Source organism: Leuciscus leuciscus (genome assembly GCF_965113295.1).
Source record: "Leuciscus leuciscus genome assembly, chromosome: 19".
Taxonomy (NCBI): Eukaryota; Metazoa; Chordata; class Actinopteri; order Cypriniformes; family Leuciscidae; genus Leuciscus; species Leuciscus leuciscus.
In genome coordinates, this window is record NC_138743.1 from 32569282 (window position 1) to 32713460 (window position 144179).

Consider the following 144179-nt stretch of genomic DNA (forward strand, 5'->3'; position numbering starts at 1 on the left):
AAGCCCTGGGAATTGTAACAGACAAAAATATACTTAACGAATTATACTTTTAAAATAATTCTAAACAATTCTAATAATACACAAAGCTTGAGTTTGTGAATTAATATTTAAATAGACAGAAGCCGATTGACCTACCCGACAGTAGTGGGCTCTGGGTGCAGAGTGTGATCAGGAGACCGAGAAGAGCTCGTGCCCGTGCAGGAGACATTGCAGACAGTGCTTCAGTATTAAGGCGATCCGCTACACTGAGGGAAGAAAGGCTATGGGATGCTCGGATGCTTCGACTCCCGTTCTCACCGTCAGCCTATGCGCTCCTTCCCAGACGTTGTCTCCCTCTTCCGGGGACGAACGGGACTTGGGATACCAAAATATTTCCAGGGCAAGCTATGCAAAGTCTTTGGAAACAATTGCCTCTGATGTAGAACTCGTTTATCGTGCTGTTTATTTTATAACGTGTTTACCCAAGCCCCATTCTGTGCACGTGGTACTACTTTAATGCAATATTAAGTTTTAGCTATTGTATTTTAATATATTCATTATTTTTTAACTGAATATCAATTAAAAGACCTCTAAATTTTAGCGCTCTTTAAATTTAAATTCAGTTCTAAAAGTATAGATATAAAATATATATATATGCATTCTCCACAAATATTAAACAAAATGATTGCGCATGCGCTCAATTTTGAGAACGCGGTTAACGATACGCAACGAAGACTTTACACTACAGGTTAGTCGTTCACAGTTCGCCCCATTACTCTAGTCTAGAAGAAGGTGAAGAACCAGTCAAAATGTTTCCACCACAAAGGAAAAATACAGTGAAACAGCAGTTCTGGTTAGCAGAGGTAACTGGGTGTTTGTATTCAGCTTGTTTCAACATCTGTAACTCAGTGGATTTTGTGTATCAGGTTCTGATATAATACACATATTTGTGAATCTGATACAAATGAACGTTTGTATCCCTAAACTGTGTAAGTTAATAGCCTACAAAGTTACAGTTGTTTACCATACTATCCATTATGCTAATCAAATCAAACTTTGATTCCCATCCCATTCCCTCATTCCTATTACTTATATAGCCCATCTACTGTATATATATATATATATATATATATATATACTTTTTTTTTTACTGTAGGTGAAAAGCTTGTTGTATGTTATATACCTATATAAATTAAGCAAGAGAACCTGCTGATTCAAATGATAGGCCTACCAATTTTGTCATTTAATGTAACATCCATTGGCGTGATCACAAATCAAGTGCAATTTTACTTTTTTACTTAAAGAATTGTCGTGTAAATCCTTATATTTTCACACAGATACTCTCATCTCAGAAGGGAGGTACTGGTCATGTGTGATAGTGATTTTTGTTCTGTAGTTTTTTCTTCTGACTGGTTAAACCCCCATCTCCCCGTGATTCACTGTAGTCAGCATGTTTTTAATAATGCTATATTTGCTCAATTTTCAGGCAACTTCTGCAAGGCAATGACTTCGAGTAAAAATACATGAAATGATTGAATGTGTCTCAGCTACTGCATGAGGTAAATTATATAGCCTCCTACAATTAGGTCATAGGTCCACAATGTATTTTAAATTGTAGCTTGCATGCACTGAAAAGAACAAATGGCTTACTGAAATGGTATAACTGATTGGTTTTATAAGATTGTGATTTAAAGACATTTATGTCCTGTGAAACTAACTACATAAATTATTATAACTAAATGATTTACTTTTAGCTTCTGACCAAGGCTGTATCTCAATACTAGTTTTACTTGATCTTAGTGCTGCGTTCGATACTATAGATCACACATTACTCTTAGATCGACTACAAAATTATACTGGTGTTCAAGGACAAGCACTAAGCTGGTTCAAATCATACCTATCTGACCGCTACCATTTTGTCTATTTAAATGGAGAAAAATCGACCATAACTCCAGTAAACTATGGAGTGCCGCAGGGATCTGTGTTAGGCCCTCTGTTATTTTCAATATATATGATGCCACTTGGAAATATTATAAGGAAACATGGAATTAGTTTCCATTGTTATGCTGATGACACTCAAATATATATTTCATCACGGCCAGATGAAAACGCTACATTTTCCAAATTGACAGAGTGTGTTAAAGATATAAAAGATTGGATGACGCGTAATTTTCTTTTATTAAATCCAGACAAGACAGAGGTAATACTTATCGGTTAAAAAAACCGCCCACAAAACCTCGCACAATACAACTTTAACATCATAGGATGTCCTGTTACTTTATCCTCTACAGTAAAAGACCTGGGTGTTATACTCGATTGCAACCTGTCTTTTGAAAATCATATTTCATATGTTACAAAAACAGCCTTTTTCCACCATAGAAACATTGCTAAGCTACGTAATATGCTATCAGTTTCTGATGCAGAAAAGTTAGTTCATGCAGTCATGACCTCGAGACTGGATTACTGTAATACTTTATTAGCTGGTTGTCCTGCATCCTCAATAAACAAACTACAGTTAGTCCAAAATGCCGCCGCTAGAGTTCTTACGAGATCAAGAACATATGATCATATAACACCGATTTTATCATCACTGCATTGGTTACCTATAAAGCTCCGTATTAATTATAAGGTATTGCTACTGACTTATAAAGCCCTAAACGGCGTAGCTCCAGTCTATTTAACGGATCTTCTATCGCCCTATAATCCATCGCGCTCTTTAAGATCACTAAATTCAAGGCTTTTAGTCATACCTAGGATATCCAGATCCACCAAAGGAGGGAGAGCTTTTTCACATTTAGCTCCAAAACTCTGGAATAGTCTTCCTGATACTGTTCGTTGCTCAGACTCGCTCTCCCAGTTTAAAACTAGATTAAAGTCGCATCTCTTCAGCCAGGCATTCATATAATCCTACAGTTCAAACTACAATCCGGCCTCTAGCTCATAAATGCCAGAGGAGAACTGGCCCCCGACTGAGCCTGGGTTCTCCCAAGGTTTTTTTCTCCATTAGGTCACCTGATGGAGTTTTAGGACACCATTAGGTCACTTGATGGAGTTTTTCGGTTCCTTGCCACTGTTGCCTTTGGCTTGCTCAGTTGGGGATATTTTGGGGATATTTAATTTAATTTTATCAATCAATAAATTCCTCTTGAAACAAACTTTGTTGTATTATTTTAATTTAATACTGTGAAGCTGCTTTGATACAATCTGTATTGTGAAAAGCGCTATACAAATAAACTTGACTTGACTTAATAATAACCATCTACTAACTAACTACATAAAATATATTAAATTACATATATTTATACAGGAGGCACAATAAAAGCAACCGATTTTTCCTTCTTTATTTATTTAACACAATAAATGTAATAGCGGGCCTCGGAGGCAGACTTGTTAGTGGTGGACTTCATCAGGCTGCTACTTCTGTGTACGCAGATATGCCATAACCTCTAATTACTTGACAAGAAGCAAAGAGAAGGAAATAATATTAAAAAACAACGACAGGTAGTTTCGCTTGAACATAAATTCTTTATGACTCTAGAAACTACCCAGCAGCTAAATGTAAACATAACTGAACAGAAAAACCCCTAGAGACTGCAGAGCTCCAAGCACAAATAACCCAGAGTAATGCATCAACAAATAAGACTCCTCCATCACTGGACAGCCATCGTCTCTGGCTGTCTCAGGGGGCCGTGAGAAAGAGGCAATTAGGTCCATGTGAGATGGGGATTAAAGGGATAGTTCGCCCAAAAATGAAAATTCTGTCATCAATTACTCACCCTCATGTCGTATCAAGCCCGTAAGACTTTCGTTCATCTTTGGAACACAAATGAAAATATTTTTAATGAAATCTGAGTGATTTCTGTCCCTCCATTGACAGCTATGCAACTACCACTTTGACGCTTCAAAAAGTTCATAAAGAGATCATAAAACTAATCTATATGAATTGAGTGGTTTAGTCCTAATTTTCTCAAGAGACACAATGACTTTATATGACGAAAAGATTGAATATAGGCTTTTATTGACATATAAACATTGATCAGCAAACATAATCTGAAGCTCAACCAAACCTGCCTGACACGCGAGAATGAACCTCATTGGTTCTTGCTGAAGCTCAAACGTGCTGCGTAACATGAGAATGAACCTCATTGGTTCTTGCTGAAGCTCAAACGTGCTGCGTAACATGAGAATGAACCTCATTGGTTCTTGCTGAAGCTCAAACGTGCTGCGTAACACGAGAATGAACCTCATTGGTTCTTGCTGAAGCTCAAACGTGCTGCGTAACACGAGAATGAACCTCATTGGTTCTGGCACGTCAAGCGATCATGCTTTAGCTTCTTTTTATCATAACTGATGTGCGAGTTGATGATTGTATATATGTGAAAAAAAGCCTAAATTTAGTCTGTTCGATCGTGTGTCTTCAGAAAATTTGGACTAAACCACTCAATTCATATGGATTAGTTTTATGATCTCTTTATGAACTTTTTGAAGTGTCAAAGTGTCAGTTGCGTAGCTGCCAATAGAGAGTGACAGAAAGCTCTCAGATATAATCAAAAAGATCTTTATTTGTGTTCTGAAGATGAACAAAAGTCTCACGGGTTTGGAACGACATGAGGGTGAGTAATTAATGACAGAATTTTCATTTTTGGGTGAACTATCCCTGTAAGAAAGAGAAAAGGAATTGAAGAGCTTTAAGTTTTTAGAACCAAAAATTTGAGTACGATTTTCAAGTTTTTAGAGAACATTAAAGTAAGCATAAAATCAAAACTTATTTTCTTAATGCATGTTTCTTACAATAAATAGGCCTATATTTGTTTTTAAAAAGCCAATCACATTCAGGTCTGCCTCCATTCCAGTATACAGCGCTCACTTTTCACAATCCAATTAACAGACAATCAATACAATTTCTTATTTTTTTCTTGTTAGATGAGCAGTTTTAGTCATAAATATAATATATCACAGTATGGAAGTCGTTCACATCTTCTGTTTCATGCCAACTTTAAATGTTTCAGAGGAACATACTGAATATCCATGTTTCACATTATTGGTTCTCACTTCAAGGGTTAGTTCACCCAAAAATGAAAATTCTGTCAGTATTTACTCACCCTCATGTTGTTCCAACCCTGTAAGACTTTCGTTCATCTTTGGAACACAAATTAAGATATTTTTGATGAAATCTGAGAGCTGTCTCACTCCTTCATAGGCTGCTAGGTAATTTCATTCTGCCGGCCCAGAAAAGTTAGTAAAGACATCGTTAAAATAGTCCAAATGACTACAGTGGCTCAACCTTAAGTTTATCAAGAGACAAGAATTATTTTTGTGCGCAAAAAACAACAAAAATAACGACTTTATTCAACTATTAATTTTCTTCCGTGTGGGCCTCTGACGTGAGTTCACGAAAGCATGAGCGAGAACTGAGATGAGGACGCTCACGATCATTTGATGGGAAAGTGTGAAAGGTAAGCCATTCATTTTGCGGCATTGGTAAGGCATTTTTAAGTTTTCTCGTTGGTTTCTCACGATTCGGACATTCAGGAAATGCACACTTTAGAACCATTTTAAACACTACATCGAGACCCATCGGCGCCATCTTCTCAGTTCTCGCACATCACGTCAGAGGATTAATTACACATTAACAATGTCTTTACTAACTCTCTGGGCCGGCAGATGCAATTACCTAGCAGCCTATGGAGGAGTGAGACAGCTCTCAGATTTCATCAAAAATATCTTAATTAGTGTTCTGAAGATGAACGAAAGTCTTACGGGGTTGGAACAACATGAGGGTGAGTAATTACTGACAGAATTCGCATTTTTGGGTGAACTAACTATCCCTTTAAGATAGTTATTTTAATTAAATAGCTGAGGTGGCTCAGTAAAGTACAGTTCTTATACTGGATTGCCTCTAGAGGCTTCTTCTCAGCCTCATTTACTGCATGACAAAGTAATTGACAGGTTGCACAGTGCCAGTCTTATCTTTGTAATTTTCCCTGTGCTTCTGTGACAACTGGGGAAAAGAGAATGACTAATCAGTAAGATAAAAGATATCAGTTGAGAACATGATCCACATTAACTTCTTAAGGCTTATTCTTACCATGTTGAAATCCTTGATCTCCTTCTGTCTTTTGAAATCAATGTTGTACCGGGCCCAGTAGGGTAAGATACTGATTTGCGTATGGGAGCTCAGAGGCCCACCGCCCTTATTGGAGAGGCTTTTGCTGGAGGCCATTTCGGCAGATTGGATATTTTGGAAGTATTTTAGGGTTGTATTGCCAAAAGTCTCCCCACACAGGAATTTTGTCGTAGGAATGTGTCCACAGTAGCCTACCTTTAAATGATTCAGCAGTTGTACAATTAGGCCTAGCTGTTGTTGAATATATTATTTTATGATTTGCCTGAAATTAACCACAGAGAAGGTCAAAAATGCCGAAGAAACAGACCTTGACAACCATACTTGTTTATTCAATGAAATTATTCAGTTTGAGTATTTAACATTAAGGGACAGCACACATTTATTTTCTATGTTTGAAAAGAAAAATACTCTAATCAAGGTCCCCGAATGTCAAAACTTACCCCTGAAAATCAATTCAAGGGGGTACTTTTTTTTTTTTTTTCTGACACAGCCCTGATCAAAACAAGAAATAAGCTAGGTTTTTACCCCGGCATCAGAGACGATGGGATGGATGGATGTAGGTTCTGTTGTTATGCGTTATGAGAGTCCCATTTCCTCTGAAAGTCATGGCTGAATAGACATTTATCATCCGATCATAAGCTGCTGAAGTTCAGCAATGCGTCTGACCTGCACCACAGATAAGACAACAAATGATTGCCGGGCAACCATTTTTTTCAGTATAGCATTATGCGTTTTTTATTAAGTCAGTTTTACTCTAATTGATAAAGAATATATAAAATGTATGTTCCTGTTGCCTCAAATAATAAAAAGCTTGTGAGACGTAGTGGGGTTTTCTGCAAGAATCCGCCCCCCTCCTGAGAGCCCGCGGTGTGTGCCTGCCCCCTGCTGGCGTCACCCGTCATCGCATTGTGCGGAGCAGTGGCGAGGCGCATCAAAGCAGAGTGATAGAGTCTCGCAGCGGATCTGACGAGTGTGTGTGCGCATTGTAAAGCGAGAGAAAATGAAAGCTCTTTAATTATTAATTACTCTTTTTATGTTATTGCGCACAGAGGATGCAGCCTGTACAACGAGAGGATTTTTTTTCTCGTTGGATGCAGCTAATAAAAGCAGATAATGTTATATTCTCATAAAGCAGTTAAGTTGGTCAAGATAGATCCGCGGTCTTTGTAATGAAACATTTTTATTCTGTTGTAGGCTTTTGATTTTTCCCCCCCCTTCATTCCAAGTTGAAATGGCTTTAGTGGTGTACCTAAAGACTGTCACGGAGCTTCGTGGGAAGGGGGACCGAATCGCAAAAGTGACTTTCAGAGGTATAGAGCAATACTTTTCATTTCCAGTGAATGGGTTTGAATGTGTGCGTTTGTACACTAAACATCTTCGGTAATACATATGTTGGTTTTATATTGTTTTATGTTCTATTTAATGTCTATGCCATGTATGCAGTGTGTAACTTGAAATCGTGTGTCTGATAAAAAGTTGTAGAAATCCAAGCTATTCTTAAGCGCATGTGTTTATCAAAGAACGAGGGCTTTTTAGATGATGAAAACTCCCCTGTTTATAGATAAATCGCAACAATTTCTTACTTGGTTTAATTATAGCCTATGTGTAACTATAGTCTAGATTCTCGTATCAAGGCTTAATGTTCACTGCAGTATTGTTTGATACGTTGTGGATTTCAAGCTGTAGTCTAGCAATGGATATTTCATTTTAATAAGCTACTGGGATTCTTTTCCAGAATGTTTTTCAAGGTCCCCAGAAGTTTAAGCTTAGAATGTAAGCTGATTAGAGTGAACCAAATTTGTTTGAACTCTTGGTTGTTTTGTCTTATGAGGCTTGCCTTGACAATCCATTAGTTAAGCGTCATGCAGTGTGGCTCAGAGACTCTTTTTTTTCTTTTTTTTCTTTTTTTTTCAGCTGTATTTGTATTTCAGCACCTTGGACAGTTGCTAAGTGTTGATCTGACATAATCATTTTCTATTTCATAAAATGTGTGTGTGTGAGAGAGAAAGGGTGGGAGAAAAATAGAGCCAGAGATGTGTGTTGATAGTATGTTTCAACCATATAAAAAGATAAATTACAGAATCGCCTTAGTTAAATGAAGCAGAAATGAGCTAGGACAAACAACATTTTATTGGTAATAAAAAAGCGGATGCATGTTTTAAAAGAGTAAACATCTTCCGGTATTAATGGGAATCTTTTTGTCATCTTTACAGAATGACATTCTGTTTGAAATGACAGTGAGGGTGACGGTCTGCTTCAACTTACTCCCAATCTAGTGATTTGATTGAGACACTGCAAGTGATTGAAGCCATTTTGATGCTTTGTCCTGTTGCCCTCTCTGAGGGCAATGACTATTAAGCTCTCCTCCTGCCACCCTTTCCTTCCCTCCCTTTCGGTCTTCCTCTGATCTCCACCAGCCTCAGTGTGCCTGATCTAGGCTGTCTAGAGCGGAAGGGCTCTACTGAGCTGTGTCCTGTTTCCCTGTGGGTTGCATAACTTAGATTGAGTACCTCTGAGTGGATCTGAGAACAATGAAAAATCTCAATGTAATTCTATCATAGTATCGGAGATAGAAAATGATTCAATGTACAAACAAATTGGCTTTCAGACATTATGAGATTTGATTGCTTTAGAATGTGAAAAGTCCTTGTAAAGACTATGCAGTATTGAACTTACTGTTTAAGATGGTTCTGTTGGTTTAAAGGTTGCCCATGCATTTTTACTGAAGGTAGGGTAGGCAGACAGAAATGGTTTAAATATTAATCATTCCAATCATTGCATTAGGTCCAAATGCAATAATAGGATGTCCTATCTGCCTGTCAACATGTATTTCCATACCTCCGTACATCCTGCTTGCACAGGCATCACACGTCATCAGCTTGTTCCGTAAGACTATGCATGCAGAGTTAGATAGTCACCGAGCGCCACAGACAAACAGTAGCTGCCTTTTACAGTTTCTACTAGGGCTGAACAATTTTGAAAAAATAATCAGATTTGTTTGACCAATATTGCGATTGTGATTTAACATGCGATTTTTTAAAAAGCCCTTTATCTTCTGTGTTATTCAACAAAGACAAGCAATTTCAGTTAGAAAATCTCATTTCATCATATCGCGATATTATTGCAAATGCAATTAATTGTTCAGCCCTATCCTGAACCAAAACAACAAGCTGCATTCACGCCATCTCGTAATTACTGTAATTAAGAGCTGGCAACCCGGAGCTGTTCACATCCTTGAAATTGTTTACTGTGTGCGTTCTCATGTCGTTTGGAGGAGGCGTTCATGTTTGCTAAGCCTCTCAAAAAATGCCTACACTACCTTTAAGTTTTTGCTCAATTTATGCATGTTACATAACCATTTTCCCCCTAGCTCCTCCACCATCTGAATTTTGTGATCTACAGCACTGTGTATAGAGGTTATAAATGTTACCTGGGGGAAAAGCACTTGTGAACAACAGCAGCCAGCAAGGAGTTTGAGATGAGCTGCTAATTGTTTCTCTGAGACAGAATTTTGCTGTCTGTATTTTGAGATTACATAACTTTCTTAATTTTACTCGTCTAAAACATTTTTACATGATATTTATCAGCTCAATTGTTCAACAAAGAATCAAGACAACACCAGACATGGTACACAGTGGTTGGACCACATTCCAGACAAGTTTAGAGACCTCATTCTGGACTACTACGACAGTTTCAGTCTGAGAGTCTCTGCGGGGTCAACAACATCAGACTGGCACAGCCTTGAGGAGGGTATCATCACTGGATGTACAATTTCAGTGATATTATTCGCACTCACCATGATATATGCTGGTGAAATCTACAGAGGTCCAGTGTAGAGGTCCCCTCACCAAGTCCGGTGTCCGCCAGCTGCCCAATAGGGCTTTCATGGACGATCTGACGGTGACAACATCACACGTCCCAGGGGGCAGGTGGGTCCTGAAGGGCCTGGAAGAGATGACCACCTGGGCTCGCATGTGCTTCAAGCTAGCAAAGTCCAGATCTCTGGTTTTGAAGAAAGGAAAAGTTACCAACAAGTTCCGCTTCACACTTGGCACGACCCAGATACCATCAATCACTGAGAAACCAGTGAAGAGCTTGGGAAAGGTGTTCGACTGCAGCCATCCGTGCAACCAACCTTAAACTGGAAGGCTGGCTAGCCGCAGTGGACAAGTCAGGTCTACCTGGCAAGTTCAAGGCCTGGATTTACCAACATGGCATCCTCCCACGGATTCTCTGGCCCCTTCTGATTTATGAGGCTCCACGGTTTCTGAGGTTTCTACGGAAGTGGCTAGGTCTACCTCGAAGCCTGAGCAGCATCGACTGGTATGGCCAGAACAACAAGCTGAAGCTCCCTATCAGCAGCCTGAAAGAGGAGTTCAAGGTGGGCCGTGCAAGGGAGGTGCTGCAATACAGAGAATCACAGGACCCGAAGGTCTCCCAGGCTGGGATCGAGGTGAGGACAGGGCAGAGGTGGAGGGCAGCAGAGGCGGTGGATGTGGCTGAGTCGTGGCTACGGCACAGGACACTGGTGGGAGCAGTGAGTCATGGGAGAGCTGGCCTGGGTAGCGGCACAACATCTCACTGCAACAAGGCGCAGGGGAAGGAAAGGAGATCACTGTTGCAGCAAGAGGTGCAGGCAGCAGTAGAGGAGGAGTGGGCCAGTAGGATAGTTGGAATGCGGCAGCAGGGAGCCTGGACAAGATGGGAGCATGTAGTGGACCGCAGAGTCTCATGGGTAGAGCTGTGGAAACAGACCCCCTCGCATACAGTTCCTGATCCAGGCAGTCTACGATGTACTACCGAGCCCATCCAGCCTATTTGGCTGGGGATTGGTGGAGTCACCAGCCTGCAACCTCTGCCTGAAGAGGAGGACCCTGGAGCACATCCTCAGCTGCTGTTCGAAGGCCCTGGGCGAGGGGCGCTACTGTTGGTGCCATGACCAAGTCCTGAAGGCCATAGCGAATACCATCAGCTGTGGAATTGGCCACTGCAAGCGCCTCCGCCCAGTGAAGAACACCATTGCTTTCGTCCGGGCTGGGAAGAAGCCACCAGCTGCCAGGGCCGCCTCAACTGGCCTGCTAGCAACAGCACAAGACTGGGAGTTGAAAGTTGACCTGGGGAAGCAACTGAAATTCCCCCAAACTGTCGCCACTACAACAACCTGTTACTCATCTCAGAGACCTCCAAGCAGATCGTTCTCCTGGAACTCACCGTACCCTGGGAGGACCGTATCGAGGAGGCCAATGAGAGGAAGAGGGCAAAATACGCTGAGCTAGTGGAGGAGTGCCGGAACAATGGGTGGCGAGCGCGGTGTGAGCCCATTGAGGTGGGATGCAGAGGGTTTGCTGGCCAGTCCCTCTGCAGGGCCTACAACATCCTGGGCATCATAGGGGCCAGTAAGCGAAGGGCCATCAAGAAGGTCACAGAGTCAGCAGAAGTTGCCTCAAGGTGGCTGTGGATAAGGAGAGGAGAACCACAGGTGGGGTAGGGCTACCTGGACACAAGCTGGGGCCTGATCAACCCCAGCTGGGTCGCCTGGGGGAGAATGTATGATGCTTGAAAGACCCGAAAGACTCCGTGACCCCAGGTAACATCACTGGTTTCTGGTTGCAGCAACGAGGAAACAGGATTTCTGTGCAGCAGACTTTATTAATGATAAACTTAAACTTACAGAAACACTCAGGAGACTAAGAACAAGAGCAGATGAGGGAAACAAGACACAGCTGGGACAAATGAACCCAATGACAGAAACCATAGTAACAAACAGGCTTGGGATGAACTGATGAAGGAGGAGTGGCTAGAAACTGAACACAATGAACAATGAGGAAGTCCAAACAGAAACGTGACATTACCTCCCCCTCCTGGAAGGCGTGCCCTCGCGCCATAAAACAATCAAGAGGGCTGGGAGGCTAACTAGGAGAGGCATAGGCAGGACAGGATGCCTCCAGGGCAATACCGGTGATACAGGGAGCAAGGGAGGCTCTTGCAGTTCAGGGGGCCACCAGGGCATTGCTGGTTCAGGAGTCCAGGGTGGAGCAGGCAGCTTGGGGGACCAGGGCGGAGCCGGCAGCTCAGGGGACCAGGGCGGAGACGACCCTTCAGGCGGCCATGGCGGAGACGACCCTTCCGGGCTGAGCGTCTTGGAGACAGCCTCCATATCCGATTCGGGCGCGATGGCCATCTCGTACGAAGACACAGGCGCGGCTGACATGGCGCGAAGAAGCTCAGGCTCGGCAGGCATGCCTTGAAGAAGCTCAGGCTCGGCAGGCATGATGTGAAGAAGCTCAGGCTCGGCAGGCATGACGTGAAGAAGCTCAGGAATGGCGGCCATCTTGGGGCATGGCTCTGGAATGGCCTGAGCAGGAACTTGGAATGAAGCTATACATAGGCGAACGTACTCTCTCCACGAGTAGTTACCCATTTCTGGAAGGTCCAATAATAGGTCACCCTGTACTCCAACCCAATATATGGTCTTGAGGCTGGTATTATCCAAATTTGATAATTCCGCCAACTCACAGAATTTGGCAGAGTAATCTCTGAGAGGTAGTCCTTGGTGGTGGAGATCAATGAAGGCAGCTGCTAAATCCATATTCAGTTGAGGTCTGTCGATCTGTTAGGTTTCTGGTTGCAGCAACGATGAAACAGGATTTCTGTGCAGCAGACTTTATTAATGATAAACTTAAACTTACAGAAACGCTCAGAGACTAAGAACAAGGACAGAACAACCAGCTTAACAATAATGTCGACAGACACTGAACAGGACAAAACACAGGGCTTGAATACACAGAGCAGATGAGGGAAACGAGACACAGCTGGGACAAATGAACTCAGTGACAGAAACCATAGTAACAAACAGGCTTGGGATGAACTAATGAAGGAGGAGTGGCTAGAAACTGAACACAATGAACAATGAGGAAGTACAAACACAAACAGAAACATGACAACTACAATAGCACAACAAAACGTAAATGGATTGCATGTTATAAAAATCAATGGTTGTGAATCGATGTTACATTGTGTTTATTTTAGTGTAAGGCCATAGCTAATGATAATTGATGTATTTACCCTTTTTCAGCATTGAGAAAAATCCTTTTCACCTATACTTACACTGGTTTCTCAATGCTGAAAAAGGGTAAATACATAAATCATTATTAGTTATGGCCTTACACTAAAATAAACACTCAATATAAGTGTTTGTGTAGGCATGTGAATGAGTGCATAAGGGTGGTGTGTAAACATATTTGTATTGAGCGTTCATATTTACTCGTACACACAAACACACACTGACAAGAAACAACGAGCTGTATTATTCTTAGACAGAGTCAGACTTCTATATGTTGCAGTTTTATGATATTGGAATGATATTTCTTCTCTGTTGCCAAAACTTGACCTGCCTATAATGCATAATCCTAATAATGTTACCTACAACAGGTCTTCAGTGAGTTACTCAACTGCCTAACTCAACCCGAGCACCACTTTCAAGAAACGGCTAAAGACGCATTTTCGTCAACACTTGCTCAGTTGATACTAACACTTACTATTCTATTCTATTTATATTCCATCTATTTCCCCCCCCATTTATTAACAAAAAAAACTTGCACATGTACTGCTCTAGACTAACTAGGACTAGCACTTACATATTGTTTCCCTTTTGTTGGTTTGATTACTTCAATTGTTCTCATTTGTTAGTCACTTTGGATGAAAGCATCTGCTAAATGGTTAAATGTAAATGTTAAATGCAAATTGCGTAGTTGTGCTGGGAGTCAATTGTTTTATTTGTGATAAAGCAGTAAACATGGAAATTGTCATTAAAAACAAATATCCCCCTGGACATCAATTTTGGCCACTACTGTATATGTAAAATTATTTCTGAGCCACATTGACCTTTACCCTCGTTTATCTCCCTGCAGGTCTCTCCTTCTTCTCTCGGGTGCTGGAAAACTGTGAGGATGAGGCTCGATTTGAGCAGGTCAGTCGTCGTCCCCCGTCCCCTCCCCATCCCCCCCACCCCCTGCTATATCACCAGTTTCTACTACTAACTCAAGCATCTTGTGATACACATATATACGCTACAAATTTGATTTCTCTCTCCCCAAGAGAGGATGTGGTGAAGGAATCACACAAGGAATCGAACCGCTCAACCGTGGCCAAACGCATCACATTTAGCCCCACTGATTCCTATTTTGCACAGACCCTCAGGCAAGCAACATAGCAGTATGAAGTGGCAATAAGCCTGTGGATACACCAGCTAAATTACCATTACGCTAATATAGTTCTTTGAATGATTGCTCTCTTTACTCCAAAATATCCAGGTCTCATCCTTACATTTGATAGGTAAAATAGCAGGTAAAGCTTTGTTGCCTTCTCGTTCTTAAATATGACTTGAGGATGGGCACCTCATGCATAGTGTCCTCATGAATGGTTTCAGATTCTGTAGCAATAAAGAGTTTTTTATTTGCATTGATAATAATTTGCAGAAGCTGAAAAAAATACAAACAGAAAACAGCCGTTGCAACGGAGTTCAAGTGCGTGAATAGAATTTTTGCACTCTGCCTTTATAAAGCGGCACCAAAGCCAATTTCACTGAATCGTTTTTCTTCCGACTGTTGACTTGTCACCATCTGAACAAGCCCCGACATAGAAGTTGCTGGGAGATGGGGGCACCAGATTTATTTTTTTATTTTTTTAAAGGGGGGCGTGACCAAAAAAGTTTGAGAACCACTACTCTAAACCCCTCCTTTCCGAGAGCTTCCTCTGCTCTGATTGGTCAGATGGCTCAGTCTGTTGTGATTGGTCTACCATTTACAGCGTGTGTCGGAATTCAAAGTCCCTTTCAAGAAAAGTCTGTTCACTCTGTGGTCATATTTGCAACACCTCCGGCAGCTATTTCGGGCATACAAGACCAAGTCCTATCTTCTTAAATGAGGGAATCCTGAAATCTAAAAAACTGCTTGCCGAACTCACAATTAAACAACATATTTCAAATCAGCAACAAAATCTGACATGAATTGTCCCATAAATGTTGTTTCTTATGCTCAAATAGCATTTATAAAAGCTTATTTTTCAGGCTAGACCAGCCAATGCGCATGTGCAGTGATAAGCGCGCGTCTCAGAACACTGACTGTTTCTATGACAACCGCAGCTTCTAATGGCTCTTCCGCCATATTGTGTGTTGCACTTTTCTCCATTCATAAGTAATATAAGTGCACTGACTTTCTATATATATATATTTCTATATATAGTGTCAGTTTTACCATATCAATTCCAGTCTTCGCGACATGTCGACAACACAACAGTTGCTTCTCAGCTACAACTACAGTGTTTGAGGGTGGGTCAAAGAACTAGGTCGACATTGTTAGTGGGCAGCCAATAAAGACCTATAGGCTGGCATTATGCAAATTTGTTAAACCTACGTGGATATGTTACAGAAGTGAGCCTGGAATTTCTAACAACTGGTTTGAGCAGTTCAGAATCGATTCTTAGGAGACAATAACTTTATTTGTCGTACACTTTAAGGCTTTGCAGACCTTTTACATCCACAAATAGCTATATTACACACTGCATGCAAGGTAATAATCAAAAAGGCATAATAGGGGCACTTTAAAATATACCTGTATATCCTCTTCATGTGTCCTTATAGTAGGCAGAAATTAAATTATGTTTTGTTGTCAGTCGTGATTGGAACTCCTACACTAGTGTTAGCCTCGTCTGACGCTTGGACGGGGTTGTTGATTTATTTATTTTTTTGTGCTGCAAACAGCAAGCATAACAAAATTGCTCTTTTGAATCTATTTAAAAACCAAGTGCTGTTTCATTTCTTGTTGATTGTCTTTAATCTATGTTAATGAGGAAGGTTTCTACTGTATGATAAGGAGCGAGAGAATGACTCATAGTAAGGCAATAAACAAAACAATTATAATTTGGGTTTATCTAAATGTAGAACAATAAAATTGACAGTTTTTCTGCTAAGTAGGGACATAATCAATTTTTTTTTTAATTTTGCTGTCCTTAAATGCCCTATGAACTTTCTGGTTGACCTCCAGCCTTTTTATTTCCTCTCTATCCCTCACTCATAGTTTTGTGGTAATAGTTTAATCATTACTAGGCGGTTAGAGTGGGTGAGTACACACTTCAAATCGACTGAACCCACTCGCCACTTATGATTACATCACAGATCTCATACCAAACCCCACAAGACAGTTCAGAACTATCTTCACTCCTATTACTGCACTGTAGGGTATGTTTGCTTTCTTTCTGTCTTTCTCTCCCTCCATCTCCTCTTTTTTTTTATAGCATGTTTGTGTTTGGCACCCGCATTGTCTTTTCAGGTTTGTCAGGCATGCACTATCAGGTTTCATATTCATAAGAAGTGGGTTTTAGTTTACCTAACACTGACATGCACTGAAAGCAGGGCATTATCAGAAAGCTTACAGACTTTATTTTGAAGAGACGTTTGTGTACATTTTATATTGATCATGACAGCATTTATTCAAAGATCAATGACGATCAAAGAGCGCTATAACCGGGCATGTATTCAGACGTGGCGTGTGGACAAGCACACTTTCTGCATTGTAAAGAGCCAATAAGTGTCTGCATGCCAGATTCTGGTAGTTTTCTGCACCTGCACTAGCCTGGAAATCCAGACCTAAATCTGAAAAATGTATGGGCTGGCATTGACTAATGAAAATCGGCCAGCTCGAGGGGCGGCACCAAGCATGCATTTGAAAATCTCACTGCACGCAATTGGATAACACTACGACCAATCACAACAAGCCCCATGCACTTAGCTACCAGCGGAGCTAACTGGTAGATTAGACTCTTGCCGTATCCGGTCGGCAAAACAGCAAAAACTTCCTTCTTGCAAAGGAACGATTCGAGCGGCATCTTCTGTTCCTGTTTTAGATAAAAAGCCAAGTCTAACTCGTTCATTGTAGCGACCAAAGCCGTTTCAAACAACTGGTGTTCATCCATTCCATAGCCATCTTGCAATGATTACTAATGACTTCGACGTCACAGCGCTGTCGTCATCCTGCCTCTGGCCCGCCTATATCAGATAACCCGATGTGATTGGTGCAGCTCGGATACAAGGGTATATTTAATGAGCATCATTACTCAACGCCAGAGTAAACTCGCTGAGCAAATTCAACTTGTGCTCTCGCGAGAACTCTGGATTTCCAGGGAGAGAAAGAAAGAGAAAGAAGAGAGAAAGAGACAGAAAGAGAGAGAAAGGAGAGAAAGAGCCAATAAGTGTCTGCATGCTAGATTCTGGTAGTTTTCTGCACCTGCACAACGTATGTTCAGCACAGATTTTGTGGGTTCACGTTCACATTCTGCTTTTTGCATATACTCTGTAGCTAGAAAGTATGCATATTCATACCCGGGTTAAAGTGATAGTTCACCCAAAAATTTAAATTGAATTGTCATCATTTTCTCACCCTCATGTCATTCCAAACCCATAAGACTTTAATTCATCTTCAAAACACAAATAGAGACATTTTTAATAAAACTTGAGTGATTTCTGTCTCTTTAAAAGTACAACAAGATATCATAAAAAAAAATCCATATGAATCAAGCATTTTAATCCAATCTTCTGAAGAAACATGATTGCTTTATATGATGAGATTTCATTTAGTATTTTAACTAATTTAGTTGTTCACAAATAAACATTGATCAAAGCACACAGAGCACATCTATTATGGTGAAAGGAAGCTCAACTGTGCTTGCTTGATGCAATGTTTTGTTGGGACAGAAATATCTAATTTCATTAATATCTTTATTTGTGTTTCAAAGTCTTAATTTTTGGGTGAACTGATCTTTTAAGCGAATTTCCCTGCTACTTCTCTCTACTGCTTCTCTCATTCTGACATGTATCCCACCATTTCTTTCCTCACAGCCTTATTATCTCAGAACAATTGAACAAGGCATTAAAACTAGGGCCCTATTAAATCAGTTTCCCTCTAATTCTGTGTGTCCATTTTAATTTTCTAGATTCTATTTGAATGCTTTAATTAAAAATGTAAACATCAAAAAGCATGTCTAATCAATTGAATTCATAAAACCGTAACAACTTAATAATTAACCACTGCCCTATTGATTCAGTGTTGGATTTTTTGCAGGAGCGTTTGAGGGCTGGAATGACCCCTGACGCTTAAGGTTTTTGAAAAATCAAGAAAAATCTCTTGATTGTGTGATAGCTATACGATAGCTTTCTTTGAAACAGTTGAAACAGTGATGAAATGCTCATGGAGTGAACTCTCAGAGCAGCTCTGGAGTAGGGTGGTCCTTATTTTTAAAGTCTCCAATTGTCATGCTCTTAACCCTTCAAATTGTTCCTTTATATAAGAAAATACAGCATGCCAATTTTTATGGCAGTAACATAATAATTACTGGTAGCTCAATAGCTTTAAACTTTCTGAGATTTTGATGATTTTCGTAAAAACAGATCATTTGAATTGATATTGTACCTGGCTAGTAAAATTCCATAAAAGCATCCATATATTCCTAAATATGTATTTTAGATACATATTTTACATACATATCTCAGTTACTGTACATTACGTTCCTTGAAATTGACCCGGAACTTTGGCCGAATCAAGCAGATTATCAGGAGGCACAGGCAACCATACATGCAATGAAAGTAGTCAATGATCACGCCGAGAGAGGAGTGGCTCTGATTCAAGAATACAATGGCTATCTCACACACTCTGAAGAACAATTGCAGTTTCTCCTTCATGTGGTGGAAGATCACCGACGGATCTATCCAGACTGCAGAAAGTCAACACTGGCTGCTGAGCATCAGAAATGAGGGATTGTTGAAAACTTTGTGCTTTTTTTTTGATTGTTGTCATTGTTGTCATGTCAGTGTTGCTCTGATTTCAATAAAATGTAGTTCATTTGCAGCAACTTTTAATATTACTTGCATATCACAATAACGCCACACAGCTTAACATAGGCAATCTTCCACATGATTGAGCTACCTCTAAATATATTTTTTTGGTCAACATTTTTGCATATTTCTAATTTTGAAGTTAAAAGGAACAGTTTAAGAGGTGAAGACACTAACATTTTGCAAAAAAAAAAAAAATTGGACTTGACTCTGGACACCCTACTCTGGAGATGAAGTTCATGTGTTCATGTCCTCATAAAGTGAGACAGCAGACACTGAAAACACCATGAGCATCACTTGTGCTTGAGTATATGCAGTATACAACTTTCCTGTGCAACTTTCCTGTAGCTCAGTGGTAAGAGCATTGCGTTAACAACGCAAGGTTGTGGGTTCGATCCCAGGGGATTGCACATACCTATGTATAAATGTATAGGATAACGCAATGTAAGTCGCTTTGGATAAAAGCGTCTGCCAAATGCATAAATGTAAATGCAGTAAACGAAACTGCGCTGCTCATTCATTCTCAGACAAACAGACCTTCATATTTCTTTTTACGGTTTAACAATCACAGACACTAGTCCATATTTTAATTTGATTAATAGTATGTCCGTATTCTCATTTATTAATGCCATATTCCCTGACATTACATTCCGTTTAAATGATTGGATTAAACAACTCTGTCCTCTTTTTCTGCAACGCGTAAATCATAGGGCTCTACCGTGTTTACTAACCCTGCTGTGTGCAGCTGAGTACACCTTTCAGGTCTCAGCTGTACTCACACAAATAGACTATTCATTTGAATCAGAATGGACCCAGCTATTGTTTATGTATGAGCAATTATTATTTTATCTTCAACAAGCTCACAGTCGCTTGCAAAGACAAAGCTCTACATAATTTAACCGGATACATCCTGCTCTTAACATTCCTGATATAGTGATGCATTTTTCCCCACACAATCTGTGCTTCCTCATTTTATGTATTATATAAATAAAATTGTAAGCACTTCTCAGTGCTGTGTATTGTTATGGCTTTATTGTTGCAGGGCTGTTGAGGATGGAGCCTGATGTTGACTGTGATGGACAGACAAGGTTTTAGGCAGACGCTTGCTGCTGCTATGTACAAAATTGCCCTCCTTTACATCAGCTCTGCTGGAGTGCCTATCTTTAAACCATTGATTTTATCTGCAGGAGTCCAGCAAGAAACTTGTTAGCAGCTGCTGATGTGAACGTTTGATGCTCACGCTGGTTAAGGCACTTCTTGTGGTGGTTGAAACTTCAGTGGGCAGAATATATAGATCAGATGTGTACAGATTTCATTACTATTGCTTGTGTTTAGCATTTTAATGTCAAATATTAAAGAACAAGAGTGATTGATGGAGAAAGACTTTGCTGAACCCATAGTGACAGGCAATTTCTCTGAGACCTTGTTAACATTTATTATCATGCAGAGGAACACGAACCCCAGGCTTTTCTTAAACAACTTCCAAGGGGTATTTGGAAAGGATTTTGACTTTTTTTTTTACATGTAAATCATAACTTTACTTTAAATTCTGTAGAAATGCCAGGGTATTGGTTCGTGGGAGATATTTTCATATTTGTTGAGCTTCTGTTATTTTATATTCCACCGTATAATTAATAAATTTGACTTACTTATTATATACATTTGAACATACCATCTGCATTTTATTAATAAATAAATTTGCTGTTAGGTCTTGCAGAGAACGTTTCTGTATGATTGGCAAACAAGAAGGTGATGTTAAAAGGCAAACAAGCTCAGGGGTGTCTTATTAAAGACAGAGGAAGCTGTGTGGTGAGCTATTTTTCTCGCACAGTGTCAATTATTTTTAATTTTATAGTTAATGATTCTAATACTGCTTCTTTAATGATGTTAATGATAATGCAGCTGTTGGGGCTGCATAACACAATACATTTTGGGAAACAGGTCTAAAAAATGGGCCTGGTCAAATGTAAACTAGTGCAATTTTTTGGAGTAAATACTTGAAGTGATGACATAGTTGCACAGGAATACATCGTGTAACGAAACAAAGGGCAATAAAAGTATGTTTAAAGAATTAATACTTTTCCACAAATCCTTTTTGTTTAAAAAAAATAAAATAATTGTCTGCAAGAGATTATGACGGTGTTACCACTGCTGATGTTTGTATAAATGCATGTATACCCATTTAAGGATGTTTACATGCCTCAGCCCTATTACTCCCATGCATTTAAGTTCATGTCCATCACAAAACTTCAGCTATGCCTATCACACTGCATCAATGTCTCAGTGAAGAAATAAGAGTTGCTTTCTCATTATGCTGATGGGGAATTGTCTCATCATGACCAGCATATCTCATTTGATTTGATCATTCTCTTCAATGGCCCAATGAAGCACCAAATTGCATCAATCTCTCTCTTTTGTCAGTCTAATCATTCTTTCTGTTCAGCTTTCCAACAGTTTTCAACCATACTTCACGCTGCCAGAGAATGAAATGTTGACGTTTCACATTAGATGCTGTTGTGTTTGCAATGAAAAGCTGACAAATTAAATTGATGTTTTAAAAGGTGTGAAGGTTGAACTTATCGAGCTAGATATCAGACATATGTAAATCAGTGATTCTCAAATGGTCATGCTTTAGGACCTTTATGTTCGTGGCAAGTTCCAAAATAGTGTAAAAAGTAAAAAAATTTTTTTTAAAATATATTTATTAAAGGAACACTCCACCGTTTTTTCATATTAAACTATGTTATTCCCTTAACTAAGACGAGTTGATACATACCTCTCTCGTCTCAGTGCGTACACTTTGATAGCACTTAGCTTAGCCCAGTTCATTCATTAGGGATGACTTCGACTCGGCGCAGTGAAAAGTCACGCCTGAAAAATCCTCTCCCCTCCCCCTCTCACTTCAGTCATTAGAACCAACGTGACTTTTTACTGCGCCGAGTTGAAGTGCTCCCAAGTGCTAATCCGCCATACATTATAGTTATCCTTTTTACCCGCTTAGAAAAGCGCCACGTTTTATTTTGTGTCACCGTACTTGGTCGTCTAACTACTCGTGTAACTGTATTTAAATAGGGAAAATGTGGAGGTGTTTGGTCGCTTCTAACTTCATCTCTGTTTGGTCCCTAATGAATGAACTGGCTATCAAACTGCTATCAAAGTGTCGCCGCGGGCCAGAGCGATTGAGTGCACGCACTGAGACGAGAGAGGTATGTATCAGCTCGTCTTAGTTAAGGGAATAACATAGTTTAATATGAAAAAACGGTGGAGTGTTCCTTTAATGGTAATGCATAAAGGGATGACACAGTTGCTCAGTGGGTAGCACTGGTGCCTCAGAGCAAGAAGGTCCCCAGTTTGAGTCCTGGCTGAGCCAGGAGGCCTTTCTGTGTGGAGTTTTACATGTTCTCCCTGTGTCTGTGTGGGTTTTCCTCCAAGTGCTCCGTTTTCCCACACAATCCAAAAACATGCAGTATAGGTGAATTGGAGATGCTAAATTGTCTGTTGGTGTGAATTTGTGTGTGTGTGTATGTGTGTGTGTGTGTTTGTGACTGTGTGTGAGTCCTAAGCCATGTATTATGGATGGTTGGGGAAAGACCTGGCTACACCTTTGAAAAAAATCATTGCCAAGAAAATTAATTGCCAGTCTCTCGCGGCAAGAGATTGCACATAGAAAATCACCAAGAGTCGGAAAAAGGTTAATACATTAATTTATAAAGAGGCTTTTTTAAATAGTTTGAGTGTTTGATTTTTAAATGTTTTGACAGAAGCACCCCAAAATTATTAGTATTGATAACTCTATAATGTGGTTAGAGTTTTTATTTTTTTATTTTTTTATAGTATAGTTTTTTGGTCCTGGTTTTTGAGGATGAGTGCATGTCACACAACCTTTCCATGTTGAAACTTATACCAATTGACAATTGTACTTTGACTTAAATAACAGACAGGTGAATCATTTTATCCTCCATTTATTAAAAGTTAATAAACGTATTTATTTGTATATGCTATCTACGCATAATTATGCGGTTTGCAGTTAGCATTGTTTTCCCCTGCTGTTTGTGACCCTATCAGAACTATTATTAATTGGTTCCCCAGTTGAGAACCACTGATATATAACAGCTGTGGATTAAGCTAATAGACAATTAAATGAACAAAAGTTCTGGTGACTTGTTTCAAATACATAAAAAAACGGGCTAGCATTTTGCATTTAACTAAACTACCTTACAGTGCACAATCTCTATACTTGCATACTTCCGTGCTGCTGGCTTAAAGTCTCTAACATTACTGCCCCCTGTCTTTATCAATTGTTAAACAGAATACAGACATGTAAATGCATGTCACCATTTCTTTTGATGCTTTAGATTTAATGGGAAAGGAAAGGGGAAGATATGAGCTTGTTGTGACTCAGAATTGAGTGAGGTCACCTAGCGAAATCTGCGGAGGGTGAGATGTTTGAGGTGCTGCAGGAGAAATCACACACTGTGAGGCCATATGGTGTAGAGGGAAGAGGGAAGAAGTAATAGCCACATTAACTCATCCCAGATTACTGCGGTAAATCAAAACAATCTGTTTTAATAAGCTTAATTAGCTGAAATGTTCCCGAGAGTTGGCCGCATACTGGGAATCTGAAATAATAAGTGCTTTAACTTCTTGTATTAATGTCAGGAAACGACTTTATGTGGCAGCATGAAACATTACAGAGGTTGGAAGATAGATATGAAGAGAAGAGCTGAGAAATCGAGATAAAAAAAACTCCAATTACAAGAAAAACGAAGAGACCAAAGCATACAGCATGCAGGAAAGAGACAGATACAAATGTAGGAGAGGAGGAGAAGGAAAAAACGTTAGAGCAAGCGAGTGTGAGAAAGAAAATCACCGGGGGGCTTGACTGAGGAGGCTGATTAGAGATGCGGTTTGATGTCAGGACCAGTGCACATTTTTTACCTAATAGAGAGGCATTGATTTCAATGAAAGAGTTGAGTGTTCATGCATCTTTCCATTATCTGAATCACAGACAAAAAGAAAGATAGAGCGAGAGAGAAGTGAGGGGGAGGGAGATGTCAGTGTGTGATCCTTTGCCATTGAATAATTCACTCTCCATGCATTTAAATCGTGAGGAGGCTCTTAGTTTCTTTCAGCTGAATTACAAACTCAAATCACCTCAAGTCTTCACCATCACTGATGCAGAGAGCTCATCTATTCACAGCTTATGTAAGAGGGGGAGGACAACCATTTGGTGAGATAAATTAAATGCTAGTTGGTAAAACATGACTGAGGTTGGTGATAAAACCAGTATGCACATTTTTAAGTGAAGGAAGCTGTATATTTTAAGTTATTGTGTTAGTTATTCAACGTCTTTTCAATAATAAGACATTCGTTCAAATGAACTGACTCCGGACTTGATTCTCAGTGTAGTTTCAGACTTTTGGACTCAACTGTAACATCATTTGTACCTTCATCTATTAAATACTGGACTGTGATTTGTCGATTGCAGTAACGCTGTGTATCAGACCGCTCTCTATTACTTTCATGTCTCTCATATCACACTGCAGACTCACTCTTGATTCATACAAACAGAACTGGTGCTATTGATTGTAGTGAAAATTCACTACTTTAATACTGTTTCAGTAGCCTGGTTAAAACCAGACCATTCTCAGTAGTAACTGAGTTATGGTCTGGCAAAGCTCCATAAAAAAATCATTTCCAAAGGGGTGTCACCAACGGACGTCGCTCAAATGCCTCTGGGCGCAGTTGGATAGACCTAAACCAATCAGAGCGATCGTCATCGTGTAAAGCCATATGCTGCGTCCCAATTCGCCTAAGTTACACTACGCCATAAAAGTATGTACTCTTTTTGTGAAGAAAAGGTATTTACTTTTGAATGTGTAGCAAAAAAGTAGGCAAGCTTTGGGACATACTACTTTATCATCTTTATCGGACGGATCTGTCGCGTGTATCCTGTCACGTAAACTGCCCTGTCAATCATCGTGTCACAGTTAAAATCCTCTATTAAATCTAATTTAATTTCCTACCGTTTCGGAGAGAAATGTAGTAGCACGTTTATCTGCCAGTGGGTCTTTCCTGGAGACTGTCCTCATGTGTTTGCAATTTGAATATAATAATGCATTTAAAAGTTGAACGGACGTCGCTCAAATGCCTTTTGGGCGCAATTGGATAGACCTAAAACCAATCAGAGCGATCGTCATTGTGTAAAGCCCGCCTCAACGTTTCTGATTGGTGCCGCGATTTCTAGGCCATGGAAATGGGCTTGAATGAGCTCTTTGCCAGACTACTTCTCGAGCAAATCTGAATTTGCCGGAAGTTGTCTGGGTTTTCCCAGGCTACTGTTTCAGTGTTTGTCTTGTCGCTATAGGCTGATTGTTTTGTACATTGTAATGGACTTTTTTCTTAGTAGGAGCTTTAAGATTTGTTGTGGAGCTAACTGTACATTGTCCTTTATGCATATATTATAGTTGATTGGGATTCTATGGGGGAAAAAAAATGCTTTCATGACATGTTTCTTTGGTTTATGAGAGTCTGTAGTGCATCCTAGAGAAAAAACTAGAGTAAAAGAAGAGGATAAATTGAGAATAGGCTGCAGTTATCTGCAGTGAAATAGAGTCCAGTCAACAAGACACTGAGTGAATCTGTAATGTCACAGCTCTCTGAGCTCAAACCTCATGACAGCAGGATGGGGAGATAAGTCTTTTTTTCACGGGCAGACGCCTGCATTTCAGGCATTTCTTTCGGATATGCGCTTTGTGTTATCGTCTTTTTTATTTTATTAAAACACATGAAATTATCCTTTAAAAGTTATTCGACTTTTTGTTAAAAACATATTTAATTAAGTTTATTTTTAACCATATTTTTTTCCCCGTTTTAACCATGCATCTAACAAAATGGGGTGAAGCTTATGCTTTGAAAATGAGTGCAGAGCCATGCTATTTTTGTCCAATAAATTTTTATTTCCTGGGTTAATTAGTCATGGTGAGCAACTGTGAACTAGCGGTACGTCTTTGTGTTGATGAATTCAGCCTTCTTACAAATGCTATTACAAGAATAACTCTAAGCTGCATAGATTTTTTTCAAAGTTTATAATCAGCAGCCGTATCATCTGCAAAGATAATTTGATCCTCATCTGATCTGCATCTATGGGCACAGTCACTGTTATTCCTTCTAATCTGTTCTCTAGATAGCCAGCAGCATTTGTAAGAGTGTTATTAATTATTGTAAAGGGTATGTTGCCACTTGTCACAGGTTCTTGTAATAATATTATCCGTAATTATTTGCGGCAAACTGAATTATGCACAGTTGTTTACATTTTCAAACAATATTCAGTTTTTTCATTTATAGGGATGCACAATATATTAAGATTCTGGCCTTTTACCAATGAGACAATATTTTCATGTTATGGCCGTCTATAACTGTTATAATTCTATATTATTTTGTCTGAGGAAATGAAAAACAAAACTCTAAAAACTCAAATTAATCATTTTAAATGCTACAAGTGGATTTAGGCATCACAACGTACAGTATAAAGATGAGATTTGATAAAGATGACATTTAACAGCAATAAATAAACAAAGGCGATAACTGACCTGCAATATATTTTGTGCATCTCTGTTAATTTATAATTGATAAGCAATAACACCCCATCAGACAATTTTAAACATCTCACAAATTGCTTTTGATTCTCAATGTTACGCTTGCGTGATAATGGTTGGGATTTTTTGAAGGATATCCATCAGAGTGACTTCCAATCGCTGTCTGTGTGTTTGTTTTTTCCCTTTATCCACAGGGAGCATAAGCATGTTAAAAAGATGATTCCTATCTCTACTCTTCATGTTCCTTATTCTTCCCCATACTCTCCGAACCGCCTCTCATCTCAAGCTTTCTAATAAACGTACTAAAGGTTAATGTACACGAGGGATTGTAGTTCGAGTGAGTTTAAAATAAGCCCTCACTGCCAGTTAATTCGTTCTCTCTAATGAGCAACTCCATCTCCTCTTGTTTATTCTTCCTCATATTTTGCACCATCCGTGGGAGTGAATATAGATTCTGCACTGGAGCTCAGGGATTTGAGGGGAAAATCCTCACTCCGCCTGACTGGACTTTACCCCGTGGGTATTTGGCTCAGTCCGTGAAGGCAAGCAAAGCGCACAATTCCTGCAGTATACTCCATCAGTGGCTCCCCTCCGTAGGTTTAGCATATAGACGTGTCCTGAGGTTTGTGCAGCTGCTCGAGTGCGAATGGAGGTGGTTTGAGACATCTAGTAAATCTCACATAGACCCTCTTTTCAGACTTTTGTGTTCAACGACTTTACAATTTCCATGCATGCCAAATGACTCTTTTTGAGCCCCTCCCGTGTTCCCGTTTTTTCCCTTCTGTATTATAAAATGTTCAGATGTAGTTCTTTGCAAGCATCTGGTATGTATCTCTCCCTCTCTAGTGAGGATCATGTCTCTCATCGCATTAACTGCTCATACTGTGATGAGAACCCATAACATTCAAATAGACAAATGATCCTAATGTGTTTGAAATATAAGACCGTAGGTGTCCTGTTGACAGAAGTTTGCTTTTGTGTGTGTGTGTGTGTGTGTGTGTGTGTGTGTGTGTGTTTGTGTGTGTGTGTGTTTGTGTGTGTGTGTGTGTGTGTGTGTGTGTGTGTGTGTGTGTGTGTGTGTGTGTGTGTGTGTGTGTGTAACAGCATCCCATCCTCAACAACCAAGCTCAACATGTTTTATCCCATTAAGTTTCACTAGATTCTTAAATACGTTATTTCCTTGTGTAAGCCTCATTAACGTAGCTCCCGGACAAGCTCAATTTCCTTTTTTCCTTTTTTATATATTTTCTGTTTGTGTTTATATGCAAAGTCGTAAAAAGCTCTTCTTTTTACAGGATATTATTGAGGTTAAATGTATATATAGTGCAATATCATCCACAAGGAGCTGCCAGGGGTTCAATTTTGAAAATAATTATTCCCCAATCTGCCCTGGTTCAACTAATTATTTGAGCATACTGATGAATTTAGCGGCCTTATTATTTTGTATCTAGTTTCCTATAATCTTTGTTTTCCCCTCAGCTCTTTTCTATAGGCTTACTGCATCTTTGTTTACTGCAGACATCCCACTGCACCATATGCTTTATATATATATACAGTATATATATATATATATATATATATATATATATATGTGTGTGTGTATATATATATGTGTTTATATATATATATATATATATATATAATTATTTAATTTTTTTAAGAAATTAATACTTTTATCCAGCAAGGATGCACTAAATTGATCAAAAGTGAGAGTGAAGACATTTATAGTGATACAAAAGAGTGAAGACATACCTATTTTCCATATGCTTTGTTTACACTGCATTTGGAGAAGAGAAACACATCTCTGATATGATTGTAATAACAATTAACATCTATGTGTTCAGTTCAGTTCTGTAGACATGTTGTTATCACGTGAATTTCTATTTTTTTTTAGAATTTGCTTGTTAAATGTGGTTGTCGCTCCTGTAAACCAAACTTGTGTTCAAAATAGGATTAAGCAGAAGTGACCGCCTTATCTACCTGCACGTGGCCTCTGTGACTTTTTAACCACACACCAACAAATCTCATTCCCTAGCCAGTGCATCCTGGCCAGTCTCAGCTCTGCACTGATTGATTTGGCAAGAAACATTGTGGTCTCACAGCCTTGCAGTGGAGTACCGCTGTTCTCCATAATCGCAGTGAAACAGAACGCCTCAGCAGCCCTCAGGGCAGCCCGTTTGTCTGTATAGATCAGTGTGCCAGATGGGAGTCCATGTAGGGATCATGAGCAAGCTAATGCATCATCCCACTGTTTAGAGCCCGAGCACCAGAAAAGACTCCTACAGTGTCATAAATTGCAAGTTTGCAACAATTAGTTTAAAAGGGAAGCAAATGGGTCGTCCTTCAGTATCCTATATAATATTCATACTGAAAGTTTGGCATGTTAATAGCAAGTAAATGGGCTGACCTTAGTGTATTTAGATTGAGACTAGTGTATTTCTATCTTTGGTTGTAATAGAGAAAATGGGCACATTTAGTTATAGTAAAGGTCTGCTTTATTGTGCAAATTATCAAATCTGTCTAATTCTGTTCCATATATGTTTTGTTTTTTTGTAATTGCAACTTTATATCTCACAATGTGACTATGAGCCCTATCTTGCACCCAGCGCAATTGACTTTGTACACCGATGCATGTATCATTCCTATTTTGCACCCGCGCACAGCGGACTTTTCCCTCCACAGACGCACGTCGGTAAATTAGGAAATGAACTTGCGCTCCCGGGGGCGGTTCAGCACAAAGAGGAGGCGTGTTCCGGCGCAAACGTTCCCTGGTGCTATTTTGCAGGTTTAGAAAACAATTCTGCCACTGACCAGGAAAAACCTAGTCTAAAGTCCCTAAAGTTGCACATGTTATTCATATGCACCGCTCCTGGCGTGCGCCTGGCAAATCCGCCGTTATAATAGCAATCCGCCATGGAACAAGCGCGCCTGTTTTTAAAGGGAATGTGAGATGTCGCTCTGATTTGTTTATTTAACGTTACGCCCAAACCACACCTATGAATAATGAAGCTACTTCAGACCAACCCATTTTAGATTTGCGTCGGGCGCAAGAGTCATTTATCCCGCCGGTATAATAGCAACAGCGCCCAAGACCCGCCCACAAAGTTACTTGCGTTTCGCGCTTGATACTTGCGTTTCAGATCGTTAAAATAGGGCCCTATGTGTTATTTTAAACTTCATCTCACAATTACCTTTTTAATGTTTTATTTTGAAGCATAAATGGGCTTCCGTATAGATCACCAAGCACGACATTATCGATAACTTTAGCCTGTCTTTATCTGTGCTCATATGAAAATCTAATGGTGCGGTGTTGTACTAGAGCTATTTTGGTTATGGACCCAATATAGTGTGGATAATAAGTATGGAAATGTCTACAAATGGTCAGTTCTGTTTAAACAGATTGAACATATTGATTTTTGGCTTTGATTGGTTTGTTTTCCAGGCGTTCCGATGGCCAATTGGGAGTCAAGTGGATGGAGACGAGATGCTGGAGATCCAAGTGTTTAATTACAGCAAAGTCTTTACTAACAGGTATGATAATTCAATACATTTGCTGTGTGACTTCAGATCAGCTCAAAAAAGATTGCAGCCTTTTAATATACAGTACTTGCTTCTGAATATATAGTATTTATTGACTGACATATAGATTTAAGAGGCTATGATCAGAAAATACATTATAATCAGTACACGTACAATGATTATTGCAGTCTAAAATAAATCTAAACAAGATATTGAGTGGAACAAGGCTATAAACACAGCCTAAATACATTTCCATTTAGTTCAAGTAATTAACATTCATGGCTTCAACTTATGGTCTCCAAACACACTCCAGCAACAAAGCATTGGCTATTTAAATGTTCTCTTAGACAAACTAAGGCTTGTTTGTTTAGCAATAAGTCTTTGTTATTTCCATCGGACCATACAGGAGCTCATAACTCGTACATTTTCTTTGTGATGCTGGTTTTCATAATATGTTGTATTGACAGTCCATTAGCAGTGTAGGTTATTTGAGCCTTTTAGGTATTTTGAAATGTTGCACATGATAACTCTCCTACTTAATCATAGCCTTCATAATAATATGCATCCATCCATCCATCCATCCATCCAGTAGAGTGGTAGTTATTGACAGTAATTAATTAAATACTGCCAATTCTAATTTACACTAATTCCCGAGATATGAATGAGAGAGCAGCCACAGAATAGAGGTTCGCCTATCAGTTCTGGTTATAGTATTTTCTAGAAACTTGTTGATTGGATGCAGTGCAGTGTATTTCCTGTTCATGTACCTGTCAGTATTCACTCTGTGAAGCTTTTCTCCCACTACTCTGAAGGAGTGCTGTGGTGTTTTCTATATACTGTATTCCTCCAGAGGTGGTGAATAGGCTGACAATCTTTACTAGCTGTTCTCCACTAAAATGACGTGCAAATTCTGTGGCCTGAAAGTGTGACACTTCTCCTGATGCAGACGTCAGTGTGAGTTGGTGCGTGCGAGTGTATACCGTTATCTTGGTCTGGCTACATCAACGTGACTTAGTAAATTTGCAGCTGTCGTGAGCACAAGTAGAAAAATCTATCATGACTATTAAGTTAATTTAATTGTAGTACAATCAATGGTCAGCACTTTGTGTTGTTATCATAGGCATTGTTTAGAGCTGACAGTGACACCTGTGAATAGATCACAATGTATAAGAAGAGCATCTGATGAATAATTCACATGCCCCTGTGACATATGTTAACCGCGTCACTCATTAGCTATTTGTTTGTTATTTACAGATGTAATTTCTATCCATCATATGCATTACGTAGCTGACCTGATCGTGATCTATGCGAACTCAGTAGATCGGGACAAAACACCAGGTGTGAGACCGTTGTGTACACGCAGCAGACCGATGTGTAGCTCAGAAACTCTATCTTCCTTATGACACACAAGGTTATACATTACATTAGAGGTGAACATTTCCTAGCCTTGGGAAGATCAGGCAGTAATTGAGAATTAATGGTGATTCATTCAACATTGCTGTTGTTGTTTCATGACCAACTGACCACCAGGTGGTGACGTTGTTGATGCCTGCATTAGCATTAATAGGATCCCATCCTGCAAATAAAGACCATATGAGAAGAAATCAAATAGATAATAAATAGTTTGGGTATCAGTAAAGAAAAAGAAATGTATACTTTTATTCAGTAAGGACACATTAAAATGATACTGTTACAAATAAATACTGTTTTGAACTTTTTATTTTTATTCATTAAAGAATCCTGAAAAAAAGGTGTCATGTTTGTGACACATAAGCACCAAATCAGCATATTAAAATTATTTCTGAAGGATCATGTGACACTGAAGAATGCAGCAATGGCTGTTGAAAATTCAACTTTTCCATCACATGAATAAAATACATGTACATTTTTTTTTTAAATATTAAAGTTATTTTAAACCGTAATCATATTTCACAATATTACGTTTTTTTTTACTGTATTTTTGATCAAGTAATGCAGCCTTGGTGAGCATTCAAAAAACATATATGTGTTTTAAATAGTCACTGTGTTTTAAAAAGTATTGGTAGGTTAGTAATAAGCCTGTGTGTTATGTAATGTTTTATGTCAGTGGATGTATGTCAGGAACTGGGGTGCGATTTCATGCATTTAATTAGTAATATCACTAGAAGGCAGAGAGTACACTGCGGCTCTATAACAGGATCCGTCACTAATAACTGCAGAACTGTAGATAATGTGCAGAGGAACCACAAATTCCAGCTCAGAATTCCAACACTGCCACTCATTATATTACTCACTAACGAAACGAGAACTCCTGCCATTTCCTCTGTGTTAAATACATCCCTGCCGTGAGTTATTTTTTCTCCCCATTTTCAACAGAAGAAATGCTCATTGTCGCCCTCAATTTATATGGTGGTTATAGTCTTCACAGTAACAGTACATTTTTAAGGATAAAAAAAAAAAAAACAGTTAAGTAGTATAAATAAGTCGGAAATACTTATCATTTAGGAAATCTGATCTCATCTAAAATCAACTTGCATGTATCATAAGATCAATTCTAAATTGGTATTAATACTGTAGAAAATTCATATAAGAAAAATGGAAAAGCAACATGTTGTGAATTCTCATGTTCTGACCTCTCCAAAAAAAGAGAATGGACTTGTCAAGGCAGGACAGTAAATTATGGAGCAGATGAAAGTCAATTGTCTGTTGTTTGTTCAGAGGATCAATAATGTATGAGGGATCTTTAGAAAAGTTGATCGAGAGCCAGAACCTGATCCAGGATCAGTGAATTATTCACCCGTGGATGCATGCAGTTCATAGACAGTCACAAAGCCATCATTTCGCCACCGAACTGGTCGCATATCAATCTCAATGGTCTCTTTTCCTTTATCGAGTCCCTCTAGATGAACAATGGTGCTGACTGAGTGTGTTTTCACATCCAAATACAGCTGTAGCTCAGAGGCAGGTGCTAAAACTGTTAGCGGTTTGATGTGTTTTCTCATCAAATTTTCTGACTACATGGATAGGCCCGCCTGTCTTTCTCTTAGACAGTGATGCACACAAGAGAGTGTGTGTAAGCTAACTACATGTGGCATTTAATTGGTCAGTCCAGAGTTCCTGATTGCTTTTGTTCACTGCCTGTCACTTTTCATACCGAGAGATGAGTTAACAAGCAGAAAAAAAAGACCCATTCCTATCTCGCATGTGTTTGTTGATCTTCTTGTGTCTAGATTTGTGAGTCTTTATTCCTCTAAACTCAAAACAGACATTGTGGTTACATAAAAAGCATGTGTTTGTGTCCATAGGAGTGATTGCAGCTGGTAGTAAAGAAATTAAACTGCCCTTTTTGATAGGAAATGTTTAAATGATTCAAAGAGGGGACAGTTTTCAGATATTTATTTGCAGAATAGTGATTAAACAATAAAAAAGTGTATTTTAATTATTTTATTTTTGAACAATACATCCAAATTCACTTTTTTTTTTCAAGATTATTCATTTTCTTTAATTCCGTTAAAGGTGCACTCAGTATGTTTTTGTTGCAAAGTTGCTTATAGTCAACAGAATGTTCAAAAGGGACCATCAAAATAAAGTGTTACCACAATAACTATATAATGCTTTTGAAAAATCATGTAAACCCACAAAAGTCCAGACATTTCAGTAGTCTAATAAAAGCCGTTTTGTTGAAATCACACGACCAACTGAACACTATTATCAGACACTTTCACTCACAGAATTACACTACTGTTTGGGGTCAGTAAGATTTTTTTTATTTAAAGAAATTAATACTTTTATTTAGCAAGGCCAAAATATAATCACAGTAAAGACTTTTACATTGTTTCAAATAAATGCTAATTAAAAAAAAAAAATCATCATGTTGGTTTCTTTTTCATCTGTGAATATAGTGAGAAATGTTTCTTGAGCAGCGATTCAGCATATGAGAATGATTTCTGAAGGATCATGTGACACTGAAGACTGGAGTAATGATGCTGACTGCTGAAAATTCAGCTTTTTCCATGACAGAAATAAATGACATTTTAAAATAGAAAACAGTTACTTTAAATTGAATAATATTTCACAATATTACTGTATTTTTTTATCAAATGAATGCAGCCTTAGTGAGCATTAGAGACTTCTTTCAAAAACATGTAGAAAATCGAACCGATCATGGCTGACTGCTAATAGCAGTAGTAGTGAATGTAAAAATGATAAAAACAATTATAAAACAGTTGTAAAGACTTCTCTATCTTCGAAGTTCATGATATTCATGATATATGTATTTGTGTGTGTGTGTGTGTGATAACAGTGTTGGTATTTTCCACAAGCTCTTTGTAGCTGTCGCAGTGTATCTCCCTCACCACCCTTACAAGCTCAGTGCACATCGGGTCAGACCAAAGTGTTAGATCGTTATTTAACACAAATGTCTGACCGAACTTTTTCTGTTTGCAGGTTAATTGGCACTTTCCGCATGGTTCTGCAGAAGGTGGTGGAGGAGGGTCACTTGGAGGTGTCTGACACTCTCATTGACGACAATAACACAGCCATACGGGTGAGACGTGAGGATTGCAGACAGTGCGTGTGCTTGTTTTTCTTCTGGTCTGACAGTTCAGAAATGCTCTTTTTTTCATATAACACACCCACTCACAAAAACATCCATTCACATATTTCACCAGAGGGTCTAGCTTTGCACAACTTGCACAAAACCATCGTTGTCATGGTTACATGTCTACTCGGAGACTATAAGGAACTATACAGTTTTATTTCTCTCTCTCTCTCTCTCTCTCTCTCTCTCTCTCTCTCTCTCTCTCTCTCTCTCTCTCTCTCTCGCTCTCTCTGATATCCACCATCATGTGCAGGTTGATTTCTATAGGGGTCCGGCTCATCCCTATGTGTCAGAATAGCAGCTCAATAATAAAGGAAATGTATCGTGTAGCTTTAATATTAAACTTATTTTCTCCATTAAAGGAACACTCCACCGTTTTTTCATATTAAACTATGTTATTCCCTTAACTAAGACGAGTTGATACATACCTCTCTCGTCTCAGTGCGTGCACTCAATCGCTCTGGCGCGCGGCGCCACTTTGATAGCACTTAGCTTAGCCCAGTTCATTCATTAGGATCCAAACAGAGATGAAGCTAGAAGTGACCAAACAGAATAGCACTTGGAAGCACTTCGACTCGGCGCAGTAATATCATCACTCCTGAAAAATCCTCTCCCCCTCTCCCTTCTGTCATTAGAACCAACGTGACTTTTTACTGCGCCGAGTCGAAGTGCTCCCAAGTGCTATTCCGCCATACATTATAGTTATCCTTTTTACCCGCTTAGAAAAGCACCACGTTTTATTTTGTGTCACCATACTTGGTCGTGTAACTACTCGTGTAACTGTATTTAAAAAGGGAAAACGTGGAGGTGTTTGGTCGCTTCTAGCTTCATCTCTGTTTGGTTCCTAATGAATATACTGGGCTAAGCTAAGTGCTATCAAAGTGTCGCCGCGCGCCAGAGCGATTGAGTGTACGCACTGAGACGAGAGAGGTATGTATCAGCTCGTCTTAGTTAAGGGAATAACATAGTTTAATATGAAAAAACGGTGGAGTGTTCCTTTAAGCTTCCTTTGACTCTTGCTAATCTTATCACTTAAGATCTTACCAGTTTGGTTATTGCTCCTTTAAAACATTTTTGAACTAAGTGAATCTTAAATGCAACTTCCAAAAGTAACTTGTTTGTGACTTTAATTGACTTTATTGTAAGGAGTAGTAAGTGTTTGTCTTACACACTGTGGCAGAAACGATCTGTTCACATGCCTTAATTTGTTACATTTTCACCAATAATTTCCTTTAAACTGTCAACACTTTCATTATCTGCCCACCTTTTTACGGCACAACACAGGAAGAGTTATTGTTAAAATGTCAAAGCTGTTATGCAACACAATGCATGGTGATCACTGGCTGGTTCTTGGTCATGTTTTATCTTGCTTAAGGCTATGCAGTCATTCATTCGTTTTCCAGGACACTGAATAAAAGCTCTCTCAAACTCAAAGTATAAATTAAAACATTGTTGCTAGAAAAACAGAAAACTTTCCAAAAAATGAGCCATGGAGCCATGAACATACATGTTTTATTGGATATATTACCAAGAAAAGTAAGTCTTAAACTTGTCACACAGTATTGAGTGACGATATGTCAGATATGCCCATTTCATCCTTGACCCAGTGCAATTCTGACACTATTGTAATGTTTGTTAAGCAACTTTTATTTTATGGAAAAATGAGATCATGATACTGTACGTACTTTCATGCAACTTGATCCACTGTGCAAAAACTATAAACCACTGTTTCTTTTTTGTTATTGTTGTTGAAATGAGACCTCAGCAAAGCTTGAAATTTGTCTTGTTTAATTAAAGCAGGGGTTATATCTAAGTAAAGCTGTTCCAGGGCTCAGGTTCTCTCTTTTGTATGACATGTACCCCTGGGAGAAGTGACCATCAGGCAGTTGACAGAGATAAGCTGGACTGAGGCTAAATTGTTCCTTGTTCCTTTTAATGAGTTTGTAAACATGAGAAGGAAAGGGTAACTGATGCTGACAGACTGCCACATGGGTTAGCTAGCATGACCCTAACCTTAGCACTTAACCCTAACACCTAACCTGAACCTTATTGTTCTACCTCTCTTCAGCTTAAAAGTTGTGTCTGGGTTAGACAAGTGTCTTTATTGCTTGTGAATCCTGAGAGTGTATTCTTATTAAAAAAATCAATTTTGTTTTTTATTCAGAAGCCTACTTGAAAGAACATGCACAAAAAGACAATCATATTTATGTTATTATATTATATTTTTCAGTAGTCCACTTGAAAAAGATAGACATGCCTTATATATTCAAGTTTTTACTGGGAATATTAATGTGACATACCGTATATGCATAATTCATTTTCAACTTTTTTGTTGTTGTATTATTTCAGACAAATATTTCCATAGAGATCAAATATCAGACCATGGACGGGAGTGTGAAGGTGTGGAGCGATGGTGAGTTCCTTGATGTTCCAGATGACTGTGATGGAACCTTTCAATTTGAGACGGACAGTTTACTATCCGGACGCAGCCTGAGCTCCGGGACCTCACCTGGACGATCTATCCACGGCATTCCCACATTCCGCAAGTGAGTGTGTCTTCTTAGCCGATCACTGTTAACACAATCACCCTCATCATCATCACCCTCGGTATGTAGTGGCTTATATTGCACAGATAACTCTGTGATGAAGAAGATAATGAGGAGGAAATTAGATTAAAGGGTTAGTTCACCCAAAAATGAAAATTCTGTCAGTAATTACTCTCCCTCATGTTGTTCCAACCCCGTAAGACATTCGTTCATCTTCGGAACACAAATTAAGATATTTTTTATTAAATCTGAGTGCTGGATCACTCCTCCATAGGCTTCTAAGACACTATAACTTGCTGGCCCAGAAAATGCATTAAAGACATCGTTAATATAGTCCAAGTGACTCCAGTGGCTCAATCTTAAGTTTATAAAGCGACGAGAATACTTTTTGTGCGCAAAAAAAACTATTTTATATATATTCCACTGTTAATTTCCTTCTCTCTGGGCCTCGAGTTTTTTCACGTAGTGTTTTAGCGCAGCGCGTCTGTGTTGTGCATCACACACATGACCAGCGTCGGCCAATAGTGAGCCTACGTGTGACGTACAACACAGACGCGCTGCGCTAAAACACTACGTGAAAAAACTCGAGGCCCAGAGAGAAGGAAATTAACAGTGGAATATATATAAAATAGTTTTTTTTTGCGCACAAAAAATATTCTCGTCGCTTTATAAACTTAAGATTGAGCCACTGGAGTCACTTGGACTATATTAACGATGTCTTTAATGCATTTTCTGGGCCAGCAAGTTATAGTGCCTTAGAAGCCTATGGAGGAGTGATCCAGCACTCAGATTTAATCAAATATATCTTAATTTGTGTTTCGAAGATGAACGAAGGTCTTACGGGGTTGGAACAACATGAGGGTGAGTAATTACTGACAGAATTTTCATTTTTGGGTGAATTCCAAAAGAATTCCATTTTGGGAAGTATTCTTGCATATTTATTATTGTACTGTATTTGCCATGTCAAGTCAAGTCGAGAGTTTTAATGCCATTCCTCTATATAGAGATATATAATGGAACAAATGTCTTGCCTCACAGGACCACAGTGCTATATAAACATATATGTATATTATATCAATTTTTGCTGAGTAATGAATACATGGACAATGTGTGGGATGTATTGATTTCCTCTAAGCCTCTCAGTCTCCACAGGGCATTTAATCCATAAATTATAACCATATACAGACACAACACTATTCCATCATGGTTTGTGCGTGGGCACCATTAGTGGTTTTATGTGGATATGTTTACATACTGATGTGTATGAATGATTAATGTTAGGGGGAGTTGTTAAAAGGTACTATTAGGAAAATTAGAGCAGCCACAATAGAGATTTTTAGTGCTTTTGAATGGTTGTTTGGATTGTTTTGAAAGCCCTGTTTCATTTAGATATTGTATTTGATGATGGCAATTAATTAGTAATTGTTCAAACAACAAGTCACATTATTATCGAAACAAATAGTGATTCTGTAATCTTTGTTTTAGATTCATGTTCACTTAAGCAAGTGATGAAAGGTTATGCTTATATCTGTTCTGATTCACTTTGCTTGCCTTCTCATTTCTCTATAATTTTGTCTTCATTTAAACTTCACATTCTTCTGTATAACTGCGACTTCTCATGCCTTCACTCAGGATTCACTGTCATGAGATGAAGTGATGTTTGAGACAGTTTCTATCTATACGCCAGTCTGTTCATGTTGCCTCTGGAAATGGGCCTTATATTCATGCATGATAATAGTTACTAATAAAGCAACTTAAGCATATTTTAATTTAGCATTAATTAACTGCAGATGGTAATGATAAATGAGAAGAGACAGGGAAAGGAGAAGCGAAGGAAGCGTTTAAGTCTGAATAAATAGGATGTGATGTGATAGTTTATTATGCATTGCGAAGTTGGCATTGATGACAGCTACTTAGACAAACAAACACACACACACACACACACACACACACACACACACACACACACACACACACACACACACACACACACACACACACACACACACACACACACACACACACACACACACACACACACACACACACACACACACACACACACACACACACCAGAGTCAGCTTATTTTCTCCCAAATAAAGCGTGTGGAGTCCTTAGACAACACATTTCCTGTTTCTGACCAGGAGCGAGCACAAAACCAATGTCTTTGATGTTTTATAGATGATTTTTTTTAGCTCACACCAAGAGTTTGCAGCATCTTCAAAGACTTGAGACATGCTTATGCTTTGTATTCCAAGCATCTTTCTGAACTGAATATAATTGAACATGTTTTTTTAAGAGTTTGGCTTTTGTACTATTTTCACAGCAGTCAACATCTTTAACTCTTTGAATAATTAATATTAATTAGAAAAGGTATGTAATTTAGGTATCTAATTAGAAAAGTTGGACAATCTGGACACTGATATTTCTTTTAGACACTTAAACATTACAGCAACCTAATGTAAGTCATGTTAATTCAGGCATGTTACATACTTGACATTTGCCTTTTTAATAATGTTACCCACTGTCCTCACTTGAACTTAATTCCTGGTGCTGTTTTATTATTGATTACAAGTCTTAGTTGTAAAGTTCTAAGTTTTAGTTCTAAAAGTGTGTGTTAGCTTTTTTGGAGTTTCTCTATAAAGAAAGTGTGTGTGTGTGTGTGTGTGTGTGTGTGTGTGTGTGTGTGTGTGTGTGTGTGTGTGTGTGTGTGTGTGTGTGTGTGTGTGTGTGTGTGTTATACAGCTGAAGTTGCCAGAAGCCAGTGGAATGTAGTGAAGCTTCAGATCTGAAGTAAATGCTAGTCCTCTCTAATGACTAGACCCCTCTCTCATCTCCACCTCTCTCTCTCTCTCTCTCTCTCTCTCTCTTCCAACACATCTCTGCTTTTTCTCTTTTTAGTTTTTTTTTTCCTACAGAGTCATGAGTTTGTGGGTACTTGAACTTGCACTGAAAAGGGACCACCTTACATACTTAGATATTCTGTATGTGACAGTCTAATGTCCATGCACAGTTGCAGGAAAAAGAGTATGCCTAATAATTATAATTTTTTAAAGAATTATTATCCACAAGAAACACTGACTGAAATATTTTATTTCGCATCAGGCGAAGCCCTCTTGTGAATTGCAGGACGGCTCTGACCAACATCTCCAATCGAGTTTTGTCTATATGCCAAAATGTAGGTAAATCCTTAACTTGCCCAGCAACTACATTTAAGTATTGGAATAAGTATATGACATATCCAAGGCTAGATTTAAATGGCTGTGATGGATTTGCATTGCTATTTTCTCATTGTAAGCACTGTTACACTCTGGACAAACCCAGCCGTTGGGTAAAATTTTTTTATTACATTTTTAACTCATCGTTTGGGTTTGTCCATATTTGACCCAAATTTGGGTTGAAACAACCCAGCATTTTTTAGAGTGAACGCCCGTTTCACACATACTCCGTGTGCAGTGTGTTTGCGGTGCGTATGCGGTGCAGGAGCAGCACGCCCTATTGCTTTCACATATGATGCGTTTGCAGTGCGTAACTGATCCGCGGCTGTACCATAAACATACTCAATATTTTTATTTCAAATCCAGAAGTTATCAGCAACTTTTATTAAAAAAAAGTTTTGTCAGCATTGCGATTCCCTTTGTACACACATACACTCTTTAATAGACGTATTCACGTTTTAACACAATTTAAACAACGTATTATTCAATGCATTACTTCTATATACTGTAGATTTATTAAGTAGCTCAAGCAAGTGGTAAAATATTTAACCATGTACTTATCGCAAACATTTTAAATTAAAACTTAAAATTGACAAAAACAGCCGACTCTCGTGCCTTTTCTTTTGCGTTTAAATTTTAATACAATAAATATTGCATGTCACAAAGGACTTGTTTTTCCACCTCCATAAATGAGAGCCTTGTTGAGGCGACATCAAATTGTAGTTTTCCTTGCTTTACCCTGGTCTTAAAGTACAAAAGATGACTGTCAAAAATAGTAGTATTAAATTAAATGCATTTATGGTGAGATTACTACATTTTATTTAATTAAATGCATTTATGGTGAGATTGCTATATTTTCATGTCAATCTGTGTTCAATTTGACCACGAACCATGCGCTGTCACTTTTATTCAGCGTGTACAGCACAGCAAAAATAGACGATCGCTGCATTGCTGTATACGCACCGCTCCTGGAAAGGATCGCCGGACCGCATCCGTGGTGTGAAAGCTCTAACCTGTTAACATGGGTGCGGAAAAAAATACGTACCGCATACGCACTGCAAACGGAGTATGTGTGAAACGGGCGTAAGTGTGTGAAATATCTACAGTCCTTTGTTTTCCATCATTTTATAAGGGTTTTGTTCTTTTCTTTACGTGTCATTTGAAGAGCTCCTCAAAAGCACCTGCATCATTGAAATAACCTGAAAAAGCTTTTGATACCTCAATTGGACCATCCAGCTTCTATCAGCCTTTTGTGTACAACATCATTATCATATAGAGAGCATTGTATGTTTACTTTTAGCATTAGATGAGGTGCTTTCATGACAGCGAAAGCGTTCTTCTCCTGAGCTCGGGCCAATGACGGGCAAAAGCTTGCAGCCAAATTAAACTTTACAGAACAAAGGGATTTTCACAGGGAGGTTTATCACTTTAGAGCTGCTGCATTACTCTAGTGGTTCAGTTTGTTGTCTTCGTTGCCGTCTAATGTTCAGCCTCCATTGCTCCATTCTTTTGTTCTTGTCTCCTACTTGCATAAAACTGTCACTTTGAACCCCCCACACACTTCTAAAAACTAGGACACAAAAGCTCAAATGTGCTCGTTATTGAATAATTCATTACTTTAATAGAGTGTGACACTGATGAAATAGAATTGTGCTTCTTATTAATTTACGCATTGCTGTAAACAAAAAATTGCAAAACAAATTCAAATGAGACTCGTTAAAACAAACACTTTAGTGAATTAATGTCTCTGGAATAAGATTTAAACTGTCTAATTGTTTAAAATGTGCATTATATTTAGGATTTTGGAGTGAACCTTTGTGGGAAAAAGTAATTGTCAGTGTTACTGTACGTTACGCCACATCTTTGTTCTGATCAGTGATTTGAAATAGAGAACAGGCATTGAGTTCCTGTTTTAGCTCAGTTTTTTGTCGCCAGAGAAACTCACATCAGACACCAATAGATCTCCTAAGCACTTGAGGGATATATTCATTGTGCTGCTTTATGCTTTTCAATGCATCCCATTTATCTCTGTTTAAATGTATTGCTGTGTATTTATTCCACGTCATGGTTGAGAAATGGCCAGTGATATACTTTTCATTGACACGAATGATTTTCTCTATTTCAGCTGCATGATCACACACATACTTAGTGGACTTTTTTTTTTTTAGCAAGGATGCTTTAAATGGATCAAAAGTGACAGTGAAGATATTTATAATGTTACAAATGATTTCTATTTAAAATAAATGTTGTTCTTTTAAACTTTATATTCATCAAAAATCCTGGTATATTAAGCAGCACAACCGTTTTAAACTTTGATAATAATAAGAAATGTTTCTTGAGCATCAAATCAGCACATTATAATGATTTCTAAAGGATCATGTGACACTGAAGACTAGAGTAATGATTCTGAAAATTCAGCGTTACCATATATATAGGAATAAGTTACATTTTAAAATACATTAAAATAGAAAACAGTTATTTTAAATTGTGATAATGTTTCATTTCACTGTTTTTCATATTACTTTTTTTACTGTAATGTTGATCAAATAAAAGTGAGTCTAAGACACTTTCAAAAACAAAAAAGATTTGGACCGACCCCAAACTTTTAAACGGTAGTGTATGTTAAATCTTGCTTTAGGTTTTTTTGTAGTCTTGGAGTACTGCATTATGCCATTTCTATACATATATATATATTTGAGGATTTGAATATATTTATGTGTGCGTAGAGCTGCACAATTCTGGATGAACTGAGAATAATCATTTTTGTTTGTTTAAAATGAGATCACAATTTCTGAATAAGATAACTTGTATTTTCCTGACAAAATGTTAATTGCTGCAGTCTATTTTAAAAATAGTTAATTAATTTGAATGAATTATTTGTTTATTTTTTAAATTGGTTTGAATGAATGATTCAATGACTCACTCATAAAGACTTAACATTGAGTTATGCATATAACTACTGTTCCCAGACGGAGGGAAACAAGGTAAAGCACATGACTGTTCTGTACAATCGGCACAGTGGCGGCAGTTTTACAACAATTGAGGATATTTACAGTAGTAGATGTAGGGGCAGGGCTGCCAGTATTATTAAGGACTCTTCCCACCCTGCCTGTGGACTGTTTGCCCAGCTTCCCTCAGGAAGAAGGCTGTGCTCCATCCAGGCAGGAACAACTAGACTCAGGAACAGTTTTTTTCCAGAGGCTGTTCAACTGACAAATTCTTGCTCTTCTAATCTGCGTGTAATAATATAGATACGGGCATGTGTAATACAGTTACGATGTTTTTTCGTTTCGTTTTTTAAATAACAGTATTATTTAGACATTTTATGTGCAATAATATGACTATTTATGTCCTAATTCATTACTAATTATTGCACTGTTTTTATTCTTGCATTGTCTATTCTAGTTTTTTATTGCTATTATGTGATTTATTGACGAAGCTGCTTAGACCATACAACCTAGTTTCTAATGTTTTTATTGTATATAATGTTTTAATCTTGTGTTTTGACCGGGACCTTAGTACTTAGTTTAGTTCCTTCATGTAAAAATGTGTATGGAATGACAATAAAAGACCCTTAACCCTTGAACCTTGACTATGGGATATTGCGCTCTTGTGCCATTTGCTGAAGACACCTTTATTCACGCCTGAAAGGATAGTGACGCATGATGACGTGGGCGGGTTTACCTGCACACAGCATATAAATGCAGTCGCATGCTTCATTCCCTTTGTTCAGTCCTGCTCTTCACCAAGCCTCAGACTGTGCAGGGCTCAGAGGTGTTGTTCCTCGTTTCCCTCCTTCTAGGAATCAGGCTTGTGCACAATTCAGAATTGAAATGAGAATGACTCCTTAATTCCAATTCGTTTCTTGAATTTGAATTGAATTTGAATTGATGTCAAAAACAGGATCTAGAATTACAATTCGAATTTGAATTAAAGAAGCAGAATTGCAATTCAATAAAAATTCAAAGAAATTCATATACATATTTTAAGTGAAGTGTTTAACAATGAAGCTTTACAGTACAGTATATGTCAGATATGATTGCATTATAAATGATATTAGTTTGAACTACATTAAAAGGATATGTTTTCCCCCAGCAATGAATGTTAAAAGCTCTAGTCACAGAACAAATAATTAAGTTTGATTTATTGTAATTGTAATTTTGTGGAACATGATGGAACATGACTCCATTTCCCAGAATGCTTTACTTTAACCAAGTATTTAAAATGGTTGCTAAACAATTTGAGGTGGACATTTGTTTGAAAGCACAATTTGATGGGCAACACTGGACTTTTTAAGTTTCAGAAGTCCCTTACAACTTCACTCTGCACCTGTTGAGAGAATCTTTAGTGTTGCAGGAAAGATATTCAGACCAGAACGGTGCAGACTCAATGAAAAAACATTTGAGGAGCTATTGAGAATTACATGCAACAGTGTTGCTCAGTAATTTTTTGCATTGGAATAAATGATAACTGCATTTCGGCATCTTTGTGTTTGTGTGATATTACTTTGAAATGAAAATTACATTGGAACAAAACTAATTAAACAACATTGAGGGGGTAATTTATTTCAAGAATTTGATCAATATCTATTTTAGAACAAAATGTATGCAGGGTTGAGGAGTAAATAGTAACGTGAAATGAAATTTCTGTTATTAAATTACAAAATTAATGTAATTGAATTTAGTTGTATTACTGAGGTAAAATGTTTAATTCAATTAGTTACTAATCAACTTAAAACGAAATTGCTTTGCATTGATAAAGTTATCCAAATAAAGTAATCCAAACCACATTTATAATGGGTAACTAATAACAGTAAGCAATAACAAGTAACCTTCCTAACACTGAATGCTTGCGAGACTCAACACATTCTTTCTGTTGTGTGACTGTGTGGAATTTCTTTGACTTGCCATGAATTTAATTCCACTTCCTGTCATTCCAATTCAAATTCAATTCAACGTCCTGTGGGGCAGAGTCCATTCAATTCAAATTCCAATTTCGAATTGAATGGAGGCCAATTCTGAAATTCTGAATTTTGCACAAGCCTGCTAGGAACAGTAGTTATATGCATAACTCAACATTCCTATTCAGTCAGTTCACTCGGTACAACACATGACTATGGAACATATTCATGCCCCACAAATTAAACGTAAGAGACCAGCACCGGCACATACCCCTATTCCTTTTTCAAGGTAGCGACGTCCACTGGTTAAAATACCCCTGTGGTGAGCATGGACTGAGTTGCCATCACCGCAGTGACATCTAGTCGGTAAACTGGACAAACGTGTGCAGTGATGCCCAACTGGCAGGCGCACGGAAATCTTAAACCAAGCCCATGACATTCCCATGCCCCTCGTAGAGTGGGCACACACCCCGGCAGGCAGAACCAACTCCTTAAATGCTATGGACATAGCTTTCTACAGTCCAATGCGAAAGACATTGCTTAGATAGCAGCATCCCATTGCCTGTTTTGGAAAAGATGACAAAACCTTGTAAGACGAGTGCACAACCTGCATCTGCTCAATGTACCTGCGTACACCTCGCACAGGGCACGAAGCAAGTCTCATGTCTTCCTCACAAACACAAATTGGATGCGCACTGTCCACGTGACGTATTTTTTGTCAACAGGATGGTCAGTGGATGGTCCACTCACAACATCCACGTGCAGCCCAATTTTTGTGACAGCATGGATGGTGCTCGTACAAAAGCGCATGTGCGAGTGACTTGAGCACTTGAAAAACAAATCCGCTAGATGTTTGGCATGTGCGCACTTTGTCTTTCCATGCACACAGCCAAAGGAGCATAGTTTGAAAGGCTCGCTCTCTCCAGTGTAACGTGGAAAATTAAATATTCCCGGATCTTTAAAGGGATAGTTCACTTTGAAATTAATTTTTGGTATGTTTTAGCTTACCTCAAGGGCATCCAAGATGTAGGTGTCTTTTTTTCCGCAGTAGTTTCAATTTTGATATTTTTAGGTCAAACCGTTCTTGTCTGTCAGTCATATAATGCAAGTCTATGGTCACGGTCTCAAAACACAAGCACAGAGTCCAAATTAAAACAATTCCCCGTCGTCCAAATTAAACAATTCCCCATCGTAAGTACACATTGATGGCCTAAGACACGAAACGAGCGGTTTGTGTGAGAAAACGAACAGTATTTATATCGTTTTTACCTCTTATACGCAGACATGTCCAAGTGATCTGATCTGACGTGTGCGCAGACTGGTGCATAGATATACTTCAATGCAACGCACTTCAAAATGTAATCGCTTTGTATTGTAGCTACAATCAGATTCTCCCTTTCAACAGGTAGGCCCCTAGAGACCACAGTTCCAGCTGAGGGAGCAGAATCTGCCTCCTGTCTGGGACAGCAGGGAGCTGCATAGGGAAAGACACCACAGTGTCCTTACCAACAATGGCATGATGCTTACTTACCATGTCTTCACTTGCCAGCAAGAAGCCGCCAAAATCAGTGACAAACCCTTCCCGCTATACCCTGTCAAGGGTGGGCTGTATCAGCTTGATTTGTGCTCATATTCCATCATGTCTAAATGCCAGTGAATAAAAATTAAGTTCCTTTCTCATCTCTCTCCTAGATGTCACGTTCCCTTCTTGTATATTGTGTTGACAGTTGTTGCATTGCTTGTATTCTGGTACAGGTCATAATTCTTAAACAGGGTTTAGAAATAAAGTGATCAGTGACTTTTTGTGCGTCCCAGTTTAGCATCTTGGCTCATAAAATATAAAATGTCACCTGAGCTCACCCCACACACTAAATAATATGCAAATGTCATTATTCAGTAAATAGGGGGAAGAGGGATTACAGTCTTTATCAAAGTGGGTTTGTCGTTTTGTAAAGGTTTAACTTCTTAACGGACAGTCAATGTATGTAGATAGACTGAGCTGACCATATGAAAACCACATGAAAGTGCAGAATTTGGCATTTAATGATGGAATTAAACATATGTTATTTATTTGTCTCTAGTACTTTAAAGACTGACAGCGTCCACAAATGTCCTTCTCCTAGGCATTCACAATAGTGCCTCCTCCATTGTGTGCATCTCAAAGCGCAATCTGAGACTCTGGCTTTGTTCTCTGTAGCAACGCTGTCTGTCAGACTGATGGTTTCCTGACCATCCTTTCTTGACTAAACAGTTAGTGCTGAAAGTCTGCCCTACATAAAGGAAGAACTGCTAGACCTTCGGTAAGGATATTGCATGTGACACAGAATTAGCTCCAGCATGTCCCAAAGACCTGGAGAACCGCTGTGGGTTGCGCTGTGGGTTGCCTGTTTCTCCTTGACTACTGAAGTGAAGCCTTAGATTAAACAGAGCTGGTCTCATCACGCTCTAAAAATCATTTAATTAGTGTTAGGTTACCTTATCATGTCTTGATACAATCCAGTCTTTTCTTCTCGATTTTGTCCAAACTAATCAGCATAGTATGGAGAGTTCTATGTTTGTGTGTTTTTGTGTGTTTTTGTGGTGACCCCAAGATGACATTGTTTAGGTTAAGAAATTATTATGTCCAGTTACAGTTAATTTGTACATCTGATAAGCCAAGACAGTTAATACAGCACATTTATAATTGGTAAAATGAATCAAACTTGCAGAATGGGAAAAATGGAAAGTATTGATCTATATATATATATATATATATATATATATATATATATATATATATATATATATATATATATATTATAGAATAGTAAACAAAGATGTTGCATAGTTTGTATTATATATATATATATATATATATATATATATATATATATATATATATATATATATATATATATATATATATGAAGAGTTCAGATGCAAAAGCCTCTAAATGCCATCTGAAATTTTATTCTAGAATGATCATTTTTATCAAGCTCGTATATTTAAGTTCAATAATTTCACTCAAATGGCACTGCAAATTACCTATTAATTGTCATTTAAGTGAAATTACTTAACTTAAATATACAAGCTTTATAAAAATTATCATTCTAGAAGAAAATTTCAGATGGCACTTAGAGGCTTTTGCATCTGAACTCTTCATATATATATGACTTCTTTATTTACAGTAAATTACATGATCACTAAGTATTGATCAATTTAAGGCATCCTTTCTGAATAAATGTATTAATTTCAAACAAACAAACAAAAACTTACTGACGCCGCATTTTTTTGAACAGTAGTCGTGTATGTTGATTTATTGAACAGTAATTTACTTTATGTAATATGAGTAGTTGTATCGCACACATCTGTAAGAGAGTGAGAGTGAGTGAGTGTCAGTTAGTGAGTGAGTGAGTGAGTGTTGTCGTGTGAGTGTGTGTGTGTGTGTGTGTGTGTGTGTGTGAGGTCACATACTCTCCTGTTACTTTTTCACTCATACCTGGTCTTCATCTCAAGTTCTCCCTTATTGTGGACGCCTATTTCGTTTGAGAAGTGTCTCTTTGGCGGTGTTTATTTTTGTAATTTTTTACTTTGATCTGGACTAGCCACTAAAATTGGACATGTAGTACACACTCTAGTCAGGAATACCTCTCTTTTTTTCACGTATTTCTCTATTGGTGGTTGTCAGCGTTTGGTGAGTATCCTGTATATGTGTTTTTTTGTTGGGGAGTTCATAGCAATGTTAATTGTAAACTAGTTCCTTCTGTTTTGCAGTTCATATACTTGTTAAAATAAACCTGCTTAATCCGTGAGTTCTGTTAATAAGAAAAACTTTTGAAAGCTTAATTTAGCGTTTTATTATATATATTCAGTCATGCACTAAGTGACCTGTTGCACCCTGAAAACATGCCTGATGAATACCTTATGTCATTTCTATAGAAAAGATATACTCTTTTGTTTGATATAACTTCATGTTTGGCTCAGTATGTATTCTAGAGAGGTGTTTAACTTATGAATAGTCCCCCTTTAAAAAGTTAATTGCTGGACTTCTAGAATTTTTTTTTATATCTTAAATAATTTCTACTAATGGATAAAAACTTGCAAGTTCTAAAGACTTTTTCCTCACTGTCACTTTGAGATGACGACAAAAATTCAGCGAAACAGATTCCAGAGGATATGCTTCCACCAAGACTGAGATGCAAATAGAGACTAAATTACAGAATAATGTTTGAAAATGTTGAAAAAATAACTGCATTTCTTGGACTGGAAAGACAGTCCTGATTTGTGATGATGTCTTATTATTTGGTGATTTACGTAATTCATCCAAATAATGGAGAATTCACTGTGATCCTGATACATTTTCACTCCGTTTAAAATGCTCAAAGGAAATAAAGGAACAAAACGATCGGGATTTCTTTCATCTCGTCCTGAGAAAGTATCTATATCCACAGATCACAGCTAATTGGAGAATTGTGTCCATCTTGTTGAATAATTAAGGACCATTATTTGTCCAGCAGGCCTGTGACATCATCAGGCCTTTGTAGAACTGATATCTAATCACCATAATATCAGTGCAGAGTTATTGGACACCACCGGGGCTATTGTGAGTGCGGGTCTCGCTGTTGAAACGAGTGTCTCGTCTGAGTGATAAATATCACAGAAATTTTCCATCATGGGAAAACTTATCGTGCTCCAGCAGTGATTATTTGATTGCACTCCAGCACTGTCTATAAGAGAATAAACAGTTGTTTTTTTATGTGTAAATAAAAGATAAAGCTTCACCTGTAGAGCAAACATTTGTATATGGATTGTATATTGTACATGTTTACCTACAGTATGTGTAAGCTTGGTGTTAATTATTTATTTTATTGAGTTGTGGAATGTCACTGCTTTTTATACAGTATCTATGTAACATAATCTTATTTCTTAGTTTAAACTGGTATAAATTATTCAGGGTTTGAGAGGATCAGAGGTAGTGGTGATTTTAAAACTAATCACAGTGCACATATTGTGACCTATTTCCCCCATTCATGCCCTTCTAAATGTTTGTTTTATGTTGTAGGACAGGAAAAGGAGTGTTTTCAGCCATGAAACTGGGCAAGACACGTAGCTCCAAAGATGAACACAAAAAAGGGGGTAAATATCGCTGATCATTAGAGAGTTGCAAATGTATTTATTTATTAGTTGAGAGAGGAAAACCTGAACCAAACTGAAATGGTTTTTACTGAGTATTTGTGTCTGCATTTTAGTGCTCAAATTTGTGTCTATATTTTGTGTCACTCTAGTGCTCAAAGCAAACTGGAGATTTTACATTTGACATCAATAGGAAAGATCTTGCAGTATTAACTCAGCTGTACTCTTGTGCACAGATGACCCGGCCATTTTGGATGCAGAAGATCTGGATCGAAAGGCTATGCGTCTGGGCGGTGTGCTTGACCCTGATACCATATCACTGGCCTCTGTTACTGCAGTGACCACTAATGTCTCCAACAAAAGGTCACATATCTGATGTGCACATGGTGTATTTTTAAAGCAGTACACAAGTTTATCTGTTTGCATCCTTTGAAAAGGTCACAGTGAAGAAAAAACTTTTTTTTTTTTTTTAATCTTGTTAGTTCTTCTGTAAAGAAAGACAGTTTATGGAGTTTAAATTAGGCCTGTCACTTTAATGTTCTTTTGTGTGATTTAAAAAAAAAAAGTTTGAAAAAATAAAAATTGTAAATTGAAATTGGCAATTATTGAATTTGCAATTGAAATTATTTTTTAATAAAATAATAATAATAATAATGTGATTAATAGAGATCAATTTGAATAGTCACATTGGAGACCTGGTTCAACTAACATGTAATTAAAGGAACCGTATGTAAGAAATGTATTTCAATTAATCATAAAATGGCCCTGATATGTCACTAGACATTAAGAAATCATGTTCATTTCAAATACTTATGTCACTGACAACAGTAGTCCGGCCAGGATATTGTCATTTAAAAGTGAAGTTGCAGCCCTCAACTGATGTTGATGTTGTCATGTTGTGTTTTGGCCTGATGCTCCACCCTCCACCTATCTACCAATCACGAAGTCAGTAGTGTTTCGGCATCCGGGTTGCCAGCTCTGCTCTAGTTACCACAGCTGCAGCTACAAACGTGTCGGATAAAAAATGTCTAACGTTACGAAACCTAAAAGACCTCGTTATGAATCCGAAATACATTGTGACAAATTCCGGAAAAAAAATTACTATGTAGGACTCGTCACTTGCCATTGTAAGCTCCTTGTAGCAGCCGACGTTCCTGCTGGATCCTGCAGCCTATCTGGCAACCTCGAGTCAGGGGGGAGGGGGAGGGGGAGGGGATACACCGCTCTACAGTCATTTGAAAGTGATTGCAGTACCAGTTTTGGCCACAATCTTACAAACGGCTCCTTTAATTTGATTAAAACGACTAATCAATTGACAAGCCTAGTTCAAATGTATTTCATGAAGCTTGATCTTCACTTCTTTGTTTTTCAGATCAAAACCTGACATTAAGATGGAGCCCAGTTCAGGGCGTCCTGTGGATTATCAGGTATGAAGAGAGACAAAAGCAAGACAGAGAGGCAGGCTAAAAAACATTCCCACATTCCCAGTAACTGCACGGCCTTGAATTGCCAACCAGACATGTTAAACCAGTGGCATTTATCCTTGAGTAGTGCATTCTGCTGAAAGCCCTGAATATACAGAGCCGTCCCAAATAAACAACATCGGCCTTGAGCTTCAGTTTTTCAGAGAAGCCTTTAATGTTTGCTTACTAATTGTCCTCTGCATGGCTGTTGTGTTGAGCTGTTGAATTGCAAATTCGTTTCAGTTCTGGCACTGTGTAATCCACATATGTGTGCTGTGTAAGTGTTTTTAGGTCTTTTTTATTTTATTTCCTTATCTCAAGCTGTTCATATTATGCTTGAAGTTGGGAACTCCTTTTTTCTCCTACATTAACTTTTGGGACTCGTTTGCACTTTGCAGAATAAATCACTGCAGCAATAAGTGTTGTTATTGTCTGAATTCTTCTGGAAGCAAGTTTCTGTGGAGAGAAGTTTATTTGTTTAAATGCGACTCGTCGCTTTGGAGTGTATAATAAAGACGGCACAAATGAAGCAGAAATGAGAGAGAACGCAATTTGGTGGTTCATTTTAACTGTGCAAACCTGAATTAGATGGCCCTGGTCACTTAAAAAAGCTGAAACTAAAATTACAAAAGTATTAGGATTTTCCTTCCATTGACTAAGTTTGACTTTATTTGTCCATATGCAGCCTCAGATATTTACTGTATGATTCTGTGATTCAATAGAAAACTAGCTCATTTGTCATTTGATTCCCTAAAGCAAACTTGACTAATTAGCCCTTGGCATAACACATTGCACTCCCACGTAAACACAGCCTCATCGGTCTTAATCAGCGTCTGACACACACCAACTGGTTTACATTCTCCTACATTTTTTTCCCCCAGATGTTATTTTTATATCCATTTTATTTTGATAATATTCCAATTAAAATGTCTTTCAGATCAGTGTTACAGTAATCGAGGCCCGTCAGTTGGTTGGTTTGAACATGGACCCTGTGGTTTGTGTGGAAATCGGAGAGGAAAAGAAGTATACATCAATGAAGGAGTCCACAAACTGCCCCTACTACAATGAGGTTACATTCACATTGCCGAAAAATCTGAGCAAAGGATTTCTGTCATTTCATTTCTGTTTACTGACAGGTCCAGTGTATATCGGATTAGAACTGCAGGAATCTACCTCTAAAGAGACTATCTTGTAGTTCCCTTTCAAGGGAACTCCCGTTGCGTCGAGAAAATGACGCTGTGGGAACGCTTTGCGTGATGACGTCTTGAAGCACATGTAAAATCAGTCCAATGGTGTGGCGGAACGTCAGAGGCGGGTGACGTCACGTACCAGGAAACTATAAAAGCCGGCCCAAAACAGAAAACGAAAGCTTTCTGAGTCTTCAGTTGCGCTCTGTGTTGAAATCTGTCCTTGTTATTTGGTGTTGTCTGTCTCTATATATATATATATTGATTCAGTTATGGCGAGCAAGCAGCAGTATCGAGTGTGTGTCCATCCCTGCCCGCGTTATTTAACGGGAGGTGACACACACACTCTTTGTGTTGTTTGTTTGGGAGAGGAGCATGCCCAGTCAGCACTCGAGGGTGGTGACTGTGAGCATTGCTGTGCGCTTCCATTGCGTACGCTCCGATCCCGTTTGGCTCGGTTCAATCCCGACCACGTTCCCCAGGGCTCGGGTCCCGCCGCGGCTGAGGCTCGGCGGCGATCTCAGACCTGGGGTTCGCAAATGGATCTGTCAGTGGATGTTGAGACGGGCTCTGCCTTATCTCAGCATCAATCTGACAGATCCAGTGCCTCTCATCAGGGTGCGGAAGCACGCGCTGCGGTTTCTTCCCCCCTGATAGAGGCACCAATACTGCAATTGTCCAGCTCTGAGGAGTTGGATGTTGTGAGTGTTGAAGCTGAGTCTGAGGATTCGCCACCTCAGTCTCATGCGTTTGAGGAACTGCTCGATGTGATTACTAGAGCAGTTGACAGACTTTCTATTGAGTGGCCAGAGGATAGGCAGGACGTTCGCTCGAAAAGTAAGCTCGACGAACGCTTCCTGCCATCTCGTGCTCAGCCTCAGCGAAGAAGCCTGCCGTTTTTCCCCGATCTCCACACCGAGGTGTCGAGATCGTGGGGAAAACCGGTTTCATACAGAGTTTATGCACCACAAACATCTCATTATTCATCTATTCAGAAATATAAAGATTATGGTTATGGGGAGATGCCGAAGGTGGAGGAGACGCTTGCGAGCTATCTCTCTCCAGCAACGGCATCTTCCCTGAAAGCTCCTTCACTTCCCTCTAAACCAGTAAAATATACTTCATCCCTGGTTCATAAATCCTATGCAGCCGCTGGTCAAGCAGCAGCGTGTCTGCATACGATGTCCATTATGCAAGCATATCAAGCAGAATTATTGGGGGATTTAGAGGAGGGCGGGGGAATTGGTCCCGTTACAGTGGCTGAACTACGCAGAGCCACAGATTTGTCTCTCAGGGCCACCAAGGAGACCGCTAAATCAATCGGGCGGTCTATGGCAGCCCTGGTGGCCACTGAGAGGCATCTGTGGCTCAACCTGAGTGATATAAAAGAGAAAGAAAAACATGTTCTTTTAGATGCTCCGGTTTCCACTGTGGGTTTATTTGGCGATGCAGTAAACAGTGCAGTAGCTAAATCTCAAGAAGCTGCTAAACAGGCAGCTGCATTGCAGAAACTTCTCCCCCGCCGTTCTTTCTATGAGGCTGCTGAGCGGGAGCAGCCTCACTCCTCTAAAAAGAGCGCTGAGCACCGTGCCACTCAAAAACAGAGCGTTTCCTCCCGTGCTCCCCCACAAAAACCTCGGGGACACGGAGGGCGCGCTCAAACCCAGCAGTCTTCGAGGGGTAGAACGGATCTGCGGACCGTTATTACCGCCAAGAAGGCTGCTGGGAAAAAGTCCTGACGTCCGAGGACCCAGGACAAATGAGGGTAGTCCCCCCCGAAGTAGAGCGGTTAACACCTCATTTTACGGTGCCCGTCTCTCTTCGGTGCCCTCAGGGGGCCGTTCTGCCAACCCTGCCACCTCTGGTGTTACAGGGCGCAGCGGTCTCCGGCGAGCACATATCTCAAGGTCCACCCGGAAACGTAGTGGCCTCGGGATGCCCGCCCCCTCCGAGGAGGGTGCTAGAGCAGTCTGTTCGGTCGTTCCCTGCCGGTTCGCCGTTACAGGGCGTCGAACCGACTACTCAACAGCAACAAAATCCAGAAACCAGTCTCGAGAGGCTGGTACCTCTAGTAGAATCTTTGACAGCGTGGAAGCTACTGTCAAATGTTTCTCGTTGGGTCCTGCAGACCGTGGAAAAAGGGTATCAGATACAATTCAAGAAACGCCCACCTCGGTTTATGGGGGTCCTGCCCACAGTGGTGGGCCCTGAGCAGGTTCTGGTTATGGAACAGGAAGTGAACACTCTGTTAGAGAAAGGGGCCATAGAATATGTACCTCCCTCCAGCAGGGAAACCGGGTTTTACAGCCGGTACTTCATAGTTCCAAAAAAGGACGGGGGATTGCGTCCCATTTTAGATCTTCGAGTTCTGAACGAGACAGTCATGCAGCTCAAGTTCAAAATGTTAACATTGAGGCAGATCGTGCCACAGATCAGGTCCGAGGACTGGTTTGTCACGATAGACCTCAAGGACGCATATTTCCACATATCCATCCGTCCGTGTCATTGGAAGTTCCTGAGGTTTGCTTTCGGGGGCAAAGCATACCAATATCGAGTTCTTCCATTCGGCCTAGCTTTATCACCCCGCACTTTCACCAAATGCATGGATGCAGCTCTGGCGCCACTGCGCCTCCAGGGTATTCGCATTATGAACTACATCGACGATTGGTTGATTTTAGCTCATTCGCATCAGATGGCGGTGCAACATCGAGATGTTGTTCTCGCCCACATGAAAGAGTTGGGGTTACGGCTGAACGCCAAGAAGAGTGTGCTTTCTCCATTACAGAGGACCACTTTTCTAGGCGTGGTTTGGGATTCTGTGTCGATGCAGGCGCGCCTGTCACCGCCACGGATAGATTCCATCCTTGCAGCTGTGAAAAGTGTAAAGCTAGGCCAGCTACTCACTGTCAAACAGTTCCAGAGACTGTTGGGTCTCATGGCAGCAGCTTCCAACGTGATACCTTTTGGACTGCTACACATGAGGCCCCTGCAGTGGTGGCTCAGGACCAGGGGGTTTTCCCCGAGGGGCAACCCATTTCGCACAATCAAGGTCACGCGGCGATGCCTACGTGCCTTGGTTATGTGGAAGAAGCCTTGGTTCCTGTCCCAGGGCCCAGTGTTGGGAGCTCCTTGTCGTCGCAAATTGCTAACGACGGATGCTTCCCTCACGGGCTGGGGAGCGATCCTGGAGGGTCGCTCGGCTCAAGGTCTGTGGGAAGACCATCATCGTTCCTGGCATATCAATCGCCTAGAGATGTTAGCTGTCTTCCGGGCTCTGAGGAGCTTTATCACAGATCTCAGGGGGCACCATGTGTTAGTACATACGGACAACACATCGGTAGTCGCCTATATCAACCACCAAGGGGGTTTGCGCTCGCGCCCGTTATCCAACTTGGCACGCCATATCCTCTTGTGGTCCCAGGGGAAGTTACTGTCACTCAGGGCAGCTTACATCCCCGGGGTACAGAATATAGGAGCAGACACTCTGTCGAGGCAGGGGCCGAGGCCCGGGGAATGGAGGCTCCACCCCGAGGTGGTGGAGCTGATATGGAGGGAGTTTGGCCAAGCACAAGTGGATCTGTTTGCGTCTCGAGAGACGTCTCACTGTCCACTTTGGTTCTCCCTCACGCATCCAGCTCCTCTCGGACTGGATGCTATGGTACAGACGTGGCCGAGGCTACGTCTGTACGCCTTTCCCCCAGTTGCTCTGCTCCCGGGAGTTCTGGAAAGAGTTCGCAGGGACCGGGTCCATCTACTTCTTATAGCCCCGCGCTGGCCGGGCAGAGTATGGTTTCCCGATCTTGTGTCCCTCCTCGACGGGCATCCTCTGGAGTTACCCGTCAGGAGGGACCTTCTGTCCCAGGCAGAGGGCTCGATATTTCACCCTCGGCCAGAACTGTGGAACCTGTGGGCTTGGCCTCTGAGGGGGCCCAGCTCATAGAGTCAGGTCTCTCAACCGAGGTTGTTGAGACCATTCTACAGTCCAGAGCTCCCTCCACGAGGAAACTTTATGCCCTGAAGTGGAGAGTTTTCACTTCCTGGTGTAGTGACCGTCGGTTGGACCCAGTCCACTGCCCAATTGGTACAGTGCTGGAGTTCCTGCAGGACCGGTTCACTGCAGGTCTGACCCCGTCCACTTTAAAGGTTTATGTGGCGGCCATAGGTGCTTACCACATTCCTTTGGGTGGAATGTCTGTGGGGAAAGACCCTCTGGTATCTCGTTTCCTTCGTGGCACTTGGAGGCTGAGGCCTGCAGTTCGCTCGAGGGTGCCACCTTGGGATTTGTCCTTTGTGCTACAAGGCTTATCCCAGGCCCCCTTTGAGCCCATTGAGGAGGTTCCTGAGAAGTTTCTTACTCTGAAAGCTCTTTTCCTTCTGGCTATTTCTTCTCTTAAGAGAATAGGGGATCTTCAGGCATTGTCGGTGGCTCCGTCATGCTTAGAGTTTGCTCCGGGTATGGTTAAAGCGTTCCTTCATCCGAGACCGGGTTATGTCCCCAAGGTCCCCACTAATGTGGCTAGACCTATTGTTCTGCAGGCTTTCTGTCCTCCTCCCTTTCAAAATGCTGACCAGGAGGCTAATAATTTGCTTTGCCCTGTGCGGGCGTTAGACGCTTACGTCCACAGAGCTGCCCTGTGGCGTAAAAGTGATCAATTATTTGTGTGCTTTGGGTCCCCTAACAAAGGGGGCCCGGTGTCTAAGCAAAGGATGAGCAAGTGGGTGGTCGAGGCTATCTCACTTGCTTATGAGGCGGCTGGGCAGCCTTCTCCTTTGGCTGTCCGGTCGCACTCGACGAGGAGTATGGCGGCCTCTAAGGCCCTTATTTCAGGAGTTTCTTTACAGGACGTCTGTGATGCGGCAGGCTGGTCCTCACCGCACACTTTCGTCAGGTTTTACTCTCTGGATCTAGACTCTGCTCCAGGGTCTCATGTTTTGTCTTCCTAGTGCTGCTCTACGGATTTCACACAGGACAGACATTTGTAGCTATGGAGGCGTTGGTATAGACGTTCCCACAGCGTCATTTTCTCGACGCAACGGGAGTTCCCTTGAAAGGGAACGCCTCGGTTACGACTGTAACCTCGGTTCCCTGAAGAGGGAACGAGCGTTGCGTCGCCCTGCCATATCTCCTTCATGCCTGTCAGCTCGACTTCAGACTTTTACGAAGCTTTCGTTTTCTGTTTTGGGCCGGCTTTTATAGTTTCCTGGTACGTGACGTCACCCGCCTCTGACGTTCCGCCACACCATTGGACTGATTTTACATGTGCTTCAAGACGTCATCACGCAAAGCGTTCCCACAGCGTCATTTTCTCGACGCAACGCTCGTTCCCTCTTCAGGGAACCGAGGTTACAGTCGTAACCGAGGCGTTTTTTCATGATCTTTTCAATATCAATCCTTAAATAACACGTAAATCCACCCACATTGTTTATACAGTATGATAAATAACCTAGCTTTATAAACTTCATACCCATTTTTTTTCTCTGTCTTTCAACAGTACTTTGTCTTTGACTTCCACGTGCCTCCAGATGTCATGTTTGACAAGATCCTGAAGATATCAGTGAGTAGAATAATCCTCTTTAACACGATTTTTCACATCTTCCAGCAGATGATTGTACGTATTATTATAATAAAAAAAAAAACTCCATGAAAACCATTGGAAAAAACAGATTTAATTGAGTGAGTTGTATTTCTGTTCTAAATTTAAGGTAATACATTCTAAAAACCTTCTACGAAGTGGCACCCTGGTAGGCACCTTCAAACTAGATGTGGGAACTGTTTACTCACAAGCGGGTCAGTAACCATGGAAATAAGTAAGAGATGTCCTAATTAGATTGGAAAAAGACTATTAATTGGTACTTGTACATTACAGAGCATCAGTTCCATCACAAATGGGCAATGCTGTCCGACCCTGATGACATCACAGCTGGCGGCAAAGGCTACGTTAAGTGTGACATTGCAGTCGTAGGAAAAGGAGACAATATCAAGACTCCCCACAAGGCCAATGAAACAGATGAGGATGACATAGAGGGGTCAGAAACAGATATATTCATACATAAACATTCCTACTTATTAATTCATTTAGTGTACTTACGATTCCCAAATGTTCATGAACAAAAGTTTCAACTGCATCCCACACCATCTAATGATTTATTTATACATTTATTTATTAATTCGTTCATTTATTTATTTGAGTGTCATGTTGGTCTGTTCTCATGTGTGTTATGATCTATTACAGGAATCTTCTCTTGCCGGAGGGCGTTCCATCAGAGAGACAGTGGGCTCGGTTTTATGTTAAGATTTATAGAGCTGAGGGACTACCTAAAATGAACACCAGCATCATGGCCAACGTGAAGAAAGCTTTTATCGGGGAGAACAGGGACCTTGTGGACCCTTATGTCCTGGTGCAGTTTGCAGGGCAGAAGGTAAGAAAGTCCTGAAGACTCTCAGTAAGAGATCAATATTTTTATCCATCCAATTTTATATATTAGACATTGAGAAAAAATTACTATTGTAAGGGATTCTCTTGTTTTTTGTGGGGTGGGTTTGTCATGTGTCCAAGTTTTCTGTTAGTTACTTTCCATGGTTTTTCATTGTTTGATTATCAGTTACACCAGTCTTTCATTTAGTTGATTAGTTTGTCTGTTTATCCTTTCTTTAAGTTCATTGTCTGTTCACGTCACGATATTAACGGTTGTTCTGTTTCTAGTTCTGAGTTTTTGGTAATAAATATTTCAACTTCTACAAATAGATCCATTTCCTCAGCTTTTTGCAACCGTTATTTTTTTAATTATACACATTTCTTATGACACCTTACACATGCAGGGTAAAACGTCAGTTCAGAAGAGCAGCTACGAGCCCATCTGGAATGAGCAAATAGTCTTCACTGAGATGTTCCCACCTTTGTGTAGGCGTTTGAAAGTTCAGATCCGTGATTCAGATAAGGTGAATGATGTTGCCATAGGAACCCATTTCATCGATCTACGCAAGATTGCAAATGATGGAGACAAAGGTAACGGTTATCTGTCCCAATGTAACACTAACAGTTAAATGTGTGCACATCCATAAACAGTGGTTGTAAATAAACAGATCTCTAAAAACAAAACAAAACAAAAAAACACGAGAATTGACTCCTCTTCCATCTCTCCCCAGGGTTCTTGCCCACTATGGGCCCAGCTTGGGTGAATATGTATGGTTCTACCCGTAACTACACCCTGATGGATGAGCACCAGGACCTGAACGAGGGGCTGGGGGAGGGTGTTTCCTTCAGGGCACGCCTCCTCATTAGTGTCGCAGTGGAGATCCTGGACACCTCTTCCGCAGAGATAATAAGCTCTACTGAGGTACAAATGGAGCCAGTGTCCAACATCTCAGAGGTGAGATTCCTTATTTCCTTTTTAATAGATTAGGTCAAAGCACTGTGACATTCCTCTTGAGATCAGCACTGAAATCTCCACACTTACCTGTCCCGCCATGACATTACACATTGGTTATTCTGCAGGCCTACATATTGTACAGTGTTTAAAAAACTCAAATTCTATCTTGTCCCAGACAAGAACCTCTTGTACCAAATCTGAAGACAAATTGATTACAGCTCAGTCCAGATTATTGAAATATCAACTGCCCACTGGGAAATTAAAAGGCCAAGCTTTGTTTCCTCAGACAAAAAGTCATTGCAGATGTGGGAGTCCAGCTGTCTGTGATTTTGTGTGGCCTCTGGGAGCAATTATTGATTGTCAGATGCATTTTACCGAAGGGCAAGATTTGTTATCACACTTGATGAAGAGGCAAACATAGGATGCTGATAGTCCCAATTGCCCTTCATGGCATGACTAACCTGGTGCTTTAAAAGCCTGTGCATTGATCCAGGCTGTAGACAGGGGCGTAGCAGCCGTGGGGGACGATAGGGACACAGCCCACCCAAGCTGATTCTGTCCCTCGCACTTTTGAGTGAACATACATTCAGCCAGTCACAGTTGAGTGTCAGTGCTGTAGTTTTTCTTACTTGATTTATAAATGTACATACTGTATTTGTTTGGCCCTTGATGGTTGTGTTGACTGACATCTGTGCACAAACCCCCAGATGTGGGAGGCTAATAAACCTGCTGCTGTCTGTCATGTTATTCAAAGAGCAAAAAATAATTAACAAAGAAAATCACTCGCTGCTCTTGACTGAATAACCTTTGTAACTTTAATTGTGAGCATTAATCTGTATTTAATAACACTGGATAGTCTTCACATTTGATTACAGTCATTTCTGTAGTATTTCTTACCTGAATACTACTGTTAGACCCACCGAAATAACTTAAAGGGTTAGTTCACCCAAAAATCACCCTCATGTTGTTCCAACCCCGTAAGACTTTCGTTCATCTTCGTAACACAAATTAAGATATTTTTGATGAAATCTGAGAGCTGTCTCACTCCTCCATAGGCTTCTATGTTATTGAAACTTGCCAGCCCAGAAAGTTAGTAAAGACAATGTTTAAAATAGTCCAAGTGACTACAGTGGCTCAATCATATGTTTATCAAGCGACGAGAATACTTTTTGTGCGCAAAAAACACATAAAAATAACGACTTTATTCAACTATTCTATTGGCCAGCATCACACACATGACCAGCGTCGGCCAATAGTGAGCCTATGTTCTGACGTTGCGCTGCGCTGTTACACTACGGCCATTTTTGGGTGTACTAACCCTTTAAAGCCATGTTTATTTCATTCTATTGAATTTATTTGTGCTATTGTTTGCAATTTGTTTATTTGTTCTTACTGTTTAGTGTGTACTTGTGTCTATTTTTGTAAATTTAGTTCATCGATTCAAATAAAGCCTCCTTGTTCTGTGCGTAAGCTATTGCAACCAGATTAACCAAAATATAAAAAAATGTATGAGATAACTAATTATCTGTATGGAGGTATACCTGTATATGGCAGTTTTCCCCGTGGTTTCAAAAATGGTATCGAATATCTATATTTTTCAAGGTATCGTATCGAATTTGTAAATTCTGTTATCATGACAACTGACAACAATAGAACACACTGAAATTAAAGTCATTATTCACCTGACAATCTTTGCATCCAGTGCGATGTTACAGAACCAGATAAGTCCATTTAATGAGCAAATCATTTAATGAGCAAAACAAGTGGATCAACATTGTTTGAAAATATTTTACTCAAAAATACAATTAATTTACAAATCGAGCATTACTACTTCATTTTTAAAGATCTGCGAGAGTTTCCATTTATAACTTTCAGTCTGCTTCACACACAAAGCTTTTGTTTGGCTTTATAAGACTTAAAATATAGTGCTCAAGTTAAATGGAGCATTTTTGTGTCACTTTAATTGGTGCTTTGTCGTCATTTTGGAACTTCAGGTCTGGAATGATGTCATGATGGAATTATGATAGAATTTCCAAATGTACCATTCTTTTTTAGTTATCTATGGATCAATAAATGATGTTTTATTAACAAGGTTTGGGAGGAGCAGGTGCAGATAATTAACCCAATTAGCACAAGTGGAGATCAATCAGTAATCAACTCAGGACAAGATAAATAACAGCAGAACCCACCTCTTTTCCTTGACAGTTTATCAGCATCCCACCTCCACCCCATCTCCTCACTTCTAGTTCCATCTACTCTTACCAACGGGGGGAGTACTCTGGGTTCGGGCAGAAATTCCGAGCTCGGAGCCCTCCACCCGGACAGCAGGCTTGTGCAAAATTCAGAATGTCAGAATTGGCCTCCATTCAATTCATGAATTTGAATTTGAATCGAATTGACTCCGCCCCACAGGACGTTGAATTGAATTTGAATTGGAATGACAGGAAGTGGAGTTAAATTCATGGCAATTCAAAGAAATTCCACACAGTCACACAACAGAAAGAATGTGTTGAGTCTCGCATGCATTCAGTGTTAGGAAGGTTACTTTGGAAATGTTATTGCTTACTGTTATTAGTTACCCATTATAAATGTGGTTTGGATTACTTTATTTGGATAACTTTATCAATGCAAAGCAATTTCGTTTTAAGTTGATTAGTAACTAATTGAATTCAACATTTTACCTCAGTAATACAACTACTGTAAATACAATTACATACATTTTGTAATTTAATAACAGAAATTTCATTTCACGTAACTATTTACTCCTCAACATTGCATAAATTTTGTTCTAAAATAGATATTGATCAAATTCTTGAAATAAATTACCCCCTCAATGTTGTTCAATTAGTTTTGTTCCAATGTAATTTTCATTTCAAAGTAATCACACAAACACAAAGTTGTTGTAAATGCAGTTATCATTTATTGAGTCATGTTTCATCATGTTCCACAAAATTACAATTACAATAAATCAAACTTAATTATTTGTTCTGTGACTAGAGCTTTTAACATTCATTGCTGGGGGAAAACATATCCTTTTAATGTAATCTGTACAAGTAGTTCAAACTAATATCTTTTATAATGCAATCATATCTGACATATACTGTAAAGCTTCATTGTTAAACACTTGACTTAAAATATGTATATGAATTTCTTTGAATTTTTATTGAATCGCAATTCTGCTTCCTTTATTCAAATTCGAATTGTAATTCTAGATCCTGTTTTTGACATAAATTCAAATTCAATTCAAATTCAAGAATTGAATTGGAATTAAGGAGTCATTCTCAATTCAATTCTGAATTGTGCACAAGCCTGCCGGACAGCACGCCAAATATGCATAACCTTTACCGTAATAATTGTATGTAGATGTGAACTCATTAATTAAGTACCAATCTGGTTTCTATTACTAGCTACTAAACTGCCGTAGTTATAATAAAAGTGATTCCCTCACTTTTAGAATAGATTTGGTATGAGCATTCAGTTGCAGTAACTACAGTAGGAAAAGAAAGGGCGTGGATTCATTTCTTATCTTCTGCTAGGAACAGCAGAATATAAGAGGGTGATAAGAGGCTAGTGAAAGAGCCTCTTTAGTGAAAAAGATCAAAGATCATAGACTTAGTTGAGAGGAAACCCCTGCTGGGTTACAATGCGGCACTGAGCTGCCAAAATCTCATGTTAATTATGATTTCAGACTGAGCTCACACGCTTGCGATCACTATTGGGAAAATATTATACATGTCTGAGAGAAAAGATGTGAGGACCCAATGCAGTGAAATAAAAGGTCACAGAAAACAATGGGTATTTTGTTGTTGTTGTTGTTGTTTTTATAGTATGTCTTTTTTGTTTTTTGTTTTAATAAAATCAATGTCTGCATCCTGACCTTTGAGGATCTTACATTTGTTTTGTTTCAGAGTGCCACAGGGAAGATGGAGGAGTTTTTCCTTTTCGGGTCATTCTTGGAAGCCACAATGATAGACAGGAAAATTGGAGATAAACCCATCAGCTTTGAAGTCACTATCGGTAATCTAAACCTTTCAAAACTTTCACTTTTCAATATACTTAGTCAGGCAATGCTTCGGTAAATTCACAATTCAAAAAACACATAAAAAATAAAACATTTACAGCTCCACATGTACACAATTTTCCACTTAGGTAACTATGGTAACCAGATAGATGGCGTGAGCAAGCCTGCATCAGCAAAGAAGAAGAAAGAGGGTGGAGGAGAAAGTGAGGAAGAGGAGTCTGAGCTTATCCACAACTCTAGCGATGAAGAGGCAGAGGATGATGGGGATTTATTGTCTGTGCCGTCCACCCCTCCTATGAAACCGGTTATCACTGACAGGTCAGAGTTTAGCGAAAAGAAAAAGAGAAAATGTCAAGGAAATATTGAGTCTTCAAATCATCTGGAAATGATGGTTTCGAGCAAAACCTTTACACTGTTACTAGTATAACAAAAGTGTTCACTGACTGAAAATCACAGTCACAGGCTACATTAATTATATGCCGTTTGTCAAAATGACACTTTTTTTATAGCTGTTGTTTTGCTGTGTGTCTTGTAACTGAACTGTCCATTTCGCTCGATTTACAGAAATTACTTCCACTTGCCTTACTTTGAAAAGAAACCCTGCATTTACATCAAGAGCTGGTGGCAGGACCAGAGGAGACGGCTCTACAACTCCAATATAATGGACAAGATTGCAGATAAACTGGTCAGGCTCCTCCTAAAATTGCTATGTGACCGTTATCCTGTCAATCTCCTTCTCCTAAGCAGGAGTTATCAGGGTTATTTTTGTAAAACCGGGCATTGTTATACTGTTTAAGCATGTGCATTTCTTTCTTTGTAAACAGGAGGAAGGTCTGAATGATGTTCAAGAAATCATAAAAACAGAGAAGGCGTATCCAGAACGCAGACTTAGGGGTGTATTAGAAGAACTTAGCACAAGTTGCAGGTGAGAGAACGTAGAAGTGAATCTAAACAATCAAAGTTAAAGTCTATACAGCATAATCAGCACTCTTTTGAATTTTTTTTCTCCCCTATTCTCCACAATTTAAGCCGTTTTGTTACACTGGCAAACAAAGATCAGAATCTATCCGGAAGAACCAAGCTGGACAGGGAGAGGCTGAAGTCCTGTATGAGAGAGATGGTACGGCTACTCACCCTATTTGGTCTCAGCTTCGACATTAAAAACTGCTGAATGTTATTTACATGGTTGTATTGTTCCCAGGAGAGTATGGGTCAGCAGGCTAAGACTATTCGCTCACAAGTGAAGAGAAACACAGTTCGAGAAAAACTCAAGCTAGTGTTGAATTTCCTTCATAGGCTTCGTTTCCTGGCAGATGAGGTAAAAGGAATCACATTACCTTAATTCTCCATACACCATCAGCATCTCAGACTCACCGTTTCTGTTTATTTCCCTCTAAGCCCCAGCACAGCATCCCTGACGTGTTCATATGGATGATTAGCAACAACAAACGCATAGCGTACGCCCGCATACCCTCCAAAGACATCCTCTTCTCGATTGTTGATGAAGAGATGGGCAAAGACTGCGGGAAAGTTAAAGCCGTTTTTCTCAGGGTAACTCTCACTTTATATCCCATTTTCATATTTCTTCCTGCAAATAAACATGTTAATTAGAAGTAGTTAAATCAGGTTGGGATGTTATTGATGTAAAAGTTCTGCATGGGTGTTTGTGTTCATTATAGCTGCCTGGAAAGAAAGGCTTTGGGCATGCTGGCTGGACAGTTCAGGCTAAACTAGAGATATATTTGTGGCTGGGGTTGAACAAACAGAGGAAAGACTTCCTGAGCGGCCTGCCCAGCGGCTTCGAAGAAAACAAAGCGGCGAAAGAAATAGGCATACAAGCTGTCCCTCCCGTCAGCCTAGTTTATAACAGTAAGATTATATATGCCCTAATGGTTTGTACATTTGCATTTATGTTAAAACATGCGCAGTATGTGATAACCGCCCCTCTGTATCCTCTTCTGTAGTGAAGCAGGTGTTTCAGCTGAGGGCACACATGTATCAGGCTCGCAGTCTGTTTGCTGCTGACAATAGCGGCCTGTCTGACCCGTTTGCAAGGGTCTTCTTCTCCACCCACAGCCAGGTGACAGAGGTGAGTGTGTGTTGAAGTCTTTGGTTATGAGATGGAACAGGTTTTGTCAGATTTTTTGCTGTTCTCTGCACAAATACTGTTTGTGTATGTGGGTGACTCTTCAGTTAGAGGCACTTTAACTACTTAAAATTTTATATACATTTTATATACTATATTTTATAAATGTTAAATTAAATATATACATCAAATATAAATAATATAGAAATATTATATTTATAGAAATGTATTATACAGTATATTATTATAATAGATTTATTTATAATATTGTTGGTAACACTTTACAATAAGGTTCATTAGTTAACTACCTTTGTTAACGTGAACTAAGAATGAACAATACTTCTACATCATTTATAAATCTTAGTTAATATTAATTTCAACATTTGCTAATACACTATTAAAATCAAAGGTTGTATTTGTTAACATTAATTAATGCACTGTGAACTAACATGAACAAACAATGAACAGCTGTTTTCATTAACTGACATTAACAAAGATTAACAAATACAGTAACAAATGTGTTGCTCATGTTTAGTTCATGTTAGTTAAAGGGATAGTTCACTTTGAAATTAAATTTTGGTATGTTTTAGCTTACCTCAAGGGCATCCAAGATGTAGGTGTCTTTTTTTTATTTTATATGAATGACAGACAAGTTTCAATTTTGTTTCAAATTTCAAGTTTCAAATTTCAATTTTCAAATTTCAATTTTCAATTTTTTAAATTTTGTTGAAACTTTGTAGTTTCAATTTTGATATTTTTAGGTCAAACCGTTCTTGTCTGTCAGTCATATAATGCAGGTCGATGGTCACTGTCTCAAAGAGCATGCACAGAGTCCAAATTAAAACAATTCCACATCGTCCAAATTAAACAATTCCCCATCGTAAGTACACATTGATGGCCTAAGACACGAAACGAGCGGTTTGTGTGAGAAAACGAACAGTATTTATATCGTTTTTACCTCTTATACACAGCCATGTCCAAGTGATCTGAGAGCGCGGGCGGGTATAGACATATACACTAGATGTCGCCTTGGCTAGTGCAGTTCATTGGAACAAAACCGTAGCCAAGGCGACATCTAGTGTATATATCTATACCCGCCCGCGCTCTCAGATCACTTGGACATGGCTGTGTATAAGAGGTAAAAACGATATAAATACTGTTCGTTTTCTCACACAAACCGCTCGTTTCGTGTAATACTCTGTGCATACTCTTTGAGACAGTGACCATAGACCTGCATTATATGACTGACAGACAAGAACGGTTTGACCTAAAAATATCAAAATTGAAACTACTGCGGAAAAAAAGACACCTACATCTTGGATGCCCTTGAGGTAAGCTAAAACATACCAAAATTTAATTTCAAAGTGAACTATCCCTTTAATACATTAACTAATGTTAACTAATGAACCTTATTGTAAAGTGTTACCATATTGTTTTCTGAAATGCTTGCCGTAATGGTAGTGACAGCATTATTTGGTTCTGCAATTGTTTGTTACTATTTATTTATTTATTTGTATACTTTGTACACAAATGTCAAATTAAATAATCAAATTACTCTTTAAATGAGGAAAATGTAATTACATAGACACATTAACAAGTCTAAAGATATTATATCCTTTTATTTTAGAATTTTCCTTTAGATAGAAAGGTTCTCCCAATTGATCAATCATCCATGAATGTGTATAATGTAAATTTCAGGTCCTCAGTGAGACTCTCTGTCCTACATGGGATCAGTTGCTCGTATTTGATAATGTTGAACTCTACGGTGAGGCTGGTGAACTCCGCGACGACCCTCCAATCATAGTCATTGAACTGTATGACCAAGACACTGTGGTAAGTTTATATAAGTCTTATATAGCCACAAATAAAAGCGAAATATCCCAAATTAAATTTCATTGTTTGCTAGTTCAGTGGGCAAATCTGTTGTCAGAATCCCCCCCCCCCCCCCCCCCATGTATGTGTCAAAATAAGAGTGTGTGAAAATGTGCCCTATTGTCCTGACTTGATGTTTCTTCCTGTTTAAAATCTTCTGGTCCTGCCCTTTTGTTGGACGGTGTTTTGGCTAAGTAGAGTGTGAACACATTTCAACACTGCTGTCAGTCTGTGTTTGCATAGATAGCTGAATTCAACAAGGCATGCAAGAAGTGAGATTGCTTGTCAATCTGTCCCAAAAACAAGATTTTCACAATTTCCCTTACTTGGTGATAAAAACACAATTTCCTGTGGCAGTAAACTACCTCTTGCATTCCCTTGGTTGTGACCATTCAGAGGGTTTACAATTGGATGTTTCTTTGTAGTTGTAGTCTCTACAGTAGTTTGTAGTAATCATTGCTGTGGTTTATTTCATTGACAGCTGAATGCCAAGGTCAGATTTAATATACAGTAAATGATCCTTTTTAAAATTGAGAGTGATTGAGCACAGATGAAGAAACCAAACAAAAGCAGAATTTGGCTTCTGTGAATGCAAACCTTTATGTTCTACATTTAACAAAAATATGTATAACTGACAACCAAAGATTGATTTTAAAGCCCCAGCAATACAGTAGCCATAACGTGAAAGTGATTTTACAAGGAATGTGGCCACACTGCCCCCTGGTGTTCAGAGGCGGTAGTGTAACTCTCGTGTTTTTGTGTGGGATCCAGGGGAAAGCAGAGTTCATTGGGCGAACATTTGCAAAGCCACTAACTAAGATGGTTGATGAACACTACGGGCCACCGCGGTTTCCCCCCCAGCTGGAGTACTATCAGATCTACAGAGGAAACTGCACTGCAGGAGATCTGTTGGCTGCTTTTGAACTACTGCAGGTACGGCCGGTATACAGTGGTTGTGATCAACATGTTCGTACTCCAATCCTGAATGGACTCTGTCAATGCTTGGCCTATCTGTTCATACAGTAAATGTTGCTTAAATAGCACATATACAGACCACTCTGTTTCTTTTCCTCTCTCTTATCTTTGATTCTTGGTCATTTCCCATCACATTTTTCCACAATCCTCTGTCCTATCTTTCTGCTTTACACTTCCGTGGAATTCTTGACAGATTCCTTATGATGATGAGGAGATCAGAAGGGCTCTTATTGCGGTCCATGACTTTGCTGTGCCTCAGATCAAGGTGCAATAAACAAAATTACATTTTCCCCTCTTTAATTATTGTCTTTGTTTTCCTTTCTTGTCTAAGTGACTTCATCCTCTTCGCTATTGCTGTGCTTTTCCTTTTTACTGTTTTACAAGGCATGGTAGTGGTTTGGAAAAAGAGGATTTATCAGTATTACTATCAGTCAGTAATTACTTTATTATTTCATCAGTTGATGAGTTATATATTTTCATTCTGTAATATCTGTTTATCCACAGATTGGTCCAGCAGGGCGGGCAGCACTTCCTCCAATTGATGGCCCAACTGATTCTGACCGCGGGCCCATTCTGCCTGTTCCATTGGGCATACGACCAGTTCTCAGCAGATATCGCATAGAGGTGAAAATAGCCATAGAGAGCCACAATAAAAGACTGTTAACAATTGTATTAACTACATTTGCAGCTCATGAGTTTTTGCTTCAGTTATGTTGAGCCACGGCCTTCGTTTCTCTCCAGGTCCTCTTTTGGGGTCTGAGGGACCTTAAAAGAATCAACCTGGCCCAGGTGGACAGGCCTCGTGTGGACATTGAGTGTGCAGGGAAAGGAGTTCAGTCAGCCCTCATTCAGAACTACAAGAAGAATCCGAACTTCAGCACATTAGTCAAGTGGTTTGAAGTGGTGATTTGATTTATATTTGTAAAAAATCTTTTTTATGTTTTATTTTTTCACTTTTTTTTCTGATTTGAAAAGTTAACTCAAGTAATCTTGTGCTGCAGGATCTGCCAGAAAATGAGCTTCTCCATCCACCCCTCAATATTCGGGTGGTGGACTGTAGGGCATTTGGACGCTACACCTTGGTTGGGTCTCATGCTGTGACCAGCCTTCGCAAGTTCATCTACAGCCCCCCAGACAAGACTGCTAACAACTGGGCTCACACAGGTACCTGTCATATACACATATACACATAAATCTGTAATAAATAAGTTTAACAATGCAATATAATGTAACTTTCCCAATGCTTTTCAAATTCATATTTGTATAAAAAAAAAATTGTAGCATGCAAAGATGACAAATTACTTAACATTCGTTAAACATGCCATCTGACACATATAGGGCCCTATCTTGCACCCAGCGCAATTGACTTTGTACACCGACGCATGTATCATTCCTATTTTGCACCCGCGCAAAGCGGACTTTTCCCTCCTCAGACGCACGTCGGTAAGTTAGGAAATACACTTGCGCTCCCGGGGGCGGTTCAGTGCAAAGAGGAGGCGTGTTCCGGCGCAAACGTTCCTTCATGCTATTTTGCAGGTTTAGAAAACAATTGCGCCACTAACCAGGAAAAAATTGTTTAAAGTCAGTGGCGCGTTGCGCATGTTATTCATATGCTATTTTAAGGGCGCATGCTTGGCCATAATCAATGTAGCGTGTGCACAACGCGCACTTTGATTCTCTCATCTACACAGAAGCAGCAGTTTTCATTTTTGCAAATCATACATTATTACGATAGATAGATAGATAGATAGATAGATAGATAGATAGATAGATAGATAGATAGATAGACAGACAATTTATTATAAAAGCATACATCTAGCTTACACATTTACCCAAATTATCATACACCTGTTTAACCGAAGTTCATTTGGGTGGGTTTCTCCATCCCCAATGTCCCTGACGAGAACGTCGGTCTCCTCGGCTGTGAATCGCTCCTGGCGCGCGCCTGGCAAATCCGCCGTTATAATAGGAATCCGCTATGGAACGAGCGCGCCTGCTCTTAAAGGGAATGTGAGATGACGCTCTGATTGGTTTATTTCACGTTACGCCCAAACCACACCTATGAATAATGAAGCTACTTCAGACCAACCCCTTTTAGATTTGCGCCGGGCGCAAGAGGCATTTATCCCGCCGGGAAAATAGCAACAGCGCCCGAGACCCGCCCACAAAGTTACTTGCGCTTTGCGCTTGACACTTTCAGATCGTTAAAATAGGGCCCATAATGTCAAGCTGGTCAAACTTTTATGTTTTGTGTCACACTGTGTATACAGGGGCGTATTTACGCGGTGGCCAGTGCCACCCCTGATTGAAGCTTGGCCACCCCTGTTGCACAAGCATTTTGACCGCATTAAAAGTGGTCTTTTCTCCATTCAAAGAACTGTGACACTGGCACAAAGGCCATGTATACACTCCAGCTGAATTAAGTTTTCATTTCACCTCTTAATATGGAAAAAAATAACAAGCCCAAAGATAGTGGACATGGCAACACTGCAAGAGTGCGCTTGGCGAAGCAGCTTTTACATAAACATAAACAAAACACAGCAGAGCGAGACACGAGCTCACTGGTCAAACACGTCTATCAAGCGCATAGAAAAACAATGGAAAAGTAGCTCAGTGGAATGGAAAAAACCCTTAAGGTTTAGCGCAATAAAATGAACAAATACACTGTATTATATGTGGTTTTACACGCTCGCTCACAGTACATTACTCACATATCCTGTGTTTGCACAAATAAATGCGCCCCCATTTGCATTTGTACTTTGCAAAGAAAATATAAATGAACACGCTGTTGCATTTTTAATATCTTTAAATTACAATAAATTTAACTTTTTAATTACAATAAATTGTTAACATTGTTTTGCATTATTACACGGCTCTGTGGAATACTTGATTCTGATTGGTCAATAGCGCCATCCAGCGGTAAGTTATTCCCAGATAACAACCGCTCAAAACAGATAACGCAGGGTCATCCGGGTCACTGAAGTCAGCAGTGCTAAGAACATTTTTTCTTCATGGATATTTTGCGTTTGGTGAGCTAATAAAATATTTAAACTCAGTCGAATCAACATTTTGTGTACAGTTATTTAATTAGGCCATCCAGTATTGTGGACTCGTTCTCTCTTATTTCATATAAACGGCTGGATGTACATTATCCCTTACATGTTCACTGACAATACTCACTGAGCTCTACCAGTTGGATCGTGTTTGTGTCAGAAACTCCTTGTCTCCAATAATAATATTATTGTCCAATAATAATAACTCCAATAATCCAGTGTTTAAATTTGAAATTCGTGTGTTCCATTCCACATGTGTTTTAAGATATTCCACTCAGGCTATACACAATCACAGTATATTAAGTGATTTTCTTTTTATAGATTTGAAGTCAAGCTGGAATTATTATTATAATTTTTTTTTGCCACCCCAATTAAATCACTGTCTTACCTGGCCACCCCTGAAAAAAAAGTTTTGGCTCCGCCCCTGTTTGAGTAGCAGCAAATTTGCCAAATGATGATATTGTACCATGGTCATTTTGAATGATATATCAAGATTCACTTATAATTGATTACGGTTAAAAAAATTTGGGGTCAGTACGAATTTATTTTTATTTGTTTTTGGAAAGAAAGACATTCAGCGAGGATGCAAGAAATTGATCAAAAGAGACATTTCAAATGTTGCAAAAGATTTCTATTTCTATTCTATTCTTTTGAACTTTCTATTCATCAAAGAATCCTGAAGAAAATTAAGCAGCACAACTGTTTTAAACATTGATAATAAAAAGAAACCAAATCAGCATATTAGAATGATTTCTGAAGGATAACGTGACACTGAAGCCTCTAGTTATGATGCTGATCTTTGCCATCACAGGAATAAATTACATATACAAAACAGTTATTTTCATTTGTAATAATATTTCACAATATTGATGTTTTACTGTATTTTTTATCACTGTCTTCATGAGCATAGGAGATTTCTTTAAAAAATATATATATCTTACCAACCCCAACCTTTTGAAGAGTAGTGTGAATAAAGAAAAGTTACAGTATATAGTTTTTTTATTTTGAATTCTTTGTACAGACCATTTCTTTTTCCAGCTTTTCTGACTTTTCATTCCTTTTCTCTATGTCTTCTTCCTTTCCCTCTTCATGGTCTTAACCTTTCTGTCCTGGTGCTGGTCTTGGGTCACTGGTTGCTAAATCTTATGACCCTACCCACACCAGCTAGACTGGCCAATGGCTACATGGCTCTCACCAATGGGACGTCTCATTCCCGCCCCCACTCCCGTTCCATTTCTTATCCCTCAGGTGAAATTGTGGTCAATATGGACCCGGAACCCAACATTAAGAAGATGGACACAGTTGTCAAGATTGATGCTGTGAGTAGATGTGCCATGCTGTTATATTTTAGAAAACTGCTTGGCTTTGAGTATTCTTGTTCCTACTGTGGTTCTGTTTGTTTTACTGCTTTAAGATTAATGTCCCATTTTAAAGTCGGCATGAAATGGAAATTGCGATAGAGAAAGGATGCTAGGGACATTATTTTGATTAAAGATTACAAGGGCACATAAATAAATTAAAATAACAATAATGTTAATAATTATAAATGATTTATTGTGCACATTCCAGATTTCATGGCGACTTTAACAACAGCCATGTGATGTGTATGCTAGTATGCTGTTGTAGAATCTATTGTGGATGTTTGTATTTGATGTATGTTTTGTGTGGCCCTGTCCTTGTAGACCACCGATGCTGTTGTTAAAGTTGACTTGGTAAGTCTTGGTTTGGTGTAGACAGATTTAAATGTTTTAGATTTCATTTTCATTAAGTTGGATTGAATCACTGTAAACACATTACATTTATTATCAAATAAACATCACAACATCCTTTGTGACAACAGAACGAGGATGATAAGGAGAAAGAGAAAAAGAAGAAGAAGAAAAAGAAGGGAGAAGATGTAGAGGAAGATGAGCCGGATGAGAGCATGTTGGATTGGTGGTCCAAATACTTTGCCTCAATAGAGACTATGATGGAGGTGGGGAGGAGATGTCTTTTAAGTTCAACTTAGTAAAGATTCTTTACATTTGATATATACTGTAACATTTTATTTTAACTATCTGCGAATGCAGAATCTCAGAACCCAGGAGGCAGCTCTGGCAGAGGCAGAGGAAAGAGAAGATTTGGAGATCGCAGCAGAGAGTGCAGGTAACCACAGCACTTAACATGGACATCATGGTGTTGTGTTCCGGTTAGGAACATGTTCTGATAAGCACTGTCATCCCATATCCATCACTATTGTAGTCATGACTTAAAACCATTTGTATTGATCTTTTTTCATGCCATGAAAGTTGGACACAAACATTTCAAAGTTGGGATAAAATTTTTCCATATATTACTAGTAATTCAATTGAATTTTAATGTATGAATGAAGAGTATTTAATGTTTTTAATGAAGAGATCCATCTTGTAAATTATACATAATCCATGTCAGTTTGAGTGTTTAAAATAGCTCTCATGGCTTGAAAACATCATGGTTCATTACAAACGTCCATTCAAATTGGCCTCGTAGGTGTCGTGCTCATCCGTTTCTCATTTCCATCTATACTTGTCCATTCACCCATAACCTCAGAGATCAAAGCTGATGAATTTCCTATGAAAGGCACCAAACCCAAGGAGAAGAGCAAAGACAAGAAGAGCTCCAAGGACAAAAAGAAGAACCAGGATGGCACAGAAAAACGACCTCCAAAACCCAAAGTTGATGAACTTATGGTTAGTGCGTCTTCTTGAAAATATTAGTCTACAGCTGGAGGTGTTTTTCTATCTTGCTTTATAAAGAACTTTAATTTAGAATAAATAATTAAATTTTTTCATTGTCAAAAAATGTATATTTCAAATAAATGGTGTTTTTTTTACCATGAAAGATTTTTTAGCAATTTTCTAACCATGAAAGAATCCTGAAAAGTACCATGGCTTCCACACAAATATTAAGCGATACAACCATTTTAACTGTGATGATAATAAGAAATGTTACTTGTGCACGAAATAAGCATATTAGAATAATTTATGAAGGATCATGTGACACTGAAGACTGGAATTATAACGGCTGAAAAATCATCTCACAATATTACTGTTTTCACTGTATTTTTGATCAAATAAATGCAGCCTTGGTGAAAGTGAGAAACATAAATTAAAAAAAATCCAGACCCTAAACTTTTAATTGATTAGCTAAATGAACTGTGATCTGTAGCAATTTAATCAAATTTCAATATAAATATGAATGTCTTTATCTCATTCTCAGGTGTACAATAAAGAGCTGGAGTGTGAGTATGGTAACTTTGAGGACTGGCTCCACACCTTCAACCTGTATAGAGGAAAGGCTGGAGATGATGATGACCACAATGTGGTTGATGATGACAGAATTGTGGGCAGATTCAAGGTAAGAATCAGGTTTCAGAATTAGAGTATGAACATGTCATTTTGATATTTGAGTCTGTCTCCTTGTGAACCAGGGATCACTCTGTATGTATAAACTACCACTGTCTGAGGAGATCACCAGGGAGTCAGGATTTGACCCGAACATGGGAATGTTCCAAAGCACACCTCACAATGACCCTATCAATGTTCTCATCAGGATTTATATCATTAGAGTAAGTGAATTCAACTCTGAATCATACGTAGGTGTTATTAGTGCAGTACTGTGTCAGCTAAAGTAACATGACTCTCTTCTCAGGCCACAGACCTGCATCCAGCAGATATAAATGGTAAAGCAGACCCTTATATAGTCATTCGATTGGGAAAGTCTGAGATTCGGGACAAGGAGAACTATATATCCAAACAGCTGAATCCTGTATTTGGGAAGTGAGTTGGCTATACTATTGTAAACTAACCAAACCAATGGTTTGAGCTCAAGCTAGACCATATTCATTTCTTGAAAGCACTTCATGTTTTTTGTTTTTTTTTCTTAAGGTCATTTGACATAGAGGCCACATTCCCAATGGAGTCCATGCTGACTGTGGCAGTATATGACTGGGATTTAGTCGGAACTGATGACCTGATTGGTGAGACTAAGATTGATTTGGAGAACAGATACTACAGCAAACACAGAGCCACGTGTGGCATCGCATCCAACTACTCTGTGTGAGTACTCTCTGCTCCTATTTTACCAACACATTGAGTATGAAACACTCAAATCTTTATAGAACAACTTGCTAAAGTATTTTCATTTTGGGGGTTGTCAATCGATTACTTTATTTTACATAATGTGACAATGAATTTATCTAACTAATCATTATTAATTGCATATGTCATAAATATGACAAGAGAACAGCCATACCTAGAAAAAATAGTTTTGATCTGTCCAAGCCAATCGTAAAGTCTGTTTAATGAACTGCCCTGAATTAATGTGTTAAACTAACAGTCTTATATTTTTTAACTGACAGTAATGGTTACAATGTATGGCGGGACCCTCAGAAACCAACTCAGATCCTTGCTAAGTTGTGCAAAGAAGGCAAATTGGATGGACCCCACTATGGACCTGGTGGGAGCGTCAAAGTTGCAAACCGCGTCTTTCTTGGGTTTACAGAAATTGAGGATGAGAGTGGTGAGACATTTAAGAGCTTATACAGAGTACAGTTTTTTTTTTCTCCTATTATTTATATAAAATATATCCATTTTGTATGTCTTACAGGTCTGAAGAAGCAGACAGAAGAACACTTGGCTCTCACTGTTCTTAGGCATTGGGAGGAGATCCCACGTGTTGGTTGCAAACTCATCCCTGAGCATGTAGAGACCAGGCCGCTCCTCAACCCTGACAAGCCAGGCATAGAGCAGGTATGCATGCGTGTGCAACAAAATACAGCTCTTATTACCAAGGACATATTCTAAGGTTCATCATTTTCAGAAGTTTATTTGTGCTTGATAAATGAGGGAATGTAAATGAAAAATGTAACGTCACAAAAAAAAAAAAAAAAAAACGTTTAGGAAAAATTTGTCATTATTATATTGTAACTAACTGGTCAACTCCTCAAACGTTCATAATCTCACAGGGAAGGATTGAAATGTGGGTGGACATGTTTCCTATGGATATACCGGCACCAGGACCAGCCATTGACATATCACCACGCAAACCAAAGAGGTAGATGATTCTGTTCAAAGTCTCAGTTTACTCCATTTTGAACACATTTTGAATCAGGATCAGTGAAACTTTTGCTGCTTTTCCTTTATTCATGCTCTTTTAAACTCAAATAGTTTGTTGCAGTTAAGGCTTTAATATTTCATGTGTGCATAATGTTGCAATAATCTTTTACAGGTTTTTTCCTTAACGTCTCTAGGTACATGGAACAAAATATCATTTTGATATGTGCATCACTGAGTTTAGCCTTGAAGAAAATGAGACAAAGATATGAAGCTTTAATAATCAGTTATGCTTAAACCACTTTCTCACTCTTAGATCATTACACCCTTAAGCAAGGAACAGATTGCTTTGTTATCTGGACTGCTTGTGCAATTAATATTCTTTGGATGACTTAAAAGCTTTGGGAGAAAGTAGCTGTGAATGGCGAATTACCAAACTACAGAATGTCTTTTTGACTCACTTTTTTTAAATATAATTGTTTACTATAATAGTTTTTAACTGTTTAACTACAGCGATACTACTGTGATTCAGCTACAAAACAGATGACACTCTTTCTCACCTAGAGTTTGTAGATACAACACACTGTCCTTATTCTTTTTCCTCTCATACTTACTCTTCCAGCTTCACACCTCTCATCTGCCTTTATTTTTTTCATGTTAATCATCTAAAGAATGTGCCAGTTTTTACCAAGGCCTGAACTGTGAAACTGTCCTACTTATATTCATGCATTGCAAAAAGTCCAAATGTGCAGTTTATTGACATAAATGCATTTCTGAATGCACGGCATAATTAAGTAGAAATAAATGTAATCAGCGGATCCTGATTTTATCTGGATAGGATTGAATTGTGAAAGTGAGTGCTACAGAATAGAGCCAAACCTGTGAGTTTGCTAAAATGATGCATAAAAAGCTATTTTCACATTCAATACCAATATCCAACAGTGCGCACAGACTAAATATTAAAAAAGGAAACTCATTTCAGAGGAAGAGAAGACTATAACGGTTTGATTACGAAGGCAATTTTGAATCAATTACAAGACCAGGAACATGCATTAAGAAAGTAAAAAGGTCAATCAAGTCTTTAAGGAGCAGTTTTTACCTTTTTACTTTGGCTAAATTAAATTATAATCTTAACTAATATTTTTCATTTGAATCAAACCAGTTACATTTTTAGGTTAAAACAATATTTACAGTGTGAGATGATGATCCCATTCTTTTCCTTCCCCTCCACTCATCTCCCAGATATGAGCTCAGGGTGATAATATGGAATACTGACGAAGTAATTCTGGAAGATGATGATTACTTCACAGGGGAAAAGTCCAGTGACATATTTGTGAGGGGGTAGGTATGGGCAGGTGTGTGAAGAGTGTGTGGTTAATCTGTAACTTTTTTTGTTTGTTTCTGTTTCCTTTTGTTGTTTGTCTGTCTTGTTGCGTTTGATGTCATTTTGTCTATCCCCCTCCCTGCCCCCCACGTCATTGCTGTGCTGTAATCTAGCTTTGAGCTTCGTGTTATTATTTGGAACACTGATGACGTAGTTCTAGAGGACGATGCTTTCATGACAGGAGAGAAGATGTCTGACATCTATGTCAGGGGGTAAAGACCATACAATCGCATGGCTTGACCGCTCTCCCCACCGCCTGCAGAAATCTGTACCTGCCCCTTCCATTCACATCCAAAGATTAAATACCACCTTCCATGCAGATCCTAGTTAAACAGGACCATATCATTAAAAAATGATGCTGATTTCTAGTTATAACCTCAGATTTAATGTGATATTATTATTTACGTTAATTCAATTGTCTTTTGAGTTAAATTCCCTTGATAATTCATATACAAATCTTAATATAAAATGTATATTTAATATTAAATGTAATATTTAATAACTGGTATGGTCTTGGTTTATAGAGCCATTTTTGTTTAGTATGTCTTGGGGACTGAGATGTCTTTCACAGTAACAATTACTGCATGAAAGCATAAGATATGTCTGTTTGCATGCCAAAACCTACTTTTATAATCTGACATGTGGCATTTGCATACCAACATTTTGCTTAAGGAATGAATCTATCTATTTTGTAAAGTTACGCATACAATTATGCATGTATCTGATTCATACAGTTGGCTACTAATGGTTCAAAGAAATACATAATACAGACAGTAGCTCTATATAATGTAATGCTGTTGGGGCAGACTACAAAGCTCTGCAGATGCAAGCCTCTCAACTTAAGTGCAGATAATTGACTAGATGTCAGGTCAAGCATCTATTTTTTCTATTTAAAGAGTATATTTATTTTGTAATTACATGCACTCTCTTTCAAATTATATTATCAAAGAGTAACAAGCACATAACTCTGAGTCATGCATTGATGATCTACAGTACATAGTCTTTGCATTTTATAATATAATAAAATATGGTAACACTTTAGTTTAGGGTCCAATTCCCACTATTAACTAGTTGCTTATTAGCATGCATATTACATGCCTTATTCTGCATGATCATTTTCTACATCCCTTAATTCTACCTAATACCTAAACTTAACAACTACCTTACTAACTATTAATAAGCAAGCAGTATTTAAGAGTTTATTGAGGCAAAAGTCATAGTTAATAGATAGTTAATAGGGAGAATTGGACCCTAATATAAAGTGTGACCTAAAATATAATAATTCAGACTTCAATAAAATGTTTAATAACATCTTACTGCAATGACCACGGGGTAGAACTTTTATTTTGTTCAGTTTCCTGATGCTGTATGGAGCATCAACTTGTTATGTATAAATGCTATCATATGCATGTTGTCTATTCAGTATTTTTGTCTATACATTTCACACATTTACAAATATCTAGATGCACTTTTAAAGGACACATGTTCAGAACATTTGTGCATGTTTTGTCATGTGACATACAATAAGTCATTGATGACTATATGTATACCGTGCTTGGATATTATTTTGCATAAATATTAAAAATATTATTGTGCGACTTCTAACAATTGAAAATCATCTCCCTGCTCAGTTGGCTGAAAGGACAGCAGGAGGATAAACAGGACACAGACGTGCATTATCACTCTCTAACTGGGGAGGGAAACTTCAACTGGCGCTTTGTCTACCCCTTTGACTATCTAATGGCTGAGGAGAAGATAGTCATCTCCAAGAAGGAATCCATGTTTTCCTGGGATGAGACAGAGTACAAGATTCCTGCTCGACTCACCCTTCAAGTATGGGATGCTGATCACTTCTCTGCAGATGATTTCCTGGGTATGCTCACAAAAAATACATATTGTTAGATATTTACGACTTATTTGCATGTATAGCAAAATAATTTGAGGTTTGAAGAGTAATTTGATTATTGTCGTTAATAATGTGCTCATTTAAAAGTCCATGTGTTTCATTCAAAGTATATTTTTTATGCTGCCTGTGATTTATTTCCACAGGTGCGATTGAGTTGGACTTAAATAAGTTTCCCCGTGGGGCAAAAACAGCCAAGCAGTGCTCTCTCAACATGGTTCTCAAAGAACATGAGCTGCCAACCATTTCCATCTTCAAACAGAAGAGAGTGAAGGGCTGGTGGCCATTTGTGGCCCGAGATGAGAATGATGAATTTGAGCTCACGGTGAGTTAATACAATGCAATTATCTAAAGGTTATTTTACTACTGCTTGATAATTAGCCAGCATGTAGTGTATTTGGAATGATTGCTAAGGTTACCTCATTATCATTCAAACCATGTCATGCTTGCAGGGAAAAGTGGAGGCAGAGCTCCATCTAATGACAGCTGAGGAGGCAGAGAAAAGTCCAGTCGGTCTTGGACGGAACGAACCTGAGCCACTTGAGAAACCAAAGTAAGATATAAAGCAGCTCATTTACACACATTTGCTTCCGCTCACATGGTGCCTAGCACATCTGAGAACCAATGCAGTTTCAGATTATGAATAAAAAGATATACTCTAGAGTAGACTATACAAGTCTACTATGAAGTCCAGTGAAGAATGCCCATCTGAAACTGTTAACTTCCCTTTCTAATACTCCCACTCTCCTCTTTCACATCCTTCCTTCCTCCTGTGACTGCCCTTTCCCTCGCCTACCCTTTCCCGCTCGTTTCCTTCATTTCAACCCCCATTCCTGTTTTGGAAAAAGTCGTCCAGACACCAGTCTAATGTGGTTCATGAACCCTCTGAAGTCCATACGATACTTCATTTGGCACAACTACCGCTGGCTGATCCTGAAGGCTCTGGCCCTGCTGCTCTTCCTCCTCCTCGTTGGGCTCTTCCTCTACTCTATTCCTGGATACCTGGTCAAGAAACTCCTAGGGGCGTGAGGAGAGAGGGGAAGATCACTGGTAGCCCACTCTTACTGCCTCTGTTTTCTCTGCTTTTTGTCTCTCTCTGAGCAAACCTTTAAGCTCAAACTGTGCAATGTCACCATTCACAGTGTATTTCTGTCTTTTTGTTTCTCGTACCATTTTTTACAACATGGACCTGAGGGATTGTGGTGTTTTCCATTTTGTCATCCCAACTCTTTCTTACCGCATAGCTGCATGCTGTGAGGTACCTCAAGTCTTTTGCTGGTCATTTTTCCTCTGGTTGTCTGTTTTTGGCAATGACTTCCATTATTTATTATGGATTTTATGATATTTATTCTTGACTGTTTGCTATTGTGCTTTTTCTGGACCTACCTTTGTTGCCTGATGTGTCACTTTACTGCTCTGAGCTCAACCCACTGCAAAGTTACAGTATCACTCTGACACACACGGTAGACCTAGGCCAGGGGTAGACAACGGCGGTCCTGGAGAGCAATGGATGGTCAACCCTAATCAAACACACCATCAAGGACCAACGTTCCCTACCCCTGACCTAGGCGAATGTTTTTACCAGCTCTGTGGAATAGTTTACCCAAAAATTAAGACTGTGCCATCATTTACTTGCCCTCTTGTCATTCCAAACCTGTGTGTGAAACACAAATGTGTTGTTTGGACCCCATTTACTTTAATTGTATGAACAAAAAACATTCTTTAAAATATCTTCTTTTGTGCTCAGCAAAAGAAAGTCATAAAAGTTTTGAATGGCATTAAAGTCGGCATGAAATGGAAGTTGCAATAGTCTTTTCTTTCCTATTGTGATGTATATCCGAGTGAAACGGCTTCTCCAAAAAAATAAAAAAATAAATTGAGCGGTGCTTGATTTTGCCCATCAGGAATTGATGGAATCATTGGCTTGTTGTGGTTTGCTATTGCTGCGATCTCTTGTGTGTGCGCTGGCGCACACGTCATCAGAGAAGAGATGTCATTGCAAGTGGAAGTTATATATATGTACATATATAATAAACACTGCAATATTCAATATTCACGTTCATTGTGACGTTAACAAACTTTCCTTTTTAAGTCATTGCTTAAATGGTTAATATGCCTTTAAGAGATTTGACAACTTTTTAGTCATGTTACCAATCATCTTACTAACCACTAACATTTGTATTACCTCTCTTCCTCCATCATCCCTGATTTCACCTTTCAACTCACCACCTCTTACCTGCAACCCCTTCACCACTTCCAATCACAGCCGGCCTGACACCACCTTCCTGTGGTTTTTGAGCCCGCTGAAGGCCATCCGTTACCTGATATGCAACCGCTACAAGTGGCTCATCATCAAGATCATCGTGGCTCTGCTGCTGCTGATCATGGTGGGCCTGTTTCTCTACAGCATGCCAGGCTATCTGGTCAAGAAGCTGCTTGGGGCCTAAAGAGGGGTCAGAAAGGCTGCACTCTAAGCATAACGTATCAAAAATCTTTTTCGGTATCAATTTGCATGTCTTACCTGGAAAAGATCAATTATCTTATTTATCTTTCTATTTGTACATTTCACGAATAATTAGTCATATGGAGAAAGCAGCACTGTTTATTTTTGGTACGAAATTAAACTGGACTAGCGCTATTGGTATCCGTTCAAATGTTCATATAAATGCATTGCTTCAAATTCTTGGATTTTGTAGTTATTGTCTAGACGTGTACGTGTCGCTGCTAAAAGCACAATAAGCATGCAACTTTGTCTTAAGAAAGATGACTTGTTCATCAGTGGCTGCAGAAAAAAAATATTATGATAGGGTTGCAGGCCTCATATACCGTACAGTACACTATGTTATTTGATTAAACTTTGCCTTGATGTTTGCACTTTCAGTCCATGACACAATTCTTCTGCACTCCAGTAAGATACAGTAATGTTGTTTATCCTTGTTTAATTTGACATTTCAAGTTTAAATAAAACAATAGAATGCTCTTTCCTGTACTTCCTACTGTTGATTTTGCTTGCTGTGTACTTGTTTGCTTGCTATGTACTGTTGCTCTATTTAATGAATGGCATTTGACCATGGACTTGTTTGCACTGATTTTGGCTTGTTTATATAAAAAGAGTGTATTTTTAATTCTTGTTCACAAGTGTGCAATATGGATTGATTTATTTATTTTTGTCAGTATGAAGACAATAAAATGAACTCATTGAGATAAAAACTGAACATGTTTCTTGTTTCCATAGTGTGGGGATGCATGTATGTGTGTGAGATAGTTTAAACCCCTGTTCTCTTTCACACAGTCGTCCAACTACTAGCCTGTCGTGGCTGTTGAGTCCAATACGGGTGACCTGCATAATGGGTTGGCGGCAGTATAAGTTGGCCACAGTGGTGACTCTGCTCAGCATAACCGGGCTGATCTTTTTGGGCCTTCTGTTCTTTTCTCTGCCTTCAGCTTTCATCCAGAAGATTTTCAACATCTCAGGATAAACTGATCAATCACCTGCTTTCAGCACAATATGCACAAAACAGATTTTTTAAATCAATGGCATCGCTTAGAAGCACTGCTTATTATATGCATTCAAATACATTTATTTACAAATGCATGGCATAATATACATTTTATTTTCTTTTTTGTATGTATGTATGTATAGAGGCTTTTTATGGGTGTTTTTTCAACTATGAGCCTTTTGCCGCTGTGAACTCTTAAAAACTTTAATATAGTTAATTTGTCTTATTACAATGTTTAACAGTGTCTATGCATGCAGTATCTGAAATATTGTCATTTTAGTCAAATTTCTGAAAGTCATGAACATTTCCAGGGTCCACCACATCTCAACTTGAATTGTGTTTAATAACATTCTGTGGTAAAAGTGATGCTAATGACATTTTAATGGAATACAGTGTTTGACCATGGCTAAGGCTCATTTCATAGCTGACATTTTGTGTATTATAAATATAATTTTTGTACATTTTACACAATTAAAGCTTGATAGGAAATGTCATACAAAAAGGTACATTCTGCACAATCAATACTAACCTAATGGTTTATTTACTTCAGATGGCTTATATTGTCATGGGTTAAAATATGTAAAGAAAACGTTGAAATTTGCTAGTTTTAATAAATCTACTCCAGGGGTATTAAAAGTGCCCTTAGTTGAAGAACACCCTTATTTTTCTACTCTATTTTGTGTTAAGATGTTTCTTAAAGTAACTTAATAACTATTAAGTGAACTTTATAATATTATGGCTCAAATTAAAATCATTCTTTGAACATGCGTCTTGTTTGTATATATTTTATTATTAAATCCTAATTCAAACAAGTATAAGCATTATAAATACCAGAAGTATTTGTCTTTATCTTACATTAAAATGTGTCAAGGGGGTGTAATGGACGATAAAATGGCAACGTTTTGTCAATATATAGTACTTGATGTGTTTTAAAATACATAAATCCTTAACTTTTGTAGATTTCATTGAACAATTTTGCCACCTCATAGCCACCGTACCTCTCCCGAGATGCAGAACTACACGTCGAGCTCCTATTGGCTAAGGTCGTCTCCGGGTGGAGGCCCGCCAATCAGCGCGGGCCACGGTACGACTGTGCTGTGTTGTTACGCCGCTGGTTGGAGACCTGTCGTGTGATTCAGTGAGTGAGGGTGAGGTGGAGAGAGAGTTCACACAGCACTACACAGATTGAAGGAGCTTTGAACAAGATAATTGACTAGGCACAAAGAACAACCATGCGAGCGCTACTGGGTGAGTTATAATGACATAAAGCCGTGAATTCAGCTGTAGAGAGGCGCGTTTTATTGACTCAAAATCGTTGAGATGCAGAGAGCCTAAACTGTAGAACTAGTCTGGACGTTAATATGACAAAAGAAGACACAACTCTCTAAAGTTGAACCAACTGAAGTGTGTTTTATGAAGCTTTTGTTTACATTAAATACATACGTGTAAGTGTGTAACACCGTATAGTACATTATAGTTAGTTTAGAGTGTGTAATGGTGGGTTAGGCCTATACATTACAGCAAATTCATTCAAGACCAATTGGAGAATAATAATTAAATGTGCAGTTTCTTCATAATTGAGATTTTACAGTAATCTGTTGTATGTGCCTAGAGTCTGGTAGTAGAATGTCCTGGTTGTTATGATTATGAACCATATGCAGTGTTTCATGCTGTGGATCTTGTTTTGTTTTTAATAGAAAGAGCTGTTGAAATGACTTGCTGTACTCCAGTACTGATGCTCCTTCTTTATCTTCTCAGGTGTGTTGGCGTGTTCTCTGACTGTACTCTCTGTCCACGGTCTCTACTCTGCCGGTGATGATGTGGTTGAACTCAACCCCTCCAACTTTAACAGGGAAGTCTTGCAGAGTGACAGTCTCTGGCTGGTCGAGTTTTATGCCCCCTGGTAAGTTGTAAGAGTGTGCTGGAACCCGGATATGTGTTACTCATAGAGATCTCTAGATCTTTAGTTACAGATCAGGATACTGTCTGGAACGCTGGTGCTGAATCAGCTCAATCTGTTGCTTTCTTGTATATAATTGAAAGTATGAGTCATTGCTACTTTAATGAGATGTAAACCAATGCAAATGAAGTGTAAATGAGTTGAAGAATAAAATGAGTTAGTCTTAGTTTGCATATGTTGCATAATACAGGCATGAGCATCATTATTGCACCTGTGTAGCTATATGTTTCATGATGATGTTTATGTTTTTTTATTTATTATTTTGTTTTTTTTTAAAGGTGTGGTCACTGCAAGAGCTTGGCCTCTGATTGGAAAAAAGTAGCCACAGCTCTAAAGGTAAATTCCACATTTAAAATGACATAATTAATTACACTTACAATCTAGAACTGGGGCTTATTTACTGGCACAGAATGGTTTGTTAAACTTCAGCATTCTTCCAAAATGTAGTATTCAAATGTTTGGGGTCAGTAAGATAAAATTTCTTTAAAAAAAAAAAAAAAGAACGAAATTAATACTTTTATTTTGCAAGGATGCTTTAAATTGTTCAAATGTGAAAGTAAAGACATTTATAATGTTTTTTCTTTCGTTTCTTTATTTTAAACTTTCCATTCATCAAAGAATCCTGGAAGAAATGTATCAGAGTTTCTATGGAAATTAAGCAGCACTGTTTTCAGCATTGATGACAATAATAATAATAATAATAATAATAATAATGTTTCTTGAGTACCAAATTAAGATATGGAGATAAATTAAATTTAACATATTACTGTTTTTACTGTGTTTTTTAAAATAATTTTATATAAAATAAATGCAGTCTTGTTAGTATAAGAGACTTTCAAAAATCCTACTAACCACAAACCTTTGAATGGTGGTGTATAGTATATAGTATTTAGGTTTAATTATTTTTTTATTAAAAGGACTTTGTTGTTAAGGAACCATACTTGTTTAATGGAACATGAATCAAAACCTGAATCATTCAAATCCTTATGATTCCCATCACTTATTTTTGTATCTAAAAATTCAGAGTTATAAACTGGATAAATCTAAAAGTGAAAATGGATATAGAAAAGATAATTGATAGCATTTGTGTTTTGGTGCAGGGCATTGTGAAGGTGGGTGCTGTGGACGCAGACCAACACAACTCCTTGGGAGGCCAGTATGGAGTCCGAGGCTTCCCAACTATCAAGATCTTTGGAGCCAACAAAAACAAACCAGAGGATTACCAAGGTTCAGTACTGCATTTTCATCAAACATCTTGGCATGCATGTAAAGAAGATGTTTTATGGCCGTATGAAAGCATGTTTTTAATTCTCTCTCTGTCCTAGGTGGCCGAGGCAGTCAGGCCATTGTAGACGCAGCTCTGAATGCTGTTCGCTCCCTGGTCAAAGACAGGCTTGGTGGAAAGACTGGAGGCTCCGACTACAGCAGACAGGTACTGAAGCTCAGCATGAAGAATTTGTTGTTAAATTATGTTTTCCTTCCGTTGATTGACTCCTCTGTGATGATGTGATCAGAGTGGAGGTGGTGCTGGCAATAAGAAGGATGTTGTGGAGCTGACCGACGATAACTTTGACCGTACCGTGCTGGACAGCGACGATATCTGGTTGGTGGAGTTCTTCGCCCCCTGGTGTGGACACTGCAAAAAGTACGTGTTTTCCTCTGTGTCTCGCATACATCATAAGACCTGTCTGTCTGTCACTCTCCTGAAATCGTACCTGACATGCTGTGCCATGCATTATTGAAGCGCTGAATCAATGTTCAATTATTTACAAGGACTCTAAGCCGCAATGAAATTCCTCTGCCGACTGGGCTTTCCCGTGTTGACTTTCTTTAATGTTTCCAGTCTTGAGCCGGAATGGACGGCAGCCGCCACAGAAGTCAAAGAGAAGACGAAGGGTAAAGTGAAACTGGGTGCTGTGGATGCCACCGTTCACCAGGGCTTGGCAAGCCGATATGGGGTACTTATTTGATGTCTTTTCATATAAACTATTCGGTTGCACTTTATTTTACAGTATGTGTACTTGCCTAAGAAAGTACTGGTTAATATAAGGTAACTACATGGGATAGGCTCAGGTTAGTAACTAGTTATTACCCAGTTACTGTAATAGCTACAATAATTACATAGTATGTGCATGCAGATGGTCCGTAAAATAAAGTGCTACCAGCAATTCTTATATTGTCTCTAATTTATTTTCAGATCCCAGTTTTGTCATCAAAAAATATTTGTTCATTTTGGACAATGAACTTTTTTTTTAGCTAATTTTTGTTGAATGTTTGTTGTGCTTGTGGCTCTTTTTTTTTTTGAGAGCCATTTTTTCTCCACAGGTCATTGGTTTCATTAACGGTGTCTTTTCTGCTGTCTTTATTGGTAGATTCGAGGATTCCCCACCATCAAGATCTTTCGTAAAGGAGAGGAGCCAGCGGACTTTCAGGGGGGACGTACCCGATCTGACATCGTTTCTAGTGCCATGGACCTCTTCTCTGATAACATCTCTCCCCCAGAGCTTCAAGAGGTGAGTGTTTTCTCTTCTATTTTTAAGCATGTTATAGAATATGGTGTAACTAATGTGTATTATTTTTACATGCACTCACTAGAAGGGTTAGGATTAGGGTTTGGTTAAGGTAGTTGCATGCAATTATTCATTATTCATAGGTCTTACTATAGTGACTATTTTACTGTGTCCTTGTTACATGTAAAGTGTGACCATTTATTTTGACAAACATTTTGTAAGGAAATAATAGGTGTAGTTTGGTTTATATTCATGTGGTTTTTATTTCCTCTAGATTGTGAATGAAGACGTTTTGAAGAAGACCTGCGAGGACTATCAGCTGTGTATGATAGCTGTGCTGCCTCACATTCTCGACACAGGTATATACAACGTCAACCTAAAACACACACATCAAGTGATTTCATCAAAACTATTGTTTTTAAGAAGAAAAATTTGAAAATGAATGACAAGCCTCTTAAACAGTGATGGTCACTAGAGATGCACAATATATTAGTTATAGGTTATTGTATAAAAAAAAAAATGTTTTTCTTATTGGCTGATTATTATTTTTATTTTTTTGGATGATCATTTCCTCTTACATTTGCTGTCATCTAACGTTCACTTGGTTAACAAGATAAAGACAAATTTAATAACTGTTAAATGTAATCTTTATACCTCAAAAAAAAATTCATACTGTACAAATTGTAATGGTGGATGCTTCAATTCACTTGTTGCATATTAACTTTTCTTTTCACAAAAATAGTATAGAATTAAAATGTAATCGTTAGAATATGTGTGTGTGTGTATATATATATATATGTACATACAGTACATGTACATGTTATTTTGTTACAAGTGTCATTTATAAGTGATCACTTAATTTTCAGCTTACTGTGTAAGACTCATATGTTAGGAACATGATTGATGGTTAATATGCAGTGCTATATTAGTATTATATACTATTATAGTTTTAGTTTTCTTTTTTTTTACTTAAGTTTTAGTAATTTTGTCTTTTAAAAAAAAAATAGATTTCTATTTAGCGTTAATTATTATTTTATTTTTTATTCCATTTTTAGTCATTTTAGTACTTCAACTTGTTTTGTCAGTTAGTTGCCAAGGCAATGTTTCTAATTTTCATTTGTTTATAATCTAATTATTTTATTTCTGCTTTATTTCAATTAAGCACCAATTTGTCATAGTTTTGTCATTTGTCAAGCAATAAGACGCAACAACAACAGTTATTTTGATCTTCTCTCTGCTCGCAGGTGCATCTGGAAGAAACTCTTACATGGAAGTGATGAAGACGATGGCAGAGAAGTACAAGAAGAAGATGTGGGGGTCAGTATTTTCATCATCATCTAGAGTACAAGTTGAGATCATCCTGCCCATAAATAACACCAGTACATGTCGCTGCTTGTGTGCCGGAGACGAGACTTTAGGGAATAGAGAGCGGGATGCAGTCATACACATCACTCTCTTTCCTCTCTCTACACAGTTGGTTGTGGACTGAAGCAGGGGCACAGATGGAGCTGGAGGCCTCTCTCGGGATCGGTGGATTTGGCTATCCCGCCATGGCAGCCATTAATGCTCGCAAGATGAAGTTCGCTCTGCTTAAAGGCTCATTCAGTGAAACGGGCATCCACGAATTCCTCAGGTAACAGAAGGCTGGAGTTTATGTTATAAGGAAACAAGTTACGTCACAGAGACTGTTAGCATACAGTAAATTTAAGGTGTTGTTTATAATGGCCCTTCGAACTGTCTGCCTGTTTTATGTTGTTAAACTATTAATGTCTTTATTTATGCAGGGAACTTTCTGTTGGCCGTGGCTCCACTGCTACGGTGGGAGGCGGAGCTTTGCCTAAGATCAACACTGTGGAGCCTTGGGATGGGAAAGATGGAGTGGTGAGTAGAGAGAACAGTGTGAGGGTGGATGGATGTCAGCCTTTCCTGTTTTCAACCCCCTTTTTCTGGCCTTTCCTCAGTTGCCCATGGAGGATGACATTGACCTGAGCGACGTGGATCTGGACGATCTGGAGAAGGATGAGTTATGAGCCTGGTCTAAACCACTCTAGATCTCTGAGGCCCAAATGATGCCCATGTCTTCTCTCCCATGGATGAGGGGATGCTAGGGACATGAACTTCCTTAAGACTCCGGAAAACATACAATGGTTGTGCAGCGTTTTAAAAGAAAAACACCCCCCTGTTAGTTTAAAAATGAGGCTTTTCAGTGTGTACATCATGATTGAGCCATGCTCTGCCTCAAGTTGCTTCTTCACATTTTGATTTCGTGACTGATTGGATCTTTCAATCAGCTTGATGAAGCAGAATGTGACTGATTATCAATCACTTGTTTCCAGCAAGCAGACGTCACACAGAGGCTCTTCATAGAACACTTTCTAATATGTTTCATTGGCAAGATTTAATCAGATGGTACTGGTCTTTCTGGTAATGAGATGAACCAGTGGTTATTTATATCCGCCTTTCTATGATTTCAGCAGCTCATTACACTGGAGTTACAAGAAGCTTAACATTGTTTCCATATTCACCCTTTATCCCTCTCATGTGACTTTTCCTTTTATTATTATTATTATTTGGTTATTTGTTTTAAAATTGTTACTGAAAAGAATGGCAGCCAACCTGTATCCCAGTTTGCCCATTTGTCCGTGTTTGACCAGGTGTAATGTGGGCGTTGTGTAGATTTTTCTTACACGGCTTTGTTTTGAAATAAATGTTTTTGTTATGAAAATAAAAACAAAAATAATAAAATTGAGTCGTTTTTATCATAGAAGCTATTCTGCTAGACACCAGTGGCCTATGAATCAGTGGTTTATTGAGGATTCATGCAAACAAATACACTATTCAGTTGTAAAGATGCAACATTCAGATTCTTCCTGATGCTTTGGCTTGACAAATATATGTCTGGACATCCCAATCCCAGCTGCGGTATACAACCATCATCACAATTAACACTATACAAAATTAGAAATGACTCGTAAAGCTAATATATATATCTCCAGTACAAATATTAGTTTTGGCATTTCACTTCAACAATCATTTTACAGAGAAAAAAATACTAAGAGAGAAAATAGCACACATGCAAAAGAGCAAATTATGAGCATTTTCCAATGTTTCCATTAGCAGAAACTTGAAGACATTTAGTTATTACTGTTACGTTCCATGAATCTACTTATCCAACAGCATCTGTACTGTTCATGTTGACACTGGACTGGTAAAAGAAAAAATAGAAACTAACAACCGGTCTGCCATTCTGTCTGTGCCATATGTCCAATCGGACAATAGCGTTTAATAATGAGTAGCCTAAAGGCTGATGGTTGCTGTTTTTTTGTGTGTGTGTGTGTGTGTTTTTTACTTAAGGGCAGAAATGGTTGTGAAAAGTTTGTCTGTCTGCTTCTTAGAACTGAATTTTCTGACCTATTTATTCTAGTGTATTTATATTGATCTGAAATCTAAATGCTAAATTTGAAATCAAAATACACTGAAAATTAAACATTGAACATTTCTTTGCTGATCAAAAGTTTGGTTTCAGTAAGATGTTTTAAATGTTTTTGAAAGAAATCTCTTCTGCTCACCAAGGCTGCATTTATTTGATCAAAAATGCATTAAAACAGTAATACTATTAAATATTGTATACAATTTAAAATAACTTTCCTATTTTAATATATTAAAAAAATTTAACGTAATCCTGTGATGGCAAAGCTAAAGCTTTAGTAGGATTACACACAGCTTAATATTTTTGTGGAAACAATGGATACATTTTTCCAGATTATTTGATGAAGAACATGTTTTTTTAGTTTTTTTTTTTATAATGTAGAAAATGTAATGCAGCCTTGCTGAATAAAATTAATTTCCTTCAAAAAAAGGCTTCTTGACCCAAAACTGTTGGCATGTTCTGTTACATACTAAAAGAAGCAACACTTTCCATTTAACATAAAATTAACAAAGTCGATCATAATTGGCCGGACAGCTCCGAATGCATAAAACCCAACATCTAACCAAAATAGTGCGTTGGAGACACTTAATAGCTTGATTGAATGCAAAACAAATGAAATATTTACAAGCAGAAACTTCATGTTTTGGCTTAATAGCCATTCTGGAAATTTGGACGTGGTACTGACTACTCATTTACAGGTTGAGTGGAATGCAAACCATTGAAAATATAAATATTTTTTAGTCATCATTTAAAGATATCATGAAGTAACGACAATTCTGCAGCTTCATTCTAGAGAGCATATGATTTGACAAAAATCTGTGTAATGCAACCAATCATCAGGAGCCTCATTTATAAAAACCGTCCTACATTTATTCTCATTTCTCAAATGTGCGTACGTGTGATTCATAGAACAAACGTGCATACGCCTCTCTTCCAGAAGTGAGATTTATAAATCGCAAATGATCTTGAAATTGTGCGCAGCTGAATGTTTCCGATACATATAATAGAGCACGTCAACGTCCAAATCCTTTACTTGAGAATAGAGAGCGGCAAGAATTGCTTAGATTTCCAAATCCCTGCAATACTCCGATCCTGCTTCTCAAGGAAAAGCGCGGATGTCTGCTCAGACCCTGACGTGGTGCTAAGAACTTTTCCACATCAAAGACCGTTTTAATAAATATGAACGTTGGTGTGGAGTTTAGCATACGCACACTCTAAGATCAAATCTGTGCGTGCGCACATGTTATAAACAAGGCCCTGAAGAATACGTTTTAAAAGTGAATTTTGACAATTGATTTCAAGAGGTCCTTCACAATCTGACCCAGCCCAGACATTATGACAACTCAGCAATGCCAATCCAAACAGAATTACATCAAAATAAAAACAGGCTGGAATGATGAAAGAGGTAACCACCCATGAACAAGCAGGAAATGTATCATTGATAACGCCAGCCATCTTCTTTTCAGTGTGCATGTGAGTGGCGCCTGTCGGCCGCGTTTAAGAGCTGAATTTATAACTGTTGAGAGGTGCTTTGGTCAGACTGCAGTAGTCGGACGATAGAGGGGTCGCTCTTGGCACCTTTGATGAATTCCTCCAGAGACAGTCTGCCTATAGATTTGAAAAAACAACAACAAAAGGGTTATTTTGTTCATTTCCAAGAGTAACATTTCAGTGGTGATCAAATATCCTGGAACTTAAATGAATCCTAAATATGACTTCATTATTCATTTGTGGTTGTCATAGACACTGTGAAAAATGATTTGCCTTGGTTTCACCTTGGAAAGCAAAGTTGCATAAGAAACACTCAATTTGGGTTGGGAAAAAAACCATTTGGCAATTGGGTAAGAAAAGTAAACTTTCAAGACAAATCTTGATTTAGATGTTGTTACTGTAAAACAAAGACAACAGTGCATATTTTGCGTGGTTCAACTTTAAGAGTCTATATAAATATTATCAGTGAGTGGGAGACGGATCTCAGGAGGCGTACCATCGTTGTCCGTGTCCATCTGTCGGAATATCTTATCTGTGCGTTTCTCGGGCGTTGACTCATCCTCGGGCATCTTCATCACAGATGACACCATTTTATAAATTGCCTGTGAAAATGAATGTAACCGTGTCAAAACATATGGTAGTTCGCTGTCACATGCAAAGGTTTCAGTTTTCAGTAGCAACACGTTTATCTTTATAATGCTACAAGTGATAGTCAAAAGTTGCATAACGCAACTGTCACAGCTTCAATCAACACTTCATATCAGTGTATTCAATGCAAATGATCATGAGACTGTTTCTCTGACAGATACATTTAATGTCACTTTCAGACATTGTTTTATAGCATGTCCTCTGATGCAGGTGTAAAAGAGCCATCTATGTTATTAACATCGAGAGTCAACAGGCCCTTTGAAGTAGCGAACAAAGCCTTTGTGTTTGGTCACCATTTGTGGCAAGACCATATGGCCTGTGGAACACTTGATTGAGGAGATCTGTTTATTCAGGAGGTCTGTATCACCAAACATTAGACTGAGCTAATATTGATATGGAACATGCTGCTCTAAAAACTATGGAAGCCCGTTTCCGCTATAGTTGAGTAAAAAATATAATTCTGTAAATCATAATATTCTGCAAATCATAATACTGAGAAACTTTCTCATAATTATGACTTAGTATCTCGTTTTATTAAGAAAGTTTCTCGTAATAATGAGAAACTTTCTCATGATTGTGACTTTAAGGTACAATATGTAAGAATTTTGTAATAAAATATCCAAAAATCACTTGCACAGTGTGATATATTTCCTGCAGTTGTGTACTTACAATATCCCAAAAGTTCCCAAAGATTTGACATTTCTGAGAAATTCCAATTTTAAATAATGGCTCGTCCCTGTTCACTTGTCGCCTGACAATGATGTAATATCCGCTTTTTCCTTGGTTTCCGCTCGTACTGCCATAGTAACCATGGCGACAGATGTGGACAACTGCGTTACGTCCAGCGGTACGCTCGCGCGGTTGTTGTTTCGTTCAAACATTATGGACCATGGCAAGCAGACTTTGGGACAAAAGGAGAACTAAAACGAGGATCAATATCAGCGTGGTGTTTTCGAGATGCCGAGAGCTTCACGTCCGTGACTAATCAATGTTATATAGCTCAACATGATGAAATGTTAGAATATGATCAGTATGTTATTCTAATGTTGATCTAGCTCACTGCTAGTCTCATACAGACAAACTAACACATAGAATAACATTATAACTTTCAACACACTCAAATGCAGTTTAGTGTGAAAGTGTAGACCAAGTGAAACAGCGCTGCGTTATCTCACAAGTTTAATTCGTCTAATAAACTGACCTGTGCGAGTATTAATTCTGCACTTGCGGGTAGTTCGGTAGAATGAAATGTCATGTTACAGTCATGTTAAAAACATCAATGTATTCACTCATCCATAAACATTATTAGATCCTTCGGCATGACGGATAATTCCATAATTCCGCTTATGCTACGCCTTTGTTATTGTAAGAGGTTAGCGACCCCTAGCGGCGAAAAAAAATTACATATTGTAGCTTTAAAGGTCCCGTTTTATGCCCCTTTTCACAAGATGTAAAATAAGTCTCTGATGTCCCCAGAGTGTGTATGTGAAGTTTGAGCTCAAAATACCCAACAGATCATTTTTTACAGCATGTTTAAATTGACATTTGTTGGGGCTCAGAAAAACGAGCTGTTTCAGTGTGTGCCCTTTAAATGCAAATGAGCTGCTGCTGGACGACACAGGGGGCGGAGCTTCATGAGCTCGCGCTCAGTCTGTCAGGAAAAATTCATCTCACGGAATGATGATAATATCAGAAACTCTCAGTAACGGCGTTCATTTCGAGTCGGACAATAATGCCTACAGAGTCAGAGTGCTGTATAGAGATGAAACAGGTATGGTTTAGTAGTTTAATTACGGTTATTATAACGTATTTGTCATCTGCTTGTAGGCTATGTATCCATTATTTATTAATAGCCTACAAGTCTGCTGTCTGAATGATGATCAAACATGTACTGATGAGTTTAATAAAGTTTATTGTACATCACACAAAAGATGAAGCGTCAGTTTTACTTCAGAAAATCACCGTAAGAGCTGAGTAAACACAGTAGCCTAAGTTATAAGAAGTGCGCAAGTAGCCAGTAGAGTTGAGGGAGCATTCCTGTGGGCGGAGGTTAGTCAAGAAACGGTTCTAGTGACATCATTAAAGAAGGAAGTAGAGGGATGTAGTCCAATCGAGCCGTTTTTTGTAGTCAACTTCTGTTAAATAAAATATCTCGCTTGGCATTGAACTTTGAGCTTTATAATTTTACAGATATTATTTATGCTCTAACAGCAACATTACACACTAACTAAAGTTTGAAACATGGGATCACGCAGAACGGGACCTTTAACATCTTATAATAAGACGGACATTGCGTAGAAGTGCGAGAAAATAAGTAATTATTATGAGAAAGTTTCTCATTATTACGAGAAAGTTTCTCATTATTACGAGAAAGTTTCTCATTATTACGAGAAAGTTTCTCATTATTACGAGAAAGTTTCTCATTATTATGAGATGTTAAGTTGTAATTATGAGAAAATGTCTCATTATTATGAGATACTAAGTCATTATTATGAGAAAATGTCTCATTATTATGACTTAAACAATCTTCTTCTTTTTTTTACTCAACGGTGGCGGAAACGGACTTCCATAAAAAACAATGCAAATGAAACCAAAAGCTCACCTGTACGATCTCCAGCATTTCAGCCCGGCTGATGTATCCGTTGCCGTCCAGATCGTACATGCTAAAGGCCCAGCGGAGCTTCTGCTCCAGGCCTCCGCGCGAGGTCACGCTCAGGGCGATTATGAACTCCCGGAAGTCGATTGTGGCGTCGCCGTTGGTGTCGAAGGTGCGGAAGACGTGCTCCGCGAACTTCGAAGCGTCACCGTAGGGAAAGAAATTGGCGTAGATCTTCTTGAATTCCTCTACCGTCAGGTGGCCAGACGGACAGTCCTTCAGGAAGCCGCGGTACCACTCCTGCAGCTCGTGGTCCGTGAACTCCGTGTTCTCCCGCAGGTCGTTGAGGACCTCAGGTCGCAACTTGCTGTTCTGTTTACCCATGATGAAACTCTAGCGCAGACTCTTGCTGCTCCCTGTCAGCACAAACACAATGAAATAAAGTAGCTTCTTAGATATTTTTAAACCTACGCAAGCCACAATAAAGAGATTCACATTTCCTCTGCCAGATGTATGTTTAAGAATAATGGAAAACGTGTTAGCCTTCCAAATTGAAGGAGTGGATCCTGGTATCCATGGAAACCATTTAATACCTTGTTAAGGTGAGAATAGATTGACTCCTCCACAGTGGGGTAAAGGGGGAGGGCACTGAGCAGAATTGAGGGAGGCTCATATGAGGGCATAACTGCCACCAGACCACCTTAGCAACAATCAAGAGGCCGTGGGTTACCAGGGAGATGAGGAAGATATTTTATCTTTTTGCATGTGTGTGGGTAATTTGGAACGGTTGGTGTCTCTTACTGTACATGAGCCTGTGCTTGCGGCGTTAAGAGGGGGCAGAGTGTGAGGCACTGCTCGTTCTATTTAAACAAATCATATAAAGACCATATAAACGTTGAGGTGGCAGGGAGTGAAATTTAACGATAGGTTATATAAGCGGCATGGCCATATGCACTCACTTCTATCCTCTCTTTCTACTACAGCCTCTTCCTCTATTCTTTACAAGTACTTGAGGTTTAAATTACATGACATTTTATAAAAAGTTTTTCAAAACCATTGGAAACCAACATGAATACAAAAAGTGCATTTCTTGTGTTTTAAACTAGATTTTTAAAAGATCTTATACTGTCATAGGTCATAAGACACAAGTCAGTGAGCCACTATCAGACCTGAGAAGACCATAAACGTGCATATTTCTGTTCGGAAAAATAACTTTTTAACTTCGGCATCTTACTTTCCAGGGATCCACAGAGCAATACTGTGATGGATAGTTTTTTCTGCTAAATAAATAAAAACTCATGGATAACTGAGACGGTATGACCTAAAAACCTTTCATTTTCAAAGTAGTATGTATATCTGCTCAATTTATTACAGTTAAAGCTACACTTTCTCAAAGAGGTACTAATCTACCATTTGACCAAATAGAAATACATTTCATAGGTACTTTTAGACTTGGTTCTCTAGATATGTCCACCTCTTCAGAAAATGGCTTTGCTCCGTTTGCTTAGTTTGTCGAGGCCATCATAAGGGTGGCTCCTCCCTTGGCTGGAGTCACATGGGTGAAGCTACTGGCCTGGCAGCACGCAGGCAGACAGACATAAACATGGGCGTAGCTTGCTTCTCCCTCCCTCTTTTTCCTCAGACACTCACCAAGCCACAAGAAACCCAGAACTTTCCGTTCTGAAGGAAAAAAATGTAAGCTCATGCTGCTGTCAAATGGAAAAAAATCTGAAAAAAGAAGGGTCCCTATAGGCCCTGATCCAGCAGAAATAACAACATCACAGGGGGCACATATATAGAGCGGAGACTCACATATTCATTCTCTGTGAAGAGGAACCAAAATGAAAGACATGATGAGAGGAGTGAGGAGTTGAACACAGCCCTAATTTCCAAAACGCTTGAAAAGCCCCTTGCAAAAAAAATTGAATCAGAACAGAGAAAAGTGAGACACATCTCCTCGGATGGAGAGCAGATGGTCTATCACTGTATGCTCCATCACTGTATGCTCCAGTACCTCAAGATTCACAAGCATCCTCTGCCACTCACCAACCATAATGCTTTACAGGTGGTTTCACAACTGGTGTCTGTCTGTCTATAAACCATACAAGTCAAAGGAAACTGGAAAATGTATCCACCTTATTTTTCACGTAAGAGTGTACGTGGCTATTTCTAAATTGAATGTTCCAGTGTCATCCTCTTACAGTTATTTTTAGCTGTACAATGCTGCTGTATATTATATTATCTTAACATATTATTTGAATGTATTGTCTTAATTCTAAACACACTGGTTTGTAGTGCAAATAGTTTTACCGTTTACTGCACTTTGTTATATTCTTCACGTTATTTCCCTATAGCGGCGAATGAGTTGGAAGTCTCACACATTCACAGAAAGCAGTTTACTTCCACATTGAACTTCCGCATTGTTAACACTGGAAATATTGAGCTCATGTTTCTTATGGGGATAGTTCAGCCAAAAAATTAAATTCTGACATCATTCAAATACTTTCATGTTGTTCCAAACCTGTATGACTTAATTTCACCTAAAGGAGAATTTACTGGTCATTTTCCATTCAATTACAAAGAATGGGAACTGAATCCTTAAACTATCATAAAAGCAGTTTATATGTTTTGTATGGAAGTCTTCTGAAGTCTATGATAGCTTTGTGAGAGGAATAGACTGACATTTAATGTTTTCACTTCACTTGTTGATAGTCTTAGCAAACAGGACCAGTCAGTTGAGTGGAACTTGAGAACTGGATCAGACTGATTCATTCTGAATGGTTTTGTGAACCGAATAAACTGATTCACTGAAAAGATCCAACTCAAAAGAACACTTTGTTCACAAATCAGACATCTTAATGAACTATCATGAACACAGCAAGCGAACCCTTACAGTAAATTGAATCTGTTTCTCACACAAAGCTATTGCATGACTTCAGAAAATGCATTAGTCATATGAACCACTTTTATGATACTTTTATAGGGCGCCAGAGTCCTTTTTAAAGTTTGAACGCTCTAGTCACCATTCATTGTTCTGCATGGAAAGAAATTTCCAGTACATTCTTCAGCACAAGTTTTCCACAGAGGAAGGAAAGTTATACAGGATTGGAAAGCCAGAGTGAAATGATGACAACAATTTTCATTTTTGGGTTAACTATCCCTTTAAGGGTGAAAATAGGTTTGGAAATGTCATTCATTTTATGTTAAAAAAAAAAAGCCAAAATATGCAGTTCAGCCAAGCTTGTGAGTATTTCAATATGTTATTAAAAGCTTTAGGTATACTAAAGCTGTCTGTCCAAAAGAATAGCCTATGTGCATTTGTTAGTTTAACATATTTTCTCAGTTTATCCTAAATGCCAGTTTCGTTGCACTTTCTTTCTTCCCACCGAATGTTTAACCCTTGCCCGTTCTCTCTCTGCCATGTCTCTAAAGGGAATACTCTGTCACACTAAGTCCCAGTTCTTATACTGCATCTAATGACTAAACATTCCTTGATGATTTCCACACAAGCCCTAGTTTCCAATTTCACTCCCAGTAGTCTTGGTTGCACAAACTCATCTTGTTACCCTCCCTCGTCTCAATAAACTAGCCCCCATTACAACACCGCCACTCTGGCACACGTGAATGTTGTGTCTCGCCACCAGATTCCACACACTCACATGACATGTGTTTTTTTCGCAGACCAGTGTGAAAAGCAATCCAGTGCAACTATTGCCCTTAATTCATTTCTAAATAACAGCTTTCATTACACCCCATTCAAATCAAACAAAGATATGTGCCAGGTTGCCATGTGCACGGATCAAATAGCCAGAAATAAATGTAACCTGGAAAGTGTGGGAGTGGGACATATTTTGTACACATCAGTGCAATTGAGCATGCAGTTGTACAGTATTCATCTTTGACCCATCATGCATAAAACATCAGCTCAATTAACACTGTGTGTGTGTGCGTGCGTGCGTGCGTGCGTGCGTGCGTGTGCGTGTGTGTGTGTCTCATTAAGCCTTCTATTCCCCAATGTGGCCTAACTAAAATGCACCCTGACAGGTGTCAAAAGATCAGTAGAACAGAAAACCCAGTTTTTCTGCTGCTCCGGCGGACCGTGAAATTACAGGAAAACAAACAATACACTTATACCCTTGTCTGAGAATTCAGGGTATTTTTCCCCGAAATAGCTTGTTGCTAAATTTAATAATGCCAAGAGGTCATCCAATACATTTGCCATCATGATAAGCGGGGAATGAATTTCTCCGAAACAATTTCACCCATTTTGCTGATATTTACCAGAACCAGACCAGAACTAGGGATGGAAATAGAAATGTAATGTTGACAATGGTTCCGGGTTTATTCAGATGCTGATAGCAGGTCGGCAGATATGCCACTGAGATGATTGCAAGGCATCATGGAGCGACTTGATTGGAAAAGTGGGGAATCAACCTCTTACTCCTGCTGTGAAGACCATGCTGTGACCCAGAAGGTGATCATAACAGAGGGGAAATTAAAGAACACAAATGACAACTGAATTGGAAGAATAACTTATTATTAGACCATCTACAGACTGGCACTGAAAAAAAGATACACTGCAAATAATAATATAATATAAGAGAACTATCATAAGCAGTGTAACTGTAATTATACATTACACCCAGTTTTATTATATATAGTAACTAAATATAGCCACATATATTGGGTCATTTTACTGTGTGGATAATCGATGAATCTAGTGATATAACGCATCAAATTAAATGCAAAGGGTCAAATAGAGTCCCTTGGCATCATAAGGTCAGCTTTCCTGGGCATTAAAACCATCATGCTTACATGCATGGATTTTTATGGTGACCTGGACATGAAAAAAACAAAACAAAAAAAAAAACATATGTTTCTAACCTAGAAAAACGAAACAACCACACGTGGCATCGTGAAAACCAACGTAGACTGCTAGACATGAAAGCAGTATTTAGTCTGAAATGCATTAGTTTTAGTGCCATAAAGAGTGGACCCCCATGGACCGCTATCATGCAAATAATGGGTTCCAAAAAGCGGCATATGTTGAAAAAAATACATTAGAGGCTTTACAAAAAGACAACAACTTACCTCCTAAAAAAACGACAGAGCTGATATGTTCTCCAATTTGTGAGCAGTAGCCTTAGTCCGTCTGAAGAAGGAGTGTCCTCACAAAACTTTCAACATTTTCGCTATGAAAAAAAAGCTTGTAAACAAAAACAACTAAATAAGGTATTGAGAACAGGTCACAGGTCTAAAAGTTGGAATGTTGTTTTAATAAAAGGGAATCGAAAAAGTTATAACTTGCAGAATATTCTACAGACTCCATAACATCTCAAAGGCGCACTTGAAACCTCATCATTGAGCGAGAGACTTGACACCACACACAGAGAGCTCTGCTCCGCTGTCAATGGACGAGTCCACCACTAGACTGTAGGGGGGACTCGTTTATCTGAGAATGGAATGTCAGTATTATCTTTGAGAACGATCACATTATAAACTCATATTTCATGATGTTGGAATCCATGCGATTTGATTGATGACAATTTTTTGTGTGCAAAATAATCATTTCTGAGCACCCACAACGTTGTTGTGAGGGTATAACACCCATGCTACTCTTTGGACGAATCCGTACACTCCGAAGTAGAGCAGATTGCAATAATGAATAGTTATTGGTCGCTAGCGGAAAATAAAGCGCGTACTGGATACATTTGTTTTTTTACTGGATACTATATTACTTTTGACAATAGAAGCATAATTTATATAGCCTACAACAGTGGATCCAATAGACAAATGTTGGCTTTTATCTAATTTATACCTTAAACTTGTCAACTTACCATTTTATCGACTCCCGTCAACTAAAATGTAAAGTCTCTGTGCCAGCTGTTGGACAAATGTGTGTGAACCTGACCTTACAGTAGACCTATACTGTACAAGAGAGATATGTAAAGACATTATCAAACACAGACGGTTGTGCAACTATGGCTGTATGATAACAGTTAGGCTATCCAATCAAATAAACCACAAATAAAAGCCCTTTTGTGATGTTTTGGATGGGTGACTTTGTCAGTGATTTTATAGAAATGAAATGACAGCATTTATTATTATTATTATTACTATTTCTATTTTTTTACTATAATAATAATGCATTTTCTATATTCAGGTTATAATTTGAACAATTTGGGACTGTCATGCTGGTATATTGTGTTGTAAATGGCAATTGTACCAATATATATATATATATATATATATATATATATATATATATATATATATATATATATATATATATATATATATTAAGGACAGAGGAAACTTCTGACAGCATAGCCTAAGCCTCATTTATATAGGCTACAACATTAGATCCTATAGAGAAATGTTGGCCCATAACCAATTTATACCTTAAACTTGTCAGTGCATTTTATTGACTCCCATTAGCTAAAATGTAAATAGAGCATATAAGGTAATTAAATAACTATCATAGCCTTTATCTATATATTATAATATACATTTCCTGCAGTGCCCAGCAAACCCAGATTAATCAAACTGATACATCGAGCTGACACATTTCACGTAGCCTATATATAGGCTATATTGTGGCAGCTTTTTAAGTATTTTTAAAATCCAATCAAAGCAAATTATACCTTGGTTCCTAACGACAGTCCTAAATTTACAGTCAAACCAAAAATTATTCAGACACCAGATATCATTTTTGATATTTGTTTATGGTGGGTGCAAAATTTAAGCATTGCTTGGTAATTGGTTGACCTAAATTGGAATTATCTAATTGTGTTCTTAAATTTAACAGCTGACAGCTATTCAACCTAATTTATTTGTGACAATCTAACAGAAGGGTGGCCAAAACCAGTGAAATATCAACTGATTTGATTACTGAGTTCTTGTCATATTGTATTACCATTTTTTAAACTATAGTGAATAAACTGTGATAATGTGAAGAATGTTGAAGGTGTCTGAATAAATTTTGGTTTGACGACATAACATCACCCAAAATAAACATGGATTTGTATTGTATTATTCAGTTATGATGTCTTAAATGATTCTTGAAAGAGACATAGCTCAAACTGACCATTTAAATCAGATTCTCCCACTTTCGAAATAATTTTTATAATTTACAAAATGATAGCATTCATTGGTTTGTTGATGGAAAACTCTGATGGTAATATGTTTGACATCTCCACCAGGAGGCAGCAGATGTTGCCTTGTGATTTCTCATGTAACCCAACATTTCAGTGTACAGAATAGATATACTACTGGACAAATATTACTCTGTCTGTTTCAAGTCAAAGTTGTAAAGACCGATTTTTACTTAAGTAAAAGTTCATAAGTACTAATTTTTAAATGTACTTAAGTATCAAAAGCATTGTTTTATTATTGTTGCATTGTTGTATGTAATACTTACAGTACCTTATTCCTCTGAATTTATGCCTGCCTACCCTCATATCAATATCAAATGTATTTCTAGAACACAGTTCCAGTAGTGGGATTGAATGTGAGATTGAATAAGTGCACTCAATAAAGTCCACAATGGTTTCGGACACCCAAATGGCTGTTCCCTCAAATAGTGCCATATGTAAAGTATGAATATGTTAGCCTGACTGTTATCTATAAGCTAGTGTGCTCCAAAACAATGACCGGGTTCTGACGTCGGGTTCTGACGTCAATCTGAAAATATCCACTTCTAAAATTCATGTTGTGATTTCAAAACGTTATGCAATGTGATCCACATTTCATCAGTAAAGGCTTGTTGACATACACAGACCCTTAAATCTCTTTAAAAAATGTTTTATTACTATTTAAAAAACAAATTAGAGACCCATCACACCAAAGCAGAAAAACACTCATGATCTCTGATCTCTGATTGCGTAAATGACCTTTGCTCTTGTTATAGAAATAACAAGGAATTGTTATTGGATGAATCAGCTATGAGTCTACACTATCAAAACTTATTTGATGTTTTTATAATATTTGTTTTGTTTTTTAAAATAAACAAATTTTTAGATTTCTCAACTGCATGAAAATCTGACTGAACCCGAGACTAGAAAATCTAGGCTACCTCCCATGATTACGAATGATTATTGAGATTGAGAGACCATGATAACACTGAGTTGAAAAACAAACAGTTAATATTGACTGATATAAATGTACCTCGGACACAGAGGGGCAATGGTCTTCATGGTCACTTCATGGAAGCGTGCTGATTTCTCTAGACCATTTGGCCTCCATACTTTTTTTCTGCTAAAAAACATATTTTGAATATGTTTGAATATATTTGAAATATACACAAAAAAATTAAATCTACAAATTGTTTTATAATAAATGAATACACAACATAGTAAGCTATTTTTTATTTTTAGATATATTATTATCATCAGTGTCATAACATTTTTGACAATTAAATTTTTTAAAAATTTGTATGTATCAATGAAATCTACATTTCAAAAGAATAAAAATAAACTAATAGGCCGATTCTTCATGTGGCAGCCTGAAAATACTACTACTCAATGTTCTACATCTTAAAGTACAGCTAATATGAAGTTTAAGTACTGAACAAACAGCAGGGTGGGTTTGAGATGATCGATTTCTGCCTGTTTATTTTGCATAAAATCAACCACCTATTAGATCAGTGCTGCCAATTTCCACCAATCAAATTGCAAGGAAATGTCCCCCCTCTCAGATATATACAGATTTTCAAAACAACCTCAGCATTATTTATACATAATCTTATATAGAAATTAAGAAAAGTTAGATTTAAATTATTTTGTCAAATATACAATGTTGTTCAAAAGAATTCAAATTAAAATGCATATCAGAGATGGCTTGTGCCAGTACTTACCTTACAAAAATAAACCCAATAAATTGCTTCTTCTTTTTTTTTTTAATCACAAGTCAAGTTAAATCACCTGCTGTCTTCACAATATCGTGCAAATTAAATGCATGAATCTGCTGTGAATCCTGCATCTAGACATGTGGGCGAAGTATCTATTGCACAGCATGTCCACCATATCCCACTTTCCCACTCCCATTAAATAAGGTCCTAGAAGGCCCAGAGCTTATCAGTTTTGAAGTTACCAAAGTATCTAACAAATGCAACTGAAAGTCCATGAGTCTATAGACAACAAAAATATATTACATTTCATTTAAAGGACTATGATTACAGTTCATGACTAACAGGACACAACTATCATGGAGGACTTTAAGCACAAAAACGAAGAAGATCTATGGCATTATCAAGTCGAAAAAGTGCAACTTGCCTCCTATAAGACAAAAGATAAGCTCATCAATGCAGGAACGAAGGTTGGATCCAACTCAAATGTCCCGGTCAAAGTTCACGCAGCATGTGAATAAACAAATGTGTTTGCCAAAAAATTAATGTATATGCTATCAAACAATGGAGTCGAGGAGTGTTTGAGCCACATACACGTTTGTTTGTGAATGAATAAATATGAAAAATATCCGTTTAACTAAAATGATTCTGTTAAAGCTCATTCGAATAGGTTTTCATGATTCATTATGTTACGCCTGCCATTTCAGTTTAGTATAATCATATTTACTTGACACCAAAATGATTATTTGCCTGTTTAATATATGTGAGCCTATGCTGCCGTTATTGCATAATGCATTCCAGAACTGTTCGTGCTCAAACACTTATCAGAAACCTGCCTGTAATCAGAGTAAGTGTTGATAATGGTGTGTATTACAAACCTCAAATGCTTCTGAGCCAATACACTCTACAATCTGTACAATTTTTCTTTTCTTTTTTACTTCAGTAATGTAATTTTGGTACAATTAATTTGCCATTTACAGTGCAATAGACCAACATGACAGTCCCAGCAAATGGTTCTAAATATCACCTGACTAAAGAAATGGCATTATTATTATTATTATTATTATTATTAATAAATACTGTTATAACATTTCTATAAAATCACTGACAAAGTCACCCATGCTAACCCTCACAAAAGGGCTTTTATTTGTGGTCTATTAGATTAGATAACAGTTATCATACAGTAGTTACCCAACCGTCTGTGTTTGATAATGTCTTCACATATCTCTCTTGTACAGTATGCTGGATTGAGGTCAAGTTAACACATTTGTCCAACATCTGGCTCAGAGACTAATAAAAGTGTGTGTAGAACAAAAACCACGTTAATGAGGGAATGAGTCAGTGTCTGCATGCATACAGCATACGTGCAATACATGTATAACATGAACTGGGTTAATAAACTGATGATTTATGACTATTTTAAAGGTCTTTGATCAACAGTAATGCTAATCAAAAGTAGCCAGACAAAATCCTAACACAAAATCCTACAGGAAAACGAGTTCGGTAACACTTTACAATACGGGTCCACTAATAAGCATTAATTCATGCTTCACTAATGCACAGATAATACGAGTTCATTTATGACTCGTGAAGAACTGAACCATTCATCAATGATTACCACATCAGCAACTAATAAAGAGTCTATCTGATTAAAAGATTAAGAAATATATGAATTTCTATTAATTAATCATATTAATTCCTCAACAACATATAATACTAATGTGTAAATGAATGTTAAATACCACAATGGGTTAAAGCCATGCATTTTAACTTCCAGTTGTCTGCTTTATTTTATCATTAGCTTATGATTTGCGAAGATATGATTATGTTATGACTTTACATGTTGAAGCAAATGACTATTAAATAATAGGGGAGACCAGGTATGGTTGTAACATGGGGAGAGTTGTAGCATAACTAATTCCACCAATCAGGGATAAGCTAGGAGACTATGATCATTTCAGTTTATACCCATTCCTCCCAAATCCCATATAAATGATTATCAAGGATGGAAATAGACATGGCGATTTTATGAAGAAAAGAAAAAAATTGCATTAAGAATGTGACTTTTTTTTGATGATTTTTTTTTATACGTAAACTTTAGTACATAAACATGAATTAATGTATAATAGCGGACCAGTATTCACAAAATCAGGTAATGCAAAAGAATACTTTTTAGTCCGAATTTATTTTCATTTGATATTTTTCATTTGAACATATTCTTACCCTTTATTTTGGAAAAAAGCACTGTAATGAGAAAGAAAGAGATTAAATGATATCAGTGAACCTCTCTTTACACATCTTATGTAAGTTAGCAAAGACATGTCTGTCAATATCTGAACCTTGATATCTCAGTGGACTTTTAAACAAGTGTTCATGATAAAATATTATTGCTGTGCTCTCCTTTTCCAGCTAAAAGACTATTTGCTTTTTGCAAGCTTAAATTTAAACCAAATATTAAATAAATATAAAAAAGTAAAGTGAGCTAAACATTTTTAAATATATATTTTTAAACTGTTAAAAATGGTATCTTCTCAGAGTTAGGGTTAGGGTTGAGAGTGGAGACCAAACAGTGTAGGCCCAGGTCCTAGAAGACAGACTAAACGAAAAATTTAATATTAATGAATGTCACTTTAATCATTACAATACATAGATTTATACGGATTTCTCTTTTTACTGAGTACACTCAAGAGACATATTCAAACACAGAGGGTAAAGCTTCATGTTGCTGCTGGCCTCTGCAGATTGAGTGTCTTGCTCAATGCTTTTATAATGAGCAGTGCTGGGTACATTAAAAACGGTTGTCCAAATTACCTGACAAAAATTGTAGTTTGTTACATAATCCATTGCATTACACATTTAAGGTAATATAATCAGACTACTTTTTGAATACTTTTAGATTACTTTTGACCTTACTCGTTTATCACTTTGATTTGAATAGGATAATCTTGTACCATATCGATATAAAAATACAAAGAGAAAGAAAATATATTCCATTTTTTGTTATCAACAACATGAAGTGCATTAAATATTACATTACGTCAGGGTTTCCCAGACCAGGGTTCATGAAGGAAGTAATTAAATAATAAACATTAAATATATATATATAAAAAAAATAAAAAAACACTTACTAAAAATATTTAAAGCCTTAAACTAACTTTTTTGCCACACCTGCACATGGCCGGTGACTTCATAAACGTTGCTGGCCATAAATATTTTTTACTGCCCATGAAACAGTTATGACAGGCAATTATGACACCAACATTTTAGATATCAGTGAAACAATTCTCTATTCCAATTTCAATACCACAGCTAAAATTTCTAGCCTAACTAACATAAATTTAAAACCTTATTAAAGACAAGTAAGAGTAGTTTCCATGTAGAGACATTTAATAAAGTAAAGTAACCAAATGTAAAATAACACTGGATAGTCTTCACTGTATAAATTAAACAGATTCATTCTTATTAAAGTTACAAAAGTTATTCTGTCAAGAGCAGTGAGTGATTTTTTTTTATCTTTGTCCTTTGATTAACATTAAAAGTAGGAATATTAGACTGCTGTCACTTTAAGACTTAATGCCCAGATCCAGTATACTGATACTGTACACATGCGTTGTCTTTCTCGACTGTTTACATTCACTGAAGCCATAACCGACTGTGTTCACTAGGATACTCGCCGAGACTTTTTCATTTTTGTGTGAATTTGTACATTCAAGTGCAAGAAGACGTGAAACAGAGCTCAGTTCAGTAGGCTATTCGTGTGCTGTCTGAGACACGGCTTTCTGGGTGCGTGCATGTTTGTAGACACTAAACTTTGTTTCCACATAGAGAATAACAAACTGACAAACTGCGTCTTCTTGCGCTTGAATATTTAACCTGCCAAAGGCTTAAACTTTCGTGACGATGTTCTCACAACATTGCATTGTTAGAATTCATAAAAATGTTACCGGCCAACTGGTGATTGACACCAAATACTCACCAACGCCGATCTTCACTCGCACTTGGCGAGTGTTCATTTTAGGCTCTGCCTACTTGCATGTGACGATTAATCAACATAAGAGAAACTTACTCTTCTGAACTTCATTTTTTAAATTATTTTTAATTATTAGTAGTAGTACGATCATTGACTTAATTTTATTATTGACCTAACTTCTTTAAAATCTCAGGGGTTACTTCAAGTAAATATATTAGGACAAAGAGGTTCAGCTGACAAAAAAGTTGGGCGATCCATGCATGTACATATGAAATGCAGTGTATTGAATGGTTGCAGGATTGCAATGTTGCAGTTTTGAGAAAACACTTTAAGTCCAGTGATCAAATGCTGTGTGGGTCTCAGTTTTCATGACTAGTGCCTGGTCTGTGTGTGCAATTCCACAAACCTGGAAGACCTTCTGAACGTATATAAGCAGTATAGTTTTTTTTAGAAAGGTTTTAAAAGATAAAAAAGTAGTAATAAGGAGAATCGATGAATTATTAATAATTTATTGCCATTGTAAGAATAACATGTAATCATGTAAACAATATAAAATCAACTGCAGTCTGATTACTTATCATTACTTATCTGAGTATTTATAATATAATATTATTACAAGTAGGCCGACTTAATTTTTGGAGTCTGATTACATGTGAGGAAATGAGGATAGCATTTCTCTTTGGCAGAGGTGACACTCTTGTCTTACAAGCTGTCCTTTACAAACATAAGTGAACGCAATGCATTTATCAAAAAACACAAATTTTGAATGAATTTTGAGACCTTTCAGCAATCAATACATAACATCACAGGGAAAAACATATAAATGTTCTCAATATCTTCCTCATGATGATTATAAGGATGTTTATAGGGACCCGTTCTAGTATATTCTGCTTTCCATCAATTAACAACTGAAGGCCTTGGATAAATATCATTTTGTGTATCCAAAAAGACTTGCCTGGACAATTGTGATTAGTATTTACCCACAACAGAAAATAAGAGGTTGCTGAATAAAGTAAACAGGACAAAAGGGCAGAAGGTTTAATCATTTATTTCAGTGTCTATATCAGTTTAGTCGTTGTCTGATTGGCAATACCCTCGGCAAAGGATGTCAAAATAAAATGCATAGTCAAATGTGGGTCTAAGATTAGTAATATGACCTAGTCTGCTTTTGGTGATTAATGTCCTACCTATCGATCATCAGTAAAGAAGGCATGAAGGACAGGCTTCTGCCATCACGTTATTGCAAGAGCAGCCGTACGGAAGTTGTTGAGATTCTACATATTTAAAAGGTAGATTAGAATTTATATATTTTAAACTACAATACTTTTTATTTTATTTTATTTTTTACAAATTTAACCTTCAGTCATGTAATGACTTCTTTAGTAAATAAAGAAGTCATAAATCAATTTTCTCTGTGTATCAATGAGAGGTTACACTGAAGAGAGGAAAATGCTAAATGAATGAATCAATCAAAAAGCTTGAAAAAAAGCATTTTCTCTCTATTTGAAAGACCATTGACATTCCATGAAACAGTTGCCTTTGTCCTGCCACAGAGGCACAAGATATGAACTTTGGAGTGGGGACTTCACTATTTTCAAAACTGCCATCTCTCCTCCCATTCCTGCAGGACCTACCTTAATATATAAGGTCTTAGACAGCAGTAATACAGCAGATTCCATCTGAACTCACAACGGTCTTAAAGAAAGAGCTTTACTGAACCCATCATGGGGGACAATAAGCTCTGCCTTTTGCTGCTTCTGTGTGCAATAGCCGTGGCAAGTAAGTACAACTGAGGATTTGTGACTGGTGGAATTTGCTTAATAATATACTTTTTTAATAATATATTTGCCAGGCTGTTGTTGTAAATAAGAATTAATTCTTAAATGTCTCTCCTGGTTAAATAAAGGTTAAATAAAATAAATATTTGATTATATACAAGTATGTTTTATGTTTCAGTTCTGATCATACTCATTTGTTTTTATACAACGGAAAATAGTTTAAAATATTTTTGTCAGTATTATGTTTATTTTTGTTTATGTCAGTATTATGTAAATTTTTGTTTATGTCAGTAAACAAAAAATCATAGATGATAACTATAAAACAAAATAGTGTTTCTGTTGCTGTCTTGTGTTTATTCGCTAGTTATTTTTGGTGTTTTTGAATATATTTATCTATTGTTGTTGAAAAGATAGTTCACCCAAAAAATGAAAATTTTGTCATCATTTACTTACCCTCAAGTGAAAACAAAAGAAGATATTTTGACGAATATGGGTAACCTGTTTGGTTGCTGACATTCTTCAAAATATATTTTGTGTGTGTTTGGAACAACTTGAGGGTGAGGGTGATTTTTGTGTCTACTATCCCTTTAATGAATAAAATGTAATATTATTATATGGTAATGGTATTTTTTTGTGTGTATAATACTCCTGGTTGTTTTTCACTTTAGATGCTCAAGACGAGGAATTTCCATGCCTTTGTAAGTGCTAAACTATTAACATTTTTAATAAAATATAAATGGTTTCTAAGAAATGATATACAGTATTATCTAGTGCTCTTTATCAGGAATAAAACAAATCAGAAATCCATCATCTTTGAGTTTTGAGTTACTTTAACAGTAGAATCTGTTCATTTTCTTTATAATTTATCACTTCATTTAGGAAAAGCAATCTAATGTTGTGAGTCATGTAGTACTGTATGCTTAAGATGTGACTTGTGCTCCCCTAGTGGCCAAAAGGTACAAGAGCTTTCACAAGTATGAATACACCTACGAAACAGAGTCTCTAAATGCCCTGAATGGCGCAATCAATGGTCCCAAGGCCAGATGCAAGGTATCGACGCTGTCAATATTGATATATTTTGTTTCTTATTTTTATTTTGAACAAAACTTAAAATTTCATATATATTCTCTTTTAAACAGGTTGAGATTGAGGTCCCTCGCACATGTAGCTTCATCGTGCGCACCACAGAGTGCACACTGAGTGAGGTGACCGATGTTGATGCTGAAGGAAGTCCTATCTTTGGGCCATCTGCTGGTGCAGATGCTTTCAAGGCTGCCATGGAGAAGTATGTTTATCAAGGCACTCTACACCGGGCAGATAAGAAGAAACTGATCGCGTTAAATAAACACTGACCTCTCAATTCTCAGGAACCCACTGAAGTTCACCGTTGAGGGAGACGATGACATCAAGTTGTTTCCAGAGGATGATGAACCAGTCAGCATTTTAAACATCAAGAGGGGTCTAATCTCTGCCCTTGCAGTGCCTGTGCTGGAGGAGGACAGAAACAGGAGAATGGTCAGTCATTAACTCTGAAACATCCAAAAAAGTTTACATTTGTTAAAATACATTTACTAATCCATTACAACTTTTCCCCAAAACCAGCCCACCATCTATGGTGCGTGCAAGACAGGCTACTCCGTGAACGCCAGAGAGGACATTGCCACTGATGTCACCCTCAACAGAGACTTGTCTAAATGTGACCATTTCAGTCCTGTCAAGGACCACACCAGTCCCCTGGCCCTTATCACAGGCATTGTAAGTCATCCAGTCTTTGAATAAGACAAAATTACTGTGTGCTGGTCATATGATGGTTTCAATAATGTGTTTACTTGCTTTCTTTTTCATCACACAGCACTACCCACTTGCTCAGCTCATCAGGAGCAACCAGACCTGCAACTACAAGTTTGATAATGCACAGAAGCATATGACATCTGCTTCCTGCACTGAAAACCACATGCTTGTGCCTTTTTCTTACAAGTGAGCTCATTAACAACTACATGTGTTTTAAATTTTTTGACTCATCATTTGTTTTATTGCTCTGCTAATTCATTATGATTATCAACAGAGGAAAGTATGGAGTTACTAATGTAGGAAAGCAAGTCTTGACTCTGGTGGGAGTGTCTGTGCACAACGACAGAATCTTTGAGCATGGTAAGCAATCATTAAAACACTTTAATTAGGATGCATTTGGAGTGAGCAGAAGTAATCCTGATCTCTTGGTTTACCCATCTATAGATGTAGCCAACATGAAGACCCTGCACCTCGACGGCAGCATTGGCACAGTCCATCCGATTCAGGATAAAGAGGCCTTGCTGTCTGTTCTAAGGGAACTGGCTGGCCTTTCTGAGACCAACAATGGACATAACAGAGCCCACCTGGCTCACAAGCTTATCGCTACAGTGCGCAAAATGAATGCTGAAAGCCTGAGCGCTGGTCTACCTGAGGCCCTGGAGATTTCTCGACCCTTGGTGTACCAGGCGTTGTTCCAGTGTGGCACACCAGAATGCACCAGCGCCATCTTGCGGGTTCTCAGGACCTTTGACAGTTCCTCAGTAGAAATTGATGCTGCAGTGTATGCCATGGGAATGGTGCCCAACCCATCTGGAGACCTTGTCAAGGAAATGCTAGAGATGGCCAAGTTCAAGGCTAGTAAGCCCATTTACTATGGCCTCAGCAATGCTGTCAGGAGGTGAGAAAACAAGGACAACTCAACAATAATCATGTTGTTTGATCTATGTGTGAATTTAAACTTTCATTAATTTGTCTTATCCAAGGCTCTATAAAGCTGAAGGAAGTGTCACCCCAGAGATCAAGGCAGTCGCTGATTATGCCCTTGAACAGATTGGTGACTGCACAGGGAACCAGGAACATGTGTACTTGTCCCTGAGGGTATGTTCAACCTTTTCCATTAAGCATGCTTCACCAAGTTAAAAATAACAGCTGATATGTGGATATAGAAATCTGTACTTGAAATCTCGTAGATCATTGGAAACATGGCTGTTGCCGTCGGAGCCGCAAGCCCTGCTCTGAAATCAGCGTTTATCCAATGCATAAACCAACCTGCTGCATCCCCTGAGGTCCAGCAAGCTGCTATTCAAGCTTTTAGACTAACTTCTGTCCCTGAAGAGGTAAACTAGATATATTAACTAATTGAAACAATTAAAAATACTAAATATAATAATAAATGTAATAAGTAAATATAAAGTAATTATGTTTGGCTAACATTAAACTTGCTGTATTTCTAACAGGGCAGAGAGGTGCTAATGAAGGTCATTTTGGATGCTACTGCTCCGATACCGAAGCGTATTGCTGCCTATCTCATTGTGATGAAGGACCCTCAGCCCTCTGAACTGGCTCAGCTGGTTGCTGCTCTGCCTCAAAATGAAAACTGTCAGGCTATGAGCTTTGTTAACTCTCATATCAGCAACATCCTGAGCTCCACAGCACCAGAGACTAAGGAGTTAGTAGAACTCTTTATGCATTTTAACATTTTGAGTATAAAAACTGTATCTAATTTCTCTTTTACTTCTCAGACTTAGAGAAAAGATTCTAAGTGCCCTTCAAGGAAATGAGATCAGATCTGTCACAGATCCAAGTAAATACTCTCGCAATTACAAGATTGGATCTCTAGAGGGAAATGTGATCTTCGAGTCTGAAGAACTTCTGCCCAATGAAGTCATCCTGGAGATGACCATGAATGCTTTCGGAAATGACATAGACATGTTTGAGGTACAGGATTATTCTGCATTCTTAAATTTCCCCCTTCATTTTACTCAATTATTTTAAATAATCTAAATAAACTAAATAATTTTTTGTTCTTACTTACAGATTGGATTGAATGGTAAGGGACTGGAACCCACTGTTGATGCCCTGATTGGTATTGATGGATTCTTCCGTGACACCATGCAGAAAACCATTAACTATGCAGCTGACAGCGTGTTCAAAGGCAATGACATTATGCAGCGCATGTTCCCAAGCCTATGGAATAACATAAAGACACAAAAGGTCTTTCAAATTGATGAATGAATTTCCACATTTTGCATCATTGATGTCATTCTCTTTGTTTTGGTGTATCACTCATGTATCCTTCTCACTCTAGGTCCCAGAGAACATCATCAAGGAAATAAGCAATAATGTGAACAAGCTTATCCAGAAACTGAAGGTTCAGGATAATCCAGAGGCTATGATCTACCTGAGGCTTCTGGGTGCTGAACTGGGTTATCTCAAAACCAAGGATATGGAAAGCATGGCCTACTCTGCTACTTTTCTGACTGATAGACTCCTAAATATGTTCCCAACTGATGTAAGTGCACTGCTTTAAAACAAATATTAGTGCTTAGCAAATCTGCCATGCTCTAAAACACCACAATAATGAAGAAGGATCATGGTCAAAGGTCTAAGTTTACTTTCATGGTCATAAATATATATATATAAACAAGTGAATGATTTGTTTTACAGTTCATAAGGACCCTTTTCTCAAGTGTAAACAACAACCTTTTCCTTCACTACGTCTTCATGGACAGTGAGTTTTATCTACCTACTGGTACCGGAGTTCCATTAAGAATTGCCGTGTCTGGTACTTTTACTCCAGGAGTGAAGGGAGGACTTAAATTGGCCTGTGACATGGTATGGGTCTAACTTTTTTATTTAAACTAGAGTTTTACAAGCTATACCTAATTAACCCATTTCTTTGTCTATTCACACAGAGTGAGATGGCTTTCATGCCATCTGCCGGAGTTGAGTTTGTGACTGAAGTTGGGGCTCTCTTACCTGAATATGTCGAGTCTGGCCTAGAGATGCATACTAACATCTACCATGAGAGCGGTCTGAGTGTAAAGGTTGCTGTAACCAAAAAGCAGTTCAAGCTGACCATTCCCACACCCCAAACTCCAACTACACTCATCAGTGTGACGTAAGACGTTTATGTTAACACAGAAAAGTGTCAGATTGCTCTAAAGATACATTATAGAAATTCTGAATTTTATTTTCTCTGCACAGCAACTCTTTGTTCTCAGTGACTGGTACTGAAACCAAGACCATTCCACCCATGATGGAACATGTGAAAGCAAATAAATGCACTCCTTTCTTCCCTGGTTTTAAGTACTGCAGTGCCATGCAGTATTCCTTGTCCAGTGATGCCACTCCCTATTTCCCCTTAACTGGTGACAGCAAGTAAGGGAAATACTTGTTTGTTTGTTTGTTTTCTTGCTTCTTTTTGAATGCTAAAATGTGAATACTGACCTGTATTTAGATTTGCCATTGAGATCCACCCAACTGGCAAGGTTTCTGCATACACAGCTACTGTCGACTATGAATATGAAAACAAGGTTGACACAGTGACTTTTGGTCTGAAGGCAGAAGGTAAAGCATTGTTTCACAAAATAAATAAAATGTCCAGACATCTTCATCAACTGAAATGTTGTTCTTTTTCCATATAATAGGAATATCTTTTGAGGGCTCAGCCAAACTGATGTTTGACAGACAGAAATACAGCGTCTCGGCTGATCTCCAAGTTCCTGACTATGACCTGGAAGCTGGAATTCGGGTTCATGCGGTTGACCGCGAAACTCAGAGCAGGGCCTCACATTCCATCCAGATTGACTTCATTAAAAAGAACATACCTGAAGCATCTCTTGTTGCCCTTGCTAAGTATATACATATTTATATTAAATATGTTCTGACAATAACAGCATACATTTTTGATAATTATACATTGTACAAATAAACTTCAGGGTTTAAAATTCTCTTCAATTTTTAGGATAGAGTCAATGAAGGATGCCATGCTGCAGGTTCAGCTGCTCATTCCTCATTTTCAGACTGATGCTAAAGTAACTGCAAAACTTCAAAAATCTGAGGTCCTTACATTAGAGCTTGAGAGTGACCTTAGGCTCCCTGAGATGACGACTTCTATTCAGAAAGTCATTCTGAAATACGGTACATTTTCAAGCTTTCATTCTAAAACTGAAAGTATGACAAGATCTCCAGATACTCTATAATTTCAGATAAAAGCAAATTCTGAATTCTAGAAATGGCTCGCTTTCATTCATGAATTCAGAGAATTTGAATTGTATTAGTTATGCCCCAAAGGAAGATGATGTCTAATTTTAAATTCAATGAGTAACTTTTATGTGACTGCCTATAAAACAATTTAGACTCTCTTAAACTTTAAGTCTGTCAGGCAAACATTAAAAACGTATACTTACTGGGATTATACAAATGTCTTTGCGTATACAAATTTTAATTGCGTTTCCTTAAATTCAGCAAATAAACTGGAAGTCCTCTGCTATATAAAAAAAATTTCATGTTCTTTTTAGATGCGGAGAAGATTGAGGCTGAGGTCACTTCTGATGTCAGCACTGAGATTCACAACATTATTCCAATTGATGCCATCAAAGCCACAGTCAATGATCTTCTTGATCAGCAGACTGGCACATCTGGTATGAAGATCCGTGATGTCTTGATCCAATCAGTTGAGGTATATTCAAATTAAATCCTTAGTTCCCCAAACCTATAAAGTCATACAAATAAGGAAAAGCAAACCATAAAATATCGAATATATAGAAATTATATTATAATATAACACTATATCCATAATCATTTAGGCCTCAAATGCCTACCTGGAAAAATTTGCTGCTGACATCCCATATGTCCAGGACTTTAGGATTCCTGCCCTGCCAGAATTCACTTTCCCTAAGATGCTGTTCTTGAATGCGTGAGTATATATATATAACAAGTAATATAACAATTCATTTCAAAATGCAGAAACAAGAATTAAGTATACACATACTAATGTTAAGTACATTAATATATATATATATATATATATATTTTTTTTTTTAACAGTGAGGGGGCTGCTAAATACAAGTTTGGCCAGAATTATTACACTATCTCTATTCCTATTCCTCTTGGTGGGAAATCTCTTGAAGATTTCAACTTCCCTGCTGCCCTGACCACACCAAACCTGGTATTACGAGAAATCGGCCTGGAGGTTGCTCCTTTTACGATTTCTCTTCCAGAGATCTTTGTTCCTGAGAGTATGTCTGTGTCACTGCCTCTCATGGGAATTGCAGAGGTGTCCAGCAAGCTGAGCAGCAACTTCTACAACATGGAGGCAACAGCTTCAGCTGGCAGGGAACTTGATGAGAAACCAAGCTATTCTGCCAAGATTGAAGTCATTGGAACAAGCCCAATGGATCTCCTCTCCTTTAAAGTAGAAGGTACTTGTAATCTTTATTTACAGCTATATTTTTACTAACCATGTTCTGAAATCTGTAATGAAATACTGATTACTTGAATGTTATTCTGCTTATGTTTAGGATCAGCTTTAGCAGCAGGCACACCCGGAGAATCTTTGAGGGTTGAGATGAAATCATCTCTTGATCACAAGCTCATTGACGCCAGTGTTACTTATTTTGAGGAAATGACAATTGCTGAAAAGATCAAGATGAAATCAAGCAGCAAGATTGAGGCAAACAGTCCCTTCGGTCTGAAGATTTCTCTGGAACACACAGGCCAGGTTGGATTTGATGTGGATGAGATCTCCGGAGATGGAAACCTGATGGGTTCTGTCAAGGCTGGTCCTCTGAATGGTGAAGTTGCTCTCAGGCAGTCACTTATCCTACTCCCATTCAAGCCAGAGGCAAAAATTGATTCCTTACTAAAAGTAGATTCAGACCATTTCCAAGCAGAGAACACGATTGAAGCAGCGTTTGCCAATGGAGAGCTCTCTGTCAAATCAAAAACAACTGCATTTGAGGGCGTACTGATGCATGACGCTCAAGTTACCTATAAAGGGTCCCAGCTTGCTATGAAGTCAGATACAAGGTCAACGGCTCTCGGTCTGAACATCCAAAATGTAGCTGAAGCTAGTGCTAGTCTTGATTTGGTTAACATTAAGATTGACACTAGTGCTGACACTGTTGCTGCAGGAAATGTCATCCGTTCCCAGTTTATAGCAGCACTAGATGGCAATGGGCTGGATGTAAAAGGTGGTGCCTCCGCATATCTGGTTAAACACACAGCTTCCCATAATTTCAGCTTATCCTTGACCAGGGATGGCCTGACCACGAGTGGCACTACCCTACTGAAATGCCCTTACATGCCTTTGTCACTTGAGAACAACTTCAATGGAGCCCTCGACACTTCAAAGCTTTCCTTGTCAGTTGAGACGAAGGGTAAATTTGCTGAACTAACAATTGAAAATACAAATTCTCTGTCTGCTTCTCTGTCCTCATTAGATTTCACTTCTAACGCTATTAGCAATGATGGAACATATAAGCATGACTTCTCCCTTCAGATTGAGCCATTTAGTACTTCAATGAAAATCAATAATCAACTGAATGTTCTGGACATCAACCTGATTAATGATGCTCAGTTTAAGGCCCTTCCATACACAGCTGAACTGATTGGCAGTTGGAAGCTTGCCTCTGGCGAAGAAGAGCTGAAGCACACGTATGAGATCAGATATGAAGATCTGGTTGCCACCGCCAAATGTGGTACTACTGGAAAACTCATGGGATCTCAAATGAGACATAACACAGAAATCGAGGTTGCTGGACTTTCAGTCACATTCGGCAGTGATGCCCGTTTCAACTCTCAGTACCTACGCTTTGACGGTAACTTTCACGCCACTGCTGTTCCCTTCAGATTCAATGTTGATGCCATGGCCAATACAGACGGTGATTTGTATCTGTATGGAAAACAGAGCGCACAAGCTTACACTAAATTTCTTATGAAGGTAGAACCACTTGCTTTCGCACACTCGCACGAATGCAGAGTCTCAACAACTCACAATCTGGACAATGGTCTATCAATTGAAACCAACCTTGATAATAAGATTGACACTGTCCTGACCCCATCTGAGCAGAAGGCAACAGTGAGAGTAAAATCTAAGGTTAACAACCATATCTTCAGCCAAGATGCGAGTGCTTACAATACCCCTGAAAGACTTGGATTAGAATTGTCTGGATCAATCATGACAAACCTCTTCAACAGGGTTGACTCCGACAACCAAGACCACTCTTTCTCAGCCTTCCTAAAATATGATAAAAACACTAACAGTCGTGTCTTCAGCCTGCCATTAATTGAGCATTTTCCTGTGGACTTGCAACACATGAAAATTACAATTTTGAGGATGGCTGAAGCCATGCAGTATTATATCAACAGAGAAGATATTATTGCAGAGATTGAGAACTTGGCCAAGTACATTAGTGATTTTGTGAAGGAGCTTAATCTGGAGAGAATTGTTAAGATCAGCGAGGACCTGACTGCTCTCTATGACAAGTATGGAGTAACTATGGATGACCTGGAGGCCTCTCTGATTAATCTAAACCCTGTTGTGATGAAGCTCATCACTGAACTGGACACTCGTGTAGGGGAGATAGAAAAATATGTGAGGGAAATGATTGCAAGTGGCACACTATCTGACACTGCAATACAGAGACTAACAGAAGTATTGAATGCATTCAATGAGAAATATGATGTAAAAACCATAGTTGTTGCTGTCATTGAGGCTATTGAAACTTTAATTGAGCAGATTGATGTATTGAGACTGAAGAGCAGTAGCATTACCATCTTGCAAGATCTTGAGGAACAGTATGCTATTAAATCCAAACTGGAGGAGATTGTGGCTGAACTGAAACAGTTTGCTGATAGCTTTGACCAAGTAAAGTTCATTGAGGATGTGAAAAACTTTGTTACCTCTGCCAGCTTCCAAGACTATACAAACAATTTGGTGGCTCAAATCCCTACAGAGGAAATCAGCAAGACTGTTGAAAAAGCAAAACAATTTCTTACTGTACTAGGAAGCAGGTTGAATGCCATCCACAGCAACATGAGAGAACTTCTGGTGAAATCTGGGGTTGACAAGAAGATTGAAGAAATTCTGAAAAAGGTTGATGAGCTAATCAAGAAGTTCAATATAGAACAAACGGTTGAGGCTCTTGCTAGCACTTTGAAATCTTTTCTGATCCCTGTCATTGAGCTGCTGGATAAGGCCATCACCTACTTGAAAACAACAGAGGTAAAGGAAATCATTGAGCATTTGAACAACTGCCTAAACCATTGCATCGGCTATATCAGATCATTTGACTACAATGTGTTTGTGGATGAGGCCAACCAGAAAATCAAGGAATTAATAAATGATCTTTACACCATGAGTTTGTCACTTGAGATTCGGCAAAAGCTTGAGGCAATCAGAGAATTTGTCAGTAATGCTCTGTCATCTCTTAGTGCTTGCCTTGAGGAGCTGAGAGCAGTCAAAGTTGCAGATGTGGTCAAAAAACTCAAGGACATTGTTGATAGTACAGTCTACATTGACATTGAGGCACTTACAGAAAGCCTCAGGAAGAAAATTATGGCCATGGATATCAGAGAGGTTATCCTCCAGGCCCTGAAGCAAGTGACTGGTATCTACACTAATGTGGTGGACATTGCAACAGACGCATGCAGTGCTGTTATGGAAGAAATCCAAAACATCCTTGAAGATCAGGCATTTGTCAATGAGTTAAAGCAAATCTGTGATGGAGTCAAAACAAGACTGAAAACAACTGAATTCGAGATCCCATCTTTCACTTTTCCACTCACTGACCTTGTTGTACCCCCCTTAACAATTAGTTTAGAGAAGCTTCTGGAAATCAACCTCCCTTCTACATTGATTGACCTTCCAGAGTTTACTATTCTGCAATATTACACTGTGCCACCAATCAGAATAGAGTATGATGATATCAGGCAGGGACTATTAGACCTATTGAACTTCATCGTCAACTATGAAGTGCCATCTGCTGATGCCATCTTTGGCGACCTTAGAATTATCTACCTGCCAGACATCTCTGCCATCACACTGCCAGAGATACGTTTTCCAGAGATCTCCCTCCCTGCAATTCCTAAATACATTACTAAGCACACATTCTCAGATCTAAAGATCCCAGAATTCACACTCCCTGCAGTTCCCAATGAGGTCATGATTCCCTGCTTTGGAAAGCTGTATGGTGAGGTTAGAGTCACCATTCCAATTTTCAACATGAGAACTATCATGGAATTCTTAAACACTACTGAAAGTGCTGAAACCCCTCAATTCACAGGGCAAATTACCTCACATGGATCATCTGAATATGACATCCTTAAATATAGCTTGGATTCCACAGCTCGGGTTGCCATCCCTAAGATGAGTCGTGTGATTGTTGCTGAAACCCTGAAGATCACTCACAGTATCCTAGCTGTTGACCATCAAGCCTCATTGTCACTCTATGGCTTCTCAGCCCAGGCTACAGCCAAGAGCACTGTGAAGGTAACTACTGCCCCCTTTAGTGCTGACATTCTTAACATGGCTTTCTTTGCGCTGGAGGATGGAATGTCTGCAAATATTAAAACAACATATACTGATAAGGTACGCATTCCTGCGCTCTCATGGAACAGTGACCATTCTTACACTGATGAGTTCACATTTAAGCAGGATGGTTTAAAAATCACTCTGACCAATGAAGAAGAACTCAAGGGTCAAATATCTGTGAGTGACATGTCTGATGATTTCACCATAAAAAGTATCTCAACTATAATTATTACTCCAACAAGAGCCCAGATAACCATTTCTGCAGATGGCAACAGTGGAATTTCAAAAATAAAACAGAGAATAAGTGCTGACGGTGTTGCCCTGAGCTACATCGAATTTAATGCCCGTATTGAAGGTGGTACTGCTACTGAGGTCACTTACTTGCTTGATGCTTCTGGAAAGGCAAATCTCAGAGAAATGAAGGTAGAGATGAAGGCAGACTATGACACAAAGTTTGATGGATTGCTCAGTGGTACCCTTTCCAGTGCATTCAACATCTTAGTGCATCCCTTTGAGGTGGTCCTTGATTTCCAGAACAAGGCTAATACTAAGCTCAGCTTCGTAGAACAATCTGCCAAGTTTGATCTCCAGAATGATTATACTGTCATCATAAATAAGGACATGCAGAAGTTGGGCACTGTGGCACTTGCTCGCTTCAACCAATACAGATACAGTCACAACTTTACAGTTGCCAACAACAGAGATGAGGCTGGCATTTACACAGCAGTAAATGGAGAGGCCAATTTGGAATTCCTAACTGTCACATTCAGTATTCCACCTATCCAGTTTTCAACCATAACTATGATTATTGCCACTCCAGAAATCAGCAACATCAACCTATATGAACAAACTGGCCTTAAGCATCTGTTGACCAACTTTGACCAGGTCATTGATCTCAATGCAAAGATTGTCTATCAGAAGAGCAAAGCTGCACCCATTATTGATCTCGGCCTCATTAGTGTCTCTCCTCTGGGTGATTTAAAATCAGAGGTTTCTTTCAAGTCCTCTATATTCAGCCTTAATGCTAATGCTGGAATCTATGGGAAGGATAACCCGGTAATTCGATTTGGAGCCATTACTGCCTCTGAGTTTGAGGGACTGAAGGCAAAGCTTGTAGGTACCAGCAGCCTGAGCACTAAAAGTGGATTCAAATTAGCCAATTCTGTACTCCTGGAAAATCGCCACATTGAAGGAACCCATGAAAGCACTGTAACTATGAACCCAGATAACTTTGAAACTGCACTGTCTGTGACCACAGCTGCAAATGTTAACCTACCTATTTTTACAGCTAAAGCAAACCACCAACTTACTGTTGACGCCAAGGCCCAACCAAAAGTGGATTCCACTTTTACGATAGAGTATACCTTTGACATTCCCATTATTAAGTTTGTTGGTAGGGGAAATGCCGAAAACACCATGAAAGGTGAAGGAACTTCTACATTTACCTCCGCTGAGACTCTCATGAAAGGAACCTTTGATGGAACATTCCTAGACCGTGGTATCGTGAAGGGAGCTCTGAATTATGAGGAATCCATCTATATGAATGGCAATAGTTTGCGATATGCTCTTAAGACGGTTGGCGATGGCAACATGAATTATGGAGATCTAAAGGTGGCATTTGATGTGGATGAAAACCTGTCTGTGGAGACAGCTATTGAACATGTTTATGCTATGCTGAAATTTTCTTGCAAGAACGAAGCAAATATTGGAGGTTTTACCACAAAGGGAGTTCATACTGGCCAGGCCACAGCTGATCTGGAGCTTCTGAAGTCACTGGTTGCTGATGTGGAAATTGACTTGTCTCAACCAAGTACCTTTGGTGACCTTAGCTTCTCTGAGAAGGTGGTAGTGGAGCTCAGTGTACCCAAGCAGAAATTTGATTACACCTCAAAAATCATCTCTCCAGTGTACACCACAGATGTTGTTGCTAAACTAGATGGTAGTGCCCCAAACTACAAAACTGTTCTCAAGGCTACAGCCACGTCACCAGTTGTGTTGCTGGAGTACGATTTTGACAGTAAGTGTCTGCAAAGACAAATTCATAAATAAATAAATGTGTATCATTCAATGATACTAATATTTTCTAAGAAGAAATTAAGAATGGGCGGTGTGATTAACTGATTTTTGCTTTGACACAAAACAGGCTCTATGAGTACTACAATGGAGAATGAAGCCCTGGTTATAGGAGCTAATGCTGTACTTACACATGCTGACTTTACTATGGACATCAGCAATGCTATTCGCATGGGGTAATGAAAAAACTTCAGACTTTATATTGAATTAAAGTAAAAAATATTGTTTTACTACAAGTATTCTTTAGTTTATAACAAATTATGTTCGTAAAACTGAATTATTAATTATTACTTATGGTTTAGTGATCCTAGCCATACCCTGAATGTGGACATCACCAGCCCAACATTCACTGATGCAAACCTTCGCTATGCTGCTCGAAGAGATGGTGTAAGTGCCTCGGTCTCTACACCGACAACTGGCCACCTTGGCTTCCAGCTTCAAGGAATGATTCCATCCCAGATGAATGCGAGGATCTACAGCCGTCAGGCAGTAAGTGGCATTTCTTTTGTTACTATTTCAAACCAAGCTATTAATTCATGTTAGAAGCTTTTGCTTTTTTTTTTTTTTTTTTTTTTTTTTGTTGCACTTACATAATTGCACTTACATGATTGTCTATATTGTAATCATTGTGTTTTTTTGCAGTCTGCACCACAGGATGATGTTGACATTCTGATCATCAGAGCTGCACCAAAGGGAGATGGAAAAGTACTTTTGGTCAGCTACAATTTACAGGCTGCACGTGATGTGTCCATGGGCTTTATGAAGAGTCTATCAGATATCTCATTAAGCATTACAAGTTTTGCTGATAAATATGGCCTCATTATTCCACGTGAAAGACTTTTTAAGATTCTCAGAGAATTTGAAATGGTCTATGATGATGTCCGCAGTTATGCTCTCAAAGCCAGCCCAGATCTCAGTGAGCTATCTAAACTGTTCAGAAATGTAGCTGTTACGTACCAAAAGAACATCCAGGTCCTGTTTAATGCTGTCATCGACTTCCTGAGAGAGACCAAATACACACTGCCTGGAATGGATGAAGCTACACTGCCTGAAATCTGCACGAAAATCAAATCTATAATTGCAGAAATGCTGGAGAAACTTGCTAACAACCTGGAGATATATTTCTCTCCCATCATGGAGGACTTCAACACAGTTGAAATGGTGTTTCCCACTGGCAAGGTCATCACTGTAGCCCAGTTGAAAGAAAATGTGAGAAGTACGCTGGAAAGTCTCCTAGCTATGGTGGCAGATGTGATGAAGCAAGTGGAAAGCCTTGATGTCTTTCTTGAGAAACTAGGACAGATAATCCAAGAGGTTGTTGATAAAGCACAAGAATTTGTGGACAGCATGAAGTCCGACATCTTAGAAGCTGTTGCTGCTCCCCTTAACACTTTCTACAAGAAGTTGATGGAGTTTTCAGATGACCTTGAAGGGATCGTTGTATTTGGCATTTTTTTTCCTTTAGGTCAATTATTTGAATACATTTCAACTGAATTTGAGGAAGTGCTTAAAGCAAATAGTGGAATGCAGCAAATTGAGCTTCCTTTCCCTTTTTTCCAGTAAAATTGTCATTCTGAACACACAGTGAATGAAATAAACACTACCATCTTTTGAAATGAACATTCTTAAATGGACATTCAAGCCATTGGACACTTAACTGAAGTGCAGTACAAACATGTTTAAAAAGCAATCACTAATGACATACATGCCTCATTAGTATGCTGTTGTATTATTCTATTTGTATAAATGATTATTCAAATATCAACCTAGGTATAAAGTACAAAAATGTCAATTGTGACATATAGTTTCGTCCTTGCTCTGTATCTTACATTAATGGCTTGATGGATGAGGCTAAATAAAGAACTTTTATTATGCAATACTATACATCTTTTCATTTGGTTTTTCCAGTGATGATAGTCTGATGACCTGGGCTGCATTTCTCAAAAGCATTGTGAGCATTGTAAGTTGATTAAAGACTATTGGTGCCAATGGTTCTATGATCTACTTAGACTTACAATGCTTTTGAGAAATGCAGCCCTGGACAGTTTAAGAAAATTGCCTGTATATATACAGTATGATTATGAGCAAAAACACATGTTTCTTCCTCAACAACAAAGATACAGTGTATGTTATGATTAACTGTGAAGAGCACACACAGAAGTCTTATACTGGTAAGTTTGGAGCAGTTTTAATATAATATATTTATAAACAGCAGATGTGATAACTTACAGCAAAATCTGCATTACAAAATACCTCTCAGTATATGAGCAAGAAGTCACTTCAATATTCCAAAATACTTTTTTTTTTTGCTAAGAACATGTGCATAAAGAAGTACCCGAAGAATGTGGATGCAATGTCAAAGCAAGTTTACTTTCACATAGCTCTATTCTGCCTAAGCTTGTTTTGATAAAATGTCAAAGCCGGGACATCATATTTTGGACATTCCGATTTATTTTTAAATTTTAGTTTAGTTTTCTTTTGTACTATCCTACATTAGCTTAAAATTAATGTCATCATCAGCATTATTTGAGGTTAGTTCTTTCTTGTGTATTTACAGCATAGCTTTACTCTGCCTCCTTGTGGCGAAGACACTGAATTGTTGGCACAGTGAACAAATTCCAAAATTCAGACGATATGAGATGCATTATGCCATTATAGCTCTGACTGTATAGACCTATCAACACTATTAGTACTCTTTCTATCTGTATTTGTTTTTGTTTTTTTAATTTCATTTAGTGCTCACCTGATGGTCCCTTTCTTTGTACATTTCCAATAAATCATCTAGAAATAAATAATAAAATAACCTCCTCTCTTTTCGCTAATTCATAACAGAATAATGCAATAAATTCAAAATAATAAAAAGCAATCAAGTCACTGTGTGACACAAAACATGAATGTGACTGTTAGAATTTATTTAATAATTCAGAATGTTTTATGAATTTTTGAGGTCAGTGATCGAGTTTTATCCTTGCCAGGAGAGCTTTCCTTTTTGTAGGAATCATTTCATAAACCATCTAAACATTATGTGGTTTCGACGTACACGCAAGTTTTCTTCTATTTATTTTGCCTTTTTGCCCTCAGTTTAATCAATGCTTTGAAGTGTGAACACACCAGCTGTTGAATGTTCAAGTGAAGGTTACTGTGCGTCTTCTGTACATGAGCGTGTTGAATGTGTGGAAAGAATAACTTTTTGAAAATGTTTCATGTATTTGATTCAGATGAATGAAATACCTATTTTAGTGAAGTACACTGAAAAAAATTTGGAGTAGGATTTACTTGAAAAAAGCTAGGCAACTTTTTCCACTCAGAAAATGCTAGTAAATTTACAAAGATTTGCCAAGTAAAAACCTAAACATATTTAACAGTAGCTTTAATTAGAAATCTTTAAGTGAAATTTACTTGGAATATGGAATTAAGTAAACTTTACTTAAACTAGTTAAGTGAAAGTAACAAAGAAAATAAGTCATTTTAACTTGGCTAGTAAAAGGTTGATTATTATCGATTTAGTTGAAATTTCCTTTGCATCACATTTCACTCAAACAATAATATTGAATTATACCATTCATTTATAGTAAGTGTTTCACTTAGATTATCAGAGTAATTTATATTACATCATGTCAGATGTTAGACATCATGTGAATGCAAAGACCTCAATACTTGGTAGACAATACACAATGACGGTAACATTTGATGGATCGTTTTTGTGTTTGAATGTGTCATTTTGAGCAGAAAATTTACTCAAAATGGCACAAAATGGCAAGTTACTAATCCTGAACAACAAAAGCAATGATAAAACAGTGTAAATACAGCTGGAAACCAGTGAAAAATGAACCTCATTAATTATTCAAGGTCCAGTGCATGATGGGAACCCCAGTATCAGAAAACTTGAGTAATTTTTACTTAATTTTATTGAGTTGATATTTACGCTTTAATTTTTACTCGAAACTTCTACGCTTTCATTTCATTTCTAACCCTAACTGATATGGAATTTACTTCGTTTTTTTTTATTCTTGCCTGAACTAACTTTTTCATGTAAATTACATTGTTTTTTTTCAGTAGTATTTACTTCACCAAAAAATCATTTTTTACAGTGTAGTTATTTAATTGAGGGCATGTCCGTGTTGGACTGTGTAAAGTATATGCAAAGTGTCATACACCCTACTGTGACTACATGTTTAAAGGGTTACATTTAGGAGAGAAAGGGGTCTGAATCTTGGCATTCAGAGACTGACAGAGAAAAATTAGGTCCATTAATAAATCAAACAACAGTGTGACTGTAAAAATAATAATGCCTGGCCTGATAAGAGTCATAACACATTTAACTTTACACCTATTCTCTGAGAATAAATATGACTTTCTGAGAGTCATAGCTCTTAAATTACTTACAGGACACATTTTTAAAATCAAAGCTGCTTATTTCTGTCATGCCTCCCTTAAAAACTGGATACCTTAATAAAAAAGAGGCTGAGGCTAGTTGTCACACTTCTTCACTTGAAATTTCTCTAGATATACCTTAAAGTGTTGGCTTCAAAAAAAGCCTTTAAACATCTCTACCATTATTGCACTAGAAAAAAGTCACTGAAGCCATGCAAATGCATTTAGTTAGTGACAACATGTTTATAAATGTTTATGCTAGGTTTAAAGCCGTGTTCATCGTTTACCGACAGCTATTGAGAAAAAAAAGATTTTGTTATTTTAATTTGGAGGAAAACATACAAAAATTATTCCAATCTAAGACAATTTTAATGCACCGTGTGTTTGAAACCAACATACAGTACAAAAACACTGGTAAAGCACATATGTGGAATTAGACTTTTGACATAAAACCATACTAACTGAGATATAGCCCTTGTGACAGACTCCCTATGTGAACTAGCCCCTGTCTAATAAATGATCTATTAACAAAGGATGCACTGATTGATTGATTTACTCGTTGATTGAATTAACACAATAGCTAGAGAGTAATGGTCTATTTGATTAACGTAACTCTTGTCTTTGGAGGATAAAATAAATATATTAAAATGTAAAGCGCACACACACTCACACGCACAAACTTAAACTAGTGGACAGTAGACATGCAGCTACTGACAAGTGGGCATGTTCACAACAGATTTCGCTTGGCATGTGTTAGGCTTCTATTAAGCTTAAATTATTTATTAATACCTATCTCACGTCACAAGGATATTTCCAGGGGGACCACGAAGTACCTTGAACTAAAAACAACACAGACACACCTGAAGCAAACGAAGTAATATGATCTAATTTCAGCAGTTATGGGCACTAATGGCTATTCTTCACTCTTCGGGGTGTCACATTACCAAAATGTTACGCGAACCTTTTGGTTTTGATCGTTGTTTGCCTTGGAGTGGAAAGTTCCCCACTGAAACCGCCCCTCCTACTACTAAGGATCTAACATGTACAAATTGAAAAGAGTCAGAAGAGCCTTTCACACACTTGAGGATCAAGCTGCACTCGCTGAACATGACCACCGGCGTGGAGCGACTATTCGACGAACTTGGACACTTTAAAAGGTAGCCATTTGTTCATGAAACGGTACATTGATAAGTCTTTTATGGGAATGGACACATATCTGTTAATATTCACACCAAATCATAGTTATATCATATGAATGATGTGGGATTTAAATTTTGTTGCCCTTTAATAGAAGCGCGTAAATGCTCGCGTGCGTTTGTTGAAGACAAACTACACGAAAATCCAATTCTGTAAAGAATGTTTACAATTTTACATTAAAAGTTTGCTTAAAATTATAATGTAGATACTTATTTTAAATGATTTAAATTTACTTTAAACTGCAGGACAAACTGTAGGTTACATTACAATATAGGATTTTAGTCTATAAAAGTCAGTAGGCTACATACGTTTTAAAATTGGCTATTGTAAAAAGAAAAAAAGCCTATAATTAACAAGGTAATAAGTATATACATTAATGAAGAGATATTGTTAAACTGCATGTTAAACAGGATATTATAACTGTCAACCACAGCAGCATTTTTATTGTTAATTTAACAGCCACTGCATTGTGTAAAATATCATTGTAAACAGATTTGTATTGCCTGCATGTCAGTATTTGCACAAGCTGGCAGTGTTGTCCTTAAAATTACTGTTTGTTTATTGAATATTTTATGTATCATTGATAATCAATGATGTGTGCAGTGCAGCTTGTCTTGTCACTCTTGCACGACTTCCAATTTATCCTTTTACTTTCCCTTCAGGTTTCAGGCATGTCTCTACTTTGCTGCTATTTTCCAGGCCATCTCCTGTGGAATACATTACCTGGCCTCGGTTTTCTTAGTTGAAACGCCTAAATTTCTTTGTGACACTCCAAATATCACAGACATTCTATATAGAAATCACTCATCAACCTCTCTGGCAGATATCTGGACTCACTACAAGCCAGGTGATGGGCCAGTGGTTGTACGGACAGCTAGAGGAGACCAGTGGGAACTTAGTCCTTGTTTAAAAGCGCTGCGGCTTGATGCCATCAATTTTCAATATGAGTTTTTTGGGAACAAGACTGTGGAGTCATGTGGTGGCTTTGTCTATGATCACAGCGAGGTTGAGCAGAGCATCGTAACAGACTGGGACCTGGTGTGTGAGAAGGAATGGCTGGCGAAGCTTTCACAGCCAACGTTTATGCTGGGAGTTTTGGTTGGAGCCTTGGTGTTTGGGGATGTCGCAGACAGGTAAATTGTCTGTTGCATCTTATTCACACACACACTTACTAACACACACTCAGATCTTGAAAGCAATATTAGTAAGGACCTCTCACAGACACAGTGGTTCTCATATTAACATAATTATATGTAATACACACCACCCCTAAACCTAACCTGCTTACATTATTAGATCAAACAAAGCATAATTTGGCATATGTATGAGTATTTCAAATAGCAAAGACCATTCAAATGTCCTCACGAGTAGAGTTTTGACAATTTTCACTATATTTGTGAGGACATTTTCAAAAAATGCCAAAACTGCACATAGCCAAATGCATTCAGAGCAATGGAGGGACAAAAATTACAGATAAGCTAATGAGACAAATTAGTAATACAGTTACCTTCATCAGGGCAGTGAATAAAAGTTAACAAGACTTGAGATGTGTTTGCAAGAACACAGCGTGGTCAGCAGCACAAACAGGACTGATCTGTTATTTAGGACAGAAAAAAAGAGAAGGTTGAACAAGATAAGTGTAATCTATGCTACGGTACTACATTAAACTTGAACGTTTAATATTGCAGCATGGTTTACAATTGGCAAATATTTGCTTCTGCAGTAAGAAAACTAAGAGCACAGAGAGCAGTACAGGATGTGAGATATGCAGACACAGCATGACTGCATAGAGACAGGATAGCACTGGTTCACCTTACAGAAACAGGGAATGGAAGTCGATTTCCATACTGGATACCACTGGATATTTGATCATGTTCATTTTACAGATAGGTCAAGGTTGTACAAAAGTAGTAGCTCTAGGAACGATTAAATGAATGCATAGGAATGGAAATAAATGTGGAATGGCCAAAGGTGAAGTAATTGTGGTGTACATAAGTGAGAGATTTGCATGCAAAACAACCCATTGGTTTGCCTTGATATTGCAGTCAGCCTGTTTATCTTTAAACAGCTTTTCACACATAAATATCAAATTGTGACGAGTGAATCTTACTTACATTAACTGGCAGTTGACAATAGTACAACCAATCTCTTTCATACCGGGTGTTTGGATATAAAGCAAAAGTTTATATAAAGCTATTTGTTGTCTGAAGCTTCCTAAAGTTTTCTGTAGATAATGAAAATCATGTTTAATATAAACATTTTTGCTTTCCCATTTTCCAGAATTGGTAGACGGCCCATTCTGATGGCTACCAGCTTGTGCCAGTTTATTTTTGGGGTGACTGTGGCCTTCAGTGGAAACTACTACCTTTTTGTGGTGATGCGTTTCCTTCTTGCCATGGTAAATTAATAATTCATAATACTTACATGCATGCATGCACATTCATGCTCATCACAGCTGAGAAGCTCCAGACATAAATGGCTGAAAGAATAAAAAATATTGTGAAAAATGACTCGAAAAGTCATTCTATTTTCATTTAATTAAAACACAACAAAGCTAAGTTAAAAAAAGCATCAGCCTCTTGATTACCCGGCTGCTCAAAGCAGAAGTAAATCAATTGAAAACGTTTCAACTGCTTTAAAACATTTCCTGGTCTCTGATGTTTTGATAAAGATATCGGGGTATTTATTTAGAATTATTGATTAGCGGTTGCAAAACTGAATTACTGATTAGCTGTGTGTGATTAGAAGTGCCAGAAGCACCCTTAACCCAACTCTCTGTCTCTCTGTGTGTTGGCAGGTGTCGAGCGGGTATCTGGTTGTAGTGTTTGTGTATGTGACAGAGTTTACAGGAAATAAGGTGCGCACATGGACCTCTATGCATGTGCACGCTGCCTTTGCCGTGGGCATCATGGTAGTGGCTCTGGTAGGGTATCTTGTTCGTGTCTGGTGGATCTACCAGATCATCCTCACTCTCAGTACCTCTCCATTCTTGCTCTACTGCTGGAAGTTTCCAGAAACACCCTTCTACCTAATGGCTAAAGGGCGGTACAAAGAAGCCCAGGAGCTGCTGGACACTATGGCCTACTTCAATGGCCTGCCACCCACCCTTAAGGTAGACTCACTCTGACAACACATGGAATTCCGTTCCTGCCATGAATTATACCCATCTCAGACATCTGGTAAAAAATTTCAGAATATACCAGAATATACTTTGATGTTAAACAGCATTACCTCACATTATCACGCACTATCTGACTCCACGTTAAAATAAGGAAAATTGAAAGAAAAGTGACTTGCAAAAATAAAGAGGTAGCATGAATTGAAATGCAGTTTTAAAAGAAGCATTTTAAAACTCAAAGAAAAATAAATATCACAAAGCAATTGCTGTCAAAAATCTGTTGCCAGCATTTGTGCGGATAGGGGCAAACCTAACACATTTTATCACATTATTTACATTTAGAAATGACTAACCTAGAACAAAACTAGGATCATAATGCTGAGATACTGTAAACTTTAGAATGAAGGATTGAAAGATTAGAACAGTTGTGGAAGGTAACGGATATGAGAAAAAGTGATATTGTTAACAGCTTGTGTTTATTTGCATGTATCACTCATCTTAGGTGTCAGAGCTAAATTATGAATGTGATGGAGCACTGTTAAAGGATAATAAGCAATCAGGTGGGACCGCAATGGAAGTCGAGAAGAGGCTAAGCATCCTGGACATGTTTGGAAGCTTGAAAATGGCTGGTCGCAGCGCCACCTGCTGGGCTATCTGGTTCATCGGAAGCTTGGGATACTATGTTTTCAGCCTGGGATCTGTCAACCTGGGAGGAAATCAGTATATCAACCTCTTCCTGGCTGGTAATGGACTGATGTGTGTTTATGTTTGTATGTGCTAGCATTTGTTCTCAAGAAGGTTTGGATGCTTTAAATGGAATAACTCGTGGTTTGTTTTTTAAAGATCAGAATCATTGTTTATTCACCCTTTTGTCATTCCAAATCTCAATCACATAATTTCCCCATGGAATATAAGATAATAAACTGTTGATTGACAATGAATGGAGAGTGTAGCTTTTAAGCTATCCTAAGCACCATAAAAGGATCATAAGACTGCTTTGTGCACTTGTCCTTAACTTGAAAGCTTTAATTGTAAAATTTACATTTTGTACTTTTTGGGTGAGCTATTCTTTAAAGACAAAAATAAATGTAAATGAAAAATATGAGAGAGATATAAGAATATATAGAATATAAGAGATACAAAAACATGCAAACACATGTATTGCATTGCTGGATTTTGAGCATTTCCACTGAGTTACATGCGGTTTAGTTTTAGAAGTACTGAAGTGAACAGCACTTAACTATCCTTTATTTGACTGTTACTACTGTAGGTGCTGTTGAGATTCCGTCATACTTGATCGGCTGCTTTGCAATGGATCGGATCGGCAGGAAGAAGACATGTGCCCCGGCTCTGCTGCTCGGTGGAGTAGCCTGCATGCTCATTATTGTGGTGCCCCAGGTATGAGATCGTGTGTGTGTGTGTGTGTGTGTGTGTGTGTGTGAGCATCCATGTGATATATGCACACTGTGATATAGTAGTACGCTGTTAAATTCACGATGAAATGGAAGTAGCAACAAACCTTACCTTCTGTATTGTGACATACAGTACAGCTAAGTGTAACAGATTATCTAAAAGATTAAATGTAGGGGGACTTGGTTCTATGTTGTTGATTGTATTTTGAGATGTGAGAGAGGCAGATGAATGCAAGCTTGCATGTGCAGGTTTGAGCGGACTAAATGATTGGAGAAGTCCTGAGTCACCAGAGAGAAGCCTGTCGTTTTCACTGGAATATTCAGTAATGAGATTTTGATTCGACAAGAGGTCGAAATATAAAAAAAAAGAATTTTTGTTACAGTGTAATTATACAATTAAGTACTAAGTAATAGTAATTAACTACATGTACTTACTATATAATTAGGGTTAGGGTTAAGGTTTGGTTCCATGTAACTATGCATAATTTACTGTAATTACTATAGTAACTACATGTAAAATGTGAAACAGGGACACTGTAAAATCAAGCGTTACCAAATCATGTTATAATGAGATCAATAACGTGCACTTAGAAAATAGATAGAAGATAGATAGATTTGTTTCATGCTGACATTAACATATGTTAGTTTAGGTTTTGATAAACTGTTAAATACATTTGCTATTGGGAAACAGGTAGTTTGATAAATGAAAGGAAGCATGAAATGTATTTAGAGTAAAGTATGTGAGAGAGAGAGAGAGAGAGAGAGAGAGACTGAAATATTCTCTCTTTTCTAGGCTATGTATTTACTTTTCATAGCAGGGCCACGTCATGCAAATTTCTAACAAATTGTGGAAAATATCAATCTGGCTAAATCAACTTGACAGCTGACCATAACTCGTGATTTTAAGTTGTTTTGATAGATCTAGAACCCATATGCAACAAGTTGCATCATCATCATATTGGAGAAACTGAGTGATTATTAAAATGAATGATTAACCCTGGCAAGAGAGGACATGTGTGTGTGTTTGCTTTTCACATGGTAACTGGGGCAGCTGCGCATCAGTCTTTTTTTGTTTGTAATTAACCTTTTTCCACCTGCTTTCTCAATTTCTTTCACTCTTCTTCCCTAGTGCTTTAAACAGCAGTAATACATTCACTGCATATGATCCAATCCATACGAATCAAGTTTTGATTTCTACCCAAGCACAAGAGACATTATATATATTTACTCTCAGTACATGTAACAGCTCCTCTGTGGATTCATCTGACAAGTGTATTTTTAATTTTTTTATTGTGATAGGTTGCATGTCTGTAATTATTATATTTTTGACTCCTTCGTGTGCTGAAGACACGGGAGTGTGTTTGTGAAACGATTGGTCACAGCATACACATCCCACTTCATTAACCAAAGAAAGTGACTGTGTAATTTACTGGCAGCTTTATTGGTCTAGCAACAAGGTTTTAAGTCAAGTCAAGTCAAGTCAAGTTTATTTGTATAGCGCTTTTCACAATACAGATTGTATCAAAGCAGCTTCACAGTATTAAATTAAAATAATACAACAAAGTTTGTTTCAAGAGGAATTTATTGATTGATAAAATTAAATTAAATATCCCCAAAATATCCCCAACTGAGCAAGCCAAAGGCAACAGTGGCAAGGAACCGAAAAACTCCATCAAGTGACCTAATGGTGTCCTAAAACTCCATCAGGTGACCTAATGGAGAAAAAAAAAACCTTGGGAGAACCCAGGCTCAGTCGGGGGCCAGTTCTCCTCTGGCATTTATGAGCTAGAGGCCGGATTGTAGTTTGAACTGTAGGATTATATGAATGCCTGGCTGAAGAGATGCGACTTTAATCTAGTTTTAAACTGGGAGAGCGAGTCTGAGCAACGAACAGTATCAGGAAGACTATTCCAGAGTTTTGGAGCTAAATGTGAAAACGCTCTCCCTCCTTTGGTGGTTCTGGATATCCTAGGTATGACCAAAAGCCTTGAATTTAGTGATCTTAAAGAGCGCGATGGATTATAGGGCGATAGAAAGCACCATCTTAAGCACCATCTATTCTATTTAGAGGATGTGAATGCAGCGCAAAAGTTTTTTTTCGCAAAACATCCACTTGTGATACGACAGTTGAACCTCATGAAACTCCCAAGTAGGATTTGTGGTATTGCAGCACCTTTAAGAAACCAGGCTACTTACTAGGATATATACGATTCTGCCCCCAAAAAATATTGTTATTCCTTGTTTTTGTGATTGGTAAGAGCATCAACAGTGGTGCAGGTCATAACAAGCCCAAAACCTTATTGTGCATGTCAAACTTGTCTTGCTTGAGTTTAATAATTAATAACAAGCTGCATGTTACAGATTGCTTCAATGCAGATATCCATATTGTTTTATCGCTGGTGTCACAAGACCTGCGTTTAACCATGTGATTTTATTTTTACTTACAAAATAATGTGATTTTATTTTTACATGCTAAATTCATTTTAATATGTCATGTCAGTATGTTTTCCTCTCTCTGTGCTGTAGTTGGTTTCAAGTGTCAACTGGACAACTTTACCCTTCTGGTCAGTGCCAAACTTCAGTTTAACTTAAAATAAGTGGCTTGAATTATAGATCTGCAGGTGTAAGATAGTCTTCTCGGCTTCTTGAGAGTAATACATGTATGCACATGCCTTGTATGTCAGTTTAGCAATGCTGTTGGATGAAAGGTTAAAAAAGTACAAATGTTTCAGTTGCTACTTCAGTAAATGCCATGCTCAGACATAACTGAATCAGAATCAAGACATTTTACTGCTTTTAACCCTCATGGTTATTAAACGTTGCAGTTTATAACAATAGTGTCTAAAAAGATTAGCTTATTCACAAAACATTGCACTATTAGTATACATATCAGCGACTCTTTCTAGCTTACATTAATCCACCGGAAAGTTACAGTACACTTTATGATAGAGTCATTAAATCATTTAACCGATTCGTTCCAAACACTGCGTCCGATTATCGCCTACTCTTAATTTGAGTAGGTAATTGTTTTTAATAAGTAGTTACTTCACGATTATTAAAAAAGTATGTTCTAATGAATGTGTGTAGTATAAAACTTTGCTAGCAGCTTCACTACCTTTTACAAATGGACTCATGGGATAGTAAAGTGTCCATTGAGAGAAGTAGGATATCCAGGTACTTTTCGACAACAGTTATGAATATTGTGAATTTAGACATGCAACTCATTTCACCTTACTATAGTAAGGAAGTATGCATGTTCAGATACAGTCACTGATTTTTTTAGAACGCAACAAGAGGAGGGAAGTACTGAATCGATTCAACCACTGAGTTTTTTTTTTTTTTTTTTTTTTTTTACCAAAAATTAATTCTGATACTACTTTATATGATATAATTTTTGTTGTCTAAGCCAAAAATAGATTAAGTAACTGGCAATATTATGTTAAAAAACTCAATATTACCTTATTGTTCACTGAACTGTAAGAATCACAATCGTGCTGTCAGTCTGAATATCAACATACAGCAGCACTCATTCATATATTATGTACTGATTAAAAATTCAGGCCACACAAATGGAGCAATATGAATGATAGAAATCAAAGGATGTAAGTAAAATATGTAAACTATGGAGTGCATTTCTCAGTCTCCAAACAGCCTTGGTCACTGAAAGCACATGCTATGAAGAATGCGTTAGTGGGATGATATTCCATCAGGATCACGTCACCCCTCATAACTAATAGCTGCACTGCTGACACACTGAAATGGCCGAGTGTGGCGTGAGTACAGCCACCGTTTCTCCAAAAATGTATAAATAGACCTGTCATCTAAGTGGCTGTTTATGGCAGCTGCCCGCTTCTGAGAGGGGATATGTCTTGGGGACGTTTAAACTTCGTGAGCCCTATGACCTGCTATACTGGCAACCAATTTCAACAGCTGATGAATAAAACATTGTTGCTGATGAATATAGTTTCACTGTGTTTCTCTCTCTTTGTTTCAGGATATCGAGGTATTGGCTATAGTCCTAAGTATGACAGGGAAATTCGCCATTGCCATTGCATTCGGCCTGATTTACTTGTACACCTGTGAGCTTTACCCCACAACTATCAGGTATTTGTTGCATTAATACACTAAAAGTCCAGATTGTCCACATTAAAGGCTAGAATACACTACATGACTTTTAAAATCTGAACAGATCATAAACTTGTCAACATATAAATGTTAGAGAGAAATACTGGGAAGCATGCACTGAACGACCAGACTTTTTTTTAGGACACAACAAACTCACACAAAAACATGTGTTTGACAAAGCAATGACAAATTAAATCAATGTGTTCTAAAATCAGCTCAAAGAAAAAAAAAGAAAGAAAAAAAAAAGTGTCTGTTCACATCATACATCATTTTTTTTTTTTTTTTTTAAGTTTAACTGCCCAAAATCTGCAGACTGGCTCTGACTTTCAGCGACTAGCATTGACTTGTCCAGACTGCTAAAAACTGTGAATTCCAGCCTTTAGGCTGCCTACAGTATCACTAACTACCTCACGATACACACTGTCTGCAATAGATATGTTACTGTAACATAAAACACTCTGATGCATTACAATATCATAATTGGACTTGATTAAACTGCACCAATCTCTCTGCTGTAGTTCGTTTCACTTTTATCCAGTATCGCTAATTTTCAATAACAATATTGGTTTACAATAAGGTTCATAAGTTAACATTAGTTGATGTATTTACTAACATGAACAAACGATGAGCAATACATTTGTTACAGTATTTATTAATCTTTGTTAATGTTAGTTAATAAAAAATCCAGCTGTTCATTGTTTGTTCATGTTAGTTCACAGTGCCTTAACTAATGTTAATAAATACAACCTTTGATTTAACAATGTATTAGTAAATGTTGGAATTAATATTAACTAAGATTAATAAATGCTGTAGAAGTATTGTTCATTCTGAGTTCATGTTAAATAATGAACCTTATTGTAAAGTGTTACCACAATATTTATAATGTTCCAATATAAATCTAGTAACAATATATTTCATCAGTGTCTGAAGTTCACTGCACAGTAGGATGATTGTTACACATATGCTGTGATTATTTGTATAGACACTATATTTAATAACAGACACTGGTCCGGCAGGTCTCTGGCTGTTGGCAGTGGTAGTATGATGTGTCGGGTGGGAAGTGTAGTGGCTCCTTTCTGCGTTTACCTCGCTGACATCTGGATCTATCTGCCTCAGGTATGTAACCGCAATCAAAAACCTTCAGTTGACTGTGGTCAATTGTGTAAGACTCTAGAACTGAAGCATGATACAGCATGAATATACATTTTCTGGACTGAACAGTGCTGCAGTAACTTTCTTATTCTGTAGCTCATTGTGGGAATTCTGGCTATCATCATCGGGATCCTGACCATGTTTCTTCCAGAGACTCTAGGACAGCCCCTCACCTCGACTTTGAAAGAAGCTGAAGCTCTGGGCTCCAAGCCCAAATCAAAGAATCCTCCAGTGGATGCACTAGAGATGAACCAAATATGAAAGCATAAATCCATTTTCACACAGGATTCCTGAAAGTGCCTTTACTGACTGACAACAACTCCAATATGAATGAGACATCAAATATTTTTTGACGTGTGCTACAATTTTTCATTTTTTGCAGGCATTTGTGGGTAGATGAGGCTGTGTTGTGTGTGAATGAGTTTGGATAATTGCTGAAAATATTGGTGGTATATTTGATTGTGAATGTTTTGATATTTTGTAATTGTTATGAAAAGTATTATCTCTAAGTAAGAGCTTGCAAGGCAGGACCTCATTTATCTAAACTGCTAAGTATTACATTTTTGCATTTCAGTCCAAACCACTTACGCACAGACGCTTAAGGTGCTGTCACATTAGTGAAATTGTAGCAGATTTCCACTGTCTATGCAGTGATGTATGAAGCACAGCTTACACAGATGTCCCTTTTAAGCCAAGAATCCATGATCAACTTGAACCCGTAGCCAAATTCTTGTGGATTCCTATTGAAATGATTGGATTTCACTTAATCACCTAAAAGTAAATGTGGCTGCACCTTTCTAAAAAATCTATTTGCATTTCCTAAATGGTTTGAATTTAAGAAATGGAAATTTAGTTTTGACTCTACAAATGTGAACATAGTTAAATGATGAACATTTCAATGCACTAATGTGTTATGGATCTTAAACTCCATCTGTTTATTGACTGTATTAGCCAAACTCAGCTGTAGTGGACAAGGAAAACTCTTGTTCATTATCAGTTAATGGTGTGATGAGTTTCTATGCATGTTGAATTGAAAGATAGACCTTGTTTTGTATGAAGCCGTTTTTACACAATTGCATCTCAGGGTTTAGCTCCAAATCTATCAGTATTGTTCATAGTAAACTGTGACTGTACTTTATAATACTTCAGAACTTTGTTTATGTTTACTCTTCCTGTCCTGTTATCCCTCACTTTGCTTGACATGGAATGTATTGTTTAAAGGAGTTTATTAGTATTAAAAGGGTTCACCCAAAAATGATCATTCTTCTGCCAGAACTACAATCGCATATGGCCGTTACCGTAAGCCAGTGATTTTAGTTTATAAAGTTATAAATATGTTTTTTTTTTATTGTTTTTTTTGTTTTTTTTTACAAAAATGCATCGCTTCGCTTCAGAAGGCCTTTATTAACCCCCTGGAGCCATATGGATGGATGTGCTTTTTGAAGCTTCAAAACTTCTATTCACTCCCATTATAAAGCTGGGAAGAGCCAGGATATTTTTTAATATAACTCGAGATTTATTTACAGTTATGGAATAATTTGAATTTTTGGGTGAACTAACCCTTTAAGTAAGTATTTAGTAGTATTATGTGCTACATTTTTTTTTTGTAAAGTCTTGACTTAAGGATTTGATTATTTGTAATACTGCAATCTTTTTCTATTCAAAGACTCCATAGACTTTATAAAATGTTCCTTGAGCTCTTGAATCTTTTGTGTGCTTTTGGACCAAAAAAGCAGGGATAGTAGATTCTTACTAGTCATGTGCAGTTGTTATAGCAACACATTTGTCTAAAGAATGTAACATTAATAAATAAGATATTGTGTCTAAAATAATCATTTTATTTTGGTTTTATTAAAATTATTATATTGGCTACAGATATTGGCGATTTAAGTACATACTAAATGTCCTGTCATTTCCAGGGAACAGCACAAAGGGAATGTACTCATGGAAAAGGTGGGAAATATTTTCCAGGTTAGTCGGCATAAGGCAAGCGTCTCTGATTGGCTGTGACAGAGGGGAGGAGGCCCAGGACAAATTGTGTACAGCCAGCTCTTACAAAAAAACCCAAACAAATAAATCACATAACAGTGAATTGTTCAATCAGAGGTTCTGAATTTATACAAAGGAACTTTTGTGTGTTCATTTATTTATGGCCTCTTTTGGACATTCGCATTAGCACCTTTTTGTTTTGTGTATATTGGACTACTACTGTCAGCACAAAAATATTTTCACAAAATAATCTCCATTGCGATTTAACATTCCAAGTGGTCCTCCTACTTTACACATCCTACACAACAAATTCACCCACGCATTAACTGTGGTGCAGGCATTCTGCATTTCCACCTTCTGCTCACTGTAGAAGTCTTTTTACAGGGGAGCCTTTATAAGACATGGGCTTTTACTCATTCGACAGCTTCTGAATTTAACGTTAACGTTTTTCGTCTTCAAAAACCGCCGGGGGTCCACATTGTACCCCGATTGTTTATGTGAGGTTTGGGATATCAGTGCTGTCCTACAAACACAAATAGAAATGATCCTTTGTGGACAGGGCCAGCTGGACAATGCACTTTGACCCTGCTATGAAACCAAACTAATCACGAATACACGTACCCGCACGGATACCAATTTCCAAACAAACCATACGGAGATCAAACCAATCTAAAAGGTACATTAAACCCACACTGGGACTAAAACTTATAGATAATGACAAATGAAGTGTTAGTACATTAGAAACAAGGTACTGTAATATAACAGAAAATACTTATTTTTATTTAATTTTTTTGGAAAACATGTCTGATAGTAAAAATGCCATGGTAATGCTCATGCAGCTAAACCATAACTATTATTAAGATGCTTTATCAAGTGCTCACAGCAAACCCCTATCAAAAACAATAAAGCTGCTGAGGGTTTCCTGAAGCAAGGACTCCCACTTCTGTTGAACTTGGGGAAATACACCTTGGCCTACTATGGTACATCCATGCAAACAGTGTTTCTCAAACTTATCAGAGCACTTGCTTATCTTTTACATAGAGTTGACAGACAAATAAATGATAGGCTAGATCCAACCGACCCATTTAACCGACCATCGTTGCCTTCGAAAGGCGTGGACTTTGTACAAAGAGTATAGAAGTACCATACTAGTACTATAGTACTAGTACTATAGTAGTAGTAGTAGTAGAGTAGAGGTACTTCTATACTCTTTGCTTTGTAGTCAGAGTCTTTCTAAGGATGCAGCCTTTGAATTGGGACACAGCCAATGAAATGTATATTCACAGCGACCACTCAAATGCTATTTGCTCGCTCAGTGAAACAAATGCCTCAGTGAATGAAATAAATGAGTGCAAATAAGCGCACGGAAATTATCCAGAGATGTTCTTGTTTATGCCTGGTGCTGGGTCTGATGATTTGTTCACGAACAAAACACCATGTTTTAAATAAATAGAAATCAATCCTTATACAAAAAGAAAATTTATAAAAAAGAACAAATTTAAATAATTTATCATCATAAAATAAGAAATAATTACTTGTACGCACAGATTATTAAATAATATCATACAGCACATATGAAGAAGTCCTACAAACAACAAATGCTGTTAAAATGCTTTTATTTTGAGTGTTTTCCCAGTAAAGGTGCAGTTAATTTGTAATGTTAGCCATTTTCATTCACTTTGGGTATTCAAAACAATAGCCACTCCAGCAGTCCTTAAGTAACCTTTAGCTATCAGATGCTTTAATATTTGCCAGCTGTTAGATGTCAAAAAACAAAAATATATCTGCTGTTTTTTTTTTTCTTCCTGAGATTCATACATGGAATGCAAA

General features: G+C 38.1%; 8 protein-coding genes across 28 annotated transcripts in view; 4 read left to right on the forward strand and 4 right to left on the reverse strand.

The window, feature by feature from the left end:
• fndc1 (fibronectin type III domain containing 1) overlaps positions 1-402 on the reverse strand; it is a 37932-nt gene extending 37530 nt beyond the window's left edge. For 2 of the 3 annotated variants that reach the window (XM_082147459.1, XM_082147457.1), the window contains exon 1: positions 136-400. In XM_082147459.1, the coding sequence (XP_082003585.1) occupies positions 136-208 (73 nt within the window). In that variant the 5' untranslated portion in view covers positions 209-400. Of the gene's footprint in view, positions 1-135 lie in introns of all 3 variants that reach the window. The other variant, XM_082147458.1, reaches the window with a different exon arrangement.
• Positions 403-4477: 4075 nt separating this feature from the next.
• Positions 4478-6713, reverse strand: cimip2c (ciliary microtubule inner protein 2C; the record flags this gene model as incomplete). Its single annotated transcript, XM_082148544.1, has 3 exons — positions 4478-4489; positions 6068-6297; positions 6647-6713. The coding sequence occupies 3 exons, from the start codon at positions 6711-6713 to the stop codon at positions 4478-4480; spliced, it is 309 nt and encodes a 102-aa protein (XP_082004670.1).
• A 305-nt stretch (positions 6714-7018) lies between these two features.
• Positions 7019-85323, forward strand: otofa (otoferlin a). Of its 16 annotated transcripts, none has more exons than XM_082147427.1 (47): positions 7019-7416; positions 14017-14075; positions 30033-30121; positions 34535-34634; positions 37038-37234; positions 50395-50468; positions 50702-50828; positions 51838-51892; positions 52866-52997; positions 58608-58670; positions 58819-58903; positions 58983-59142; positions 59349-59535; positions 59936-60122; positions 60263-60486; positions 64395-64503; positions 64636-64825; positions 65072-65192; positions 65332-65432; positions 65537-65627; positions 65709-65825; positions 65906-66058; positions 66187-66376; positions 66472-66596; positions 68292-68426; positions 69237-69398; positions 69634-69705; positions 69945-70064; positions 70182-70343; positions 70442-70604; positions 73658-73812; positions 74176-74205; positions 74334-74468; positions 74563-74638; positions 75062-75201; positions 75731-75868; positions 75942-76079; positions 76163-76290; positions 76399-76569; positions 76872-77032; positions 77120-77262; positions 77478-77566; positions 78808-78906; positions 80581-80822; positions 80999-81177; positions 81305-81405; positions 84145-85323. In XM_082147427.1, the coding sequence occupies exons 1-47, from the start codon at positions 7338-7340 to the stop codon at positions 84329-84331; spliced, it is 6141 nt and encodes a 2046-aa protein (XP_082003553.1). In that variant the 5' UTR covers positions 7019-7337; the 3' UTR covers positions 84332-85323. The 16 variants fall into 16 exon arrangements, with proteins under 16 accessions (XP_082003553.1, XP_082003561.1, XP_082003566.1 ...); XM_082147435.1 differs by lacking the exon at positions 78808-78906 and adding an exon at positions 79063-79161; XM_082147440.1 differs by having other exon boundaries at positions 75092-75201.
• Positions 85324-85449: 126 nt separating this feature from the next.
• Positions 85450-90967, forward strand: pdia6 (protein disulfide isomerase family A, member 6). Its single transcript, XM_082147507.1, has 13 exons — positions 85450-85600; positions 86111-86255; positions 86591-86648; positions 87413-87539; positions 87638-87744; positions 87827-87957; positions 88156-88270; positions 88685-88825; positions 89097-89181; positions 90067-90139; positions 90297-90455; positions 90607-90703; positions 90784-90967. Exons 1-13 carry the CDS (start codon positions 85585-85587, stop codon positions 90850-90852), a joined length of 1323 nt encoding a protein of 440 aa, XP_082003633.1. The 5' UTR covers positions 85450-85584; the 3' UTR covers positions 90853-90967.
• A 409-nt stretch (positions 90968-91376) lies between these two features.
• hpcal1 (hippocalcin-like 1) lies at positions 91377-102378 on the reverse strand. Its single transcript, XM_082148419.1, has 4 exons — positions 102079-102378; positions 96994-97403; positions 94240-94345; positions 91377-93860 (listed from the first exon to the last, which is right to left on the reverse strand). Exons 2-4 carry the CDS (start codon positions 97369-97371, stop codon positions 93763-93765), a joined length of 582 nt encoding a protein of 193 aa, XP_082004545.1. The 5' UTR covers positions 97372-97403; positions 102079-102378; the 3' UTR covers positions 91377-93762.
• Positions 102379-110930: 8552 nt separating this feature from the next.
• Positions 110931-126864, forward strand: apobb.1 (apolipoprotein Bb, tandem duplicate 1). Of its 2 annotated transcripts, none has more exons than XM_082146577.1 (29): positions 110931-111091; positions 111430-111581; positions 112249-112278; positions 112527-112630; positions 112720-112865; positions 112948-113095; positions 113177-113335; positions 113433-113557; positions 113646-113731; positions 113816-114269; positions 114355-114469; positions 114562-114708; positions 114829-115040; positions 115114-115309; positions 115409-115585; positions 115680-115883; positions 116039-116206; positions 116287-116492; positions 116579-116752; positions 116832-116941; positions 117022-117229; positions 117339-117514; positions 117895-118055; positions 118183-118292; positions 118424-118797; positions 118897-124926; positions 125053-125158; positions 125285-125471; positions 125625-126864. In XM_082146577.1, the coding sequence occupies exons 2-29, from the start codon at positions 111527-111529 to the stop codon at positions 126543-126545; spliced, it is 11289 nt and encodes a 3762-aa protein (XP_082002703.1). In that variant the 5' UTR covers positions 110931-111091; positions 111430-111526; the 3' UTR covers positions 126546-126864. The 2 variants fall into 2 exon arrangements, with proteins under 2 accessions (XP_082002703.1, XP_082002704.1); XM_082146578.1 differs by having other exon boundaries at positions 113183-113335.
• Positions 126865-129894: 3030 nt separating this feature from the next.
• Positions 129895-142232, forward strand: slc22a16 (solute carrier family 22 member 16). 2 transcript variants are annotated; one of them, XR_014200289.1, is made up of 9 exons: positions 129895-130513; positions 131216-131686; positions 132834-132951; positions 133351-133665; positions 134174-134414; positions 134942-135069; positions 137610-137647; positions 139078-139187; positions 140225-140324. XR_014200289.1 is itself a non-coding variant. In XM_082147938.1 (9 exons), exons 1-9 carry the CDS (start codon positions 130464-130466, stop codon positions 140619-140621), a joined length of 1698 nt encoding a protein of 565 aa, XP_082004064.1. In that variant the 5' UTR covers positions 129910-130463; the 3' UTR covers positions 140622-142232. The 2 variants fall into 2 exon arrangements, 1 of the variants encoding a protein (XP_082004064.1); XM_082147938.1 differs by lacking the exon at positions 137610-137647 and adding an exon at positions 140457-142232 and having other exon boundaries at positions 129910-130513.
• A 1716-nt stretch (positions 142233-143948) lies between these two features.
• Positions 143949-144179, reverse strand: part of usta (uronyl 2-sulfotransferase a) — a 77154-nt gene continuing 76923 nt past the window's right edge. For both annotated transcript variants that reach the window (XM_082147983.1, XM_082147984.1), the window contains exon 8: positions 143949-144179. This exon is cut by the window's right edge and continues 1679 nt beyond it. The gene's annotated coding sequence lies outside the window, so the exon portion shown is untranslated.

What these genes read in the sequence shown, in the direction of transcription:
- slc22a16 (XM_082147938.1), top strand. Translation starts at nt 130,464, where the DNA reads ATGACCACCGGCGTGGAGCGACTATTCGACGAACTTGGACACTTTAAA. An exon ending in TGCGTTTCCTTCTTGCCATG is followed by an intron (nt 132,952 to 133,350) that starts GTAAATTAATAA and finishes GTGTGTTGGCAG; the next exon opens with GTGTCGAGCGGGTATCTGGT. An exon ending in GCCTGCCACCCACCCTTAAG is followed by an intron (nt 133,666 to 134,173) that starts GTAGACTCACTC and finishes CACTCATCTTAG; the next exon opens with GTGTCAGAGCTAAATTATGA.
- pdia6 (XM_082147507.1), top strand. An exon ending in CAAACCAGAGGATTACCAAG is followed by an intron (nt 87,540 to 87,637) that starts GTTCAGTACTGC and finishes TCTCTGTCCTAG; the next exon opens with GTGGCCGAGGCAGTCAGGCC. An exon ending in GCCTCACATTCTCGACACAG is followed by an intron (nt 89,182 to 90,066) that starts GTATATACAACG and finishes CTCTGCTCGCAG; the next exon opens with GTGCATCTGGAAGAAACTCT.
- hpcal1 (XM_082148419.1), bottom strand. Translation starts at nt 97,371, where the DNA reads ATGGGTAAACAGAACAGCAAGTTGCGACCTGAGGTCCTCAACGACCTG. An exon ending in AAATGCTGGAGATCGTACAG is followed by an intron (nt 94,346 to 96,993) that starts GTGAGCTTTTGG and finishes TCATTTTCACAG; the next exon opens with GCAATTTATAAAATGGTGTC. An exon ending in GATGGACACGGACAACGATG is followed by an intron (nt 93,861 to 94,239) that starts GTACGCCTCCTG and finishes TCAAATCTATAG; the next exon opens with GCAGACTGTCTCTGGAGGAA.
- apobb.1 (XM_082146577.1), top strand. Translation starts at nt 111,527, where the DNA reads ATGGGGGACAATAAGCTCTGCCTTTTGCTGCTTCTGTGTGCAATAGCC. An exon ending in CTTGTGCCTTTTTCTTACAA is followed by an intron (nt 113,558 to 113,645) that starts GTGAGCTCATTA and finishes GATTATCAACAG; the next exon opens with AGGAAAGTATGGAGTTACTA. An exon ending in ATAACATAAAGACACAAAAG is followed by an intron (nt 115,586 to 115,679) that starts GTCTTTCAAATT and finishes TTCTCACTCTAG; the next exon opens with GTCCCAGAGAACATCATCAA.
- otofa (XM_082147427.1), top strand. Translation starts at nt 7,338, where the DNA reads ATGGCTTTAGTGGTGTACCTAAAGACTGTCACGGAGCTTCGTGGGAAG. An exon ending in AGTCCTGTATGAGAGAGATG is followed by an intron (nt 65,628 to 65,708) that starts GTACGGCTACTC and finishes TATTGTTCCCAG; the next exon opens with GAGAGTATGGGTCAGCAGGC. An exon ending in CAGTTGTCAAGATTGATGCT is followed by an intron (nt 73,813 to 74,175) that starts GTGAGTAGATGT and finishes CTGTCCTTGTAG; the next exon opens with ACCACCGATGCTGTTGTTAA.